Source organism: Diplotaxodon limnothrissa, linkage group LG16 (genome assembly GCF_057381915.1).
Source record: "Diplotaxodon limnothrissa isolate DT_005_m linkage group LG16, D_limnothrissa_male_GT1.1, whole genome shotgun sequence".
In the NCBI taxonomy this organism is placed as follows: domain Eukaryota; kingdom Metazoa; phylum Chordata; class Actinopteri; order Cichliformes; family Cichlidae; genus Diplotaxodon; species Diplotaxodon limnothrissa.
The window spans coordinates 37,817,394-37,934,530 of record NC_140611.1 but is presented as its reverse complement, the minus strand read 5'-3'; the positions used below and the strand labels follow the sequence as shown (position 1 = coordinate 37,934,530).

Sequence of the window (117,137 nt, the reverse complement as noted above, 5' to 3'; positions counted from 1 at the left end):
ATACAACATTGACAGTACTGATCGACATTTACTGATCAGGAGTTTCCAGAAAAGGACTCCAGCTATTACAGAAGCAACAGACTCCAGGAAAAAAGAAGAAAAACCGAATGTGTTGAAAATGTTGCATCATGTGTGTTTGATACCATTTTGTATTATTGATATGAATCTTGTGTGTTTTATAAGGAATTAAATAATTTATTACTGTCTGTTACCTCAGTGTGTCCCAGACCTGGACAAAGAAAAAAAGCTCCCCACTGTGTGTGTTTTTCAAATTTCCTGGTGAGGCTCGTGCTAAACTAAGCAAACTACCTGCTGGTATCTGTTTTTTGTCCAGAAACATTTGATTGCTGCCTTTCTCGGGTTGATCAAAATCCCTGAGGAATCCTAAAAGGGCGATTGTGAGTAAATGAAGAGCTTCTGTTTAAATTATGTAACAGATTTCAGTTTTATACATCCTGAAACTTTGTAAGTGAATGAAGGTGGAAACTTTTACATTTGGTTTGCAAAAAAGGAGTTTTCACAAGTTGTGTAACGTGTTTTTTGGCAGGTCTGTTGTGTTCTAACTGGCTGTGTCAGACTGAGGCGCTAGACGAGGCACAATCTGTGGCCGCCTTCTCTAGCCTCAGGGGTCGATTATATTTCAATAAAATAAATAACAGGACTGTGATTTATCTTTTTAGACACTTTTTGGGTGGGTGGTGTGGATCCGTAGAATATGCAGTACTCTCCTGATCATGTGATCAGAGTGGCGTTCAGCGGCTGCTCGTGTTTCCTGTCGCCTTGCTCGCTCAGCAGAAGCTCCCCTCATTAATCTTCAGAGACGTCACACTCCATCGACTTCAACTGTGAGAATGCTGAAAGCTTCACTTTTGCCTCGTTGGCAAAAAAAGCCTGTCCAAATTCCTCGGGGGGGATTTGGCCAGGTTGGCACACAGAACAAGTCCTGCATGTAAATCATTCATAGTCCTGTTCCTGCACAGGTGAACTGGGAAGAGGCTGCTCAGTGTGAGTCCAGGTGGACGAGCAGTGAGTCATGCCCCCAACATTAAATGATCAGGACATGAAGCAGAAAAGGTCATCTTTGCCGTAACTAGAAGATTGTTTCTGCTTTAATGACGCTCTAAACTCAGTGTTTTTGCACACTTACATGAATAAATGAGAGAAAAATGAACCACATTCTGCTTTGATTTAAAATGCATCACCACTGGGGGTCAGTACTTCACTGTCGCTACAGTGGTACCAAAAGCTTTGCCAAGCACACCTTTGCATTGTGAGCAAACCCACAGACTGCTTCAAGGACCCACCCCCCCAAAATGGACAAATTCAGAATTAAAATGGCAAAAATCTCAAGTTCTCCGAGTAGTTTGAAAACTCACAAATAAGTCATTTGTATGGAAATAGAAAAATACCAAAGTGAGGCACAGCAGCCTGAATACATTAACCAGGAGTGATGTTTTTTTTGAGGCAGGAGCAAACAGAGCCTCATGTTGCCGTAGCACTGTTCAGGGACTCTGGGGTCTTTACAGCATGTCCTACTTTTCATTAGAGCAATCTGTGCATTCAGATGCACACCAGACACTTTATTAGGTACAACCTGTGAATGCTGGGTTTTGCCTTCAGAATCAAAAAGCTGCTGGAAACATTCCTCAGATATTCGCTCCACGTTGACGTGACTGCGTCACACGGCTGCTGCAGATTTGCCAGCTGATGAGAATCTCCCGTTCCACCACATCCCAAAGGTCCTCTGCAGGGATCTGCTGACTGAAGGCCGTTTGAGTCAAGTCAGCTGTCTTGTTCAAGAAACCAGTCTAAGATGATTTGAGCTTGGTGCCATGTTATCCTGAATGAGCCATCAGATGATTGGTGCACTGTGGCCATAAAGGGATGGACATGGTCAGCAACAGCAGCTTGTTTGGTAACAAACAACCCACTGACACCTGCTCAGCCGGCTGGCTTAATTGCACTCTCCCATCATCCTCTGCAAGCTTTTTTCAGCTAGATTTACTTGAGCTGCATTTTCAAGAGCAGAACCTCATCACTAAGTGCAATGGTACGCTCACTGATTGTTACAATGAAGCGGGCCTTCCTTTCAGTAGCATTTCAAAGGATCTCCTTCTTGGTTTTGTACAATTTTAAGGACATGGAAGTAGGCTGTGCTAAAGTGCGCGCATTATTAAATGGATTGAGGGTAAGAGAGAAGCTCCAAGTGAAAACCGTGCATTTGAAATGTAAAAAAGAGGAAGATGTGCTGTAAAGAGCGGTCTGTGAGTAAGCATATGCAGCACGACTGAAGTGAAAGCCAGATTCAGCAGCTATGCACTCAAAGGTTTGTGTGCTAAAGCTCTGCTCCGTGTCAAAGGTGCAGAAAAGATTAACACAGCAGCTTTGACATCAAGAAAACTGGGACTTTTCACTTTGCTCCTTTATGTTTAACTCACCGTGTGGCATCCAATAACAGCTTGATTAGAATGATTGCACGGTGCCTCACAATTTCAAATGGCAGATGTAACGGGAAACTAAGCGACTGATTGCAGTCATTTTCGGTTGAGGTGGAGTTACAGAGGCAGAGAGGTGAGGAAGTCTCAGAGGGTGGCCTTGTCGAAGGTGCACCCAGACGCCCCGCTGTGGTGCAGCTGTATGGAGGGTGATATTCAGCACTTGGGTGAAGTATAAATGACTGGAAAAATCACTCCAGTAAAGCCTGAAGCATAGCAATTACAGACTGTAAGCGGCAGCATGGCGACTCGGAGATTTCAACCCCAGCAACTTCTGTGAGGAGCATATTTGCTCCAGCAGCACTAAGTTCTCCCACCAAGTTATTATGTAAGGCTCGATCACTAAAGCTCTAAACTAACTATTGGGCTCATTTTTGATTGAAGGATTTTAATATCTAGAATTTCAAGATTATTATTCAATAAAATGTTGTTATTGCATACGTCAAAATATATACATCCATTTTCTTCTATTACTCCAATTCAAGGTAACAAGGGAGCTGTAGTGTATGTTAGCATATAGGGCTAATATAGAGAGACAGACAGCCATTCATACGTTTAAGAAAAAGAAGTTCAGTTTCAACCTGTGAATAGTCAGACTCCAACGTCCAGGAAGGTGGTAGGAAAGCAGACTACGCAGACATTTCAGGTTCCCAGAGGTGAGCAATTTATTTACAGTGAACTTAATTTACGGTATAGGGTTTATTGGCGGGTGGTAGTGATGTGCGGATCGATCCTGAAATATCGATTCCTCCGACCGTCTCACACTTTGTTTAATTAGTTTTCTGTTTGATGTTTATTCAGCTGTGTAAAAACCCCGGAGGAACCCTCCCGAGGGATTAATAAAGTTAAATTTAATTTAATCTAATCTAATAACTTTAATCTCACGAACAAATAAAACACTGAAAAAGCCAAACAATAACATTTTTAAGTTATCAAAGTGACTTATATATCATGTTTAACCCGAGTAGTGAAAGACCGCAGGGGTTTGAAGACGATGTGTCGGTCGGCTCAGGTATTTGAACTTTACACAGCTACAGTCTCACCTGAAAATATGTTAAAAGTCTTTTTGCGACCCAGAAAGAGAAATAAGAGTAATATTAAAACTAAGTCGCTGCCGCCATTGTTGGAAACTGGAATTGGCTGGGCCGCGCTATGAATTCTGCGATATGGTTTTTCAATGTTGTTGTCCGGGTGGAAAATCGGGAGAATTTTGGCTCCGGGAGATTTTCTGGAGGGGCGCTGAAATTCGGTATTCTCCTGGAAAAATCGGGAGGGTTGGCATGTATGGTTGTGGCAACATCACTAACCTTGTCAAACGCCTCAGAGTAAATCATATCACAGGATATGACGAGCGTATGTTGAGACGAACTGAAGAGGAGGACAGGGACAGGTGCTGCTAGGGCGAGACAGATGTCTCTCACGGGGTCCTTTAGTGCTGCAGGCAGGCAAGGTGTTCAAATAGCACACAACTTCAGTTTTATATGATGAACTCTGCATTATTAAGTGATAAGAACAAGTGATCTGATGTCCTGTAATCATTATGACGCTATAATTTAAGATACAATAAATAAAATAAGGTTTTGCACAAAGTATCGTCGATACCACCCTGAATATTACTTGGGATCGGAAAGGAAATCAGTGGTATGCACATCACTAGCGGTTGGCAAACAGCAAAATGGAGCCTCACCGCCACTAACTGGTGTGGAGCGTCTCTCTCTTGAATCTAGTAGAGACTGGCTTTAAATAGGGCTAACAATTTCCCTCCAATTAGCCCAGCCAGTACCACTCACTCGAACTGAGGGATCTAAAACTCTACACAGATGATTAAAAAGACACAAAACCTCTTCACACTTCTAATATGCACATTTACACAGCTAAATGGTGGTATTAATGAAAAGAAAAACATTCAACAAATCCCTTTAAACCTTAACACAAAAAAAGGAAGCATTTCTATTGACAAAGAAACCCCTCCACTTGGTTTGACCTGCTGATGTCATGTGTGACATCAGCAGGACTTTAAAATGAGGAAATGCTAGGCAGGCATTTCCCCACACCTGATCTTCGTGAAGACTGAAAAGACAGAACAAAGTAAGTATGAACAAGTGACTTAATCTGTAACGTAATAAAATATAAAGAAACATGTGACTGAGTATTTGCCTTAATTTGCAGAATGTTTGATTTGCTGGCAACAGAACGCTTCCACAAACAAACCTGGGATAGTGAGTGCAGCAATGTTACTTGACAAATGGCAAATCATAGCAAAGAAATAGAAACAGAATAATGTGTATAATGTGCAAAAAAAAAAAAAAGGTAAACACATATGGGACAAATGGAGAGCATTGCAACTGCTCATCCACTTTGTCACACAACCATAGTCTCGGTTCTTCCACACGATAAAGAAACTGTGCTGCAGTGAATGACAGACATCTGTTGAGCTAAATTGTAAGAAATAAATGCATAAAATTGCAGAAAGGGTTCTAACTGAGAGCGAAAAATGGTAACTTCAGTTTTTCTATCTTTTAGTTTGAAAGAAGCACAACCTGAGAAACGTAAGAAAATAAATAAAAGTAAAAGTCCAAAATTTTTGCCCCCCTCGATATTTTCCAAAGCCATCCCGTGCGCCAGTAGGTTATATAAGGATGTGACTTTCAAAGCCATAATTCAATGACTTCAGTGTTCAGTTTGTCAGTGACAGATTCCCATTTTTACCCCCACAGCCAGCCCGGGGTTCACTGCTCTGCCTCAGCTGATCTCATTCTGTACCTAAAATCAAACCACAAATTCACCTGAATCTGTCAAGGCCTGTGATCTTTGTCCCGCCGCCTTCTCCACAAAATCAGATTATGAACTTATTGTGAATAAGAATGAGAGTTCAAGTTTTATTCGCCACATGCAGACCATACACACACAACACAGACATCACATGGGGATACAAGTCAGAGAACGTTGCATTATAGAAAAAAACACTGAAATGTACACTACAATGGGAAAGTACAAGAGGAAAAAAAGAGACCTCTGCTCATGCTGGGCTACAGGAGGATAGCATGAGAACAGGAAACAAAAAAACTCCTCTGCACAGAAAGCACATAAATGTCCACAGTACAACATTATAGAGCATGTGACCAGCAAGAGGGTTGGGTAGGGGATGAGGAGTAATCCCAGGCAACACAGCAGCCATCCTGCCACTGCGTCGAGACTCCAGCGCGGGCCCAGACCCGCCTCGTGTTCCCAGGAGGCAACAAGCATCGAAGGCAGTAAGAATATTAATAAGAATATTAGTAATCAAAATAACAAAATATTGTTTTTTTAGCAGGTCGGAGGAGAGAGAGAGGCTCGTAGTTATACACTAGTGTTCTACTTGCAAGTCATGTTTTCTGGGAAACTCATCTGTTAATATGATCAGCCAAAATCCTCCTGGCTCTCTGTCTGTCTAGCTATGTAACTCTTTCTTGATATTTTCTGCATCAATTAATTAGATTTTTTTAAAATTTAAAATAAGTGGGAATATCACTTTTTTCTTTTGCTTTAAAAATTCAGTTTACAGTTTGTGACTAGCTAATACTGGAAAAAAAGGAATAACTTTCTGTCGCCGTGGAAATGAGAGACCTCAAACTGTCACCAGATCCAATTCCATTTCATCTTATTGTTATGCATTAATGAATTAATAAATAAATGCATCAATAAGCGTTTGACAGATAATCCCGACAGGCAGCTGAGACACAGAGTCATGTAGAAAAGTATTCCTGCTGCTTTTTTATTGCAGCTGTTACATCATGATTTGCACTGGTGTGAAAAGTTGACAAATCAAGGAAGAAAAAAGGAGTTTGGAAAATGTTTTTTCCTCAGCCAGTGGGATTACTTCATATGTTTCATACTTTAGTTCCCGATTACTGAGCCTGTTGTTGGTAATACTGTGGAGCTTCAAGAAATAAAGGGTTTACATGATTGACATGTTTCTCTCTCTCAGCAAAACCTTCATTTTTTCATAAGAGGGAGATTCAGAAAAATGACTTTGAAAACTCTAATATTAGAAAAATATGAATGTGTTAAATAGATTCGGTGAGGACTCAACGTAACACAGCCACTACAGAAAAGCCAGCTGAGTGAATGAATGTGTGGGAGGAAAAGCACTGTACAGTAAATTTATATTAAATACATTGTATGAATGTATGAGGGCTTTAAAGTCAATAACACTGGAGAGGAGCTTCTATCTTAATAAAGTTGAACATATTTGAAAGCAGGAAGAGAGCAGATGGTGTAATTTAGCAGATTTATTAATGTCACAGCTCTATTATTAAGACACTTAGAATCTGAAGGATTATAATTTAGCTCTTTCGGCTGCAGACTTGGTGGTATTTAAGGATGTGAAAGTAAAGAATAAATATCAAAACAGGAAATAGGTACTCTGCTCTGGGATCAAATATTAACCTGCTCCATATCAGGCTATGTTATATCATCATGGTATATTACCATGGTGATATACCGAGGTAAGAAGTGAACCATCCTCATAGTACAGAAAATCCAGGGTTAATCTTGAAGTTACCTGGATAAGATTGAAACCTTTTCTGCTTATAATGTGATAATAAAAGCAAACAAACTGTAAACAAATACAAAAGACAAAAGGTGCAAACACAGGGAAGCACGGAGATTAAGAAACCTGGGAGACTAAAGAAAGAGGAAAATACTAGTAAAACAGACAATCAAACAAAGGCTACAAGGAAGAGAGGATTATTTATACCAGCAGAGAGATTCAGGGAGTGGAAAGAGCTGGAAGGAAGGAGACAGAGGTGCAGACAATCAAGAAAAGTAAAACAGGAAATACTAACTGAATACATGATGAACATGACAAGGAAACACTGAGGCACTCAAGTGTACACATAAAAGGAGGAGGAAGACATCCCAAAAATGAAAAGCACTCATCTCACACGTAACATGCGAGGAACACCGCGAGGCCTGAGTGATGAACACAAAGCCAAAGCTCTTTGCTAGAACACAGAGTCCAAGAATCGCTCTCAGTATAAAACGATGAAGAAGTCGGTATTGTCAAAACTTTCAGTGACATAATAACAGAAAAGTTAGGACCCAAACTTAAATAGATCACCAAGAATTCAGAGACTCCAAAAGGCCATGACACGCTGTCTTTTTAACAGGGTTTTAGGAGGTCTGGGAGCTGTTTCTGAAACCTCGAGTCTGAAGCCACAGGTCTTTTGATGGAAACACACCTTTTGTTTGATATCTTTGAAATGACACTGAGGTCTGTGGATGAATGAGACCGGATGGAGTGAAATGTCACACATGCAAATGCCAGCTGAGGTAACTGAAAGGTTTCTAAGAAAAACACCAAATTAACATCTGGTAAAATTCAGTGTATGTAAATCAAAAAAAGGAAAAAGATCTAAGGCTCAACAAATCCTTGCCCATTTTTCTTCTTCTAACAACTTTGAGAACAAAATGTTAAGTTGATCCCAAATCTATCCAGCTCACTCACAGGTGCGGCGATCAGAGATGGGCAGTAACGCGTTACTGTAATCCAATTACTTTTTTCAAGTAACGCGTAAAGTAAGGGATTACTATTCAAAAAAAGGTAATTAGATTACTGTTACTTTCCCGTAAGCATGCTGCGTTACTGTGTTATTAAAACCGTGTTTTTTTTTGCGAGTGTCTCATGACAGTGACGTAAGCGAGTGCGACGTTCGTGACAACAGCTGTGTGCAGATCAACAATGGATCATATATGGAGTGCAGAGAGAGTATGAGCGTGCAGCGTTTAAAGCGTGGAAGTACTGACCTTACTTCGAGTTTGAATTCATTAAAAAGTGACAAAAACATTAGTGTCCGCTGTGCGTGGGAAGAAAACTTCTTTTTACAGCGAAAAAAACCCCTAAACGTCCAAGCAAGCAACAAATACGCTGCCGCTGGAATGTGAAATTCACAGAGAAACTCGCAGATTCTTCCACTGACCGCGGCACACCTGCACCAGGGCAAACCTCCGGCTGCCCCACTCCTGCTATAAAGGTGAAAATAGAGCAACAGGACCGCTGAGTCTTTGACTTTATTTATTTTCTGCTGTGTTTTACTTGCATCTATTTGAAAGACTGAGTGTAAACACACAAAATATTTTATTTTATGTCCTGGAATGTGCAGAAAATAGGTTTAAATGTTAAACTAATTTCTTCCAGTCAGAGAATGTTGCAGATAATTTAATGTTTGCTTCATGTGTAAAGTTAAAAGATTAAAACTAATAAAACAAGTTTTAAAAAGAGACTTTTCCATTTGATTACATTTTGTATGATGATGATGCAGAAAAAGTAGAATTAGGCTGAAAGATCTATCGCTTTATCACCTACTCAGGGTGTAAATCATGTTTTAAAAAGTAACTAAGTAACTAATTGAATGTTGAATTCAGTTATCACATTACAGTTATAATTATGCTGTTACTCGTGTTACAAAGGTTGTTGTGCTGATTTCAGTTTGTTTCCAAAAGGGTGAGGTTAACAAGTCTACAAATTTTGACTGCAGATGTTTTATTGCACAAAAGCACAAGTGTGGGATGGATATGCCATAAAATGCAAACGGCATCCAGGACAGAAAAAAATGCAAAATGCAAAAGTTTTGCTTTCTGCAACCATCTGTGCAGATAGCATGCTAACGCAAAGCTAACAAAAAAACCCAGAATCGATGTCAAAGCTTTGTGCATGCAGACCCCAGTCCAGCATCCAGAGCCTGAACCTTAACAGACACAGAAGGCAGTGATAAGCCTCCATACAGGTTTATTAGGTATTAGGCCAAATGGGACAAACTACTTCCTTTTGGTCCAGGTCCTGTGCAAGCCCTGTGACCTGACAGCAGGAGAAAGCAATGCAATAGCATTTGATTAATATAGCCTTGTTTTATACAAAATGCCTCGTGGAGCGGCTGAAGATGAGCATCTCTGATGTCCATCTCATATGCACCGAGACATCTAAAACTCCTGCAACCAAAATGGATAAAGGGTTTAAACTATATGTGACTACAAAGTAATGTGTATGTATATGTACTTTAGCTTAGCTTAGTACATTTTAGTATTAGCTTTGTAATTTTGTTCTCCAAATCAGTATTCAATTACATCTATCATAGCTGACTGAAAATGTTGTCATTCTGGATCGATTGCTTTCTTACAATCACATATACATGATTGTTTGATACTGGTTAAAAAAAAGTGATAAGCAAAGACATGGTGACGAGTGCTGTCTATGTGTAAAGGTCAAATGCCACACAGGCTGAGAGAAGTGTGAAGGATGGGTTGAGGGTTCTGTCCAGTTCAATTTTTCACCTGTTCCAGCTCAGGGACAGTATTTATCAAGCCTCACAGGGTAAGTGATCATGACCAGTCCCCTTGATTATCTTAAACTCTTCATTAGTATAGTGTCGACTTTTGTTTCTCAAGCTTTAAGTTTGAGAAAAAGAAGATAAAAATACTGTTTTATTAACCTGGCAAAAATGTGCTTTCATAGGAATCATACACAAAAAATGGGACGTTAGAAAAATATTTTCTTGTAGTTTTGACAGTCTAAGTAAATGTACCTTTTGATACTTGTATTTAAGTAATATTTATTTAAATTAGTTCGACTTTTACTAAAGTAAAATCTTTATTCTCACCTGAGTATGCCTTTTGGGTACTCTGTGCTCAAGTGCGAAAGTTTTGGGTGCAGTGGTTTTTAAGTATATATATTCAGTGTTGGGAAGGTTACTTTTAAAATGTTTTCCACTACAGATGACAGAATACATGGTTTTCTTAAACCATTCAAAAATCACAAAACTGAAACAAACACTCAATATACCTACAATATTGATCAGTTTCCCTGCATGCAGTCGATCTAGAACTTGATCAATTCCTCCATTAAAACTCGTGGTCACACTAAAAAAAGTCCAGCAACACGCATTAAAAATGGGCACCTACAATAATAAATGATCCAAACAAAATGGCAAAAGCCTCTTACCAAACGATATACCCACTCGCACCAGAGTGAGTTAATCGCCTCTGGAATTTCCCACAGACGAGTGTTTCACAGATGACTTTCTCGCTGGCTACTTTTACCCTCTCACATTATTATTGTCTTTCCCAGAAGAACACTGTACAAGGGCTTGGTTGGTGACCCACTTGACATCTCCTTGCTAAAGATTGGAGAATCATACAAAGACTCTGATGTGACAGATTGACCTCTAGCAGCAACTATGTCCATCAGTGACGAGCAGTGTTGGTCAAGTTACTTGAAAAAAGTAATCAGTAACTAATTACTGATTACTTCCCCCAAAAAGTAATCCCGTTACTTTACTGATTACTTATTTTCAAAAGTAATTAATTACTTAGTTACTTAGTTACTTAGTTACTTTTTAAAAACACGATTTACAACCTGAAGAGGTGATAAAGCGATAGATCTTTCAGCCCAATTCTACTTTTTCTGCATAATCCATCATACAAAATGTAATCAAATGGAAAAGTCTCTTTTTTTAACTTGTTTTATCATTTTTAATCTTTTAACTTTATGCATCAAGCAAAAATTTAATTATATGCAACATTCTCTGACTTGAATAAATTAGTTTAACATTTAAACCTATTTTCTGCACATTCCAGCACATAAAATAAAATATTTTTTGTGTTTACACTCAGTCTTTCAAATAGATGCAAGTAAAACACAGCAGAACATAAATAAAGTCAAAGACTCAGCGGTCCTGTTGCTCTATTTTCACCTGTAAAGCAGGACTGCAGTAGGCGGAGGTTTACCCTGGTGCAGGTGTGCAGCGGTCAGTGGAAGGATACGGCAGTGTCTCTGTGAGTTTCCCATTACGTCGTTGCGCTCTTGGTGCTTCCTTGGAAGTTTAGGGGTTTTTTTCGCTGTAAAAAGAAGTTTTCTTCCCACGCACGATGGACGCTAATGTTTTTGTCACTTTTTATGGAATCAAACTCAAAGTAAGGTCAGTACTTCCACGCTTTAAACGCTGCATGCTCATACTCTCTCCCACAATCGATATGTGATCCATTGTTGATCTGCACACAGCTGTTGTCACTAACGGCGCACTCGCTTACGTCACTGTCGTGAGACATTCTCGCAAAAAATCACGGTTTTAGTAACGCAGTAACGCAGCGTTCCTACGGGAAAGTAACGGTAATCTAATTACCGATTTTGCAATAGTAATCCCTTACTTTACTCGTTACTCGAAAAAAGTAATCAGATTACAGTAACGCGTTACAAGTAACGCGTTACTGCCCATCTCTGGTGACGAGCACACTCTTGTTGAGACAGCTTTAGGCTTAGCACAAAAGGTCAGTGTGCTCTCTTACCAGCAGTCCTTACTACCCATAAAGTCTGTGAGGATTCACAAAGATCCTCCTTCTTACCCTTCATGGCCACTAAGTGAGTACAGCTTGGACCCCACAGAGTGTGTGCACGTGTGCACTGAGGAGGAACATGTCCACCTCAAAAGCTTAATTGTCACAGTGGACATGGCACATAAGATTGAGTCAGCAAGAAGAGAACAGACACCTGACCGGGAGTGGCATCAGCTCTGCAGGCCAAGGATCACATCTTCATGTTTTAGAGAGGTAAGTTTTGTGAGGGAAGAAACTCTCTAGTGTCTCTCAGAAAAAAATCCTCAAAGGAATCAGACAGACTGCAGACATGGACTTTGAGGCAGCTAGAGAATACTGCAAAATGAAAAATATCAACTACAGGCCCCGTGGGTTCGTCGTCCACCCTAACGGCCCCTGGCTCAGTGCAGCACCAGATTGGCTGATCTGTGATCCATCTGCACAGCCAACATTTCGACTGGTTGACATAAAGTGCCTTAATGTGAAGAACTGTGTTCACTGCAACAATCTTCAAATACAGCATGGCACTCTGCCTCTCCGTGAAAGTCACTCCTACTAAATCTATTTGCTATGACATCAGTGCAGTTACAAGCACCTCAAGAGCTATGAACTCTATGAACTATGTCACAGTATGAACTGTGCAACTTTTTAAAGTATTTGGTGTCTTTATTCTGTCGATTAAATTCAAGCCCACAGCTGCTGCAGAGGGCTGGTAGCCTCAGTATACAGGGTGCCCCCTCTACCAGATGAGCTATCCGATTCCCCTGTGAACTGAGCAGCTTAACTTACAGCGAGATTCTTAGCTCAGGGGTTTGTTTTGATAATACTTGGGAGGCAGGCTACTGCAAAAAGCTGGTCGACACTGACAGCAAAGGTCAGAGGAGGGATGGTGTAAATATTTTATTGTCCTTGATGCGTCTAATTGCTCTGTCCACATGTATCCTTAACCATGCAATGTCCTGAGAGAACAGCACATCGTCATGTGACATCTGTGAGTGTTTACTGAGAGTTTACTCTGAGTACACTTTCCAGTCTCAGTTATTTAAAAGATATGATAACAAGAGTTTGGATCAATTTAATCTTTAACCGTTTTACTCCGTAGTGGATTGGACTGTGTCAAAGACTCTGTTTTCTTTAACATTTAAAACCTTTTTTTTCTAAATGTTTTTCTCATATCACGCCAGATTTGAATGTTTAAGAGTTGGATTACCTGCTGCTACAACATTGGTCAGGATTTAATTAAACTCACACACAGTGATCAGTTAATGGGTTGAGCTCAAGGTCGTAGTCGCATTTGTCATTTTACGGGCAATAAACTGTAAATTGTGATGGATTGTGGCTGGATGAGCAGCTACATCAGAGACATTCTGATTTCACTTTCAGAGTTTGTGTGTCTGTGTGTGTTTGTGTAAGATAGCTAAAGTATATGTGATGAAATCAGGCAATATTTTTGTAGCACTTACGTGGAGTTATATACAGTACCGATGGATAATAACCAAGGTAATGAGTAATTTGGGCTAGTATCAGAAGCTCTGGTACATTAACGGCAGAGGAACCAGACAACCACAGTTGTGTGGCTTAAAAGTACTTTAGTGATGTTAAGCCTTTAAAATAATTTTGTAAACAACAGAGTTACAACATGTTTAACAGAACTTCAAGTATAAAGTTTTCCCCCAAAGTAGCAAAAAAAATATTGCTCGAACCGGCAACCTTCCGATCACAAGACAAACTGCCAACTCTTGAGCCACGATCGCCCAACTACTTTAGCATTAGAGGATTGTAGTCCATCAACGTGCAAATGAGTGTGCGTGTATATGTATATCGTCTCCTAGGATCTTGGGTTGGCTCGCCATCCAGCGAACACTGGAACACTCGGGGATCTGGAATCGCTGACCTGGTCTTTGGATTCGTCCCATATAAAAACCTGACCTATAAACAATGGTCAAATATATGTCACGAACAATTTAAGAAGAACTCTCACAAACTAAACTAGTGTCACACTGCAGTAACTACTATTCAGATCAGCTATCAACTCAGTCATCATCAGTTCGGTCATGTTGTACAACATTAAAATATCAAGGTTCAAAGTTCACAGTATCAATATTCAAAATTCAGTTGTAATCTGCAGTAAAGATTATCTACAAGGCTTCAAACATTCAGGAATTATAGTCACCATATAACTCACTTTCATGGTAAAAATTAATTACATCCAGCAGAAATAACTCACTACATATATATATCTATAAAATCACAAATAAATAAGTGAATTATTCCCTTTCCAATTTCAATAACACGTAAACACAAGGACTCAGTCCACGAATAGGAGTATTGAAAATAGATGTGCTTAATCCCGCTTGTACCAAAGGCCTACTAGTACAAGTGGAAATACACTAAAAGTTACCTCCAAGTGTTCAACACCGAGTATAGTAAAATAACCGATTGACATTAGAACAGTATCAGCATAAAGTCTGCTTACAATTATCTCTCATAAACTTATTTTCAGCTGCTTTAACCATTTACAGCTTTTCACATGTTAATGACTTGGTTAATGATATGACTACCATAACAACACACCCAACAACTGTAACCGCACTCGGTACATCACGTGTCTAATTGGCCACATTTAGCTTACCGCCGTCGAGTGGATGCTCAGCGTTTACGTGACGCCACAGCTCAGTAAACCCTCCGTCTTGCTCTGACCTCTATGACAACAAGTGCAAAACCATACTTTGTGAACAATATCATTTTAAGGGTTTTTTAAACTTGTTAAGAGATTAATTTCTCCAGCTTACAAATAACAAAGTTTTAGCCCGCCTGCTCTGTTTGGCTGTGGAAGCAAGAGACTGAAAACTTGGGAGCTGGTACTGAGGAGGGACAAGAGCTGCCTAGAGCCTCACCGATTGGCTGACATGCGAGGAGTGGAATTAAACAATAGGCTCTCATCAGAGCTCATCAACCCTGGAGAAACCTAACCCTTGTTCAACCAAAACAAATATATAAATCTGTGTCCCTTTTTTGTTTGAGATGATTTTAGGACCTGGGTTACATTTTACTTTTGTACTGGATTCAATTCAGAGTTATAGGCTCATTAGGTACATAAGCATGGGTGAGAAGCTGGTGTTTTTCATTCACTGTATTTTTCCAGGACTTTTGAGCCCTTATAGCAGGGGCAGGGAACTCCAGGCCTCGAGAGCCAGCGTCCTGCAGGTTTTAGATGTGTCTTTGATCTGACACAGCTGATTTAAATGGCTAAATTAGCTCCTCAATATGTCTTGAACTAATCATTTGATTCAGGTGTGGTGACCCAGGGTGAGCTCTAAAACCTGCAGGACACCGGCTCTCGAGGACTAACGTTCCCTACCCCTACCTTATAGGGTCTCAAGTGTCTGATATGAATTTTGGGGTTTTCTCTGTTTCCTCGTCGTAGGGACTTTACCTTACAATATAAAGGATCTCAAGGCAACTGTTGTTGGTGATTTGGTGCCATATAAATGAAACTCAGTTGAATTGATATATGGTAAACAGCAGATAGTAATGCAAAAACATCAAAGGTTACCTCATATATCTGTGTTTTCAGATTTGTCCCAGTATTGAACAGAGTATACTACACAATATAATTAAAGAATAATTTACAGAGGAAATGCAATCAACAAAATATATAGTCTATATATTTTAATATAAAGTATTTAACACAGCATTTTCAGTTATAGTTAAAAACAGCTGAATTAAACTGTTTTTTCCCTCAGCTCCATCAACTGAAATTTAAGCCATATATATAACATATAATACAGCACTAGGAGGACAGTTTCTTTGATTTCTTGTGACACGCAGTGGGAATGTTATCATCATCCCATCCAAATTATTGCAATTATGGAGAAATTACACTGTGCTAATTTTGGTGACCAGCCTGAGCCTTCAGTCTCCAGTAAATTTCATGTCAACGTGGCGCTGAAGGATGCCACAGTTTGATGAAATGAAATGCAAAGAAAATCTCCTGCCTGTCACTCACCAGTCTCTCGATGAGCAGCCCTGGGAGCACAGCCAGTGAGCCGTGACCACTCCCTCGTCGAGGATATCTGTCATGTAAATCTGCAAAGCCACTATTTTTGCACTCATGTATTCTAATATTAACCATGGCTCCTCTGTAGTGCAGTGTAGTAATATTCAGTATTTGACAGTATTTGGGCTCAAAAGCTAATTGCTCTTGCAATAATCAAAGCTTTTTTGGAACAACTTGTCACTTCTGCCCACAATGAAACAACTCTGAGATGCACATACTCACTTTTACTCCCACATAATAGTGCACTGATGCAACTTTCACTCCTGACACTGAAAGAAGCTCACCTTAAGTGTCACTGACAGACTACACTGTTCTAATGAGCAACCTAAGATTCTGCTGTTTCTTGTCCTCTTTATCATTTGTCACAACACAAGCAAGAAATAGTTTTATTTTATTTTTTTGTTAAAGTCATTTTTATGATAAAACTGTGTTTTATTGTCTTTGTTAAATAGACTCAACACGGTATCATGCTACCCAGAGCTCACATCAAATCACTGATGCAATGTTGGATCAACCTTCAGTCCAGTGATCTATGAAAGAGAGACGTGGCGTCCCATTCTGAATGTAAATGTAAATGCTGTATGATCCCCCTCAGCACGGTGTTGGTGGTTAATTATATAAAAGCCTATGGGAAAACAACAGCACTCCTCACTAGATTCATGACCTCAGTAAAAGACACGTCCGAGGTATTCTAACTCTTTTTAAATACTGCCTGATGTTAATTTGTAAATTATAGTGGCGTTTAAATGTAAAAGAGGCAATAAAACAAGATCTGTGCTTGTTTCAAAAACAAGATGGTCACGGAAAAAAAAATCAAGGGTGCAGAGTTGTAGTCCATAAACCAGTGGGTGACATCAAGTTGTTTTATACGGAGACTGTGCTCACGGTCTCAAACTCGCAGCCCAGGGGCCACTTGTGGCTCATATATTGACATGAAGAAATTTGTCTTTTGAAGTGACTTTTTTGTCACTTGTTTGTTGTTGAGTGCAATATTAAAATAAGTTCTTTAAAAAGCCCAAAATGATTTAATATGAAGACAACATGAGCAGAGAGCACAAACATGCTGAGGAATAAGCTGTTAGCTCAGTGAGAGAGTCACAAACTAATGTGTACTTATGTCTGCGCTTTTATTTTGTTAAATATGAACAAAATGATAGCAGAAGTGCTGCCACGTCTGTCCAGAAAGAGAGGACCAGCTTGTTTATTTGGTGGTTCAGTGAAAGGCTTCAGTTAGTTAAGAGTGAGAAAAAAAGTTTACGCTCACGTTTGCAGTTCTGTGTTGTTAAACAATATTTGAAATTAAAAAACAAACAAACAAAACTCTATTTGTGGGTGTTTTCTTGTTGTTTTTGTACTACTTGAACACTAAAGTGCCCCTCCAGTGAGATGACAGTGCCAGCAGTGGCCCACAGCTCATTTAGGTTTGAGACCTCTGACCTAAAAGGTAAGAGCTGGGTGCACAAACACATACACCCCCACTAATATCTGATTAAATGTCCATTAGCAAGTTGCAACTCGACCGGATGCTTTTGGCAGCCATCACCATCTTACTGCTAAATATCTGACCTCTCTGCTGTGTTTTTTCTTTAACACCCTCTCAGTTCATGGTGATGTAAAGCTGGCTTCACTGTGGACGGTGATGCTGGTGTTCCAGTGGTTTCCAGTTCATGGCTGACTTGAGCCTCGATGGTTCCTGTGTTCCTCCTAAACATCCTAAGTGGTTTCCTCTCATCCGAGGGTGACGGTTTGGGTGGATGAGTGGATGCAAACTTAGACTGAGGTTTGTATTCACTGACTTATAACACAAGCGTATCTTCTGCTGACATTTCAGTTTTCTAATGTTATTCTATGCAGTGAGAAAACAGATTGAGAAAGGCCATCATCCAAGAATGTTATAAACACTCTTTTGTTGCTAATATTTAATCAAGCTGCTTGTTTGGGGCCTTTAAAGTGAGAGACACTGATAATCTTTCAAGAATCTCTCAGCTGTCGATATTTAAAGAAATGTTTTCCTTTCATCATCAGCGTTTGGAGGATACACCATGTAAATCTTTCAAAGCTTTTGCAGGCTGTAGTATTATGTACTGTAGCATCTGCTCTTCCTTTTTGCTAATGTCTGGGGATTCCTACCGTGACAGACAAGTTTGGCTCTTTTAAATGTTTTCTCAAATCTCGGCGAACTTTAATGAGATGTCAGAAGCACGCTGACCTCCTGCTGCTCCCTCTGCAGGTCTTTGTGCTTCCACCTTCTTGCCTCCAGACACCTGTCAGGTATAATAAGCACAGGTGACACCTGAGGTAATGTAGCTAAATTATATATTCCCAAAGCTCCCGAGACTAGTTGGCTTGTGGTAACTGGATAAAGCACAACTGTCTTTGGAAGATGCAAAAGTATCAGCTAATAATGCAGCAGCCCTATAATTGCAGCAGTGTTGAGATTGGCATGCTGCCACCTGAATATTAACCTTAAAATAATGATTTAAAGAGTTGTTATGATTGTCCCAGGTGTTGCATAGTGTGGCACAATGATGACAAAATGTTCAGCTAATCTCCAGGTGGTTTGTTGTACCGACTGCAGATTTTTATATTTCATTGTGTGCAAGTTACAACCATGACTTTTTTTCACTGACAGTTACAAGTCAGAGATTTTATTTTGTCTTTTCTTTGTGCCCCATCGTTCTTCCACAGCACCCTGGAAATGTTACTGTGCTTGTCAACATTTTAAGCAGAGCTTTTTTTTTCTGCTTCAAATGCATTGTAAATATTTTAGAGCTACACGCTGTTGGCTTATCGCCGCGCTTTCAGTGTCTCTCCATAAATATGGCTTGTTTGCTATAGTTGCAGGGTGCATAAAGATCGATCTGCACTCACCTCTATGGGAAGATCCTCTATAGTGCTCAAAGAAAAGTGAATATCCTTGTCTTGCTTTTGTACAGCACTGATTAAATATTGATTCCCCCCCCCCCCCCAGAAGACAGTAAAGGACATATATCTCTGTATATCTCTAATCACAACTAAGTGTTCTTGTGAAGACGCTTAATCAGTGCAGTGGTGGAGACTTGCACTAATCCATGAACAGCACTCTGTCAGATTTGGTAGATACTACAGTCCTGATCAAAAGTTTAAGAGCAGTTGAAAATGGCCAAAAATCTTATTTGCATGGTTGGATCTTAACAAGGTGACGGACAGCCAACTGGCTCAGTGCTGGTTAGGGATGGGTACCGGTATCATGGCACCGGTTCTGACATAAACGGTAGTAACCAGACCGAAAAGCAGCGCACATTTCGGTGCTTTATTTCGGTGCTTTTTTTTCCTGAGCTGTGATACGCTTTCGATTCTAGCCAATCATTTTACGTTTCCGAGGACAGTGGGCGGGGCCAGGTAGGTACGTTCTGTTAGAGCAGAGCTACAGATTAAAAACGCCCAAGGCGAAGTGGTCATAAGTCTGGCTGTACTTCACAGCAAAAGATGCAAACTCAGCAGCAACAAGTGCTTTAAGCTGATACTGTGATACTGTCAAAGGAGGTAACACCTCAAATCTGATGAAACACCTGGCGACGCATAGCGTTTTTTTTAAAGCCGAGAAATGCGCCGTATTTGATAGCTTGCTGCGAGACCTCACACCGAGCACATCTACTGCGGGTGTGGTGCCTGTTATCGGACGCGGAGTTAGCAACATCCCCCAAAAACCCGAAGAGGAGAGTCCTGGCCCCTAGCCCTGTCAGTGTAGCAGAAATGATGATGATGATGATGCAGCAGCAGCCGTTCTTCTCTGCGTGAGGAGCTTAATGTTGTTCGTGTGTAATTTACGTTGAGTAGGCTAACCACGTTATTACATTAATGCATGTAAGGTGAACTAGCAAACATCATCATAGCTACATGCGGCTGTCTTCTTGTTTGATGGCAGATACTCCCTTCACCCTGGCCAAAAAGGCTAAAATGACCAAAGAAAAAGTGGAAAACAGTTTTGGACCAATTTTGTGTTCTCCATTCTTTAAGCACCGGTTCGAGCACCGTTTAAGCACCGGCACCGTTTCAAAAGTACCAGTTTGGCACCGGTATCGGACAAAACCTAAACGATACCCATCCCTAGTGCTGGTGACATTTTTTGGGGTCTTCCACTTTACTTTTCTGTTCCATAACCTTCAGGATCATTTACAAAAGTTTTCTGACTGCGTCCCACCTCAGCAGCGATGGCGTTCTGCGAGAGACCCTGCTCACACAGTTCAACAACCTGACCACGTTCAAAAAGGTAACGTTTTTTGCCATCCTGACAGTGTGACTACCTGATCTAAACTTTTGATCAGCTGTAAAACAGCCTGTTTCAATTTAAGTGTTGTTTTTAATAAATTCCATGTTAAAAAATGTTTTGTCTCACTAACATTTCTTCTTGTTGCATGTTGAAGTTTGGAACCTTGTTAAGATCCAACCATGCAAAATATGATTTTTGGCCATTTTCAGCTGGTCTTAAACTTTTGATCGGGACTGTATTAGCTATTCTTATAAATGCAAACTACACAGATGTTGTTGACTGACGTCTTCACCCTCGCCTCCTCTTTTTATTCACTTTATTTTTGATTAAAAGCATTAGAAACTTGCAATTAACACTTTCCAGATTTGGAAGCCATAACTTCCTAGTTGTGCCACTTTTTATCTCCTCATTGGAAAGTTGCCCCAGACACCATATTCATACATTCACGTAGTCCTGCTCTAATGTGTGCCATCAGTGCATTAAGACTGGGGAACCTCAGTGATGAAGTGGTGAAGAGTTTGTGGCATATATGGGACTGCACACTTTCTGTAGTCATGGAAACACTTTGGCACACAGGCCTGCATTGATTCCATTATTTTAGCAGCGTCATTGCATTTAGTTGTATGAAATGTTCAGCGAGCCATACATTCATTCGAACATGACTCTGTTAAAACCTGTTATTAAATCCCACAAAGAGACTCGACATCACATTTTCTTCATGATGACATGCTCGGCTAGAGATCAGTCACATGGCGGTGAGGGGAGCTAATTTTAGCCACTGTTGAGTGGTTTATTCAATGACAGTGGACATTTCATACAAACCCACTGAAACAGTTTGAGAACTGTATAGAATGCATTGATTTACATAAAGAAACACCCAGTGGAACATCCCACAGACTTTTAATTTAATTTAAGACTCGGTACGTCAAAGAGTCACCCACAGAGAGCGCGACTATGTTGTAGGAAATCACTGATTGGGATGCAGAATTCTTCCAAAAATCAAATTAAACTCTGCAGTGCAAAGATTAAACAGGATTCCACACAGCGACCGTGCTCTGTGGCCCAGCGATCGCTTAAGATGGGCCGCGGTGGAAAAGCTGTTCTGTGGTCTTATCAAAGTCTTTCTAGTTCAAGGTATAGTGCACCTGACTCTGCTGACTCAGTAACTGGAGACTTCTAAACCTCCTCTTACATCAACATCAGCACAAAAACGACACAAAAACCTGTATGTAACATGAGCCACAACTCCAACCACACCCAGGAAAAGGCCAACAACAACTGAAAATGTTACGTGGCAGTTTATTTGCTTCATCGCGATGCCCAATCAATAACCAAAGCCTTTAATGTTCCCCAGTGTTCTCAAACTGAAAATAAAAGCAAGCAAAACACAAATCTCTAGCCTGAAATCATAACCAAAGGAAAGAGGATTCAACAGAAACGACTTCTCACTCCTATATCTTAATATACACAGTAGATTTACAAAACCCCCAAAACAACCAAAAATTAACTAGAAAACAGGTGCAGTAATAAAAAGCACACTAGTGAACCACACTTTTCACAGACAGACTCTTAGATCAGTTCTTACACAAATACACAGAATTATTAAAGATCTGGCCGTTAGTTGGGAGGATACAGGGCAACAATCGAGATGCAGGAAGCCCACTGACAGCAGCCACTCAGCAGTCACCTGTTTCAGCCAATACACACCTTGGACAGAGCAGAGAGAAAAGCACACGTCCACATTCACTGTGCTGGGAGGAGCCAATCAAGAAACAGCAGACGTGATTCTGGAACTTAACCAGTGTTCGGGAGTAACGGAATACATGTACCGGCGTTACGTATTTAAAATACAAAATATGAGTAACTGTATTCCGTTACATTCCGTTTTAAAAGGTGGTATTCAGAATACAGTTACTTTGTTGAAATGAATGGATTACATGCGGTATTTCCTGTTTCATAAGGCTATGAACTCTGGGTTTCCACCGGCGTGGAAACCAAAAATATAAAACACGCATTAAGAGGCTCTCATGTCTGTGTGTCAATCTCGCGGCCCATGTCACCTCTACTTGCAGCCCGCATAATGACGTGAAGAAATAATAAAAAAAAAAGATTCACAAAAATGATTTAATATGAAGGCAACAGGCAGAGTGTTACAGGCGTCGCTCTAAAGAATGTAGCCTCATTCGGAATAGTTTTCTGTACGAGATCGCTGCAAAAAGTGCAGCCCTACCTAATGTCCACCTACTGTTACTCATTCATATTAAGATCTAAACATCTAGTTGGTGTTGGTATGGAGAGTAGCCTTCAGTTCATGTAGTTGCAAAAAGCATGATAATATATTAAGTAATCCAAAGTATTAGTACGTTACTCTCATTGAGTAACGTAACGGAATACATTACAAAATACATTTTGGGGCATGTAATCTGTAATCTGTAGTGGAATACATTATAAAAGTAACCTTCCCAACACTGATCTTAACAACCTTTATAATAAAGTCCTATTTCACCAAGAACAAATTCTGCATATAATACAACCAATGGTTAATGAAATATTACCTAATTGATTCATATTAGTGATTGATCAGGATCACCTGATCAATCATGACACCCTTGGCATAATTTTCTGAAGTAAAGTGATATCATTTTATCACCATTTTCCAACTAGGTGTAGTGAGGTTACCTGGCTGCATTTCCCAGTTAACATTATTAACGCCAAGCCCTGTCATAGGTCGCCAAGGTCCTGCCTCTCAGCCTATGGCAGCCAGGATAGGCTCCAGACCACCATGTGACCCTAAGCTGGACAAGAGGAAGAAACTACATGGATGCATTATTAATGCTAATGTGAAATGTTCCATGTATGACAGATGAAGGAGGGGTAGATTCAGAGATTATGGTAAGAATGGTTATGATTCTTTGAGCTACAATAAGAAGTTTCATTCATTCATGGATCCAAACTTGGTCACATTATGTCATTCCCTTTAGTTATGGAAGCTCTGTGATGTATTTTCAGGTTTTCTGGTTATGACTTGACTTTGACGACAAATAAATACGAGCTATTGTAGGTTGTCTATGCGTGTTTTTATACTAAGGCAAGGAGCGGAAAGCGTGACAGTCGTGAAACATCTGCAGATACACAGAGCAGTAAACTGCAGACCTCTTTGTGGACCAACAGAGAAAATGGCCCAGGAAGAAAACAAATTTAGTGGAGCTCTAAAGAGAAATCATTTTGGTTTTTGAAAGGTGAGTCATTTGTCCTCACAGCACAGCTTCACTGACTCTCAGGGTTTGCCCCACTGTTGCTTCTGATTACAACAGCACACTCTGTACTGACCCAAAACTTGCCTGGCTGGAATCCAGACCTGCCCCCTACTGAAACCTTTAGGAAGTCATGGAAGTGAAAAATACCACAAAGGAGGCCTCAAACTGCTCAGACGCTGATATTTACAAGCAAGACGTGAAAATCATTTTGAGTCCCTCAAACCCTTACAGAGAGCTGATAAAAGAAATACTAATACTGTGTGGAAAATTTCACAACATGCTAAAGACATCGAAGGCAAACAGAAAATGTATTTTTTTTTCATATCTTTGTTCTATTTTCAGTTAAATGTGGGTTAGAAAAGAACTACACATCATTACATTCAGGCTTCGTTTCCATTTCACACGTCGCTTTATAACTGTTATGTTTTGCATGTAAAATCAGATGTCACAGTTTAAAAATACAATACCAACAACAAATAAATAAATAAATAAATAAATAATTATGTTATGTGAGGGGAAAGTTAGCTCAGGGCATTGCTGTCTTGGGGAAAGTAAAACAATTTCTGGATAGGAAAACACTGTACATGTTATATTGTGCTTTACTATTACCATACATAATAGGAAATACATATATAAGTAATATTCAGACTATAATCATAATGCAGAAATGGGCTATTAGACTAATAAATCAGGAGGGGTATAGGGCTCACACAAACAGTATTAAGACGCAAGCTATAAAATTCCAGGATCTGGTGAAGTTTAAAACAGTGCAAATAATACTGTATATAAGGCAAGGAAAGGGATGCTCCCAATCGAAATCTTAGAAAGAGAAGGGAAGTACAATTTTAGAGGGAAGTGGAATTTAAAATTACAAAGAGTAAGAACAACATTGAAAAGGATGTCTATTTCAATGGCGGGAGTTAAATTCTGGAATGAGTTAAAAGAAGAAATAAAGGTCAGTAGTGATATTAACCAGTTTAAGTATAAGAATGAGAGAAGAAAATGCAATTAACCCAAGAAAGCAATCAAAGCGATGTTAATTTTCTTCTGTAAATTAGCAAATCTAAATATAGTTTTAGTTGAACATGAGAAAATATTTTTTGTGATGTTATGTTCTAAGTTGAAGGCATTGTATACGTTTTTGTTGTTCAAATTTAGATGATGAGGATGTAAACCTGAGGGGGTAGGGCTAAATAAGTATAGACTTCTGCCTACTCCTTTTTAAACAACTGCATGGAAAGATTTTATGAAATGTTGGTGAATGTATATGTTTGAAATAAAAATGAACTGAACAACAAAAAAACAACAACAACTATAATTTATTTTGAAATGAACTGAATAAAAAATACCGCCACCATTGGAATAAAAATGTTTCGGTTCAATTGAGAATGCCAGAGAAGAATAAATAAAAATACGTTCACTTCCCTGCAGTTTGCATTTTATCACACGTATGAAATATCCAGCAAAGCTTGGAAATCACAGCCAATTGAACCTTTTAATTCTCAGTACCTGCAAAACAACATTTCATTACTTCGCTCTCTCGTACAAACATTCCTCCTTTCTAACGATTAGTAAATGATTGCCTCCCTTCTCTCCACCTTCACTTGATTTGAATGATTTGATTATATACGGTGGGGTGAGTGGCAGATAAAATGTTTGTTCACAGTGTTTTCAGCCGCAGCTGGTTTCCGCACAGGTGCGACTCTCACAGACGCGTCGGCATCGGGAAATCATGCCTCAAATATTCCACACATTTTTGTAATTACCACTTGAGTGATTATACGGTATCTTTCAGTCTGACCTGATAATACTGCGCTTTCACTTCTGCACTCACACTGAGTGTTCAAATCAAATCAAATCAAATCACTTTTTATTGTCACATCACATGTGCAGGCACACTGGCACAGCACATGCGAGTGAAATTCTTGTGTGCGAGCCCCACAAGCAACAGAGATGTGCAAACACAACAACACAAACGAGCAAAATACAAGAATGGCCAACCTGAAACTAAGTGTATGCATTTCTGGATGTGTATACTAAATATTTTCCTACGTGTGTGTGTGTTGAGGAGTTTGGTAAGTGGAAAGCCAGAAAGAATCGCAGCAGGGTTTCATTCATTTTTCATTAAAGTAAACACATGAGATTACTTTTTCTAATAACTATTTATACAGCGGGCTTCAGTGTTTACTTTCCTTTGAGTTTATGGTAAGTTTATTTACTTTGAGTTTAGGACAATTGCTCACCCTAGCAGTCTTAAAAATGACAAATTGATTTTAATTTTTCAGAAACCAAGGCATTAGTTTACAATAATCTTGGTTAAAAACGTGGCTGCAGGCTGAAGTTGGCTTCTTGGACTTTTTCCTACATTGGCATTAAATAGTTGGCACTGAATGTGAATTTCTTATGCGTGCTTGTGCGTTACACTTATATCATTTGTAGGAGGATAAACTAGTCGAGCCAGACAGGCCGCATGGCTGGAGGCAAATCAGCATCTCAGTATGCATCGTCAGGAAGGAGGAGAGGATCCAAATACTGGACAAAGAGGCAGACAGTAAAACAAAAACTGGGCTTTTATTTTGGCTGATACAAAGTGTGAAAGTGAGCACAAAGCACAAGAGCAGAAAAAACTGGCATGAAGAGCATGAAACTGTCAAAGGCAAAGAGATGGGACTGTGGATACACACAGGGGTCACTGATAGTTGGACACAGGCGGGAACAAGACGCAGGTAAGTGCAGTCAAGCTTCCTAACCGAGGCCCTGTCCACCTGTACATTTTATTTTGGTAAACATGGCTTTTCCTGTGCATTTTGTCCTCTTGTTCACACCTTTAGGCTACTGAAAAATAAACTTTTTAAAAACTCCTTTCATGATATCAGAGTGCGCATCATCGTATCTTCAGGCTATGCTTCCGATTGGCCAACATTTAGAGATATTTGAGGTTAGGGTTTTATCTCCCCTGACTGCTTTAACATGGCATTTTATAGTGATGGATATTATTTATTTGATGTTTCCATGTGGACAGAAAAATACCCATGTGTGCGTGTGATGTAACCTGGAAGTATCTTCGGCCACATTCAGAGCCTGTCAAATGATCTGAAAACTAAGGAAAGGCTTTGAGGGCTTCCTTTATTAGCAGAGGATACACTGAGTCACCCTTTATGAAAGGAAAGGAGGCAGTGCCATCCCATGATTCACGGCGGCACGCCATCATTAAAACTGACAAAGTAAATGTTAATTAATAGTGTGTTTTCCACTTCATGCAGTAACTTGCTAAGTGATTTTAATTTGATGTGAAATGTGAAGACCAGGCTGCTCTAATAAAATCTTCTTAGAGAGGTGTTGCTTTGCAGTTTATGTCAAGACACCCTGAACTGGATGAGTGTTACCATGCTGGAGGAGTCCAGTGTGAGTCAAACGCTCCTTTTCTCTTAAGTCATATGAACTCGAATGTCTGTTCAAGAAAACCGGACTTACTATACACAAAGAAATGTATAACGATCATCTCTTGTTGTATAAGGACTGCATTGCCTCAGCCAAATCTGCATACTATTCAGGTTTAATCAGTTCTAGTGAAGGTAACTCCAGGTCTCTCTTTTCATTGTTTAGTAAAATTACAAAACCTCCCGACTCATTCCCCTCTCATATGGACTCTGCTGACTTTTGCAACTCTCTTATATCTTTTCTCGCTCATAAAATCTGTGAAGTAGACTTTCTGTTTTCCTCACCGTCTTCCTCCCAGTCATTTTCATGTTTTACTCTTCCCTCCATAGCTGATATATCAAATCTTATTCAAAAATCAAAATCATCCACTTGTCATCTTGACCCTCTTCCCACTGTATTAAAGTTGTTGCCTCCCAGCTTCACTCATACCTCAGTGACCATAATCTCTACGAACAATTTCAGTCTGGTTTCCGCACCAATCATAGTACAAAAACTGCTTTGTTAAGGATCACTAATGAGCTTCTGATGGCAGCTGATTCTGGTCTTTTAACCATTCTCATCCTTCTCGATCTTAGTGCGCATTTGATACAATTTCTCATAATATCCTCCTGAGCAGATTAGCATCCACTGGCATTAGTCACACCCCCCTTGCCTGGTTCACCTCATATCTCTCAGACCGCACTCAGTTTATCCAACTTAAATCACACTCTTCAAGTCTCTATTGTGTTTCCTGCTGGTGTGCCCCAGGGTTCAGTCTTAGGCCCTCTGTTATTCATTATCGACATGCTCCCTCTCGGCCAAATATTCTGAAAATATAATACAATTTTCATTGTTATGCTGATGACACCCAGCTCTACATCTCCTCCAAACCTAATTCATAGGAAATCCTATAGCATCGGCTTGTGCTTTGTGGAACTTCTTTTAATGAAGATGGGTTTTTTATTTTATTAGCAATCCTGACGGTTGTTTGGAGTCAGTGCTACTCTCAAACAATTACATACTCACGGGAGTTTCTTCTGGATCTTCGGTGGAAAGGCCCGTCTCTGGACTCTTTTCACCCTCCAGTGTTTTCCAGCTCTGGGTTATCCAGTAACCACAGGGGCACTTTTGTTTTTAACAGAGTCAAAGCAAGGAAGCGGGGTAAGAAGGGAGGCCTACGTCAGCGATTGCGGAAGCAAATACGATACAATCGTATTCCTTTACCATCAATAATCCTGGCTAATGTGCAGTCTCTGAGGAGTAAATTGGATGAACTGCATTTGAATGTCGCACATTTACGTGACTACAGGGATACATGTCTTATGGCATTCACAGAGACTTGGCTCAAGGATTCTGACCCTGATTGTTCTCTGGAACTAAATGGCTTCGGGTTTCCCATACGTTTGGATCGAGACCCCGGAGCTACCCAGAAATCTCAAGGAGGAGGGGTGTGTTTGTATATAAATCAGAAATGGTGTAAAAACGTGACCATTCGTAGACAAGTGTGTCTGCCTGACATTGAGCTCCTCTCTGTGTCTTTGAGGCCGTTTTATCTGCCGAGGGAATGCCCACAGATCAACGTCACCGTCGTTTACATCCACCCTAAAGCGAATCCTAAGAATGCGACTGTCACCATCTCCAACGTCATCCACTCACTACAATCTCTCTCTCCTGAAGCCCCTAATATTGTTCTTGGGGACTTTAATCGCTGCGACTTGAAGAAAACACTGAGCAGTTTTTATCAGTATGTGAACTGTCCCACACGCTTCAATAAGACTCTGGATCTATGTTACGGTTCCATAAAAGGCGCGTATACATCTGTGGCTGGCCCCGCCCTCGGATCCTCGGATCACAACACGGTGCATCTTCTGCCAGTTTACAAGACTGTACTGAGAAGAGAGAAAGTGAGGAAACACCGCATAAAGGTTTGGAGTGACGACGCCTCTTTAGCCCTGCAGGGCTGCTTTGACTGTACAGACTGGTCGGTGTTTATAGAATCATGTAGAGACATTAATGAACTCACTGACGTTGTCTGCAGCTATATATCCTTTTGCAGAGACATGATTATCCCCTCAAAGGTTGTGCATTTTTTCCCTAATTACAAACCATGGTCTTCAATAGCTCTTATGAGGCTGATTCATGAAAGGAAAAAAGCTTTTATTGAAGGGAATATCTTGAAAGTTAGAGAAATTAGGAAGGAGATTAGATCAGAAATTAAAAAAGCCTAAATAAAATACAAGGATAAGGTAGAGGCGGAGATGGGTAGCAATAACTTAAGGGTGGCCTGGGCAGGCATGAAACACATGACTGGTCACTGTTACAGTGACTGTAATAAGATAAGTCTCCCTGGTTTTAGTTCAGACTCTCAGCCAGTGAGCTGAATAGATTTTATTTGAGATTTAATGATAATTATAATCCAAGGAATACGCTTGATTTCTTAATAGAGAGCACCAGAGGCCCCCCAGCTTTGTTCTTTGATGAAAGAAGGGTGGGAAATCTTTTTAAAATGAGTAAGACTAATAAAAGTCCAGGTCCTGATAATATATGTGGCCAGGTGCTTAGAACATGCGCAGAGCAATTATGCAGTATTTTTTATTACATCTTTCTTTTATCTCTTCAGCAACAGAAGGTTCCAGAGGTATGGAAAAAATCAATTATTTCTCCGGTTGCTAAGACCACAAAACCTACATCATTAAATGATTTTAGGCCTGTTGCTCTTACATCTTTAGTGATGAAGTCCTTTGAAAAACTTGTCAGGAAGGAGATCCTGCAGCAAGTAGAGAAGCTGATAGATCCACTACAATTTGCATACAGGCCTCGCAGAGGTGTGGATGATGCAGTGGTCACTCTGTTGAACTTCCTTTATCGCCATCTTGATGGCGCCAAAGCTCATGCTCGGGTCTTATTTATTGATTTTTCTTCAGCTTTTAATTCTATCCAGCCACATCTTTTAGTTGATAAGCTTCTTAACCAGTTTAAACTTGATTTTAATCGTGTTGGTTGGAATTTAGACTTTTTAACTGACAGATCTCAGTGTGTGAGAGTAAACGGTTGTTTTTCCAAACAGCTGAATCTGTTTTAACTTTCTGTATCATTGCTTGGTACGGTAATATGTCCCTGAATAATAGGACCAGACTTAACAACCTGGTTAAAGTGGCTGGCAAGATTTCAGGGAGGTCTCAGGTCCAGCTTGTGGACTTTTATAACAGGCAGGTGCTGCGGAAGGCAACCTCTGTCCTGTTGTGTTCAGATCATCCACTCTTTAATGATTTTCAACTGCTTCCATCAGGTTGTCGTTATAAAGTGCCTGCAGTGAAGACAAAGAGACATAGATTGTCTTTTGTACCTAGTGCTATTATCATAGTTAATAACACTAAACCATGAGTGTTGTGGCCATTGCACACTGCACTTTTTTGATGAAAAATCTAGGTTGTTTTATATTTATATTATATTATTTTGGTGAGTGTATGTGATGTGTTGGTTGTCTGTTTGTTTGTACAGACATACTGCAAATCAATTTCCCGTTAGCGACAATAAAGTTACCATTGACCAAACCTAATTCATCCCTTCCACCTCCCTCCCTCTCGAACTGTCTTATGGAGATCAGATCTTGGTTCTCCTCCAATTTTGTCAAACTAAACAGTAATAAAACAGAAATTTTACTCATTGGCACGGCCTCTACCTTAACCAAATCTCACAGTTTCTCCATTAATATTGAAAATTCCCTGATCCTTCCTTTCCTGCAGGTAAAGAGTTTGGGTGTCATACTCAACACTACTCTCTCATTTCAATGTCACACATTTTTTACAAAGCCCGGTCTGCATACCTTCACTTGTGTAACATTAACCGACTTCGTCCCTCTCCATGCTGCTGACATCCTTGTCCATAGTGCAACTCCCTCCTATTTGGTCTCCCCAGTAAGTCCTTCCATAAACTTCAACTTCTTCAGAATTCTGGAGCTCGGGTCATAACTCGTACTCCCATTAGAGACCATGTCACCCCAATTCTTCAACAGCTTCACTGGTTGCCCCTAGAAGCCAGGATAAACTTTAAAATCAGTTCTCACGTTTAAGTGTATTCATAACCTTGCCCCTTCTTATCTCTGTGATCTGCCTCATATCACCGCAGTTTCCCGCTCTCTCAGATCTTCATCTTGTTGTTCCTTCTGCTCGTCTTACCACTATGGGGCACAGAGCTCTCAGTCGCTCTGCTCCTCGGCTCTGGAACTCACTTCCTTCATCTTAAGAAATATAGATTCCCTTATTTAAATCACAACTCAAAACCTACTTGTTTACTTGCTGTCAAGTCATGCTTTTTTTTGAAAAAGAAGCTCTTTCTCTGTTGCTTGCTCTACAGCATTTTGAAGTCTATGTCGGCTCTAGTTCATCACCTGTCATTGTTTACACTAGAGATGGACCGATCCGATATTACGTATCGGTATCGGTCCGATACTGACCTAAATTACTGGATCGGATATCGGAGAAAAATAAAAAATGTAATCCGATCCATTAAATATCACGAAAGCACCTCACAAAACTTGCAACACGCCGTAACTCACCTCAGAACGTTAGCACGTCGGAGCAGTATGCATCACGTGATAGAGCGGCTGTGGCATGCTTTGGAGCTTCGCTAGCAACCCGGCATTTCATCTCCGACAAAGTTATCCCCGAGAGAAGTAAAGCAAGTGTGTAAGTCCATCTCTGAATGTTTGTAAAGCATTCCTGCGTTAAGCTTAACAAGCGATATATGGAGCGACTGCCTCTTCTTGCTGCTACTTCAATCATGAAACTGCTTAATGATCAGCTGATCGGCTTTTCTGTTGCGAGTCCCTCTCTGTTGTTTGTTTTTGGCCCACTTTGCACCAGAAAGAGGAAACCAGCGGCTGAACAACAGCAGCACGTTTAAGCTTGATAAGCTGTTGTTAGAATGTATTTAATATTACTTTCTACTCGAGGATCTTTTTCTATGTAGCTGACGGCTGTAACTGTGCAGGGGCGGATCTAGCAAAGTTTAGCCAGGGGGGCCGATAGGGCATTAACAGGGAAAAGGGGGCACAAAGACATACTTTTCTTTCTTATTCTCATTTAAAATGTCTAGCGTTTAATAAATAATTATCTGACACCCAAAGTTTTAATTTGATGTAAAATGAATACAATTAAGATAAGATAAGATAAGATAAGATAGAACTTTATTAATCCCTCGGGTGGGTTCCTCTGGGAAATTCGATTTCCAAAAAAGCACAGCACCGACAGAAGTTACAGAGTTACAGAATATTATATATATATATATATATATATATATATATATATATATATATATATATATATATATATATATATATATATATATATATATATATATATATATATATATATATACACACACACACACACACACACACACACACACACACACACACACACACATATATATAAATACAGAGACAATATAAATAAAATATACGAAGGGGATAAATAGAATAAATAGGAATAAAAAATAAAAATACAAGTGAATTGCACATTTCAAGTATTGAGGTCTATTGCACTGTTGACTATTTACAAAAGTATTGCACAAAAGGTATTGCACAGTGAGGTGAAGAGGCACTACAGCTTAGTTGTTCCCCCCTCCTTTGTCCTCCTGTTTCCCCTCCCTCTCCCCTCCAGAGAGGAGTTAAACAGTCTGATGGCGTGTGGGACAAAGGAGTTTTTAAGTCTGTTAGTTCTTGTCTTTGGGAGAAGCAACCTGTCACTGAACAGACTCTTCTGGTTGTTAATGGCCGTGTGCAGAGGATGCCCAGCATCCTTTTACTGTATTACTGTATATAGTGACTATTAAGTCTAATATATATACCCTAGTAAGCTATAGTACTTTTTCCTTTGAGAAGGTACCATCTGTGCAGTCTGCAATTTTGTTGAAGAAAGATGTTGAATCTATTTAATATTTCTTGAAAAATAATTGATTTCTGTGCATTTTTTTTTCCACACTGTGTCAAATTAAGGTTGATTATGTTGATTAAGCATCATGAGGTGGAGCGTGAGGGGTGGTTCCCTATTTTTTATTTATTTATTTTTGTTGTTGCTGGGAGTTGGAACCCTATTAGTTAGGTTGCTTAATATTTACGCTAAGTACTCTTTAAAATACCAGAATAGGGAGGATGGTGCAGGTTTAAGTTTATTAGATTGATCAGTATTGCTGAACTATGAAATATTTTTTTTTGCATACAGGTATAACAGAATAGCTTTAGTGTAGTTGTTGTTTTAAACTTGAATATGAACTTATACAAAATGCAGCAAGATATTTAAAAAAACAGTTTTGTTGATTAAAAAACACTATATCGGATTCATATCGGTATCGGCAGATATCCAAATTTATGATATCGGTATCGGTATCGGACATAAAAAAGTGGTATCGTGCCATCTCTAGTTTACACCGATCACAACCCCCTCGTGTTTTTGACTAGGATGCAAAATTCTAACCAGAGGCTCATGAGATGGAAGGATTTCAATCTGGAGATCCATCACAAAAAAGGAACCGAGAATGTAATGGCAGATGCGCCGTCGCGTGGTTTTCTGAACTCCTAAGTGCCAAACACCTATAGGGGAGATGTTTGGTCTTGGGAAGGGCGAGGGGGGGCGGGGGTGTTACGGCCCTGGCCGTAATGTGTTTTGGTGGCTGTTTCTTTAAGTCTCTGCAGGTCCCTGATTGGATAAGCTGACGGCTGCTGATTGGTCCCCTGATCACGTGGTCGCTTTCAAAATCCCTCACCAGCAGTTGTCCTGGGGCAGCAACTGACAGCAGCAGCAGACCTGACCCTGGCCTCCAAACTCTGTAACCTAGTATATAGTGTGTAAATTAGCTTCCTCTTGTAAATAGCACCTTGTAAATAGTCACTGAAGCCGAAGGGGTGAGCTGCCTTGTTGTTTTCTGTATTGTTTCCTCCTGTTTATAGGTTTAGGGTAGGGTTTAGGTAGCACCTCCTTGACTGATTAAGCTGGTTTTGTTTGTTATTTTGGCCTTTGTTCACCCTGGAGTCACGCTTCAGTTAAAATAAACCAATAAACCACTGTTCACTAAGAAATGGGTTTTTCTGCATTTGAACTCTTATGTTGCGTACCGGTACCCCTAGGCTGGAGCGTAACAGTGCTGTAAACACTTCTCCATTACCAAAATTTTCACAGCCAAGGTTGTTTCAGCTATGATGAGCTCATGTGCCCCCACTCCCCCCATCCCATCATCTTTTTTTCCAGGTGAAAAAAAGCAGGTGAAATTCTAGAATACATTATTTTTTGGTTCAAAGTGGTTCATTCAATGGACAATTCACACGTGTCAGAATGAGGCAGACACTGTTCAAGAACCAGGCAGGCTGACAAGTGGCTAATTTATGCCATCATAACCTAAATTCGGTGCTTCTAGGACCTGTTGCACTTTTCCTCAATCAGCTCTTCGCTCCTCTCAGGCACTCAGCAGTGTAAAGAAAAGCCGACCAGCCTTGCTCTCCTGGTGCCTGTCAGGTTTGAGGGCTTATTCATGAGATGGAAAACGTGTTTGCTGGAGAACTTTTTAACGATACACCTCTTTTCATCTGCATACTTTGTTCGGCTTTGCTGTTTGACAGTTTTCTGTACAACAAACACGGCAGTAAGATTTTCATCTGTAGTGGTTTGTACTAGTGTGACATTAGCCAGTTTATATTAAGCAGGACCTGTACTTAATGTACTGGACTGTACTGGGAAGATAGTTCACAGCTTTAGTTTTTAACATGTCTTACCAAACGCAAGCATCCACAAATGGAAGTGGTAAGCTAGGCTAAAACAGTAACACAAATACAATGTTTCTCTATACTGTAAATCTATATTGCTTATTCAGTGAGTAACAAATACTCAACAGTGGCTGTTTATGTGTATAGCTGCCATTGGATTGTTCTGCTGGGGTTGGTCCAGGCTGCTCTGACTTGACAAGTTGGAAGTCTAACTTGAATGAGAGTTCCAGTTTAAAATTCCAACCTCGAATGGGACACACTGATATTTTTATTCAGAGACCTCGGTGCGAACTGTGAGGAGGCGCTATCTAACCTCTGAAGTGGCTGCAAATTTTACCAGGGTTTTAGACGAATGCCCCCCTGTGATTTTACCTGCACCCTGCGATTTGATTTTTAATCATTTCAACAGCAAACTGAAGAAAAGCCTTGACTCCGTTGCTCCACTCACCACCAAAAAGATTAACGTAAAACATGCATCACCCTGGAGAAACGAAGAAGTCAAAACACTCAAAAGAAATTGCAGGGCAGCAGAAAGGAGATGGAGGAAAAATAAAAATACTATCAACCATCAAATATTTTGCGAGCAACTTAAAATGTACAATAATACACTAAGGAACTCAAGAAATTCATACTTCGCCAAAATAATCAGTAATAACAAAAATAATCCCAAGGTCCTCTTTTCCACCATAGATCATTTATTTAACCCTGATTTTAACAGCTCCCAAAGAACCCCCACAGACTCGCTCTGTGAGCAGTTTGCAGACCACTTCAGGGGAAACGTCAGCGCCATCAGATCTGATGTTTTATCTAATCGCGATATGTTTGTAAACACATCTGAGGGCTCGATTGTACCTGAGGAGACACTGGACAGCTTTGTCCTGGTTAATGCTGAGAACCTTCAGAAAGTTTTCTCCACAGTGAGACCCACCACATGTCTTTTAGATCCAATCCCTTCTTTACTCTTTAAAACACTTTATGGATTCTTTGAAGCTGAGCTTTTATATATGATGAATTGCTCTCTTCAGTTGGGTGTCTTCCCTGCTGCCTGCGGCGGTGGTGAGGCCCCTTCTGAAGAAGAGCAGTTTGGATTGTAATGATTTTAATAACCACAGACCTGTATCCAACTCACCATTTTTAAGTAAAATCTTAGAAAAACTTGTTTTTACTCAGATTACTGATTTTCTGAATGATAGACAGATCCTGGAGATATTCCAGTCTGGATTTAGGGTGAACCACAGCACAGAGACGGCTCTCCTAAAGGTTCTAAATGATCTTAGATATAACTGGGACTCCCAAAAGCTCTGTCCTGGTGCTACTGGATCTAAGCGCAGCCTTTGATACAGTAGATACAGCCTTTTAAACAGACTGAAATACATGGTGGGCCTCTCTGGTGCTGTACACAACTGGTTCACTTCCTATCTCTCTGACAGAACTTTTATGGTGAGTATGGATACATGCTCCTCTAAGATCCATAGAATGACATGTGGTGTGCCTCAAGGGTCGGTTCTAGGCCCTGTACTTTTTAATTTGTATATGCTCCCTCTCGGCGGTGTCATCAGGAGGCATGGAGTGAACTTTCACAGTTAACGCGGATGACACTCAGCTGTACATCTCTGTGTCTCCTGATGACACCAGACCAATGGATGCCCTTTTTAACTGTATTCTAGATATAAAATCTTGGATGGCAGAAAACTTTTTACAGCTTAACCAGGACAAAACTGATGTTTTAATCGTCAGTCCTGAGGCTCAGAGAGAGAAACTCTTGTCTAAATTAGAGGCATTTTCACTATGTCCTTCGCTACAAGTGAAAAACCTGGGTGTTATTTTTGACTCTGAGCTTGGTTTTATCCCACATATTAAACATGTAACCAAAATTGGATTTTATCATCTAAAAAATATAGCCAGAGTCCGCCCTATTCTCTCTCGGGCCAACACGGAGATGCTGATGCATGCTTTTATTACCAGTCGCATTGATTACTGTAATGCCCTGCTCTCTGGTCTTCCTAAGAAGAATATTTCAACTTTACAACTTTTGCAAAACTCGGCAGCTCGTGTGCTGACGAAGACCAGAGGGCGGGCCCACATTACACCGGTTTTAGAATCGCTGCACTGGCTCCCCGTGTGTTTCAGGATCGATTTTAAAGTTCTTTTATTGGTTTTTAAATGTCTTAATGGTCCAGCGGACCCTGAGGTCCTCTGGTACTGGCCTTTTGATTGTCCCTAAAGTCAGGACACATACTCACGGAGAAGCAGCTTTTCAGTGGTATGGTCCTCGTCTGTGGAACAGCCTGCCGGAGGAGCTCAGGGCCGCAGAGAACGTACATGTTTTTAAGAACAGGCTCAAGACCCACCTTTTTAATTTAGCTTTTACTTAGCGTTTATTTATTTTATGCTTATTTATTCTATCCTGTTATTCTATTATTAATTTAGGTTTTACCTAATATTTTTTGATTTTATTCTTATTCATTTTTTAATCTTCTTACTCTATTTATATTTATATTTATACTTATATCTCCAGTGTTTCCTCGGAGGGGGCTCTCTGCACCGGGGTTGTGATCGACCGTGGCTGCTGGGTCTCTGGGGGTCCTCTCAGCCTGGCTGGGGGGCTCCTTTGCCTCCCTCCTGCTGTGTGCCCAGCCTGGAGGCTGCGGTCTGTGACCGGCTCCCGGTGCAGACGGCTCCCTGTTATAGTGTTTCCTCACTTGGCTCATGCGAACCCAGCCCAATTTTTACTCTTTAAGTGTGTGTGTGTGTGTGTGTGTGGGGGGTGGGGGGGGGGGGGGATATGTGTGTATTCACATCATTTATGTTAATGAGAGTGTGGGGAGTGAGTTGGAGGGTGGGGTGGGCTGCTTTTAACTATGTAAAGCACTTTGTGCTACATTTTTTGTATGAAAAGTGCTTTATAAATATTGATTGATTGATTTAGCTGATCCTTCGCTGCCACCAAATCCTCACACTTCCAAAATGGCACACGAGTTATAGCACAGTCAGCGGTCGTGTGTCTTTGAAGCCTCAGTATTTAAAAGGGTAATCATGAAATTGGACACAGCAGGGCAACAAGATGCAGCTGAAAATAATCAAAGACAATGAGGCAGGAGAGGGATGCAAAACTGAATGCTGCTAAAATTAAACAGGAAGTGAGAACTGTAACTAAAACGCATGAATGAATTTAACATACAGGAGCTGACGCAAGAAAATGAGACAGGAAACACAGAGTCAAAAGAAAAACTGGAACTTTGAAGTAACGACTAACAATATAGAAAAATCAAGGTTAATAATAAACTAAGGCCCAAAGAGAGAGCATCTTAAACTTAGTTTCCTCAGAATAAAACGATCTCTGCAAACAAACAAAGAGGAAAAAATCTTCACTGTGAGCAAGCTTTTACTTTAAAAATATAATTCATGTGAGTGTATGTTTTAAAATGCTTCTGTTGGTCTCAAATGTTCCATCGTTCCTCAGATCAGAAGCAGCAGCCTTAAATTGAAGGTGAGCTAAGAGCCTCAAATGTATTTCTCCCTTTCAGAGCAGCTCAGCGAGTCACTGTAAAATTACAATGTCCTCAACAGCAGTTAGAGCTGGAAATGGAAAAAGACAGAAAGAAAAAATACATATCAGTGAGAGTGCAAAACAAACCACACAAGTCAAGAATGTGTTCCTGTGTTGAACCAAATACCAGGAGAACTTTATGTTATTATTTTAGAAACAAAATACTCACATTAAAAGGCACCTTACACTTCCCCACATTTCAAAATGACTCACATCCTGAGTCATGTGTGTCCTTTTTTGGAGAGTCAATCAATCAGCGCTGTGCTCTCCAATATGAAAGCAAAGTCCAAAATTAGCATTAGAGAAGCAGCATCCTTTGAGCCAGACAGGCCTTTGAAACGAACAATAACGTAAATGCATTTGATTGAAGCTGGAGTGGGAGGTGACACGACTAAACCAGCAAGTGAAAAACAGTCTGCGCAAAGGTTATATATTAATTTATTAAAGCTCCAGCAACACAAAGGATCACTGCACAAGTCACCATTAGAAAAAACAATGCACGAGTATGGATGAAGGCTGCGATCCTCTTAGGGGAGGAGGGGAAGTCATCATTAAAGGAAGTCAAGTTGTCTCCTGAACCCTGACCCCTTGACATCAAAGCATCAGAGCTGTCAAGAGCTGCTGGTAGTCACGGATGTTTCATCCCATGTAGAGCAAAGTGCTGATCCATGGTTGGGTCCATCGGTTTCTGAACAAAGACGAGAAGTGCAGAGCTTCAAGACTTTAGCGTTACGTGTTCTCCCCTCTGTGTGAGTTCTCTCCAGCTTCTTTGGCTTCCTCCCAGAGTCCAAAGACGTGCAGTTAGTGGGGTTAGGGTGACTGGTGAGTCTGAATTGCCCATAGGTGTGAATGTGAGTGTGAATGGTTGTCTGTCTCTGCGTTAGACCTGCAACAGACTGCCGACCTGTCAGGGTGTACCCCGCCTCTCGCCCCATGACAGCTGGGATAGTTGACCCTGCTCACCAGATTCATGAATCAATTCTTGGATCTATCATATAGCTATATTATTAGCTAAACAAACTAGCATCATTTAAGGTGGAAACCCTGTTTTTAACACTTGAAGTGCACCATTTCCTCCCTTAAGATGCTCTGCCAGGCAGTGTTTGCAGTTTGCTTTGGGTCCTTGACATCTTGCACTGTGAAGCAGCATCTTCTCAGCATTTGTCTGAAATCTGAGCAGAGTACAGCCATGTGCACCTCAGAGTACATCCTGCTGCTTCCATCAGTCACATCATCAATAAACAACAGTGAAGCTGTTCCACTGGCAGTCATACGTGTATGCCACAGCACTCCCTCCACTACATAATGTTGCACATAATGTCGTATGCTGAGCTGTTCCTTTGCTTCTCAATTTTCTTTTTCTTCCCACCATCCTGGTACAAGTTAAGTTTGATTATTCATAAAAGGTCAGCACAGCAGGGAGCTCCACATGGTTGATTTGGCAGATTTTTACACCACATGCTCTTATTGACACCACCAACACCCCACAAAAGAATTTGAATCTATCCCAGGATCAAATCAGAGATTCTTCACTTGTTAGGAAAACTGAGAACGCCGTGAACAGCTACTGGAAAAAAGTTCAATGCTTATTTAACCAGCTTAATATGTCGTCTGCAACAGAAACAGGAAAACAAAGATACTGAAAACATAATTTTCCTCACAGCCTTCAAGTACTTTTATTTATCCTCCCGTGTAAAGTATCGTTTGGTTTACAGATCACTCTGTCAAGGATGTTGAAAGAGTAAAAGAGGTCATCAGTCTCTCCTGTGAACGACCTACTTAACAGATCTGCCACCTACGGTTCCCTTCACAGTAGGTCTGAGTGGTTTAATACCTGGGACTCTGCACAGCTTGGAGCCTCTCGGATGAAATGTCTCCACCAAACAGAAACAGAAGTGTTGCTGTACCTTTGAATACATAGTGAGTGATCTCAGACACAGCGACTGGCTTTGACTGTAAATTTAAAGTCATTTTTGACAGTTTTTTAAGGCACAAAAATCAATTCCAAATATTTTTTAAAAGTTGCAGCACTTCACTGAGCTTTGCCTGAAATGTCCAAATATAAGTTTTTACAGCTCGCTGTGTTTTAAAAATGAAAAAAGCATAGAGTGACTTTAGATCTTAGGTTTTCTAGGAGTTATTTAGACACTTTAGGTGTCAGCAAGGGTCGTGACAAGGATATGACACCAGCACCGTCAAAGCACCCCTTCAAGGATGGCTAAAGACGACCTTTTCCACTTATTGAGCAGAGAAAACAAAAAAAATCCCCAAACAATCAGTGCTTCAATGTAAAATCACCCTGTAATCACAGCCTATTATAACAGTTTATCAGAGAGGACACACTGAGTGCACACAGGATATTTCTATTTCTGTGAAAATACATTCAGAAAATGTTTGAATGACACACTAATTCCCTCTCTGCCTCTCCCCGTCCCTCCTCTCTGTGGTTACACTGCTAGCACAAGGTTGTAAAGTGGTTTATTTTACAGACATTTCAGTTTAGGTTAATGCTGGCCAACAAATGTCAATTTGACAGCTGCACGCCATCAGCAGTTACCATCTGAACAGGATGCCGTTCACAGTGTGATGTCCTGGAGTATGCGCTAAATGCATCAGCTCATTAATGAGTCACCAGGCAGGCTCTGCCCACGTGTGCATTGTTCCCTCACTTTTGATTTGAGAACGAAGTGCTTTATAAACAGTCGTAGACCTTTTAAAGAGCAGGTGAACAGGCTTGGGTTTTCACACAAAATTGCTTCTGGCAGAGCAAGACAATTTGTGCAGATAAAACAGGTGCCATCCACTCTCATCCCCTCTTAATTCACAATCTGATTAGAGTGCAGACGTAATGGCACAGAAATAGAAAAAGCTGTCAAGCTGTCTCTCAAATTCATGTTCCACGGTGTGAATGGGGACGCCGCCTTCCTGCGCTGTCAGCACAACGCTAAAATATGAGAGTGTGGCGAGTTTCTGTTGGTGGATTATTCCTTTTGGGTTTGGAGAAGTGATTTATGTTCATGTTTCATTATTTTGGCTTGTTCTTGGGTTGGGTTTCTGTATTTCATAGATACCCAGTGTTTAGTTTCCTTTTATCTGATATGTTCAGTCAAAAACTGTGGCAAAAAAAAGTTGGTGGGCTAACCACAATAGTTTTGGGCTGCGTTGAGTTAAAGTGTAGTTACATTTCCAGAGAGGTGCACGCCAGGTCCCGCCGTATGGTTTCAGAGAGGTTTATGGTCATGACTTAACTACGGTGTAAATTTCCCGGCGGAGGATAAATATCCAGTAAGTCTTCAATTGGATATTCCACCGTACTTCGAGTCCTCAGTTACTGTTAGTTTCAGTTCACGTTTAGATCTTTTTGTCTTGGTTTGGACGGGCAGGTGTGTTTGAAGTCGGACACGGGAGAAAAACAGAGTATAACAAAAAGCGAGCTGTTTATTTGGGCCGGAAAACATGAATACAAAATAAGGCAACATTGAACAATGGCAACGACTAAAACTAAAACCTAAACTGGGAAAAACTAGACTGATGACTATGTAAAAGACATGAACATTATTCAGAGCAGGAGCATGCGGGAAACTATGGGAAAACACATGAACAAGAACATGAAGTACCTGAACGTTAGACGTGACATGAAGGGAGGAAAACAGACGACCTGACTAAGACTGAAAACACAGAGACTACATACACACAGCAGGTGATCAGGGGAAACAGCTGACACAAATGGACATAACGGGGAAGAGTAAAACTAAACACACTGAACAAAGAAACACAAGACTTTCAAAATAAATAAAACAGGAAACATGGAGAGACGTAGAAATGACAACACAGAAGGCCTGGGCGAAACATAACCGAGACTAAAACTTGAGGCAAACTAATAATAATCCTAAAACTTGACGTCATCTTCAAAATATCACAAATAGATCAAAACAAACTGAAAATGCTGGGTCACAGACTCAGCCCCTGATACTCTTTTGCATTTCCTTCTCTTCTGTCCCATCTCTGCTCGTCCTTTGTCCTCCTCTGTGTCGAGTTGATTCTTAGTTTCCTGTTCGGTTGTGTCTTCCTGTTTTGAGTTTATTTCTCCCTGCCATTATGTCTGTTGTCTCCACTTGTGCAACCGCCTGGTATCTCACCCCTTGTTCTGCTGTGAGTGTATATGCCACGGGTGTCAAACTCCAGTCCTCGAGGGCCGGTGTCCTGAAACTTTTCCATGGGTGCTTTATATTCTAAGCCTTAGAATCTAAGGTAAAGACCCGGAGTAATACAGAGAAAACGGATAAAACCCAACAATCAGATGACCCTGTTTGAGCAAATGCTTTGGTGACAGTGGGAAGGAAAAACTCCCTTTTTACAGGAAGAACCCTTCAGCAGAACGAGGCTCAGCGAGGGGCGGGGCCATCTGCTACGACCGGCTGGGTGAGGGGAGGGAGACAGGACAAAGACGAGTAATAAAGACGGATGGGTGTGATGTGTTACTTTTCCTCACACTGTAAAACACAAAAGCTACTTTAGTTTGTGATGAAACTAAAACTGAGATGTGCCAGATTTTCAGACATTTCCAATTCAGACAGACGACTTTTGTTTAGATGTTTGGGTTTTTTTTGTTTGTTTGATGATGAAACATCTCTAATGTGACTCACAAAGGAAATTATGCGTTTGACATGGGTGGGTCTCCTGTTCTTCAGTTCTGTTTTTATCTCCCAAAATATGAATAAAAAGTGTGAGCGTGTGTGGTAATTGTGTGTGTGCGCGCACGCACGCACACACACACACGCACGCACGCACGCACGCACGCACACACACACACACACACACACACTCTAAAGGCATTTCTTTCCCCCTTTCAAATCCAAATAAGTTTCTTTAAAAGAAGTGTTGCTGCCAGTTAAATATAATATTTACTTACTCTTTGAACCTGATCTCAGCCCTGACTAGGGATGGGTATCGTTTAGGTTTTATCCAATACCAGTACCAAACTGGTACTTTTGAAACGGTGCCGGTGCTTAAGCAGAGCTCGAACTGGTGCTTAAAGAATGGAGAACACACACTTTGTCCAAAAACCTCTCATGTTTAGCTGTTTTTTTGTAAAAAGATAACAATGTTAGCCTTTTCTGCAGCTATGGGGCATATATGGTATCACTCTTGGCTGGAAGCAGTGCTTAAACAATGGAAAAAACACAAACTTTGTCCAAAAACCTCTCATGTTTAACTGTTTTCCACTTTTTCTTTGGTCATTTTAGCCTTTTTGGCCAGGGTGAAGGGAGTATCTGCCATCAAACAAGAAGACAGCCGCATGTAGCTATGATGATGTTTGCTAGTTCACCTTACATGCATTAATGTAATCACGTGGTTAGCCTACTCAACGTAAATTACACACGGACAACATTAAACTACTCACGCAGAGAAGAACGGCTGCTGCTGCATCATCATCCTCATCATTTCTGCTACACTGGCAGGGCTAGGGGCCAGGACTCTGCTCTTCAGATTCTTGGGGGATGTTGCTAACTCCGGTCCGATAACAGGCACCACACCCGCAGTAGATGTGCACGGTGTGAGGTCTCGCAGCAAGAAATCAAATACGGTGCATTTCTCGGCTTTTAAAAAGCGCTATGCGTCGCCAGGTGTTTAATCGGATTCTTGGTGTTACCTCCTTTGACAGCATCACAGTATCAGCTTAAAGCACTTGTTGCTGCTGAGTTTGCATCTTTTGCTGTGAAGTACAGCCAGACTTTGACCGCTTCGCCTTGGGCATTTTTAATCTGTAGCTCTGCTCTAAAATATGATGCAATCTAATTATAAATGCAAAACAATACAATTAAGTTTTTAGTTTGTTTCCTCCCCACAGTCATGATTTATGTTGAACACACAAGGCCTGTCACACCGAACCCCTGCAGTTATCATAGGGGGTCAGTCTAGTACTAATTCCAAAAAAGTTGGCATGATGTGTAAAATTTAAATAATTTAAAGAATGATTTTCACAGTGGAAAATGACAAACACATCAAATTTAAACTGAGAAAATGTGGTTTTTTAAGGTCAAGGTTCAGGCTGATGAAAGATTCATCAGTCGTGGCTTTGCACAGAGATTTCTCCAGATTTTCTGATATTACACACATTATTAACATTTTTACACCGTGAACATTATTTTGAAATTCTTTCATAATTTAGTAGCTGCCGATTAACCTAGCCGCTTCTTTCTAGCAACACTTTATTTTCCAGCCTTTCCTGGAGCCAGCATTACATTGCTTGAGATGTAATGCTGGCGTGAAACTGAAATTGAACTCATATTTTTCACGAAACAGTAAAATTTCTTCTTCCAATATTGGTATTGTTTTTTGTGTTCTAATGTGAATAAAATGTGGATATAATATTTGCAAATGTTTTATTTACATTTTACACATTTTTTGGATTTGGTGTGCGCGCGCATCTGTAATATAAATAACGAGCCAAAAACGCGTTACGATGATTTTGTATGATAGCAGTAAGTTATATTGAATTAGAACAGTTTTCCATATTTCTGCATTTTTACAGAATTTAAGCTTTTTCACCAAAATCTGGCACAAAGTGACGCAGAGCATTCCCTGTTTAATGCTCGGTGTTTCCTGGGGAAGGATCTGAAGTTTGCCCGCCTAATGAATGCCCTCCAGTGTTGACACCAAACCCACGCCCTTGTAAGCAATCAGCGGCACTGCTCCTACCCAGGGCACTGAATCAGTGCGCGAGGAGAAGGAAAACATCTCCTTGCTGTGCGTGTTTACGACAGAGGATGTTTCAGAATGACACCACTTGTACATGAACCCCACCTCTCCCCCCCCCGGCTCACACGTCGGGCGCTGCGTGCTGTGCTTGAGCGTCACATCACAGACTTAACGGGAATCTCGGGTGTCTGCACCGCTCCTCCAGGATTATGCCCGGGATGACTCCGTGGTGATTTCTGAGTCCTTTTTGGAAACATTCATGGGTGCACGACAGGATTTCCCGAGTGGGGAAACGTGGGATTTTGTCCACTACCGCTGTCGTTTCCACTGCGCGGACGGCTCAGGTTTTGACCACAACTTGGGTTAAACTTTCCCGAAATACTCCGGTGTGAAGAAAGAAAGCCGGATTTACAATTAACTATTTAACCTGGTGTTCTCTTCACACTGCCGGGGATGAAGGCAGATCGACGAACTATGAATTTTCTCTTATGGATATTAGTCCCAAACTTTTTCCTGTGTTGGCTTGTGGTTGACGCACAGGTAAGAAACGTTATGCTGGGCACGCGCCACAGCACGCGGCATGTTTGTGCTGCTAAAGTCATATTTTTGAGCAATTGTTTCCCCCATTGAGCCCAAAGAGGCTCGACAGAAACATGAGAATATAAACTGTCATTATATAATGTTAGACCAGCACCATGCATCATTTCCCCTGTGTGCAGACACAGCAGGCAATCTAAAGAACACCAGCCATGTATGCAAGTATAGTGCATGTGCGCATTTTTCTGTTATATATATAGGGGAGACCGGGGATAGTTGTAACATTTTTGACATTTCTGTCTGTAAATTGGAGCTCGTTTAAGGTAGTGGATTCAAAATGTAATGCAAAGTATTTACATGTCTCTGCTATTAAAAAATAGTGCAGCTATTTTCTCTGCAGCACAATTACCCATTGCATGGTATGGCCTCAAACACAAAGAGTGAAATGTTACAATTAACCCCATAGTCTGGGTTAGTTGTAACATATCCTGGGGTGAAATGTAACACAATGAAATAAGGGTACTAACAAAACATTAACATGTAATCTTTGTTTATTCAACACATGAATGCACTTAGAGCCATTTATGTAGCTGTGTGTGTGTGTGACAGAATGCAGAAATCTAGCTTTTGAACATATTCCAACCCCCCAAAAAAGACAAATTATGGAATTTTCTGTTTTCTGCAACTGAATATTTCATTAATTTTGGTTGGTCTTCCTTGAGTTTGGCCTCATTGGCTCAGTGGGCATTATAACCTACGACTCTTGCACCAATTTTGAACATAACAATGAAGCTGAAAAAATGTAGTTGTTCACCAGCATCGCAATTCCATTACTTTTTATCATGGCTTACCTTGGTGTGGTTTGCAAAGTGCTTCAGAAAGATGAGGAAATCTGTTTCTTGCACCCATCCTGATTTATTTCCACTACCAGTACTTCCTACTGGTCCATCTCTGACACAGAGGTCTGCATAATGTATGTGTTGGAACACAAACAGTGGAGGAATTGTGTTGCCAATGGCATTAACCGCATATACAAAAGTGACCAGTGAACACCTCTCTGCTGATGTCGTTCACAAACTTGTTTAATATAAGTTAAAGTAATAGTGTGGTAAGTTGTAACATCTGCATTATTGTTACAACTAACCCAGACTGTTGCTGTTACAACTGACCCAGACTCCTATAGCCATGAACTAGCTAACATTACAGCCAACGGCTAAAACATTAGCACTAAAGACCTACACAGAATATATCCCCATAGACATACAAATAACATAATTTAAGTTTGATGAGTTTAACTGCAAAGCAGATAATGCTATTAAACATTGAAATAAAGTAGAAAAACTTACTTTTTGGCATACAAATTACTTTTTTTTCATGTTAAATTGTCTGTGTTTGACAAAATGTGCTGATTTTTCACATGTGATAGCAGAACTGAATTGGGCATGCACAGGATGAGTCACATCATTTGAAACGTAGCCCTGATTGGAGAAATTGGAAGTGTTACAACTAACCCACGTTACAACTATCCCTGGTCTCCCCTATATATATATATATATATATATATATATATATATATATATGAATGTGTGTGTGTGTGTGTGTGTACGATAGGAGTCAACAACGAGCGATAGATAGATATAACAGTATAAGTGTATAAGTCATTTATTTTGTTATTTTGTGCTGTAGATTTTTGCGACCACACAGGCACGCACGCACGCACACTCCACATTTCATCATAAAATCAATATCAATATCAGCACAGCAGATGGAGGCGATGCATTTGTTATGAGCTTAACTTGCTAGGAGCAGTTTGTTCCACATCTGATAAGTTTTGTGTTCTAAAATAACCATCAGCTGCCTTTCAGATCACATTGTGATGGGTTTGTTAAGCCTCACTTTTTTAAGTAATGAAGCAAAACCAAACTGAATGCCTCCTAGGAACAAGACCAGTATGTTTGAGTTTAGATTATTTGTCTTAAATTGTTGTTGTTGTTTTTTTTAAATAAGATGATGCATGTGAATATAGTATTTTGCATGTAACCCGAAGCTGGGCTGACTAAAAAATTGACACATGAATCACCAGACTTGATGTACTATTAGTCACTGATGAGTCCCAGTTGTTTATAGTGAAGCATAAGCTTGTCGAGGGCAGGAGAGTGTTCCTGCATTAACAGCACCACGGACAGCGGCTTCAGCACTGGATCCTCTGTGATGATGAAGGATCTGAGTGTACATAAAAACTAGAAAATAACATTTCTGATGCCAAGGCATCATTTCATAATATGAATATCAAATAGCAATAATGGAATAATGAATAGTGCCGGCCATATAGATTCAAATGTTGAAATATGAGTCATTGAAAGTTGGGATTGTTTGGTTTTTGCTTCACTGACAGATGCTACTCCTCCTTTAATTTGTCAGTATTGTATTTAAAAAAAGGTGTTTTTTTAAATACATTTTCCAGGCTGTTGCCTGCTAATCAGACTCAAGTCTTTGCTTCAGTTTGCAAGTGAAGTGCAATCTTCTTCCTGTACAGCTGCTTTAATTTCATCCATGTCTGCCATCAGGTTTACATGCATTTTTTCCATGAAGAGAGATATTTAGCTGGCTAAGACAAAGATGTGTGACGATAACACCTTTCACTCTTAATCCCACAGATTAACCTTTACTTCAACTGTTTCATCAGTGGGTTCAACGTCAGATCTGTTTGTATTGTTGGACAAATTGTGGGGATTAATTCAGAGTCTGGAGTCAGATTAGGTAAAGCCTACCAAGGCTCACTGGCTGAACTCTGAGTCAGTGATGAACACGTCAGCCTGATTTGCAACATCAAATAAAGCGTGCACATATTAAACAGCAGCTTCAGTTTACCTTAGTTTTAAAAATAACACACTGACCCGCTGGGAAGTTTTAGGGTATGAAATAAAGAAGAGAGCTCCTTTCTGCATCTAACAAAGGATCCACGAAGGAAGTTTCAGGGGTTTAAATGTACTTAATGAACTGATTCTGATGCCTGGCACTATAATTATTTATCCCAAGACTGAAAGCCAAACATCTGCTGTGTACCAGCTAACCACCCTCAGTGAGATGGCTGGGCTTAGGCTGGGTTGTTTGGCTCAGGAAGGTGTAAATCTGGAGTCCAATTAATGGAACAAGCCTTCAGGTGTGGGACACAGACACCTTCTATTTAGAAAATCTGTCTATGAATGGGAGCTGATTTAGTACTGTGGCTACCTTTGACAAAGCTGGGGCCCAGTTATGATGATTCAACTGTAACACAGGACATATTATTCTCCAAGGTGAAAAAAGAAGGGTTGGGTAAGGGCTTTAAGTATCAGGAGAGCTGCTTGTACAAGAAATAGAATAGATGTAGAGATACTGTGAAATGACGTCAAAAATCCCCACCTGAGCTCTGTTGAAGCAATTATGGTCCAAAATGGCTCTAAAAGGTTTTGAAGGTATAAGCTGCTACAACAGGAAGTGCTTTTTTTGAGGTTATCGCTGCTAGAAGAGTTTCAACCAGTTATTCATTCATACTGGGATTATCTACACCTATGACTCAAGCTTTATTTGTAGCGCTGTTTATATCCGGCAGAGCAGACAATTAATTTTCCCCAAGGTGCTGCATTAGAAACTGCGACAGCCGTGGAGGGCCGCACCCAGAAGGGAAAGCTAAACACCCACCCTGACCGTAGAGTCTGATGACATAAAATACTGATATCTGCTGATGTTAAAAACAAATTTTCCCTTTCTAACAGATGTAACACACATGTCCTTATCATTTTGTGGTTCAAAATAGGTGTGCCCTCTGGTGGACAGCATGTGCAACAGCAAAACAGCTAACAGCTAATAATTTTACGATATGCCGAGTGTTGCAATAAAAAATAATATAAAAAACAAACACCCAGCACGCCCCTGCCTGCGGTTTATCCTTCAAGCTCGGGTCCTCTACCAGAGGCCTGGGAGCTTGAGGGTCCTGCAGTATCTTAGCTGTTCCCAGGACTGCGCTCTTCTGGACAGAGATCTCCGATGTTATTCCCGGGATCTGCTGGAGCCACTCGCCTAGCTTGGGAGTCACCGCACCTAGTGCTCTGATTACCACGGGGACCATATATATATATATATATATATACATATATATACATATACATATATATGTATATATATATATATATATATATATATATACATATATATATATATATATATATATATATATATATATATATATATATATATATATATATATATATATATATATATGTATATATATATATGTGTATATATATATATATATATATATATATATGTATATATATATATATATATATATATATGTGACTTATCACCAAATTATGAACTCAAAGTTAAACTTTTTCAGTATCTGTTTTATCCAGTAAAATCTGTAAGTTTTGTCTCTACAGTTATTTTTTTTGCTGCAAAATGAAAAAATGTGGTGAAAATGCCACAAATGCTGCTGTAAGTTGGAGTCTTTCTGCATCTGAATGGGATCAAGTTAGCAATTAAATGCAATATTTTTCTGAAAATACAGCAGTTAACTGAGATAAATCATTGTAAATCACATGTTTCTGTCTACAGCAACCTTCCTGTTTGACTGGCAGCCAGCTGTGTTGAATCCCCTCCAGTTGTGCTCATTGAGAAAGACTCAGACTGAATCTTTCTGGATTTATAAATTAGATAGCAATTATTTGCAAACCTTCACCAACCTCTCTTAGAGGGACTGCATTCAGTCCAAACCTGCAGAATGTTTTTTAATTCAACCTTTATTTATGTAAATTTACCTTGATAAAAGTAATCCCACTATGACTTAATGTGTTATTTATACGAGAGACCTGTTTCGGTTGCCTCCGATCAGGCTCTCTTGTTCATGGTATTCATGGTTCAAGTATTTCAGTTTTTTTAATTAAATTTGAATATTTCATGTTCCTGTATCAATACAATATTGGCGCACAAAATATTGCAATACTATGCTGTATTGACCTCCCCATGTAGCTGCTTGTAATTTCTTCCTTTTCCAGCCTTTAAGTAAAAGTAACTGTTGCTGGATATAGTTCAACATGATTGGCTCAGTTTTAGTTGCACCAGTAGACAAATATAAATGCAAATGATCAATTACGTGATCAATTATGTAGGCTCCAGATGCTCCAGATGCTTTAGATGACCAGTTACAGCAAAGAACTCCAGAGGTTTTTGATTTGATTTACAATAATGGTCTGGGAACAATGGCTGCAAAGTCAAGACTGTTGTTCAGGTTTTAAATATTCTAGGTAATAATTTTTAACCTGCCCCAATTTGTGCTTAATGTACAAGTTGTTAAAATTTAGTAAACAAACATGGTGGGAATCCTTCTTAAGCTTCTACCAAATGCTTTGTGTTAGCTCAACATTATAACGATTCTGAGAGTCGATCGGTTGGCTCCTCCAGTATCTTTAATTTATGCATGCATAAATTAAGAGTAAGTTCAAGTTTCCTACCACACTCCAGATGGAGCTTTAACATATTTCTGAAAGTATGTTAACTATAATTAACTCTACTGGGAAATGTTAAGGCTTCAAATCTGAAACACAGACATCTTAAACATGATCTGCAAAGAATATTAACCGTGTTTGATTCTTCTGCTTAATGGGCTGTTGGATATATGATCGTACATGGGTTTGTAAGCTTGACATGGTACAATAACCACACTGTTATTTTCCTGGAGAGGCTGTGAGATGGCTTAAAGCTGTAATGACGTCTTTTTTTTAGATTTTCAGTGAATGTCAGGCTTGGGTTTGGAAAACTGGAATAATCACATAAAAGGATGTTAAAAGTTTGAGGAGTACATCTGAGAGGTCTTAGATTTCTGTAAGAAGTGAAGCAAATTATGAGAGTGGAAATGTACGGAGCCTGCAGGGGACATGGGAGAAAAAAACTTAAGATGGACTTTTGCGAGATCTCGCAAAAGTTTTAGCCGCATTCTTCGGCCTTCGACCTCCCGTTAGCTTCGAGCTAACGGGAGGTCGAGACCTACTACAGCCGGGAGGAGCACCGCTTTCCCGGCACATCGTGCCTCGACCTCCCGGTTGGCTTCAAGCCGGCATCCGAAGATTGCGGCTAAAACTTTTGCGAGATCTCAAGTTAGTTTTGCGAGATCCCGAGTTTGTTTTGTGAGATCTCGCAAAAGTCCGTCTTAATTTTTTTTTCTCCCATGTCGCCTGCGGGGCTCCGTAGAAATGAGACATTAACTGGAAGTGAAGTATATGGAAATCAATGTGAAAAGAAGAAACAAACAAAAAAAGATTGAAAATCACTGAAAGAATGACTGGAATCCACTGATTCTGGACCTTTTCTTACGTTTTGAGGAATAAAGCAAGCATACTGTTAATATAAAAGTAAATAAAGGCAAAAATCGATTTTTCTTTTTGTTTAGACTCGTATAAGAAGTCAATCAAAACTGATGTCGGGGTTTTAAAAGAAGCTTTTAGGAAATATGTGTGAGTGATATGCCTGTTTTAGTCATGTCAGAAGCATCACTTCAGAGAGAGCTCTCTCTCTCTTTGGTCACTTCTTCACTTTGGTCCAAACTATAACAAAACAGTCTCGACTGGATCGACTTCCAGACATGCACCCTGTTATGCAAATCTGATAGCAGTTTGACATGTGAGTATGATGTCTGAATAACAATCCTGGTCACGTTTGGGGAAGAATCGTGACAGCAATCTTACCAGGTCACATGTATATTTTCTGTATCAGCCTCAAAATGGAAAGCATGTTGGACTTGCATAAAGAAAAAGGCTGTGGCAGAAAGAGAGAGCAAAAGAAAAAGGAATGCAAATGTTTTACATTAAAAAACTCTAATACATTTGTTATCTCAGTCATTTTCACTTCTACAGAAAGAAATCATTTAAATAAATTAGGAAAAGCAGTGTTAAGAAAGGGCGATTTAAGTTTTTGGGCGAATCATCTTTTCATAAGTCATAAGTGTAATAATCTAACCAGCACATTCTTTATATATTTTTCATTTTCATTCATGCCAAGTGTTAAATGTATAAATATGCAAGGCCTAAACTTTTGGCAACGTGTGAGTAGCTGAAGAGTGAATCTATATTATTGCTCGTCTCCAAGAATTTATGCACCACAAAAAATCTGCTTTAAATTCTGCATTGATTGATGAAAGTGAGGCAAAAATTGAATCGAGGACTCTCCATGAGAAGAGATGTCACCCAAAATTCTCCCCACACTAGCTTTGCAAGGTTGGATCTCATCTCATTGATCTTATTGCAGCTTTTGATACATTCTCCCACCACACCGTCCGCTATAGATTAGTCTCTAATGGCATAAACAGTCACTCGCATGGTTTTCTCGTACCTCTCCGGCTGTTCAGTTTGTGCAAATAAATATATATATATATATCAGTATAATTCAGATTATTGTGGTGTGCCTCGAGGCTCTGTCCCGGGGGCTTTGCTCTTCAATATTTATCTTCTACCTCTCTGCAATATTTTCAGGTGATATAGCACTCATTTCTGTTTATCTTCCAAACCCACTGCTATTCTCCCTCCACGTCTCTTTCTGATTGTTTAGTTAAAATTAAAGTTTGGTTTACTCATAATTTTCTTTAACTTAATAATAATGAAAATATAATTTATTTTTATTGCCATAAAATCGATGTGGTTTAAATCTATTAGTTATTCATTAACTATTAATTAAGAACATTAAGAGCTGGATGGCCTGAAAGCCATAATCTGAGATCCTTCCCAGATGCCTTAATGCCCACTCGCATCCTGGGCCATTTGACCTCAGCAAATCACATGATAGGCCAGCACAGGCATCCAGTATCCGTAGTTTCAGGTGCTGCACGTCTCATATCTTCACCCCATAGACAATTGCCTTCAGATGACCCCAAAGATAAAAGTCTAACGGGGTCAGATCGGGAGACCTTGGGGGCCATTCAACTGGCCCACGACGACCAATCCACTTTCCAGGAAACTGTTCATCTATGGCACCCATAATGTGGTGGTGCACCATCTTGCTGGAAAAACTCAGGGAACGTGCCAGCTTCAGTGCATAAAGAGGGAAACACATCATCATGTAGCAATTTCAAATATCCAGAGGCCTTGAGGTTTCCATTGATGAAGAATGGACCCACTATCGTTGTACCCCATATACCACACCAAACCATCACTTTTGTTGTTCCAACAGTCTTGGAGGATCCATCCAATGTGGGTTAGTGTCAGACCAATAGCAGTGGTTTTGTTTGTTAACTTCACCATTCACATAAAAGTTTGCCTCATCACTGAACAAAATCTTCTGCGTGAACTGAGGGCCCTGTTCCAGTTTTTGTTTTGCCCATTCTGCAAATTCTGTGCGCCGATCTGGGTCATCCTCGTTGAGATGCTGCAGTAGCTGGAGTTTGTAAGGGTGCCATCTGTGAGTAGCTAATATCTGCCGAAGGGATGTTCGACTAATGCCACTCTCCAGTGACATGCGGCGAGTGCTACGCTGTGGGCTCTTGCTGAATGAAGCTAGGACAGCCACTGATGTTTCTTCATTAGTGACAGTTTTCTTGCGTCCACATTTTGGCAAATCCAACACTGAACCAGTTTCACGAAACTTAGCAAGCAGTTTGCTGACTGTAGCATGGGAGATGGGTGGTCTCGTAGGGGGTCTTGCATTGAAATCTGCTGCAATGACCTGGTTACTGCGTTCACCAGATATCAACACAATTTCGCTCCTCACGTGTTAACCTCTTTGACATGTCAATGGCTGTGAACAAAGAGAAACTTGTAAATAACTCATGAAAGAATAAAGTTACGCTGAAACCAAGCACACCATTATTTTTCTTGTGACATTACCAATAAGTTTGATGTGTCACATGGCCCTCTTCCTATTGAAAAAACAAAAGTTGTATCCAAGATGGCCGACTTCTAAATGGCCACCATGGTCACCACCCATCTGGAGGAGTTTGCCCCCTCACATATACTAATGTGCCACAAACAGGACTTTAATATCACCAACCATTCCCATGTTATTACGGTGTATCCATATAAATGGCCCACCCTGTACAATACCTATAAAGAAGTCGCTTTACATGCATCAAAGAGTTTCTAATTTTAAAATTCACATAATTTTTTATATATGCTCAGTTCAAGATTAAAATCAAAGACCTGGGGCAGAGCAGGTCTGGCCCACAGCACGCAGGAAGATGTTCCCAGTGTTGTTGAAATTTCAGGAAATGGTGACTTACAGTCATGTATGCACAGGGTCAAAGATCTGATCGTGTTTGCTGTGCTCCACAGATGGGGTTTGATGGGCCGCTCTCTGCACAGGAGCAGATGTACATCCTGTATGAAATCAAAATGCAGTGCTACCAGAATCTCTCCAACACTGAACCAGGAACCACAGGTACAAACCATACACGCAGATACAGTCGCTGCAAAACAACACTCAACTCATTTGAGCTTAGCTGAAACATCAACACTTTAAATTGTATGATGGGGGAAAAATTAGGACGATTCCAAAAATAATGGAATCAATACTTTTGATTAAACATCTTTTCCCAACTGTCAGTAAACAGGGAAAATTAAAACAAAAGGAAATCAATATTTGATGTGACCACAAACTCTTCTGCACTCCTTATCTCAATTAAGGATGCTCAGTGCTCAGAGAGCAGAAAGGAGGGAGTCGTATTTGTATATGGAGCTTCCACTTTTGCAAGCAAAAAATTGACGAGTATCTAAAAGTGATTCTTACAACCTAAACCCAGGATTTAAAGCACACCCTCTGGCTTCTGTAACCCGGTTGGGTAACAGGGGAAGCAGTCAGTGGAAGCTGAAATCATCAACCCTTTGAGGTGTGGATTAAAATTCTGAATTCATAACAAAAAGCTTAGGGCAATGAGGAAACTCATTCTGGAGTGTCCAAGTCGTCACCACCGCAAAGGCCCGACACCACAAAGAGTCGGGCCTTTAAAACTGCTGTTTTAACCTCCTAGGACCTGGCATCCACATATGTGGACATCACATTTTAGGTTGTCTAGACCAAAATACTAAATTTTGCTCTACAATGGCCTGATATCCACTTATGAGGACATTATACTGCCACTGTTCTATTGAAATTTAAAACAAATGTCCTCATATGTGGATCTCATTTTTCTCAAACAAAAATCAGGTAAAAACATTCATCAGGTCCCAATCAGCCCAAATAACAAAGAGAAATTAAAAGTGCACACCATGAAAGAATTCGGGTTTTAGGAGATTAAAGGCACAGCAGTAATCTCTGCTCTGAAAACTAAAAAGGAGATCAATAATAAAAGCTCTGAGACCAACTGGGGAGAGCTAATTTTCATGTTTCATAAACCAGTTTGCGATGATTTCATCTTTGTGACACGGAGCGTTACCCAGCCATCAGGTGATGGAAACGCTGTGGATGTAAATGGACGGACCTGCTCAGCAACAACGCTCAGGTAGGCTGTGGGATTCAAACAGTGGGTCCAAATAAACATTCGCCACATCGTTTCACCACCAGCCTGAGCCGGTGACCTGGGATGGAGCCACACTTGTTTGTTTTTAAATTAAATTCTGAATCTGAATATCGCAGCAGAAATCGAGACAGTTTTCCAATCTTTTATTGTCTTGTTGTGGCGACACCAAATTATAACCCGTTTCCTGTTCTTAGCTGTCAGGAGCGGCCCCGGTGTGGTTTTCTGCTTCAAGGTTCGGTGTATTATATTCAGAGACGCTTTTCTGCATACCTCAGGTGTGAATAGGGGCTATTTGAGTTCCTGTTGCCTTCCTGTCAGCTTAAAGCAGTTTGGCCATTCTCCTGACATCTGCGAGACATTTGTGCAAAGGAACTGCCGCTCACTGGATGACAGACCTTTGTTGATCTGCTGGCATTTTCTGAGAAAAGCATCTCAAGGATTTACAGTTTCTGAAATACTCCAACCAGCCTCTCTTGAACCAACAATCATGCCACATTCAAAGTCACTTAAATCCCCTTTCTTTGCTACTTTCATGTTCACTTTGAACAGCAGGTTGTTGTGACCATGTCTACATGGCTAAATGATGTGCCGAGCTGACATTAATGAGCAGTTGAACAGGTGCACCTAACAAAGTGGCCTGTGAGCGTACAAGCCTATTCGCATCACAATGTGAATGGATATATATGATAGAAGTCCATATTCTTGGCATGTAAAACAAACTAGCACACGTAGGAAAAACAGAGGGTATCATATCGATGACGTGTTGACTTCTTCATCTTCTCACTGCAGATGAGGTGTGCCCTCCAGACTGGGACGGTCTGATTTGTTGGCCCCACGGCTCCCCCGGGCTCATCACCAAGGTCCCCTGCCCATCGTACATCTATGACTTCAATCACCAAGGTTAACACTTTTCTTTTCCAGCACCGAATTAGAGCTTAACATGCAAAGAAAAACTCAAACTGTTCAGCGAACATCTAATACAAGCATTTTCAGCATGACTCGTTATATTCTCAGGTAGCGCGTACAATCCGAAAAAGAGTTTTGAGGATTTTGAAGGTCTTGGACAAGATGAAAGTTTGCTTTTTGAGAAATTTTGCTCTGATGTGTTCTTCACAGAAAAGTGGAACATCATATTTGGTGGATAATTAGTGAAACTTTTTGGTCCTTACAGCAGGATTCTTGAATAATTTCAGCTTCATATTCAGGCCACAAAGAAAAAAAATTAAAGAATTAAAGTGGATCGAACTCTGTCCATCACATCGAGCGTCAACATTAATGTTTTAAATTCAGTCATTAATAGTTTGATTTACATCCGTTCTTTCCCTGATGTGAAAGTCACAATGAATTGAAGGTAAAAAGGTTTTTAAAGGCATTAAAAATGATTTTTTTCCCTTTTATACACGACACAGAACTAAGGTGTAGTTTTTATTATTCATTGTGATTAATAATTTCAGATCACCTGTGTAAGAATAGATGTGTTTGGGCCATTTATGCATTAGTTACTTAAACCTTTTTAAAGGTGTTTTTGTTTGAGTGAAATTATTTTTTATTTTTAAAATGGGCATTTTGTAGGACATGCTTACAGGAAGTGTGACATCAACGGTTCCTGGGTCTTTGTGGAGCAGTGGAACAAAACATGGACCAATTACTCAGAGTGTTTACGCTTTCTCCAGCCCTTCAGTGACGAAGATGGGAGAGTAAGTATCGCTATAAAATATTAAAGTTGCAGCTGTATGTGTGAAATGTTTTCCATTGTGAGTATACAGTAAAAGTCTCCAGCTACCCCTCATTCTGTACATTTTGCTTCCAAGCAGCCAGACTTTCCCTTAACTTAAGCCTGACGACCTTTCCCGGGTGCATACTGCACGATCACACCACTGCACCACCCTTTTCCCTATTATTAAGGAACTCAACACTGGCTTTGAATCATTCAAACAAAACAAAAAAGGTCCTAAATCAAGAGATGAAGCAACTAGATGTGTCTAAAACAGACAAGAGACAACAAAGAACCAAATTTAAATTGTATCTTTTGACACTTTATTACAAGCAGCCTGTTGCAAAGACACATTTCTTCCTGTTTCTTCAGCTGAAACCATGAAAAATGCCAAAGATAACACAGTTTGACAGGCATGAAATAGTATTTTTACACCAACACGCTGCTATAAGCTGAAAACTTGGCATTGTTGCCTCTTAAAAATTTTAAGGACACTAGACAAGTGGAGAACAAAAGAAGAAGTGACAGGCCTAAAAACGATCCACTGCAGATGAACAGTGTCTGAGAGCCACACAGACCCGACGCAGGAGCTGAGAGATGCACCTGAACCTTCAGCTGATCCACCCGCTGTTCACCGAAGCCTCATCAGAAATGGAAGGGTGGCTGTCAAGAAGTCATTTTTAGAGAAGGGAAGCGGGAGGAACGCCTGATGTGTGCTTTAGACAAGAGACAACTGGGCTGGAAGTCAGTGGCAGGGTGGAGTGATGAATCTAAATTTGAAAATATTTGGTTCAGATCTTCATCGGTTTGTCTGTAGGAGGTCTGGGGAGGTACACTGAGTATCTACACTTGCCTGTAAAACACTCTGTGATGGGTTGGAGCTGGATTTCAGCCAGTGTTGCTGGAGAGCTTGTTAAAACGACTGAAAATATGAACGCAGAAAAGTACCATTAGATTTAGATCTACAGTGTAATCCTATCTGGAAAGCATCTGATTTCAGCATTCAGGCTGTGCTGAAGAAAAAAGCAGCCATACAATTTCTTTGACTTTTAAGCTCTTTCAAAATGTACAAACTGTGCTTTCACCTCACATACTGTTTCCATGTTTCGATAAATTGCTGCCATATCTTCCATTTTCCCATCTGAATGTAAATAAACGAGGGGTGAATCAAGCCTCGCGCAGTGTTGCACACAGGTCAATAAACATACATAGAGCAGACCTCTGTGAATAAGCCTGGATGTTCTCTGAAACATCTGCTGCCCCGTCTGCTCCATCTTACACAAACATCTGTTTTGTGGTGCAGAGCTTCATATTCTTACCTCGAGTGTCTAACAACCAAACAGCTCCTCATCCTCCGAAGCTCACGTTCTCACCCTTTTTACTTGTTATCCTTTAACACAGCTTTCAGGCTCTCATCAAAGGCTGCATATTTATGAGTTGTTAGCTGTTCATTATGTGTTCCTTCTCAGGTTGTAGAAGAAAAATGATTAAAGGAAATCTGAAATACTGCTAACTTTTGTACAGCAGGATTATGACAGTCTTATTTTCTACTCAGTAATCAGCTCCAAAAAGCATTTCTTACATCCTCTACGGTACCGTCCGCCCAGATATGCCCCCCCAATAAAATACAAAGCAGACATTTGATAAGGAAACCAAACAAAGTGTTCTCAGAAGCTGGTGACTAATCATATAGCAGAATTATTTCAGGACAAATGAGGACACTGTGCTCCAAGCAACCAAAAAATAAATAAAATTTAAAAACATGTAATCATTCAGACAGTCTGCATCTCTTGAAGCTCAAACATATTAATCAATAAAGCCTAGCATCCGCCATAGTGATTAGTGTGCTGTTTGGTATGATTCATTATGAAAATATCAATTTTAACTGCAGATTTTGATATTTTAGCCATTTGAAGGCAGAAAAGGATACAAAATCTCAATAATTGGAGAAATTTTCATCTCGCCATCCGTCTGTTTACAGCCATTTAAATTCTCATATTTCATCTAAGAGTTACTTTCAGTTACTTTTCCCCTTTTCTTGTTTTGCCTGCTACACATATAAGATGTTAATCAATTCAATTTTATTTATACAGCGCGAAATCACAGCAACAGTCGCCTCAAGGCACTTTATATTGTAAGGCAGACCCTACAATAATACATACAGAGACAAACCCAACAATCATATGACCCCCTATGAATAAGCACTTTGGCGACAGTGGGAAGGAAAAACTCCCTTTTAACAGGAAGAAACCTCCAACAGAACCAGGCTCAGGGAGGGGCGGGGCCATCTGCTGCGACTGGGTGGGGTGAGAGAAGGAAGACTGGATAAAAACATGCTGTGGAAGAGAGACAGAGATGAATAATAAATGGATTATCCAACCTGACACTACATTAGTGACATTAATATGCCTTCACGTCACCTTTTAAAGCAGCATTTGTAAGTGTATTCACACACATATTCACACAGCAGACAGATAAATGGAGAATCATTAGTATTTGGACTCGTTACCATGTGTTTTCTTAGGTCTTTTGTGTGCGTCTCTAACAGCTCCAGGGGGAAATATTTGACTTTTTAGCTGCTAACTGCTGCTGTGTTCACCGGCTAATTGCCAGCTTTGGATGCCTCATGTCAGGAGTGGGTGTACTGTAGTAGGAAACAAAAAGTAGTCGACGTGCTGCTGCAGAGACTTTGCTTTACTGAGACACTTGAGTTTGGAGGAGTGACAAATTGCAGCCGAGTGATAACAGATAACAAGCTTCCATTCAGTGTTGAATTATAGAAAGTTGGGCTGTTTCCATGAAAACAATAAAAAAATAGTAACTTTATAAATAAAAAAGTTTGCCTCTCCAACCTGCTAAAAGCTCTCCACAAACTTGCTTTAGATAGAAGAATCAAATCTACAAGCCTCCGAGTCCTTCATCCAACTTGGCTCGATTGCAGCTTTTGTGAAATCACAACTGACTTTGAGCGACTGGTACAGCTTTTTAACGATAAGCCTAACATGTGCTTAATATCTCAAATTTAGTTTGAGGCGTGTTTAACAAAAAGACTTCCAGGTCTGTCGCTTTAAAAATGATGGATCAGCTCAGCCTTAATTTCCCTCCATCATCATTTTTCTTTACAAAGAATTAAAATCTTGTCAAGAAAATTAATAATTCTCTTATAAAATTAGCCTTTTAATTTCACTCCACACAGCTTTTCATATTCAAGCAACCACACTACCCTGGGGATGTCATCTGCTCTGAAAATAAAACATTACCAGGAAGAGAGACTTATAGCCATCTTTTGTTTTTGGTATCAGCTGGATCTTCTGGCTGCTTTGAGCCTAACCACTCCTCGTAGAGATTACATTATCTTAGATTTCCAGGGAATGGATTTGCTGCTAAAACTCCTGAAGTAATTTCTACTCTATCAAAGATTAGGGATGTAATGCTGACTCATTTTTCTGTTTTAATTAAACTCCATTCGTGCTGGGCTTCCATGTTCTCATTGAAGCCCCATTTTTTCCACCATACCATTGTGAGTCATGATTGTGTAAATTGTACCAGTCTTGTTCAGAAGTTGACTAAATAGGAAATGTCTCTCTTTCTTGTCACAGCAAGACTTCTTTGAGCGGCTGTACGTCATGTATACCATTGGCTATGCCGTGTCCTTCAGCTCTCTGCTAGTGGCCATCATGATCATTGGATACTTCCGGTAAGAGAGCAGTTTTTGTTTTTGCTTAAATCATAAACTGCAGTTTGTCAAATCTGAGCTTCTGCAGATAGAAAACACATCAGTGGGAGCCGGACTCCTGCTGCACATCCTGCTTTGGATTCTGAAAATCAGCAGTGGCAGGAACTTAAAAATAACAGCAACATTTAATGCCTTACTGACTTGAACTTTACAGGTTATGAAAATTCCCCAGCAGCCGGGATATTTATATTCTTGTGATGCCTCTGTCAGCTCCCTCGTCAGCTGGAATATTTGTCTCCTGTTGCCTCATGTACCGTTTCGAACCACATCTAGAGGATGCAGAGTTGAGTATACTTCAAATGGCAGAATGCTAATTAGTCTAATTTAGAGTGTGGTGATGGGGACGCTGCCGTCTCACACATCTGCATATGGAAATGTAAGATGTGCTCATTACAGATCTAAACTAAAACACATCCACTCTACTGGACATGTTAGAGATTAGCAGAATAAATAATGACTCATCTGTATGTCCACATGAGACAAGTAGAGATCATTTTATGTCCAGTGTTGACGTTCAGCGGCAGTGCAGCAGTAGATGTAGCAAAACTGACCTTCAGGAGCCAAGATTTTCCCTTAGCAATTATTTTAGAACCACAGCCACATTTTTGAAAGTTTCGACAGTTGATGTAAATTTTTTACTTTGTCCTGTCGTATTGGAGCGTAGATATGAGTACCCAGAACGCAGCTTTCAGAGGCAGAATGGACAGAACAAAAATGTGAGCCGTGTCTCATCAAAGCCCAAAAATAACAAATCCAAAAGAGAACAGAGTCCAAAATGCAAAGTAACTAAAGCCAAGAAGAGCAGAGAGGGAAACATGCAGGGAGGCTGCAAGAAGACAAATACTATAAATACACACAAGGAACAGGTGAGGGGGATTACACAGGCGAGCTCAATCATGATAAACACAAAGTGGAAGTAAAACTAATCAATGCCATGAAGGGAAATCAGGCTGGAAAATAAAAGAGGAAATAGAAAACTACTAGACACAGATACTGAAACATTAAGAGGCACGGGTGAACAGAGAGGGCAAATGTATAAGCATTGGGAAATGAGAGGGACAAACGACAAAGAACGAAAGATTGAAGGAACATAATGGAAAATTTAAGACCCCTGCTTCTCCGGGTCAAGCTGACCATGCCGAATGAAAGGCTCTGACATGCTGTCATATTCTGTCTCCATGTAATCTTTCAGAAATACCACGTGTTGATGTACGAGTTATCTTTTATTAGACAGCGCTCGGACCATGGCAGAAAGATAGCTTGTCTGTATAAATATTCTAGGCTTGCAGTCCCTCTTGGTCAAAATGCAGGCTACTGGCATGTTGTTTGACCCCTTTGCAAAGGTAAATGAAACTCACAAAGGCATCCTGTGTTCCTCAACAGGAACGGTGCAAGAAAAACTCAAAATAGGAACTGACACTTATTATAAACCAGGAATAAAAAACTGGACAATCATAAACAAACTAAGAACATTAAGAAATCAATCAGAAAATACCAGAAATATGAGAACATACTAAACAATATACACAAGGACACAGGGAGCCATTCTTATCTGGCTATAAGGTTAGCATACAAGTCACATCCTGTGTAGTGTCATGCAAACACATCCCTAATTACCAGATCCAAGAATTCAAAACAAAGTCGTGCACACTTCCCCTCCAGTTCGTCATTCCCTGCATCGCCATCTGCACAGAGCTTGGATCCTGGTAAGCAGTCAATACCATGCCAACTGTTGCAAACAGCCTGGCTGGAAAGACTGAGAATTAGATTTTGGTGGGACTGAGTGTGAAAGGGGCAATCTCTCTGTTGATACGGTGTACTGTTGAAGTTGTAAATACACTGTAAACATCAACTTGTGCCTTCTTCTTGAAAAAGGGATCGGACCGATGGCTAGCTTTAACAAAATATGTGTCAGACTGACTCTGACCAGAACCCCGGCATTTATCCATGACTGCTACAGGTTTTTACATTTGTGATCCAAATAAAGAAAAATAAACGGCCTTGTAGATAAAACACAAATACATAAGAAAGATGTCATCCAAAAGAAATTGTAAATAGTGGTTTTGTAGTAGTTTTTATTTGGATATGTTTCCAAGCTTCTTCTTTTTTTAAATTAAGAAATTAATCTAGAAAAAGTTGCATTTCCTGCGAAAATGCAGTGTGAATGCCGTGTAGTGGAATCTGAAAACAGCAGAAGGAGAACTATCTGCTGAAAATACTTTGTAGAAACTGAAGTCTTTGCTGAAAACCGTTGTATTTGAAAGGGTACACTGAACAATATCAATAAAGCACACTGAGTGCAAGCAGAGAAGACGTGTGACAACAGCCACAGGTAGGATTTGAACCTGCACCACCAGGTCTCACGGCAGCTGCTCATCTCACTGAGCCAAACTAGTTCTTGTCCCAAAGACAGATATGGTGAGAGAAAAAATGTGCAGGGTCCCGAAGAAGCTGAATCGTGCTGAAAAGAGGTGAAGAAGCAGAACTGTATACTCAAAACAGGCAAAAAGGCTGAAATTCTGCTGAAAGAGCAGAAGAGGCTGAAATTGAATTGAAATTGAAAAGAGCGGAACTTGAAGTTTCTGCTGAAAATAGGTGAAGAAAACCACTGAACAACCTGGAATTTGTGCTGAAAAGAGGTGAAAAAGCTAAAATTTCTGCTGAAAAGGGTGTAGAAGCTGAAATTTGTTCTGAAAAGTGTTAAAAAAGTTAAAGTGTTTACTGAAAAAAATGTTGCGGGATTCGAACCCTCCTGCTCTGAAAACGGCTGCTCATCTCACTGAGCTAAAACACAGCTCAGCCCGGCAAGCTAACCTGGTGATCACACTGCTAATGTGGTCCCATTCATTCAAATGAGTCAAAAATGACATAGAAAGCTTAATATTTCAAAAAGTATAAAAGTTATCAGCACCAAAAGATATAGCTGGCATTAGCAGAATGAGCAGAAGAGCTTAAAATTTGAATGGTGAAAATCGAATGAAAACTGAGGGAGTAGTTAAGCGGCAAAGAAACGGAGCAACTAGAATAAAGTAGAAGACTAGAAAAAATTGCATTTCCTGCGAAAATGCTGTGTGGATGCCTTACGCTGAAGATTTCTGCTGAAAAAAGCAGAAAAAGTTGAAAAAACAAAAAACATTGCCCTGAGCGAGATTCGAACCTGGCCTTTCTGATCTATAGGCGGCGTCTCACCTTACTGGACCAAACTGATTCTTACAAAGAAGAGGTGGAGAGACTGACAATTCTGGTGAAATTAGCAGAAGCTGCTTAGTATTGTGCTAATAAGAGGTGAAAAGGCTAAACATTTAGCAGAAAAGAGGTGAATCAGAAGAAGTTCTGCTGAAAAGAGGTAAAGAAGCAAAAAGATGAGTTGAAAAGAGGTGTAGAAGTGCTTGCTGAAGATGGCTGTATGTGTAATGACACACTGGAGAGTGTCAAGAAAGCAGAGCGCATGCAAGCAGGGAACATGTGTAGCAACTGTCACAGGTAGGATTCGAAACTCTGCCCCCGGGTCTCACGGCAGCTGCCCTACCCTCTGAGCCAAATGAGTTCTGGTCTCAAGCAAATATATGATGAGAGAGAAAATGTGCACTGTGGAGCAGAAGCTCAAATTAGCAGAAAAGAGGTGAAGAGGAAGAACTTTGTTGTGAAATGAGGTAAAGAAACTGAAATTTGTGCTTAAAACAAGTGAAAAAGCTGAACTCTGAAATCCTGCTAAAACAGTAGTAGAGGCTGATATTTTTCAGCTACTCACTGAGCCAAACTGGTTCTCACGTAACTGAAAAAAGGTGGAAAAGCTTAAAATTCTAATGAAAACAGCAGAAGAGGCTAAGTGCACTGTGGAGCAGGAGCTCTAATTAGCAGAAAAGAGGTGAAGAGGAATAATTTCTGCTGAAAAGAGGTAAAGAAGCAAAAAGCCGAGTTGAAAAGAAGTGTAGAAGCAGAAGTGCTTGCTGAAGATGGCTGTATGTGTAATGACACACTGGAGAGTGTCAAGAAAGCAGAGCGCATGCAAGCAGTGAACATGTGTAGCAGCTGTCACAGGTAGGATTCGAACCTCTGCCACCGGGTCTCACGACAGATGCCCTACCCTCTGAGCCAAATGAGTTCTGGTCACAAGCAAAGATATGATGAGAGGGAAAATGTGCACTGTGGAGCAGCAGCTCAAATTAGCAGAAAAGAGGTGAAGAGGAAGAACTTTGTTGTGAAATGAGGTAAAGAAACTGAAATTTGTGCTTAAAACAAGTGAAAAAGCTGAACTCTGAAATCCTGCTAAAACAGCAGAAGAGGCTGATATTTTTCAGCTACTCATTGAGCCAAACTGGTTCTCACGTAACTGAAAAAAGGTGGAAAAGCTTAAAATTCTAATGAAAACAGCAGAAGAGGCTGAGTGCACTGTGGAACAGAAGCTCAAATTAGCAGAAAAGAGGTGAAAACAGCAGAAGAGGGTGAGATTTGTGCTGATAAGAGGTGAAACTGCAGAACCAATCAGAGGTACTGCTTCTGTCTGCTTCATCAGGCTGTGTACTTGTATGTATTTCTGCCATAGACTGTTAACCAGAATCTGAGGTCCATATTAGAAAAGCTGCTAAAATCATTAAACTTTGCAGAATTGTAATAAATTATCAATATGAATTACCGGTCTGTGATAGTGTATAAATTTGTAGTTAAAAAAAAAACATGTGGGCCAAGGTGGAATCGAACCCACGACCTCTGGTCTGAAGAGCGGTGTCATTACCAATCGCGCCACCTCTAAGGGGGCGGGCGCTTTGAAAAAAAGGGTGATGAGGAGTCAGAATTAGATCGCGGTGAGACGCGAAAAACGCCGTTTTTTGGAGTTACAAAACGTCGTGTAACTCAAAAACTAGGTGGGATAGAAGCATAATTCTTGCACTGGGTGAATCAGCGGACTTTGGTGTACTTTGACTGCGATTTACATAGCTCTTTGTATCTCCGTCGCGGAGATATGACGAGAGAAGAAACGGCTTCATTTTCGGAATTTGAAAAATGAGAGGAGGACAGATTTCCACCCCTCAAACAAGTCTAACTCATCTCAGAACGGTAATAGGTGAGAAAATAATTCTTGAATTGTGAGTGTCAGGAGTGTCTGAAGATATACAGGGACAAGCCTCATGTCTTAACTTTGCTTCGTTAAGGAGATATGACGATTTGAAAATGCCTTCAGTTTCAGTATTTCAGCTCTGAGTTTCACAACCTCCCCATAGACTTTGAATGGGGAGTTTTTAGACCATGTGTCACTTCGAGGCAAATTGTGAAAAAAACGTAACTCTCACAATAATTATAGTGACACTGTCTTAAAGCCAGCAAAAATACCTACGTTTTGATGTATAATTTGTGGAAGTTGAGTGGAAATTGAGCGAGTAGCAAGGAGTTGTTCAGACATGAAGAGAAAATTCAGAACGGACGAGTGTGCAGTGGGAGTTAATTGCATAGCAACCATAGCAACACATGTATTTTCTGAAAAATCACAAAGTTGTAACTGAAAACTTAAAGAGTCATTACATGAAAACGGTAACAGATATGAAAAAGCTGAATCACACAGGAATAGCCCAATCATCTGAGAACGTTTTAAAGTTTGAATGGAGTTTCTAGGTGAAAGTATGAGGAAGTAGTTAAGTTTCAAAGACAAGCAAGTTTTAGCAGAATTGTAGAAGTTTCCCATTCATTTCAATGGGACAAATTAAAGGAAAAAAGTGTAATATTTTAAAAAGTATAATAGTAATAAGTACCAAAAGATATAGCAGTCGAAAGCAGAAATAGCAGAACAGTTTAGAGTTTGAATGGTAAAAATCGGCTGAAAACTGAGGGAGTAGTTAAGCGGCAAAGAAACGGAGCAACTAGAATAATAAAGGATAAAGAATAAAGAGAAACAGGATCTCAATAGTGTGGATGCCTACGGCATCCACCCAATTAAAGTTTACAGAGAAACAGGATCTCAGTCACGGTATTCACACTATTAATGTTGAAAGTGGTGCCAGTGGAGCTTTTCACCTGGACCACATGAAGGACTTTTTCCTGCTGTGCTTCTGCACACACTGAATAAAAGTGGTTTGCTGAACATCTGTGGAAACCAGTAAAGGAATGGATACAGAATCTGATCTTCAAAATCACAATAGCCATCAAAGTTATCAATGTCCATCACTGATTAGGGTAAATTAATTTCTTAACTGGTTCGATTTAAATTGATTAGTTCTAACGAATAACAGCTTCTGAATGATGTTATTTTAAGTAACCTTGAAAAGGAAACTGCAGAATCATGGGCTCAGTTATTTTTAGTATTTTTGAAGGCAGGTTATATCCAAGCAACAGGAAGATACCTCTAATGATCCGGTAACTGGAGACGGAGCAGCCAACCACATTCATCTGAAAAAGACTCTGCAAATTATGTGACTTACTGTAACCGCTTGCTTCCTTACATAAGAGGATTCAAACAAGTGTAAAGAAATATTTTAAATTATGAAAATAAAAGCTTTGATGTAGATGAAAACCTCGTTTCACATGGACCTGAGAGAGATGCAAGTAAACAGGAGGCGATCATTTCAAACTGCCTTTGATTTTGCAGTTCCACTGGCAGGGCTCTCCAGATTTATTATGGCGTGTTACGGTAGGTGTAATAATCCCATCAACACTTCAAAAACCTTTTCGAAATCCCTGCCCACCTGAAATTGTATATCACACAAAAACCCACTTACTGAAGACGACATTTCTTAAGATTTAAAACCTGAGTGTAAGAACTGGTCATTTATGCAACACCAGTGTTACACGTTCCCATTTAGAAGCACCTCTCCTGCCTTCTGCATAAAAATAATCCAGAACAATGAGCTCTGTGCCACCACTGATGGGTATTCTGTGTGTAGGTAAACTTCCTCCTGATTTTAACACCAAGTTTTGACTGGGTTGCTGGATTTGATTGCGAGAGATGGAAGCTGAAAGTTGAGTAAACATCCTCTTACTCTTCAGATGCTAAAGTGCCCGAGGTGATCAGAGATGCATGTTTAAAAAGGGAAACTTCAAACAGAGCACATTTTCTTGATCATTTGCAGCTGAAATTTCAAAGAGCCATCAAGGCTCCGTTTGAAAAATACAGGCCTTAAATCCAGTGTTTCTGACTTCTTAAAGTGCCGACAAATCTCTGATTCTGATTCTTTATCAGCCCTCAAAGCTCCCGCTGCTGTCTGCCTCAGTTTTTGTCTCTAGTGATAATGTACACAATGTGTGTTAGAAAATGTAAAGCGCCCTTTAAAGAGCTGCAGTACATTAACCCTATGCAAGCCACAGTCAGCTGTGCTGAGCAGTGCAGTGTTTTCCAGAGTAGGAAAAAACAAAAACACACAGGGATTAATTGTTTTGAAGTATCAGAAACTTCAAGTCAGTTTTGATGTTTGACAGCAGTTTGAATGCAGAGACGAGTCTGCAGTCATTATTTTTAACGTTTTGTGGTCTGAGTGATGATGATGAAATAATACTGCCAATTATAGATGGCAGTATATAGGAGTGAGGACAGTGTTTAACTGATGTAAGGGTTAAACATGGTTATATAAATTGTCATTTACACTTTCATTAAAATAAATAATAAATAATGTTTGTATGGCTGTTGTGTTGTCATATTTGGGTAAAACAGGACAAGATAATGGTCATCAAAAAGTGTCTTAATCCCCCCCCCCCAAAACAAACAAACAAACAAACAAACAACAAAACAAAACACAAACACAAACACAACAACAACAACAACAACCTCCTCCCTGCTGTCTTGAAAATAAATTATGGAAAAAACATCTGGTTATTTAAACTTACTTTATACATTTGCAGTTGAAAATTAGGTGGAGACATTATGAATTCATCATACTGTGAAGGCATGAAATATAAACACTACACATGTTTGAAAGGTCCGTCGGAGCGCAGCTGCCTCGGTGTTCTCTACCACAGTTCACCACTTCTTAAAATCCAATTAAGGAAGAATAAAACACATAAGCTGAGCTTCAGTCACACGTTTGAACAAACCCCAACTGTTGAGTAAAATACACCAAACAGTTGCATCATCTTCAACCCTGAAGACAATGACTTGGCCACTCGTTTAACAGGAGTTTGCAAGGATTTGTTCCCCCCCCCCCCTCTCTCTGCCTCATGTTCCTGTACTGCTCATGGTAATTATATGCAGGAACAACAGGAGCAGTGACAGCAACACTAATACTTAAATAGTGAATATTTGTTTGCAAGGTTTTACAGTTTTTAATGCTCTCTGTGTTTACTGCAGCAAAACAGAACAGAGATATAGAAGTGCTGCGCTGGCTTTAACAGAGGCGTACTCTTATCCTTGCACAGTTATATAGCCAGAGACCCGTGCTTACAATGAGACAGTTTGAAAATCCTTGACAGTTTCTTTACCGGCCATACGGTGGAAAAACTCAGTACACCTGTGTGTCACGGTGCTCTGTACGTCGATGATTTACAGGGCAGGCATGTGCTGCATCGACAGTTTCACTCCTCTGACAGAAATAGACAGGATCGCTGAGGATTCGTCCCCTCTGTCAGCTCTGTTTATCTACTATTCACCAGCTCCTCTTCCTGTTGAGGCTGAATGTTGCATAAAACTGGTGGATTATTTTCTGTTAAATGGAACACACATATACACATTCAACTCCTATAGCTGACATTACAGAGATGACACAGGAGGGAAGAAGATCGTTTAAACTCTCCGGCTTTACTGGTGTTTGTGGTCATGAGATCATGTTTTTATACTTTTTTGCATTTCTGCTCAACAGTGCCACAAGGGTAGCCTTGGACTCATTTCATCATTTATGAGAAATGCTTTGCAGTTTTTATAACTTTGTCTTTGCTTGTGTGGCAGGCGTCTTCACTGCACCAGAAACTACATCCACATGCACCTCTTTGTTTCCTTCATGCTACGAGCAGTCAGCATCTTCGTGAAGGACAAAGTTGTGTATTCCAGGGCGGGATTGCAGGACTTGGACTCTGCTCTGCTCGACAGCTTAAAAACTGTTAGCATAGCATCACTGGACAAGTCGCAGTATGTAAGTACCATGCACATTAAATAAGATCCAAATTAGAGATGTGGTACAGTGTTTGTTGGAATGAGTGACTTTAATCAGGATCATCAGGTGTCATTACACAACAAAGCCAGATTTTGTTTCTGTGTATTTCTAAGAATAATAGATTTTACTCACTGGACATATAAAATTCATGCAAATATTTTGCACATTAATATACTTCAGATCTTAATGCAGCCGTTCACACCAACCATATAATTTCACAGGATGAATTTGCAGCATTTATTTTTTGAATTGAACCTGATTTTTCAGATGCAAATAAAAAAACAGTATTGATTGAATTATAAAAATCCTCAAAAAAAGCACAGTAGGGTAAAATGAATCCAAGAGAAATGACAAACTCAAACATCAGAAAGCGTGCCAAAGGAAGGAAAGCAGTGAGAACTGCTGAAGCGCTCGTAAACAAACAAGCTAACAAAAACAGACGGCAACACATGAATAAATATGCACACAGGGCTGATTGGCTGATGAGGATCAGACCTAATCTCAGTGTCCACCCTCACACACTTGAAGCATCATCCAGCTAAGTCTGTGAGGGCTTAGGGGTGTCCCACGGTCAATTTGTCAAGTGCGCGAGGACCCTTTGGTGGATATTTTGAGCCTTCGTACAAACTTTCTCCAAGTCCAAACGTCTGCAGAGTGGCCTGAGGGAATTACTCACACAATACAGTGCTGGGACATTAAACATGGGTTGCCTCAGAAGAAATCCAGTACAGAAAAAAAAGTTAAGAACAGAAAATCTTTGGGCAAAGCAACCACCCCAAACTTTAAATAAAATCAGAAGAATTAAAAAAATGAGTAACAGGTTATTTGACAATGTCAATGTCACGGCTGTGCAGCAGCCAGGATTTAGACCCAAGACAAGATTAAGCTAACCCCCCCCCCCCCCCCGAATCACAACTGAGAATAAAATAAGAACAAACTAAGAAGAAAAACACAAAGATGAAACAAAGAAACAAACAGAACTCGAGACCAAAAAACCCAAAACATTGAGCAAAAGTCCCACGATTCAAAGTGAGGTCCTTAACATCAGACAGGAAGTCTTTAAACATGTTGACGTCAAAGCTCTGCTGCTGACCAATCAGGTGATGTCACTGAAGTCAGCAAGGGTTTTGTGTTTTTTTTGATCACTGGGTTGATGTTTGAGACTGAACCAACCAGACAAAGGAAGCAGAACAAGACACTTTCAAAATAAAACACGACAGAGAGCACCACAGAGCACAGGTGGACACCATAACAACAAAAACGTTAATGAAAAATCCCCACAAAATAATCATGAACTGAATGTCGCAGGAGATGTGGATCTGAATATGAAGAAGCGGAACAGTACACAGTGAACACAACGATGGGATGTTTTTAGAGAATTTTCTATGAAACAAAAACAGAGAGAAATGTCTAATAAAATGGAGTCTGATTCAGTTATAACCCCGAGCAGCTTGACGTAGACAGTGACGCCAAAACTTCTAATGGTTTGACGGTACTGCAGATGCATTCAACCTGTGTGACGTTCAGAGGATGGGTTAACAATTCTATTTATTTATCCATTTTTTTTTTTTGCTTGATCCCTCGTAGGTTAATTTGAATGTTGTAAACAGCTCTATTAGTCCTAATTATGATATTAATAACAGGTGACTTGGGTGTTTATGTGTACCGATAACATGATGACATGAAACAGAACTGCTGGCTGTGTTACAGGTTTTTCTGTCCTTGAAAAGAAGGATGAGACATTGTTAAAGTGAGCAGATGAAAGGTTTTTGTCCCGATTTTTTTTCTTCCTTTCTTTGAAGCCACATGAACACGTAAGCAACGAGAAATGGCATTCACTTTAGATTTGTTTGTTTATTCTGGGTTTTCTTCCATTTGTGTGTATTTAATTAGTGTAAGTCACCAGTTTTAGACTACATTATTATCCCAGCTACAGACCCCTTGTATTTGGTATTTAAATTTCATTTGTCTTGCTGTAGCAAACAAGAGCAGAGCTTGTTTTTCCTGTTTAAAGCTTAGAGTCTTGTAAGCAGCATTGTTAGTATTAATTATTTGGTTTGCACTTACTGTACCAGCTGATTTAGTTATTTAAATGTATTCATATTATTCAGAGGAGCAATTCCACCCTCATAAGCTTGTTTTGTTTTTTTTTTGATTGATTGGTAATTTATTTCAACATGTGAACAATATACAAGTACATTTAGAAAAGAAATGAGAGAAAAAAAATATACTATACAAATTACATACAAAAAAACATTCTGATTAATTTACATGTTGAAAGGGAGTGGGAAGAAGTATACACTTATTTAATCCCACCCCTGTCCCATAAATTATCAGTTATTGTTAATTTAAATGATTAAATAAGGTGATCTGGTAAGAAAACGTAAAGTTCCAGAAGGAAATACAATGAATATTCATTGATGAGCAACATGTTTGAAGGTGAAACCTTTCGTTTAGAGTCCACTTACCTGTAGCTGGAGCATATTTGCTCCAGGAAACTGAGATAATCACTTGAATACTTGAATGACTCAGCCTTTGAGTCTGAGACAGTCGGAGCCACAACCTATACCATCACATACTGCCTGTGATGTATAATAAAGCATCTACTTGCATGAGTTCTGCAAGATTGTGTATATATATGGAAATGGGTGGAAACACATTCTCACCTTTGGCAGGACACTTCCACAGAAAATGTCCTATTTTCACATCCCAGACTGAAAATAAGAGGCAGTAACGTTTTAAGTGAGACTTCTCCTGCAATGCAGTCATTGCAGGAGAAGTCTCACTGCTTTTTCCTTTAAACATTAATTCAGTGTGTGACTCTTCCCTGTGAGAAGGTTTCCCCACTGAATGTGAGAGCAGACTTCTAGTGTCAAACTATTCTCCACACAGTGGAGGTAAACAAATCATATATGTGGCACACTTAGGAGTTGTTTGGTCCCCGAGTGAATGCACAGGCTGGACTGTAGCAGGACTGAGTATGAAAGTCTAATGTGATTGGTACTCATGGCCATTGATCAGTGGGCTTTGATCAATGGCCAGGAGAATTTGCATATTAATGATGAAAGAACTGACCTCCCAGCCCATTGTTCATTCAGTGGTGCTGGTTTCAGTCATTATGCAAATGTCCTGTTTATAAGATTGAAACCTGCAGTCAGCTGAGACTGAGGAAGTCACCTGGATGAGTGACGAAACGTTTCTCCCACTGAAAACATCCAGATGAACAGAATCAACTTTTGGAGATTTAATTTGCACAAATTACCAGGGTTATTATATGTGTTGTATTAATTTTAAAGATTTGTTTTTAAGGAAACTATTTTTTACAGTTTTAGGACTGGGTTTGCACACTTTGATATCGATTTTCCACAGTTTAAAAATGTTTTAATACTTAGAGTTAAACTGGGTGTCTAGAATACAATAATACGAGTTATTTTGTTTGTTTTTTTGTGTCTTTTTTTGAGATGTGGTTAATCTATTTCCCCCCACACTTTCGTTAACTTGAAAAACCTTGTAAGTTAAACTTTTTGCATTTAAATAGCCCTGTAATAAAAAGTTTGTGGCCACATTTCTTAATCTTTAAATCCCGGTGCTTTCAGTCCCACTACTTTAATCTACAGTGGGGCAAAAACGTTTTTAGTCAGCCACCGATTGTGCAAGTTCCCCCACCTAAAATGATGACAGAGGTCAGTAATTTGCACCAGAGGTACACTTCAACTGTGAGAGACAGAATGTAAAAAAAAATCCATGAATTCACATGGTAGGATTTGTAAAGAATTTATTCGTAAATCAGGGTGGAAAATAAGTATTTGGTCACCTCAAACAAGGAAAATCTCTGGCTCTCACAGACCTGTAACGTCTTCTGTAAGAAGCTTTTCTGTCCCCCACTCGTTACCTGTATGAATGGTGATAGGTTTGTAGCTTGAACCTATCCGCTGGAACGTTGAGGACAATATAATTACACTGCAAAGCAAGACACAAGTAGGCAAAGTTCTTCATGGTACTCGTGCACGGGAGAGACCGGACAAACGCCGTTCCTTCGCTTGACCCCAGTTGCTCTCGCCCGCTCTCCCGTACCACTGTTCTTTTATTGAGGTTACATGAATATGCATCGGTTCATTAACATATGACGTCTACATACACACAAAGAGTACTGTGTGTGTGTGTGTGTGTGTGTGTGTGTGTGTGTGTGTGTGTGTGTGTGTGTGTGTGTGTGAGTGTGTGTGTGTGTGTGTGAGTGTGTGTGTGTGTGAGTGAGAGATCCAGATGTGACCCTGTGAAGACTCCCCACAGCTGGTGCCAGGAGTCTAGCGGTCCATCTGAACAAAAGGCTCTTATACTTAAACAGATATACGTGTGCTTGCTATACCATAAATCAATAAGAAAAGATACGACCTCTCCTAGGAGGTGTGATCTACGCCGGAACACTCTGTAGAGGGAGTGAACGCACTCCCCCTTCATGCTACACAGAGCTGTTACAGACCTCCTAGGATGAGACATTCTTTCAATCTACAAATGATTCAGGTTCAGAGCATGCGCAGTCGACATCAACGAGTTTACGGAAGTAGCAGTATGCTTCGTCAATATGCTAGCGGAGGAGATTATCCCCACTGCGAGAGTCACCACATTCCCAAACCAGAAACCGTGGATGGACAGATCGATCCGCACTGCAGTAAACGCCAGGACCGCCTCCTACAACGCGGGTCTCGCCACTGGCGATATGAGCGCCTACAAAGCGGCCTCATACGGCGTGCGGCGCGCGGTGAGAGATGCCAAACGCCGGTACCGGGAACGTGTGGAGTCCCGCTTCCACCAGGGCGACACACGGAGTATGTGGCACGGACTACGCACCATTACGGACTACAAAGCCAGGGACACTGCGCCGATCAACGCCGACTCTGCATTCACCAACGAGCTGAATCGGTTCTACGCCCGTTTCGAGGTTAGCCAGGCGGCTAATGCTATCTACCGCCTGACTACCGAGGACAGTGACATCATCAGCGAGAGACCGGTGACCAGCATCGCGGAGCATGACGTCCGAGCGGCACTGAGGAGAGTGAACACAAGGAAAGCGGCGGGGCCAGACGGCATCACCGGCCGTCTGCTGCGCTGCTGTGCTGACCAGCTAGCAGGTGTGTTCACTTACATCTTCAACGAGTCCCTGGCGAAGTCTGTGGTCCCCACATGCTTCAAAAGATCCACCATCATCCCTGTGCCCAAGAACAGCAAACCCTCATCCCTGAACGATTACCGGCCAGTTGCACTGACCTCGGTAGTAATGAAGGTGTTTGAGAGGCTGCTGAAGAACATCATCTCCTCCTCCATCCCAGACACCACAGATCCGCTGCAGTTCGCCTACAGATCCAACAGATCCACAGAGGATGCCATCGCCCACGTCCTACACACCACTCTCAGCCACGTGGACAAGAAACAGGGTAACTATGTGCGAATGCTGTTTGTTGATTACAGTTCAGCGTTTAACACAATAGTGCCCTGCAGACTGTTCACAAAGCTGAGGGATCTGGGACTTAACAGCCGTCTGTGTGCATGGGTGTTGGACTTCCTCACTGGCAGAACTCAGGTGGTGAGGGTGGGCAGGTGCTTCTCCAACAGCATCACCATCAACACAGGAGCACCTCAGGGATGTGTCCTCTCGCCACTGCTCTACTCCCTCTACACTTCAGACTGTGTGGCCACCCATGGCTCCAACACCATTGTGAAGTTTGCTGACGACACAGTGGTGTTGGGTGCCATCTCCAACAACGATGAGGCGGCCTACATGGATGAAGTGAAGAATCTGGCATCGTGGTGCCAGGACAACCACCTCCAGCTGAACGTCAGCAAGACCAAGGAGCTGGTGGTGGACTTCAGAAGGGGTCAGCACAGAGACTACAAGCCCATTATCATCAATGGAGCTCCAGTGGAGAGGGTGCAGTCCTTCAAGTATCTTGGTGTTCACATCTCCTCAGACCTGACATGGGCTGCCCACATTCAGGTCCAGACCAAAAGGCTAGGCAGCGCCTGTACCACCTACGACAACTGAGGAAGTTCAGGGTCTCTCCAAAGATCCTCAGGATTTTCTATACAGGCGCTGTGGAGAGCATCCTCACACAGAACATGACATCGTGGTTTGGGAACAGCTGTGTGAAGGACCAAAAAGCTCTCCAGAGAGTGATCCGTACAGCAGAACGCTGCTGCAGGATTGCTCTCCCCCCGCTTCAGGACACCTACACCAGGAGATGCCGGACTAGAGCAGCGCAGATACTGAAGGACCCGTCCCATCCTGGCAACAAACTGTTCCAACTTCTGCAATCTGGTAGAAGGTTCCGCATCTTCCGGGCAAGGACAGAGAGACTCAAGAGGAGCTTCTATCCCCAAGCCATCCGTGCCCTAAACACACACACCCGCCCTCTCACATCATCTATAATTGACTGAGACAGGACTCTTCCAGACACTAAACCAAGGCACAATGTACATTTCAATTCCTTTAACTTTAAATATGTTTATATTGTCTATCCTGTAAAATAGTCAGATGTCTATTCATATTAATGTACAGAATTCACCTGCTAGCTGCTACTACTGCACATTCACCCAGTGTATGTATGTATGTATGTATGTATGTATGTATGTATGTATGTATGTATGTATGTATATATATATATATATATATATATATATATATATATATATAATGTTCTTCCTCTACACCCCCCCCCCCCCAATTTTTGCACATGTGTGTTATACTTGTATAACTATGCATGTGACAAATAAAGAACCTTGAACCTTGAATGATTATACACCTCTAAGCATATATGGTTAAATATTTCTAAGCATAAATGACAATCAACAATACAAATCTAACAAATGGCACCTGTTTGAACTCATCATCTGTATAAAAGACACCTGTCCACAGCCTCAAACAGTCAGACTCCAAACTCCGAAAGCTCTTTGGTCTTGGCCATGGCGAAGGACACCAGGAAAAGTATTGTAGACCTGCACCAGACTGGGAAGAGTGAATCTACAATAGGCAAGCAGCTTGGTGTGAAAAAATCAACTGTGGGAGCAATCATCAGAAAATGGAAGACATACAAGACCACTGATAATCTCCCTCGATCTGGGGCTCCACGCAAGATCTCATCCCGTGGGGTCAAAATGATCATGAGAACGGTGAGCAAAGATCCCAGAACCACACGGGGGGACCTGGTGAATGACCTGCAGAGAGCTGAGACCAAAGTAACAAAAGTCACCATCAGTAACACACTACAACGGCAGGGAATCAAATCCCGCAGTGCCAGACGTGTTCCGCTGCTGAAGCCAGTGCATGTCCAGGCCCGTCTGAAGTTTGCCAGAGAGCACATGGATGATACAGCAGAGGATTGGGAGAATGTCATGTGGTCAGATGAAACCAAAGTAGAACTTTTTGGTGTAAACTCAACTCGTCGTGTTTGGAGGAAGAAGAATACTGAGTTGCATCCCAAGAACACCATACCTACTGTGAAGCATGGGGGTGGAAACATCATGCTATGGGGCTGTTTTTCTGCCAAGGGGACAGGACGACTGATCCGTGTTAAGGACAGAATGAATGGGGCCATGTATCGTGAGATTTTGAGCCAAAACCTCCTTCCATCAGTGAGAACTTTGAAGATGAAACGAGGCTGGGTCTTCCAACATGACAATGATCCAAAACACACCGCCCGGGCAACAAAGGAGTGGCTCCGTAAGAAGCATTTGAAAGTCCTGGAGTGGCCTAGCCAGTCTCCAGACCTCAACCCCATAGAAAATCTGTGGCGGGAGTTGAAAGTCCGTGTTGCTCGGCGACAGCCCCAAAACATCACTGCTCTCGAGAAGATCTGCATGGAGGAATGGGCCAAAATACCAGCTACTGTGTGTGCAAACCTGGTAAAGACCTATAGTAAACGTTTGACCTCTGTTATTGCCAACAAAGGTTATGTTACAAAGTATTGAGTTGTATTTTTGTTATTGACCAAATACTTATTTTCCACCCTGATTTACCAATAAATTCTTTACAAATCCTACCATGTGGATTCATGGATTTTTTTTCACATTCTGTCTCTCACAGTTGAAGTGTACCTCTGGTGCAAATTACTGACCTCTGTCATCATTTTAGGTGGGGGAACTTGCACAATCGGTGGCTGACTAAATACTTTTTTGCCCCACTGTATATAGTGTCAGTTCTATTGTAACAACTGAGTAGTGAGTTTAGCAGACTTCTATCATACGATTTTGATTTTCAGAGATGAAAAATGACAAAGAAAACAATCCCGGTTACGTCTGAAACCTTTACAGTATAAAATTTAGTGGGCATAGCCTGTACATGTCACTAATCTTGGAATCATACACAAACAATGACATAGTTAGCAGAAGCTGCTTTACTCTGTGTTTATGTTCTAGTTAATAACATCTTTGTGCAAATTTATACAGCAAGCTGCTTCTGATTGTAATGAGATCATTTCCTCTCTTATCATCACCTGTGGTGTTTGAATACTTTGAAGTACTGTGATCATCGCGTGTGTCAACACACAGACATGCAAAATAACAGCATAATAAGCTGCATAATACTAGTTTCAAATAGGATCTGATAAAACTGTTAATGCTTTCAGATTGGCTGCAAGGTGACTGTGTTGCTCTTCATCTACTTTCTGGCTACCAATTACTACTGGATTCTGGTAGAAGGCCTTTACCTCCACAGTCTCATCTTCATGGCCTTCCGATCAGATTCCAAATACCTCTGGGGTTTGATACTCATCGGATGGGGTAAGCACTAAAAGATTACATTACACATAACGCAGTTATGAAGGAGGACAAAACGTGACGAAAGCATCAGTTCTGAAGTTTATGGCTTCATTGCAACTACAATATGACACCATATGTAAAACAGCGCTTAATGTTTTCCAACATGCTTCAGAGAAGAGACTCATTAATATAGTTTATGTCTGCTGTGTAGGGGAATTTCCAAACCTTTCGAGCAGAGTTAAGTGAGTGATTAACAGAAGTCAGTTTTATATCTGCAGTTTATTGTTGTTTTGATGGCAGTTGTGTAATTCATCACATCAAAAGCAGCAAAAAAGACTTTTGGAATAAAATTATGTTGTTTCTTCTGAAACGGAACAGATTTGTCTTGTGTTTTTGTTCAAGTTTTTGTTCTGTCCTTGCAAAGGAGTGTGTCACATTGTTAAGAAAAGTAGATGAAAGGGTTTTTTCCCCACAACGTATTTTTCGTTTGTTTCTTTGAAGCCGCATGAACAAGCAAAGAGCAAAGAGCATTCACATTACTTTTCCGTCTCCTCTGGTTTTCTTTACTTGTAGTTACTTTAAGTCACTAACGTTGGATTACATCAGCTGTAATAAAATACTAAAATATAAAATAATAATAGACCTTTTATTGACTCCTCCATCAAACTGCGTTGAAAGTTCAAATGTGATCAAATGCAGTCCTGTGAAAACTATGTGCACCATTACTGGTTCTATAGGAATTAAGAGGTTGTGCAGCAGCCAGGTGCTGCTAATCAGATGCACTTAATTGATTACTTGCAAGTGTGTGAAACTGTTGGGAAGACAACGTGAACATTTTCTTTGTACTGTATAATTTGCAGATTCTGACAGAAATCTGCAGCTATCCTTTGAAGCACCGCTGCTCTAAAACAGCAATAATTTCATTTACTTTTTAAATCATTAAAGCACTATTTCTGTAAAATAAATAGCCTTTCTGCTCAAGTCTTTGGGGTCGCCTGATTCATTAACTGAAATTTGCTTTACAGACATGTTAAAACATTCTCAAAAAGTTACTGTAAAATTCCTCCATATACCAAATAATACTATTAAAATTTATGACTGAGGAATATAAAGGGCATGCGATGCATTTTCTTAAGCTGATTTGTATATTTGCATAATTTACAGCCATTCTTTGGCTTGTGGTTTGTCTTTTATGAATCCATGTGTTCATTCACAGGAGGGGATGAATCCACATAATGATGCTGCCACTCCCTGCCTTCTTTTGAACTAATTATTTTTTCAGCACACATTTTTGAGCTGCTTTGGCTCGACAGCATGACACCAGCAAGAGATAAGAGGGGGAAGCATTCCCCAGCAGGGTAAAACACTTTGCAGATATATCTGTTAGAGTTCACTATCAACCATTTTTAAGTCGTCTTATTGGTAAAGTTGCCCTAAACACACACTTTTAGCACATTTTTAATTTGTCATGTTTTAGATGAAAGCCCAACGGTTCCTTTAACAACACGTGTTTTGTTTCCATCTGCAGTTATCGTCAAGCACTCGCTGCAAAATATCTATAAGCCATTAGCTTTCCCAGTGAAGAAACTCGGTGACTAACACAAGATCATGATTACATCCCTGCTCTTTTCTCTGCTCCCACACTCCCTTTAAGCTCTGCCAACCTCTCTCTCTCTTTCTTCATTTTGTCTTTGGAGCTGCAGATAAGATACAGAATTCATTTCAAATGTCTGGTCTGCAGAATATACATACTGAAGGACGGGGACCACTTATCACCCGATTAAAGTTCCAGTGATTAATTATGCTAACAATATTGAAGCTGTTGCATTTAGAGAAGGGGTTTATAGTGATGATAGAGGGAAGAGGTATGAGGAGCTGATCTCGGCCAACGACAGTCACAATCTTATCACGTCTGTTTGTGAAGCCGCATGAACAGGAGACACCATCAGTAATTCCACATGCATCCAAATACAATTTAGAGCGTGTGACAGATTTGAGGAGTTGCTTAATGAGTTAAGTGGCAGTGGCAATAGAATACGTGCATTATAAATGCTGCTGTTAATGATGTCAGAGGAAGAAAAAATGGTTCTGTCACATTTAATTTCTCTTTTTGCAAAAGTGGATCTCACATCGTCGTCTTAGCTTCTCACACAGTGACAGTGTGGGTTGTTTCCTTTCCTGCCTCAGAGTAATATTTGCTAGTATCTGTGCTTCTCAGATAGTTATGGTCTCTGGTGGAGCAATTTAAAATATTATCATCGCCACAGCATCAAAAAGTGCAATTCTGTCACACATTTGACGTTGGCGCCTTGATGCAGTGGCTCAAGGTTTTGAGAAGAAAAGCAACATTGGCTTTTTACATCAGCATTCACTCTGGTTAGCTTAGGCACCAGAATTATGGGTAGGGTTGGGAACCCTGATGCTTATTCTAATGAATCAGAGGGGTCCTTTAAGGTCATGTTCAAATGGCTTCCAGTCTGGGTGTTTTTAGTGGCTCACTGGAAGTCCCATTTTGTCAAATTGCACAGGTGCCCCTGCGATGTTCACTGGATCTCTGCTAGTGTGTCAGCACAGCAATCATTCAACACCTTTTTCACTGTGTGAAAGTGCAAAAAGTTGCAAACCATCAGAAAAAATGAAATCCCCGTTTTGTGCGTGCAGAATGACAGCACTGTGGGTTGATGGCAGAAACCAGAGTTGAAATCTTTTACCCCACATGTGCTTTCTCAGGCATCGGGGATAGCGTTTGGATTAATTCGCAGTGGAAAACTCTGAATGTGGGAATAAACAGGACACGTATGCTGCTGATTGCATTTCTGACCCAGTTCATTGCTTTCTGGGTTGGAAACTGGACTCTTTAATTGAAACTTGCTAAAAATTCAGAATCAGACATACATGGAGACTCAGATTTAATGACCAATTAAAGCTGCAAAAAGCGACGAGAGGGCCCTCGCACCCTGCCACACGTCCAGGCCAGCTTCAGCCGACCCGTGCTGAGGTCGAGCTGAGCTACATCTCGGGCATGCTGCGGTTGACTAGACTCACACGGACATGTGGCTGTTTTCAGTTTAGGAAGCTAATTGGGTGCTGCGTCACTTACTTACTGAACACCTTCTGTGCCCACTGTTTGTCAGTTGTCTAACCGTATATCACACTAATGTAGATCAGGTGTGGAACAAACAATTTAAATTTCACGTAATAATAATAATGGATTGGATTTATATAGCGCTTTTCAAGGCACCCAAAGCGCTTTACAATGCCACTATTCATTCACTCTCACATTCACACACTGGTGGAGGCAAGCTACGGTTGTAGCCACAGCTGCCCTGGGGCCGACTGACAGAAGCGAGGCTGCCATATCGCGCCATTGGGCCCTCTGGCCAACACCAGTAGGCAAGTAGGGTAAAGTGTCTTGCTCAAGGACACAACGACCAGGACAGAGAGCCCGGGGATTGAACCGGCGACCTTCCGGTGACAGATGCGATTCCCAACTCCCTGAGCCACGGTAGATTAAATGATGATTATTACCTACTGTGTGACCTAATATTAGCACGTAGGCGTGTCCTATCCAGCACGTGAAGTTAGGGACAGACTGGACAAGGTGCGTCCTGTGATGAATAATTGAACTTTGTCATGCCACCATGACCTTTCATGAAAACTCAAAATCTTCGCAGTTTAATATCACCAAGGAATTCAGTTTGCACTTTGTCAGATCACCATTGTTCATGTTGATCTGACGAAATGTTTTGGTGGGGTTTGTTAAAGTACACATCAATAAATTCTTAAATTCAGTATGGCTGACTTCCTGCTGGCTTTGGGACATGGCTCCAAGAGATTTTTCTCTACATCTTGAGGTATTACGTAAGGCTGCCAAATTTGAGACTCTTATATCAAGCGCACTATTTTTTTGCTTACAGTTTCACACTGAAGCATCATCACTATCTGATGTTGATTCTGACCACTTTTGAGATGGATTTGGTCAACCTGGGAGCAGAAATCATTGCATGTCCTGTTCCTGGCACTATGACAGCTATTAAGTATTACAATTAAAATATGTTCAGGGGTAAATCCTTATCATACCTGAAAAGTTGGGTCGAGATTAGACAATGTGCGTGTAATGCAAGTTCAGCAGTTTAATATTGCCCAAGTCTGTAGTTTAAACTGACTGAATATGAGTTTTATTCGATAAAATCTCTACGTGGAGTTTGAAAAAGCCATTTTCAGTTCAATATGGCAGACTTCCTGTTGGGTCAGGGAGGCCATAGACTTTGTTGTCCGTCTTTGCATGTTACACATATGTACCAAATTTCATTCATGTACCTCAAACTGTGTGTCCATAATACTTATTTATAACCTGCAAAGGTGGCATTTTGAAAACCCCAAACCAATAAACATGTAATTTTTTTTCTTCCAGAATTGGAATCAGAATACTTTATTAATCTCTAAGGAAATTATGTTTACCAGACCTGATGTGTGTGCTAAATTCTGTGATTTAGCTGTTGCATGTTAAGGCCTCCAAAAAGCTAATTCATTTGACGAATTAGTAAACAGAGCAGATACAATAGAGCAGGGGTGTCGAACTCCAGGCCTCGAGGGCCGGTGTCCTGCAGGTTTTAGATCTCACCCTGGGTCAACACACCTGAATCAAGTGATCAGTTCATTACCAGGCCTCTGGAGAACTTCAAGACATGTTGAGGAGGTAATTTAGCCATTTAAATCAGCTGTGTTAGATCAAGGACACATCTAAAACCTGCAGGACACTGGCCCTCGAGGCCTGGACTTCGACACCTGTGCAATAGAGCATTTGGACTTTTAGTGCTCAGGCTCCAACTATGACAGTCAACATACAAGACTGAAACAAGTTTGAGGACAGTAGTGAAACTGCAGACTTGCAAACATGCTTAAAGGGAGTGATTTTGAAGTAGCACCCATTCAGATGCACAAGAACACTACTGTGAAGTTTGGCCATGGTTCCGGTTATGTTACTGAATATTCCCTCTCAGCCACCTCGCCATGGTACGGTTTGACTCCAGTTGACATAAATGGTGCACTGCCCTGGGAATGTTGAAATGAACAACAAGCATACTTCTAGTTTAAAACTACTAAGCCATAGATGGAGACCCAGTTCTCAGCACCAGCTGCACAATAACCACCACGATACTTCATCTGAAGGTTTGAAAGAAGCTGATGTTTACTCTGTCCAAGTCGAAGGCCGTGGTAAAATTGCCCTCTGCAAGCATTTTAAGGAGCGATCTTGAAGTAACAGCTGAGCTTAAAGTGCTCCAGAGATTCACGGGAGGATGAAACTTTAAACCTTGTAGTCACTGAAGTCAAAAGGAGTCCTTGTGGATTTATGACTAAACAACTGACTTTAACACTCTGGGAATGAGAATGTGGTGTAACTTAATCTACAAAACCACTCTTTAGGTTTAAACATATTACTCCCCAAAGGTACCAAATCTTAGTCGAATAGTTAATGCATTTACTCTTGTTTTTACACTGGTACATTTAAGTGTTTTTAAATGGTTTAGAAACTGTGGAGTGGAAGGGAAATCAATAACAACCCACACAGTTTGAACAAAGTAACAGTGCAGTTGGAAGTTTCTTTAGGAAGTCCCTGTATGTGTGTTTGTGTACACATAAGAAAACACACAAAAGCTCTTTAGAGACAGAAGAATTACGCCTGACAGGAGAGGCTGAATGTGCTGCTCTGAGACTCGCCATGAATCAAAGCTGCTGGGTCGGAGGGCGTTATATCATGAAGTATGTGTGTCTGTATGTCACCAGCATGTGGGATTACTCTGATGTTTACATTCACGTCATGTTCTGTGTGTGATGCCTGCATTAGCTAACATGCCCGTGTCGGGTTTTATTTCTCCTACTTTGTGACCTTTGAGTAATGTGACCTTTTACAACACCAATACAACACCTTTCACCAGGATCCACTCTGTCGTGACTGAATATTATTTTAAAATAACAGTTTTACACTTTTGTCAATAAAGCAAACAGGCTGCTTTTAAATTGTAACGATCACCTCAGCTTGGTTCTCCTTCTGTATTGTGATGTGTCAGAGATACAGCACATATGACATCACCTGCAAAACATCTCATTTTGCATTATGTCTAATTTCAGGTGTTCCAGCTGTTTTTGTGGCAGTGTGGGCGATCGTCAGGGCAACAGTGGCAGATGCAAGGTAAGAGAGAGAGGACTCAGACTCTAACGAGATTATCCCTGCGAGGTGTAAGACGTCCTCCAGCCCTCCCTCCAAAACCTAACCCTAACCCTGTGTTTTGTAAAAACTGTGTAAAAACTGTCTTCTGTGTTCAAAATGTAGATAATAGCCAGTCAGAAGGATAACCATCTTTAAGAAAATGATATAAAAACTATAATGACATATTGTGATACCACAGAGACTGTGTAAGCATTGGGCCCATCTCCACTGATAACTAAGACCTCACAGGGTTATAAAAACATCTGCCAAAAAAGTTTGGAAAAAATAAACTTCAAAATGAATAAGAAGAGAGGCGGGACGTTGTAATCACTGCTTAATTGTGGTGACATTTGAATCAGTGAAATACAGGATTTGATATGCAAAGAATGCTTGATTTGGAGTGCTTGATACCAAATCAAGCACCTTCAGACGTTGCCAATGTTTGAAGTACACAAGGCAAAATCTGGATAATGAAAAGAGTTGTTAGAGAGTTAAACATGAGAGACCACAGGAATTATAAGTCAAAACGGGAACAACAAATGCAGGCAGTCGGTCAATATCCTGGTTTGTGCAACATGACAATATTCACCACAAACTACTGCAAGAAATACAAGCTGACGTTTTGGCATTTTAAAATCCTTAATCAAAATATTTAGATAATGTGATATGACCTAAACTAGAATTGGGAAATTTAATTAAACCCAAAATAATAAAAACAACCCCAGATTAAAAAACAAACAAACAGTAAATTAAAAAAATTATAATCAAAAATGAAAAAACTAACATTCTCCTTTGAATTTAAAATGTATTAACAAGTTAAATGGAAAATATCTAATTTTCCTTTGCTGTTCTTCTTTAGCAGTATCTAAAGTAGGTCACACCTCTGCCTGTTTCTGACTTTATTCATACACCTTTTTATTTGCTCTGTGTGTCTAAAAGCATTGAGCGTAGAGCTTTGGACCCAAATGTAGGAAACCAGAGGCAGAGTTAAATAACAGAAACCTGCACTTAGGCCATAAATAAAGTCTAGAAACCAAGAGAAGTCACAGGAGACCACTGAGAGCACCACACAGGGAAACAGATGCTTCGACAAAGCACAAAAGGGAGACAGGACTATTTATACACAAAGGGCTGATTAGACAACAAGAGACAGGTCGGAACAGGTTAGAACAGCCAGGGGAAGACGGAGACAGGAAGTAAAACCAAAACTAACCTGAAGGACGCACGAAACAAGAAAACAGGGAACAATAGAGGATGCGAATACTTAAAGAGAGGAACAGATGCAATAGCACTGAGGGACCTCAGGCTACTGTTATATGAAACAAAGACAAACAATAATTGAAATTCATTCCTACATTAACTCAAAGATGGCACAGAAAATAAATCAGTGCCATCTTAAATCCAGAAAATATAACTTAAAGATGTGAAAACCTCCAAAAGAAGCTCATATTCAGTTATTGTCACAGGAAAAAATAATAGAAACACTAGGATCATCACACCATCACTGCAGTCTCGAGCATTTCAGAGTTTCTCTACACAGTTCCACTTCTCTACTCAGTCTGCTTTTCTGAATGACACCATCACCTTTTGCTTCTGCCTCTCTCACTGAGAATCTTCTTCCTTCCTCTGCATCTGTGTCACCTGCAGGTGCTGGGAGTTGAGCGCTGGGAACATCAAATGGATCTACCAGGTTCCCATCTTGACAGCGATTGGGGTAAGAGTGCTACATTTGTTGCTGCCTATAAATGCAGCTTGAAAATTCACAAGGATACACTTTTGTAAAAAGGGGCAGTCCTCTATAATTTCACTTCAGGCTTTTGAATTTCTTGCTTGTAACCTGAAAGGTTTGAAGTTTCCTTCCATGAACACAAACAACTTGTTGCTGAGCACGATGAAGCATCGGTGGCTCATTCTATATGACTGTCTTCTGAAATGCAGAGTTTTCTCTCATAACCTCTGAATTTCTAATATTTGGTTATTTAAAGTTATTAAACGCGAGTTATGATTTTATGCTTTGGATGCTGTTACTACAAGATGAAATTCTCCAATTAAAGCCAATAAAATTAGCAGTTTTGTAACATAAGAGAAATAATATTATAAATATTAACTAAATCTTTCAAAATCTCTGTTCCCTATTCACGTTAAGATCTTGCTGGTAACCAGTTCAGCAGCAGTGTGCACTCAGTATCCTTTACAGATCAGAAATAAATAAAGATTGATTGAAAGTTTGGCAGGGAGCAATCTAAAAATACAAACTGCAAGCAGCGTTTTATTCTCTCTCGAGGCTTCAGTGTGCCGGAGTATGAAAAACAGTAAATAGAGTGATATTGCAATACTTTAAGTTGAGTTTTATCGACCACTGAAGTGCTTTCATGAGCCAGTTTCACCCATTCACACATGAATAATATCAAACACACCGTTCTGGCACATGAAGAACTCAACCTGTGACCTTCTGATTGGTGGATCCACCGCGTGTCCTTCACTCTAACACCTTCTCTGTGCTTCATATTTAACAATCATGCAGCTCTGACTTGTGACTCTGACTGTTTATGTTGTGGTTTCGCACTTGCACTTAACTTTTAGTGGTGCGTGTTTGTTATTGGACAGACGGAGCGGTGGTGGCTGATGGGAGATATGTTGGATCTGAAACATGTTGAATCTAAGGAATAAATCTGAAGGAGCACACAGGCACGCTCACCAACCACAGCTGGAAAACAGGCTGAAGGTGTACAGCAATCCTCTTTCATTTGGACAATGCTAACTTGTTTTTGCTTACAATTTCCACACTTATTCCCCTCATGTGTCGGGAAGCCAAACACCACCTATGGAATTTAAATAGAGTTCACTCAGAAGGATTTGTTCTTTTACCAGTTGTTCACAGAAAATTGGTCTCAGGCTGGAAAAGCCATTTACTACCTTTATACCATATGAATGCGATGTAGTAAAGTGCATGCAATGTTGTGTGCTGTTTGTGTGGTAGGCAGAGAGAGGGCTTGTCAGACGGGCTAAACAGAACTTAAACAGCTTTATTGTTGCAGCCCGGGAAACAAAATAGAAAACAACAAGAAACGCGACCGAAACAAAAAACTAGAACTTATTTCATAACAGAACAAACTGGGCACAATTGAGGAGGGAGGGGCAACGACATGATAAAGAACAGAGAGAAACTGAGGACTTAAATAGACATGAGATAATCAGGGAAAGCGACACAGCTGAGGACAACAAGGCTCAGGTGAACCGAATCAGTTAACGAGCACGAGGGAAGCAAACTGAACTGAAGAGACTATCACAAAAATAACCCGACTGAGACTAAAACACATGAAATTGACAGAACGATGTAAACAAAGACAAAACTGCCTAACAACAGAAAATATGATGGAAACAGATACTAGACGTGGGGAACATAGAAGAGCCGGAAAAACCTGAGAATAACAGAGAAAATGATGAACACAAAATCAGAATACAAACTTAACCAAAGCAAAGGTTATAACTAAACTGAAAAGTGCAACAAAGTTAAGCGGAAACTATCAAACAGAAAACAGAGTCCCAGAAAACGCTGGAGCCCAGGATCATGACACGTCCTGCTTTTAACCTTTTAATGCCTGAACCATGAAAAAATTACCAAAATATTCACATTTTTGAAAATGTTTACTGAACCTTCTGATCATGAATTAAATATTAAATATTTTTTATGAACTTTAATTTTTATTATATCACTTAAAATGTTTGGTGATCTATTTAGGTTTATTCAGGGGTAAAAAAATATGCACAAGCCTGAAAAACTTACATATCAATTATGATGCAGGAATGAAAGAGTTAAAGGAAGAATTAGGAAAAGATACCAAAGCCTCCTGGGAATTGTACACCAAACAAACAAACAAACAAACAACTCGGTTGACTTAACGATGCAGGCACAAAGACGACAAGTCAAGCAGCTAAACCACAAGGCTAACCAAAACAATGGGGAGCACGAAGAGGCAAAATAACACAAAGGAAGAGCAGCAATTATCCAGATCACGCTGCACACTGAGTTGTTGCAATCCTGTCGTTCTCCTTTGATTAAAGTTGTCACACAATAAGCTCATCGGCACATCGAAACTGGAACAGAAAGCAAATAACTAGGTGTAAAAATGAGCAAAGGGTGACTTGTGCATTTTAAATAATTACTTTAGGCGATGCACCTGTAACAGCGGGTACTACCGATCAAAAAAATGTGACGCATAGTGAGGGTGGCTTCTTTAGTTTTCGTCTGATCAGAGCATTATTCAAACTAAACTGTCTGCTAATATCCAAAACCAACACTCATTTTCAGTCCCTGACTGGTCCACTCTGCATGTCAAAGACCCTGAATCCCAAATTGCCCCCATCACAAATACAGGATTGTTTGTGATAGGTCAGAAACTTTTAAAAATAATCGAGTGAAATTTGTATAAATGAGTGTGTGAATGTGGCCTGCAGTGCAAAAAGCTTTGAGTCCTCAGACTACAAAAAACACCATATCAGGCAGTCTGTTTATCATTTTAGTTACATGCAGAGCTAGTGAGTTTCAGTGAGGCACAGAGAAGAATGAGTCACTGTGTGGGATAAGGTTGAGGACCTTTGTCCACAGACAGTGTGGCTCCGTGATGCAGTGGTTTGCACAATCGCTGAACACTTGAAGGTTTGAGACCAGGAGGAGACATAAATTCCTCTGGGATTGCAACAGGAAGGTCATCCGGCGCAAGAATCTGCTGAATCGAGTATGCAGAACCACGAGCGAAGCTAACCTCTGATGAATGAGGGAGCACCTGGAAGAAGCTTCTTCTTATCTGTGTCCACAGACAGCTCTTTTTTTTGCCCGGTCGGCACCTGTGACCTCACTCTGTGTGTGCTCGGGGCGTTTTTGTGCTCAGCGACTTGTCAGGCTGTCAGTGGTGATTGCCATAGGATCTGTATAGAAAGCAGACTCTGCCAGCACAAAGTTAAAACACTGCCAGTGAGATCAGATGCTTAGTCTACATTTTTCTCACAAATACGTGCCAGGTTACACTTAATGGGCTGCAGCCAGGAGAGACATCCAAGCACCGATGCCTGGCTCGTGTGTGCCATATTTCCTTAAATTGCTGCCAGGTATTTATTAACCTCAACTAGAAGAAAAACAAGGGTTTACTGTAATTAAAGCAGGCGGAATCTGCTCATACAATCAGATTGAGTTAGAAATCCATCATGAAGCGCTGACAGCACTCCATTGTGGTCTGAATCTGTCGGGGTATCCTCACAGCGGGGGCTCGCTGGTGACAAATCTTTCACTTGCTTTTAAAATAGCTCAGCATTAGTTGTACAGCAGCTGAGTATCGATTCATTATACTTACAAGTGGTGGTCCTGAGGGCTGGTGTAAGTCGATGGGTTGGAGGTGGTGAAGTATCCGTGGGCTGGTGGGCTGCTCTCTGTGAAACAAAGAAGAATAGAGTATGTGGGCTGTTTTTGTAATTCCAATATTTATTTATTTATTTATTTATTTTAAATAGAATAATAAATAAAATATCTTCCATCTAATTCTAATTATTAAGCAATTGTTATTGTTATTATCCCAGCAGAGACACATTATATAATTTGGAGTCATTATGATTTATCAGCATGGCAAATTGTTACAGCAGGTAAAAGCCTGGTTAGGCGTAATGAGCCAGTTAAGATAATAATGGTCAGAATGTTAAATTAAATTAGCAACGTGTAAATAGAATATTTTCAGTTTTTGTTGAACATGTAAAAGAAAACGTGTGCTGGGGGGAAAATAAGTAAATCCTTGGATTTAGTAAGTGGTGCCTGGCAGCAATAACCTCAAACAGGTGCACCTGGTAGCTGCAACGCAGCGCAGCGCTCAGCAGGAAGTTTGATTTACTTATTTATTTTCCTCTGAACTGCTTCAGCTCAGCCGTACCCACGAGAGGAAGCAAAACAAACAAACAAAACAACTGGTCTTATTTATAAAATATAAAAAATGCACTACTGAAGGAAATAGGAAAGGATTTTCCGTTCTCTTCCGTGCGGCCATGAAGCATTTCTTCATGGACAGGTCTCCAGAGGTCATACACAAACCTTTCTGACTCTGTGGGTGATCTTAAATCTTTGCTCCTATGCCTCCTACCTGGTGTTTCCTCAGGGCCTCAAGGCCATCCTGGAAGCTTATTATCTAATTAGGGAGGCAGTACAAGACCTCGGTGTATTCCCGTTATCTCAAAGGAAAAGTCAAGGGTGCTAAAAAAAGACTTGAGAGCTGGCTCACTGTGCTTCTGGTCAATAGGTTTAGTCGTCTTTGTCCTCCTTGGTAAGAAATAGCAATTATTCTTCTCTCTCTCCCAAAAGAATTATCTGTAAGAGGAATAGCGTGTCTCATGTGATTACCCTAACAGTGGGTACTGTTTGGATGTAATGGATAGAGGTGAAGGAGTTTAAACTTGTTATTCCACACTGTCTCTATGCTGTAGGTCATTCCAAAAGCAGATTCCTTTGTTTTCTAGTGGATTACAGTGAGCTGGCTCTTGTGAACAAATGTGAAAGTTGTTCCGTCTGACTGAGCGCATCTGTGCCAGCACCCCATAACCAGCCTGTGTAAATGTGCATCTACTGAGCAATTTTAAAAGAAGTCAAAACAAATGGACAGCTACATCTGTTTCCTGAGAGGTTAAATACAAAGCTTAACTAAGGTTTTAGGTGTTCCTTGCATCAATCCCCTTTTGTGTAATTCTGAACTTCTGTAATAGTATCACGGCTAACAAGACAAGCCGTGTGGAGTAAGAGAAGGACCCAAAGATGCAGGCAATGACTTAGATGAGAAGAGTGATCTTTATTGACATGGGGTGAAAATAGGCAAGGCAAGTTTATTTGTATAGCACAATTCAACAACAAGGTGATTCAAAGTGCTTTACAGAGACATTAGAAACAAAAACAAGATTTAAAATAGATTAAAACAAGCAAACAAACAAACAAATTAACAAACAAACAAAACAGTATATAAAATCAAAACAGATAAAATCAGTAGTTAAAATGTTAGTTTTGAAATTTAAGCTTAAAAGTGTGGATTTGGTGCTTTATTCAAATGCAGCTGAGAACAGGTGAGTCTTCAACCTGGATTTAAATAAACTGAGTGTTTCAGCTGATCTGAGGCTTTCTGGGAGTTTGTTCCAGATATAAGGAGCATAAAAGCTGAATGCAGCTTCTCCGTGTCTGGTTCTGACTCTGGGAACTGATAAAAGACCGGATCCAGATGACCTGAGGGATCTGGAAGGTTCATACTGGGTCAGGAGGTCACTGATGTATTTTGGTCCTAAACCATTCAGAGCTTTATAGACCAGCATCAGAACTTTAAAGTCTATCCTCTGACGGACAGGCAGCCAGTGTAAAGACCTCAGAGCTGGACTGATGTGGTCCACTTTTTTGGTCTTAGTGAGGACTCGAGCAGCAGAGTTCTGAATATAAGTTCTGAAATACAGAGTGACACAGAGGTGGTGAGGACAGGAACTGAGAAATAACCAAACTGGGAGGAACTAACTAAAGAAACCTGAAAGCATGACTCGCGGGATGATGTTCAGGATAATGCTAGGGTGAGCCAGAATAACACAGGGAGGTAACACAGACGGACCAGTGACGAGTACAAGAGAACAAACACTATAAATACACATAGGGAAATGAGGAAACTGCACACAGGAGGGAGACGTGGCTGAAGCTAATCGACATGACGAGACAGGGAGGATGCAAACTGAATACACTGACATAAGACACGGACCTTCACAATAAGACAGGAAACTCAACACACATGCAAAGGCACAGATGCAGAGACCTGACTAACCTAGAACAGAGGGAACACACAGGCAGGGATGACACAGAAACAGAGGGAGCACAGAGTAACACGAGGGGCAAGGGGACCAAAACACAGACAGCAATAATGCAACAAATAAATAATAAACTACTCAACACACTGGGCCACAGACCCACGACTGTGACAAATAGTTTCTATATTTGGACATCAAAGTAACACAATCCCCTTTTCATTATTTTAACATGTGGTGGGTTATGATTGTGATGTAAGGCTATGAAAAGCTCAAAACACTGCAGTGAGAAAGTTTTCTGGGGTTACATGTAAGGCCAGCGTGCAGCGAGCTAGTTTACACTGTACACTAAAGACCTTACCAGGGGCTAAAATGCTAAATTAAAATAAAGGGGGGAAATATTTTGGTCACTGATAAATGAATAAATCACTGGATGAGAACAGCCCCACATTTGTTACATGCTCATCCTACAATCCAGTGAAATCAGGTTGTGTTTGTTCCTTTAAATACTCGTGCGTGAAACTGACTGCTGTACAGACTGTTTGTTCGGATGAAGAACAGGTGTTCTTGGTATCCTCTGGTTCCTCGTGTCCTTTAAAATGCTGTAGAGAGAAAAAGCAACGTTGGGTCGTTTTTCTAACCGATGCACTGATGAGAACGGGCTGACCATCCCTCAAATTTAGATCACCGAATAGGAAACTTCTTACAACGATGATACCGCTGATGTACAAATAATAGATTCCACAGGAGATAAAACTATGCGGCACATGCGCACGTAGGTGTGTGTGTGCATGAATTTCTCAGGGCATAAGAATCTCAGGCAGATACATCTGAGCACAATTAACCCCAAGAGAAAATGACCTCAGGACGGTTTTAATGAACTCTCCGTGTTTCTAAAAAGAAAAACCTGCATAGATAATCAGAGCTGTGATATTTTTATAAAGGCACTGAGAAGGCCAAGGTCTACAAATCATTAAAAAGGCTCCAACTTTCCCCGTCTCACACTGGTAATGATGTAGTGCTCCATGTTTCACATAAACTACATGTGCAGGTAATACACGCACCCTGTATTCAATATTTAGTAGTAAATACTTGGAATTACTTTTGGATTTGTCACGGTCCTGGGTCTCCTGACCCAGCGTTTTTAGTTCTTTGTGATTTTTGTATTATTGTACTTGTGTGTGATTTATTCTATGGCTTCTAGTTTTGATCCCTTGCCCTTCATGTCTCTCTGTGTCCCCTCTGTTCTGTGTAATTGTGTGTCTTTGCATGTTTGAGTTTCTTGTTTTCGGTCACTCTGCATTGTGCATTATGTTCTCATGGTTGGTCTTTTGTTACTCTCTCTAGTCTAGTCTCTTGTGTTCCCAGCTGAGTATTTCCCTGTGTATTTTGGTTCTTAGACCTCTGCCTTATGGTTTATGTCTCTGTATTTCTTAGTTGCTGTCTCCACTGTGTCAAGTTCGTGTCTCTGTGTGATACTTCCTGTTTTACTTTGATGGTCCGTGTCTCATGTGAATGCGTCCTGCTTTGCTTGTCTCGTCAGTCCTGATTTCTCCCAGCTGTGCTCTCCTTCTCTGTCTCATTCCCCTCGTTACTTCCCAGTGTATTTAAACCCTGTGTTTCTCTGAGTCAGTGTCGCGTCGTCCCTCATGCTGTGTGGATCTACCTGTGTCTCTCTGTGAGTTTTCTAAGTTCCCAGTTTAGATTAGTTTGTATGTTTTTTCCCTGCCAGCAAATAAAGCTGAGTTTTGAGTTCACCTCCCTGAGTCTGTGAGTCCTGCATTTTGGGTCCAACTCCTGCCTGCCGCACAGCGATTCATGACAGGATTATAGTTCTCCAATAGAAAACTGAATATCAATTTCGTGGAATATCACTCCTCTGGACTGAGGGCTTTTTAATATCAAACTTGCTTTACCATCACAATTTATGCAGTGTTTTTCTGTGAGTGGCACTTATGCAAAACCTCTGAATTAATGAACAAGCTACTTAAAACTGCACGTTTGTTCAAAGACATCTTCCGAGTTGTGTCTGTCTGTGCGTGCTGTGAGTTTACTCCAGGCTCCCACTGGTAAAATCACCTACAGACTCTAATCAGAGGCAGCGTTGTTTCATCAGGACAAATTCACTGCTGGTTATAGAAAATTACTGAATGAAGACTTAATGTGTGTACATTTGTTGGACCAACTTTTCTTTCCCTAATTCTTTGTGGCACAGATTCAGCAAAGTGCTGGAAACATTCCTCAGAATATTCAGGTCCATCTTGACACGACAGGCCACCTGCAGCCTGAATGGCTGATACAGAGCAGGATAAATCTACGCTTTCACGTTCTGACACTGCCTTCTGAATGACACAGCAGGAACAGAAACTCATCAGACCTGGAAGTGTTTGTTCAATCTTCTGTTGTCCACTTAGGGTGATCCACATGAACATGCAGTTTCCTGTTCTCAGCTGACACCTGGTGTGGTCTGCTGCTGCAGACCATCTGCTTCAAGGTTCAGAGATGCTCTTCTGCAAACTGGTTGTAATGATTGTTTTTTTTTTTTTTTTTTTTGAATCACTGTTGCCAGCTTCCATGTGATTGGATGTTTGTGTTAGCAGTTGGCTGCACAGGTGTACCTAATGAAATGTCCATTGTGTGTTTACAGAGTTGAGGCCATGTTGTTATATTAAGTGATTAATGGTAAAAGTCTGATTTTTACTAACAGCTCAGCCAACAATGTTTGGTACTTTGGGGATTTTGAGTATTGTCTGTCTGTCTGCACACAGATTTGATTATTATAGTACCTGCTGGTTATGTCAGTGGAAACTATAGTTACAAAATTTTACAGATCTGTGCTTGTTCGACACTGGGTTACTTTTGAACACTACGACTGCATAACAAAATGGTCTCTAATTTCAACTATGCTTTTTCTCTGGTTACAACAAAAACGTTTAATTTCTTAATTCCTCTGTTTAATGAGCTGCTAAACACAAACGTTCATATCTGAACTGGCAGAACAGAAAATGAGTCTAGTGTCTGCAGGACTACTGTGCTGTTAAAATGCAGCCTCATATTTACACAGCTTGCAATGATACAGTCAGCTAATTATTTACTGAAAATGTTGGACACATAATTGATATACAACATCATTTTTTATGTTTTTTGGTAAGTTTATAAGTAAACGAGTATGCTTACAGACACACACAGGCAGTTATAGTAGATTGCATACAGTTGGTGTAAAAAGGACACCCAGCACAAAGAGAAGAGACATCTCATCTCAGTGTTTTTCATTGCTTATAGTGCACAGATGATAGCATTCATAGTTAGCACAGTCAATAATCAGTATTTCTGGAAATGTCTGTGAAGGTTCTCAGTCATCCAGCTCATCGTAGTCAAAGGAGCTTGCAAAGAAAAGCGTCTGGACTTCTTTAAGTTGCTTGAAGACGTTTCACCTCTCATCCGAGAAGCTTCTTCAGTTCTAAGGTCAAATGGGGGGGAGTCCCAGATTTAAACCTAGTGGGAGTTTCCCCCCACAGAGGGACAAAAGGACCCCCTGATGATCCTCTAATCGCCTGAGCCAAGGTGTGAAACTGGGTGTGGGTCCCAGTCAGCCAGAGTTTCGGGTGTGTTCATTGTGAAACCTGGCCCCACCTTATCATGTGAATTCCTGAGGTCAGATGGCCCAGGATGTGAGTGGGCGTTAAGGCGTCTGGGAAGGGATCTCAAAACTGATTATAGATGGCAGAGAGTTGGTGTCGTAAACCCCCGCCTCTGTTCAAAGATGGTCGCTCACAGTGGACATAGATGGCTTCTTTCACTCCTCTTTACAACCATCTGTCCTCTCTGTCCAAAATGTGAACATTGGCATCCTCGAAAGAGTGACCTTTGACCTTAAGATGCAGATGGACTGCTGAGTCTTGTCCTGTGGAGGTGGCTCTTCTAATCCAGTTTTGAGTTCCCTCCACCTTCTCGGATGAGAGGTGAAACGTCTTCAAGTAACTTAAAGAAGTCCAGACGCTTTTCTTTGCAAGCTCCTTTGACTGTTTCTGGAAATGTGATAATATGGCTGTTTGTTGTTTTAGAGCTGAAATTCATCACATGGTCTCATTTTCTGGGTTAAACCTTGGCACATGTTCAACAATTACAATTAGCACAGTCACATTTGTATCAGTTTGTCTGTGTAATGTGTTTATGATACTAAAAAGGAAATATGCAGAAGATAAAGAGTGAACACAAACACTGTAAAATGTATGAACTCACAGGAGGTGTGGGTTTAAGTAAAGTGCTTTGGCTCACTGTTTAATGTCTGGATTATGTCTACGTGTGCAGCGATGCTGGTCTCAAAGTGTTTTATATGGATTCTGAAGCTTATTCAGGCTCATTCAGGTGGTGCATAGTGTCAGACTGAAAGTATTACTAAGTCATTGGTGGCATAAAACATAAGCCTCAATTTGCATGTTTTAAATTACTTTGCTCAAGTCTCATTAAAGTCTCGTAGAGGAAATGACAAAAGTTCCAAAGGAGAAGTTAGTAAGCCTCTAAAGGTATTTTGCTATGATTAATAGACCTGCTTCCACACCGTACCTTATGATATACAAAATCAAGTTCTGTAACAAGTGTACAGGTGAACAAGGATTATTAGAAACACACTCGTGCAGTGTACCGAAAGACAGCGAATCAAATCGTGATTCTGGCTGATGTTCTGCACGTCCAGCCCACACGGCCGTCAAGTCTTTGTGTCCTGATCAGAATTAATCACCACTGTAAAAGGTTTCATTTATTTTATGTATATGATACAGTTTCAGCATGTCAAAATATGAAGAGTCTTTGCTTTTCTTCTGTTCCAGCTCAACTTTATTTTGTTTGTGAACATCGTGCGAGTTCTGGCCACTAAAATACGAGAGACGAACGCAGGGCGATACGACACCAGGAAACAGTACAGGTTTGAAATGACTTTTTCTGTAACGCCACTCATTCATCCTGTGCTCAGGGTTGCAGTTTGCTCTAAATGCCTCTGTATGTCACTACTCGTGAATGCTGATGTGCTGATAACTCACCGTTTCACTCCCCAGATGCATCAGTCAGGTGCTGTGTCAGGCTTCTGTCTTGTTTCTTAAGGACATAAGGTTCAGATACTGTCAGTTTGCTTTAGATTGTTATTACTTTAGGCCTGCCACTTTTTCATTTGTCCTCCATTTGTCCAGTTTTCTCATTTCTTTTAAGGAAACTGCACACCATGGTGAGATATGAATATAACGGAGTTCTCAGTTACTAGCTCTTTGGAAATCACTTAATTGGTCAAAGATATAATTTTACGGCTGTCAAACTGTGTTATCTTTTGTATTTCTCATGGAATCAGCTAAAGAAATGCAAACAATTTATGCATCTTTGCAACAGGCTGCTAGTGACAAAGAGCCTAAATGTACAATTTACAAGTGGCTCCAAGTTGCCTGCTGTGTGTCGACACAACACTGGTCCACTGGTTCATCCCCAGAGTTAGAAATATATTAGAAAATGGTCAGATACAAGGGCTGGACTACTCTAGTGTAAGACTACAGTGTGTATGACATGAAATTAAATGGGAAAAAAATGCCTTTTTTCTTTTTTGATAGCCTTCTGATTGCAGCTCTTAGGACGTGAGGATGAAAGCTTTGAAAATTTTGCAGACAGACAATATTTACTGATTTGCAGTGTTAGGTCTCTACGGAACTAGATTCTCTTATAATGATGTGAATCTGAGCACAACTCTTAACCCCAGCTCAACAGAGCAACAAGTGAAGGATCCACTGATGCAGCATCAAATATTTACTGAGTTTAATTCTCAGTGTGCCAAAATATTACAGACTCCCACAGACCAAAGATGAGCACATTAGTTTATGATGATTGGCCACAGGTATGAGACAGATGGGTTGTATAGAGCGCTCTGTGAATGAATGAATATGATGCTTTATCTACATTAGGGGAAATGCATTGTTCAGTAGCTTTCTAACAGACTCGAGGCTGAAGTAAGGGTGGTTCAGACCACAAACCTTCTATTTAGAAGAAGTTCTAGTCTATGCTTTGACCCACAGCTGATCAACTTATAGAATCTTTTCTACTGACGGCTGTAAAAAAAGTTCTAAATATCTTTGCTGGCAAGCTCAATTCTTTCAGATCAAAATTCAAGTCTTTATCATCTGAGTTTTCTCTGATCTCCTGGACATAGAGAAGAGACAGATGAGAAACTAACTAAAATGAATCCTGACAAATTTCATATAAAAGTTCTGCCTGTCACTTTCCCCCCCCATGCTGCTCTCAGTTAGCGATCTGTCTCTTTTATCCAGGTGCATTAAATGATTGCTTCAAGACAGCTAGTGTCCTCCCTCTCACAGATACGGCTGTTTTACATAATTACAGTGCATGTTCAAACTTCCCTTCATTTCTGAAATTCTTGAGGAAACCATTTCTCATCAGGCTCGCCAGCCAGTTGACAAGAATATCTGACAAGTTCCAGTTTGGTTTCCATCAAGACCAGAGCAGTAGTGAAAATGAATAATGACATTTTTATACGGTTATACATGCAGCTGTGCTTTTCTGTTTAGACCTAATAACTTCAAAAATCTCCCTTACCTCAGTGAATATTTCATTAGTATTACCCTGAATTTCCTGCCTCTCAGTCCCGTAAAAAGTTTGACTAAAGACGTCAAACTGGTCTCTCCTTGACAATATCAAGTCATCTGCTAAAATCTTTGAATTTTGAACCTCACATCCTTAAGCTCATCTGGTTTTATTTCTTTCATCTAAAAAAACTGCAAAAAAAACCCCAAAAAAACTTCTGTTAACCAAAAACATTTAGATTTAGTTCTCACTTTAATGCGCTATCATCTCGATTATTTTAATAGTGGGTTCGCAGAATTATGTACAAAGTCTATGAAATGAGGTGAACTCACAGAAATTCACACCATGTGATGTAAATAAAGACAAAAATCAACAAGCTTATTGATGCTGTTACGTCCCCACATGAAAGCTAGGCGAAGAGGGTGGGGGACAGTAACAGTTGGATCCGGGTTGAAATGAAAAGAACACCAGGCAGAGGTAGTTAACACAAAATCTTTATTATAATCAATTAACTCAATCACATAAATAGTAACAACAGAAGGACACAGCACCGCTGCTTTAATGGTAGATCAGACAGGTCAACCCAAAGAGATGGCGACCACTTAAACAAAGAAAACAACTATAAGGCTCCAACAGAAAAAGACAGCAACGCTGCTATTAACAATAACCAGGCAGGCCACACAAAATAATGGAGGCCACCGTCCCTTAAGGAAAACCACTGCTCAGTTAAGAACTACTCAAAGAGCCACACACGGTGGGGCTGGTCACACACAGCAGGCCTTTTCCACACCTCGACCAGCCTCACACACTGGCCAGCACAGAGGAACTCCACCAAAAGCCTCTCCCACAGCCACACTGCTCTTCTCCAGCTTATATCACCTCTGAGGGTAATTGGTGGTAAACGAGGGCAGATGAGCAGCAGGTGTGTCCTAAAAGGAGAAGGCAGGGGCAGAGAGAGACAGGGGAGGGGCAATAAAGAAGGAGGAGGAGAGGACAACACCACGCCCACACACTCCCACAGCCTCACAGGAAGTAACAGATGCTGTTGTGAAGACAGCTGGAGCTGTTTGGTTCAAATTAATTTTTTATAAAGCGACGAGGAAATGTGGAGAAAAGTGACAGAAATTGTAAGATTTCTGTGCAAAATATGTAACAGTAACTTGATTCTAGCCATCAGCTGTACTCCTCATCCTGGTGGCTGTCAGGGGGATTCCAACACTCGTGTTTAACAAAGTTTGACCACTTTTCTCCAACACGGTCAATCCATTAGCAGCTGGGTAAGGGCTAGACTTGGTGTTCCTAACCTTACTGTTCCTCTGATAACCACCAATGCTCAGCTTCAACCACTAGCAAACAGCTAAACAAACACAAGCTCACTTAGCTTGATAAGCGTGGGTCTGCAATAACGCGGCAACCGCTTACCAGAAAAAACTATTCTTGCAATGAAGATATAATTACAGTGCAATAAAAATTGATCCCGAAACCATAAAAACGTGGGGACTGCCTTGGCTGCTGATCTTCATGGAAAAGAAGGCGATAGTGCTTAATGTGGGGCCAGGGGCTGTTATAGATGGGGTTGGGGTACTCCCGTGTCCACAAAGGGATTGGTCTGTCTCAGGCTCAGATGAGTAAACACACTAACATAAGCACTATATGCCCAACGCAAGCCCCCACCTTAACCTTTAGCAAAGATGTGATACTGGAATATAATTATTCGGGTTGTGAGAACTGAAGTGTCTCCACAAAATTATACACACACACACACACACACACACACACACACACACTCTTCCACATTTGCAATTATCACCATTTCCCCCCCTGCTGGTGCTGGCGTCAATGTGTCAGATAAAAACCGTATAATTACAGTGTATTATCTGACAGGAGCGTAGCTCTGAATGCCGCTGGCGAGGTAGTTCTGTGTAGATGAACAGACGATTTGTCAGAAAAGATGATCATGATCCAGTAAACTGGAAGCTGAATACACGTCATACACATTTGTTTTATTTGAGTTTTTAAAACTTTTAAACTGAACAATGCAAACATGAGAACACAAATCAACATTAAAACAACTCACTTACATCCTGTGGTCAAGTGTTTTTCCTCCATTCAGAGTTTCTTATCTAGTTTATCTAGATCTGAGTCATTATTATAGTTATAGTCTACTTTTTAATGTTTAGTCTCCTAGTTTAGTATTTCCGCTGTTTGCTAGTTTATTCATATTTCTCAGTAATTTGATTCCCTTTCATGTCCACTCTGTCTCTGTGTAGCGTCCCACCTTTTTGAAGTCAGTTTTGTCTTTGTGTTGTTGTTTCCCTTTCTGTGTGTTGAGTTTAAAATTTCACCGTGTCTCCTTCCTCCTCTGTCAGATCCTTATTTAGTCTATTCATGTGTTTGTTTGTTATCTTTCCATTTAGTTATTGCCTATCCTGTTCCCTTTGTCTCTTCCACGGGTTTTGTCTTGTCTTGTGAAGTCAGCCATGTCTCTGTTTGTTTACCTTTTTGTCTTAGTGAAGTTTGTGTGTTTTTGTCTCAGTGTTTATTTTGATTTTGTTTTGCTTCCCCTGTCTCGTTACTCCTGATTTGTCTCTGCTGTGTCTCCAGCTGTCTCCACTTGTCCTAATCACCTTCCCATATTGTCTCATTCTCCCTTTGTCCCTTGTTGGAACCTGAAGTTATTGAAGTTCCCTTCGTGTTTCTCAGTGTTTTCCGGCCTCAGTATTTTTGCCACTTTAGGCTCCAGTCAGTTTATGTTTGTAGTTTTCCTTTTGTATTTTATGTTTTCCTTATCATTGTATCCCAGTCACCAAAAAGGTAAAAAAACAAAACAAAAAAACCTGCAGAAAAAAATTAAAATCACTTCTAATGTTGTGAAAGAAAACACAAGCAAAACACAATCTAAAATGTACCACTTCTTGAGTTTTGACAAAAAACAAACTAATCAAAAAGTCAATTACTCTCAACTGAAGAAATGTTTTCCTTACTTTCTGTGCTATAAAGCAATCAAATTACCCTTCCATCTTCCGGTTTCCATTTTCTCTCGTCCTCCTCACCTTTATCTTTGTTTCATTCTCGCTATTTTCTCTAAGTTTCCCCGTTTCTTCCCTTTTCCCATTAATTTTCCCTTTTTAATCCTTTTGGTAGATTTCTTTCAATTAGCTTATTTCTCGGAATCAGACCATTTACACACTCAGACAAAATCACTGAGATAAAAAAAAAAAAAGCTAATGGACCACAAGGAGTTCATCTTTCAGCAGGAAAAATTGTTTACACCTTATTTTTCCAGCTCCAAAAAAAGAGGAGATGAGAACCCACACGGCCAAAATCGAAGAATCAAGTAAAAAACTGATTTGATTCTTAGATTTTGACACAAACACGTCCATTAAACTTTGTCTTAGTCATCTTTCTGCTAATCTGTTCCAGCAGTTACGAAAATGGAAATGCAAAAGGGATCTGATGAGAGATTCACATACTGAGATCAACAGTAACATTATAACTAATTAGAACCAAGCTGTGCACTGGTTTCCTCTGCTTTAAATTAAGTGAGCTAATTTTTCCATGCCTCCCTCTGCTTGTCCAGGACAGCGAGGTATTCCCAATCCAACTGAGAGATATAATCTCTCCAGCAGGTCCTGGATCCATCACGACGCCTCCTCTCAGTAGAAAGTGCCTGGAACACGTCATGTAGGAGGGGTCCAGGAGGAATTCAAGTCAGATGCCCAGACCGCCTCAAATGGCTCATTTCAGTGTGGAGGAGCAGCAACGCTCACTCCAAAGTTTAGTCGAGGCACCCTTCAGAGGAAGCCCTTTTCCAGTGCTTGTATCCGCGATGTGATTCTCATGACCGCAGTTGAGAACAGGAACAGAGTCTATATCGACCAGTAAATTAACACCTTTGCGTTCAGGCTCAGCGCTCTCGTCACAGCAACATAATCTGTGGAAAATCAAGGTTTTTTTTTCTTTATTTCCACATTCTGCTGTGGCAGTATCACTAAAGACTGGCTCAGCAGACCAGAAACATGATCTGATCATCAGTTGTTTAGGTTGGTACAACTCTGATGTAACTGATGGCTCTGAAAGGCACTTTACATCAGTCAGTGAACACATACCACAGCCAGGGTCGTATGTGCCCCCATGGTAATGCACAGTCCCTTCAGTTATTCATACAGACGAGATCTGAGGAACTGACAAGGCGAGTGAAACAGTTCCATCTGTCTGTATCTGTGTTAGTGCAGTCTAACTGTAGATTATAAGGTTGAATAAATACGTTTGGTGACCATAATTGCAGAACTTCAAAGGATGGCTATGAGGCTGCACGTGGAATTAATCAGTTTATTTGACTGGAACAAACCATGCCAAATATGTGCTGATGAATTTTGAGCAAAAGCCTGCAGTGTCTTCCTGTGAATGCTGTGGGTGGACTAATGAGATGAAACATGGAAAAAAAAATCTGTTTCATTTTTTTTCTCTAAGGTCACAAAGTTGTTGCTAAAAAGACATTAAACTGGCTGCAGATGATGTCTTTGATCACGCCAAATCTGCCTTTTTACCTCCATGAATGAAGGTTCATTCTTTGTTTTCACATGTCCGGTGCATCGATGTTTTCATGCAGAATATTGTGAGATTTGTTTTTCATTTGATTTAAATGCATACGCATGTTTAGCCTTGTGCCTTAGTCAAATTAAAGTTTTGATTTCAATTTATGCAGCGAAATTGGAAATTTAAGAAACACTGACAAGTTGATTTTTAAAGGGTAATTTTAAAACATTCACAGTAAAACGTTCTTCAGAGACGGAGCATCAGTATTCATTCAGCTCTTTAGTAATTACATTTGGTCCAACCATTTCTATTCTTTGGTCACATTAAAGGAAACGACTGTCTGCTGTTATGATGCATGCACACGAAGTGCAAAGCAAACGTTCACCGTGTAAGTCATGTGAAAACAGTCGTTGGAGTGCTTTTGAACTCTGGCTTTTAACAGCCAATGTTATCCTGAAAACACAACCTTATGCTTGGAATTAAGAAACAGGAACATATTTTAAAAACCACCTCTAAGCCCCATTAATTACAGGATAATATGGGAACACCCACTTTCGTTCTGCAGGGATGTTAGCTGCTCTTAGCTTGCTAGCTTTTGCTTTTTGTTTTGTTGTTGTTTTTTCGTACAGGAAATTCAAAATGATGTGCATGTGACAACTTCGACTACTGCATAATATTTCTGTCACAGATGAAAAGCGAAGTTATAACTGCGATCCTGGCATGAGCCACACCAACACACTACAGCACATTAGGAGAAATCCTCAAAGCTCAAGGATTTCTCCTGTATTTCCAGCCTTTTATGCATCTTGTCAGAAAGTTTTAAATTCATCGCATGATCTAATTTACTGTGACGTTCAAACTGCTCCTCTGTTGCAGACTGTAGCAATCTTTTGCTGGAGTTGTTGTGCCCATTTCCCCCCGGGGGTGTACAAGGGACAACAGAAATTTAATAGGCTGCAAACTTGCTCCTCACTTTCCAGGATGAGTCATTACATGAAGTTCTCATCTGAGCTTAAAGGCAGTTTAGACATTTCAGTGTGTTTTTCAGGCCAAAGGCAGTACAATCCAAAACAAGTCAGATGGTCTCATAAATTAAAAGCATGGAACTGATCCCTGAGCAGTATATTCCTTGGAGGTCTGTACTGTTTAATGAGCGTGTGCACTGGCACTACATTTGTGTGTGCACATGTGTTTCAGCTTGCTGGCATAAGTCAACTTTAACACAGTATTTGTTTTGATGTTCATTTACTTTATTAAATGCTTGAGAGTGAAACTGTGCACACTTCAGTGCCGTTGTTGATGAGCTGATGATGGACTGCAGTTAGCCGTCTGCAGTGACTGGAACGTGTATTTGTTCATATTGCTAAGACTATGAGGTACTTCCCGCTTTTATAAAGCATTCATAAAGCTGTCAGTTTGATTTCTAGTCAGTGAGCTCAAAAACAACAGGTCAAATACATGCCCACCAGGAAATAGTCCCAACAGAACAGAAGTAATTTTATCTGATGCATTCAAACATCTGTCACTTTTTGATTTAGACGAACGGTAACTAACGGGATTCTCACTGAAGCCAGAAGTGGAGACTGAAGCTTGTTATATGCTCTGGGAAACGGAGTCCCAGAGTTTGCTTAAAATCATTTATTTTGCACGTTCTCCCAAGACTGAGCCTAAATGATAAACTGAAAAAGTATACTTTAGTTCTGCAGTCTAGTTACCTTGCTTAATTAACATTCCCCGAGCAACAAGTTTGAAAACCTGTCCTGTACTTTTGTATTCGAGCCAGGAGAATTAGCTTGGCAATTAAAAAAAAATCACTGCCAATTCTGCATCCAGAGAAAGTATTAACCTGGCAAACATCAAACTAATTTGCCGCTAGTTAAGCCGTACACTGTAACGATGGCTGCTTTCAGTCACTTCGATATGAAAACTAGAACCTCTGTCTTGTGTGTGTCCTCGCAGGAAACTGGCAAAGTCCACTCTTGTGCTCGTGCTGGTGTTCGGCATCCACTACATCATCTTCGTTGGGATGCCTCATACATATCAGGGACCAAGCTGGGAAATCCGAATGTACTGTGAGCTGTTTTTCAACTCATTTCAGGTACTTTCTGTGTTACACAACATGTTATGAGCGCTTCGCATCCGCTTCTTCCTGTGAAAAATGCACCGAGCAGCAAACACACCTGCACCAGGTCATTTTGCTCAGACTTTTGGCGATCCATGAAGGGAATGCAATTTTGGTGCACAGAGCAAATGCATTTTTCCTGGTCGCTTGGACTTGCTTAGCATTGGACCTGCTCCATAATATTTTGGCCACTTTAACTAAAAAACAAAAACATTTTGTTTTCCTAACTTTTGCACTTTTCTTTTGTTTGTGGAAACTTTCAGCCGGTCAGTCCAAGCATTATTTGGCAAGTTAATGAGAGACTATTTAAAACTGTGCAGTTGCCGACAGCTAGAGGGGGCCTACAATGAACATCGTTTATTTACACTGGTACACACAAGCTCTTTATATCTATTCCAAGGTCACAGGCATCTGTTCCATCTGCTGCCTAAATAAACACGTGTAAAACCACAATTGCACAGCGAGTAGTGAAAGCATCAAGCAAGCGACTTTACTCATGAGCTTATCCAGTTTGGCAGCTTTTAATAATGATTCCACTCTTTCCAAGCCAAATCAGCAGGTGTCTTGGGTACTGACACATTTCAAACGACTCGCCACAAATCCATAGAAACCAATCAATTAACAGTAACACCAGTGCTCCTGCATTTTTAATTACAGTACTGTTAGACGTGTCTCGGCAGTAACGATGTGAGTGACAGGGATTGTAGAGATTTTACAGTGCTCCCTGAACCAAGAGGCTTGTACGGCCACAGCGGCTCTAAAGATTTAGCATTTAGAAAAGCCTTTAATTACTGCTGTCGCACTGTAGTAGCATTTAAAAGCAGATCATTATAGATTTTTCTCCGGCCAAATAAAAATAAGCACTGTTACACACACAGAAGAGTAGATTTCTTTAAGCTTGCTGACACGCCAAAGAATATTCAAAAGGGAATTCATCTTATTTGCCTCTGCTAGTGTAAATAAAGTGTAATCGAACTGCCGTGTTCATGTCTTGGATGTAATCTGAGTAACAATAACTTACTGAGCATCTTCTAGATCAGGGGTGCCCGATCCCAGTCCTTGAGAGCTTCCGTCCTGCAGCTTTTAGATGCATTCTTGCATCCTTCAGTTACTTTTCTGAAAGTGACTGAGTCGTGGATATTTTATCACTTACACGTCAACTAGTCAGCTCAATTATTACATTTTTCATGTCATGGATTGGGATGGCCCACAATTATCTTCTCTAAATGCCTCTGGGTGACTGTCAGTGAAGCGCCTTCATAATGACTCTGAGTGCTGCCTAAATTTAAATGAGCAGTTATATGGGGCGATCGTGGCTCAAGAGTTGGGAGTTCGCCTTGTAATCGGAAGGTTGCCGGTTCGAGCCCCGGCTTGGACAGTCTTGGTCGTTGTGTCCTTGGGCAAGACACTTCACCCGTTGCCTACTGGTGGTGGTCAGAGTGTCAGTGTCCGGCAGCCTCGCCTCTGTCAGTGCGCCCCAGGGTGGCTGTGGCTACATTGTAGCTTGCCATCACCAGTGTGTGAATGTGTGTGTGAATGGGTGGATGACAGGTTGTGTAAAGCGCTTTGGGGTCCTTAGGGACTAGAAAAGCGCTATACAAATACAGGCCATTTACCATTTACCATAATTATATGTAAGTGGGGTTGAGCCCTGTACTGGGTGTGAACTAGATTAACTAACATACATGAACAGAGTTTATTTTCAGCTTGGCATGAATAATCAGCGAACATGTTACCAAAATGTTTATGCCATACATGCGTAAGCTACTGTTTGAAAAAGCTGAAACGTTATGGTTCAGCATAATAAATAAATAAATAAATAAATAAATAAATAATAATGAATAAATGAGGCCTTTCATTGAAAAAAATAAAAATGCACGAAACCTTGTGTAATTTTTACTGCCTGAGTTCATTTTAGTCATATGTACTCTAAAAGTAAGTACAGAAAGGAAAACATGGTTTTAAAGGTCACTATACAAAATTTACGGTATTTTCCTACATTTGGTTTTCGCTGGTCGCCTGCGCTGAGATGATGTCGTTTTCATAATTCGTAGTTTCTTTGAACCAGTTTCAATTAAGTTTACACTTAAGTGTTCTGCAAATTATCCACTGTCTTTTAAGTATTTTATAATAACTGACCTTCAGGCACATTTACTTAAGTTTTTTATTAACCAGTCAAGCATTTAATACGATGAACATTCAACACTCGAGAACTTCTGAAAGTCGTGTAATAAAAGGTCTTTGTGGTAAAGGTGCTCGGTCTTCTCTCTGAGGCCACTGATTGCTGAGCAGTGTCACAGGAAGTTATATAGCAGACACAATGTGCAATTAACAAGAACGAAAGAAAATAACAGCTGACAGAGTGAACATGATGCCGTCTTAATGTGAAATGTTGCTGTCATCAGATTAAAAATGATCCTGTAGTTTAAAAAAAACCTGACAGTTAAATATCGAGGTTAAAGATACGTAAATCATTTTGTTTTTATTAACATTTTACACAACTTGAAAGGAAAAATTAAATAAATTTGTAAGCAAAAAACCTAAATAGATGATGTAAATGTCAGCTTTAATGTTACTCTGATTTACCAGCAGAACAAAATAGACTGTCATTCCTATAATAAGTACTTTCCTTCACGTAACACCACATTGTTTTATATTTATTAAAAAAATAAACCCAGAAGACACTCATGAATAATTCTGTGTCTTTTAAAGGTGCATAGTCAGCGTAGGTGCAGGGTAAGCAAAAGGGAGCCAGTCTCAGTGCCAAAGTCAAGCTTAGGTAGACGTGACTGTGCAAGGAGTAAGTTTAACAATCGTGGTTTCAGAGTCATTATTCAAAAATAGGAATATATATAGCAAGTTCACAAAACTGTGACAGTAACTTCAGAGCACAGAGGCTTCACAAACAGGAAGCATGACTCTTTAACTTTGTTTACTTTGTAGTTTCGTAACCTTTTCATGGCTGGCGGTGGCTGCGATTAGACGCAATAGGCTTTCAGGTCGTCTGTTTGCCCATCCCAGGCTTGTGGATACAATATCTCAGGAATGCCTTTGGGGAATTTCTTAGCATTTGGCACAAACTTTGACTTGGCCTCCAGGATGACATGGTTAAAATTGAATTTGACTGCAACTTCAGTGGTTGGCAGAGTCATTCAAACGCAATGCGGCATTTCAAATTTACAGAATAAAGGATATGTGTGTAGAGCAGGTTTTAAAGGGTAAAGAGAAAGGAAGCGTGTGGAACATTGTATCAGCTGCCTGTGGGAACATTGTTCTACCTTACTAATAAATGGACCCCAAAAGCTCTGATCCATGTTTGATAATGTGCAGCTACATCCTTAAATAGTAGGGGGCCATATTCAACCAACCAGTATAACCAAGACATTTTAATAATTTCTTTTTTTTAATTAGGCTGATGTGTGCACCTATGCCAGCTGAAGCCAAAAACAAACAAACACCATGCTTGAATTTGTGATGGGATCCAGAGATGCAACAAAAACAAAATTTTCTGCCAAAATGAGCACAAAAATTACGCACTGCCCCCCGATGAGCCAAATAACCCTCAGCTGCATCACTCCATCCACCTCAGCATCCACCGCAGCACGAGCGCATTTATTTGAAGCCACAATATTCTTCTTCAGTTACTGTCATGATGAAATGTTTAGTAAAATCAGAAACTAAAAATCTCTCCAGAGAACTTTGGTTTGTTTTGGCTTTTCAGAGATTTACTACCAAGATGTCTCTCACTAGTTGTGCATCGCAACGTGCACACAAACACACACATGAGCATGCAAACACAGATGGTCTGTAGACACCTTCATAATTCATAACTGCGTTAAGAACTTTCTGGTTCAGTGAACACAAGAACAGAAGGAGCCAGAGACACACTTTCTTTATTTTAATTAGACACTACAATAAGAAAAATCTTCTACATCCTCGATAAAATTGAAGCCATAATTTTGAGCTGAAATATATAAAATCAAATGTCTGTTTATTCAAGTGCTTGGTGTGGTGTGCTTGGTGTAAACTGGATCTATCCCAATTACTCAAGTACATTTAATGTGACCAGATTCCTGTCATGGCGGAGTATGCCAGGGACGTTTATTAATGCACCCAAAAGCAGACGCTGGAGCGAGGGACTGCATTTTTAAACCAAAAGCGAGCCTTTATTAAGGCTGGTAAACATGTAGGAGCGACAACTAAACAGAAACCTAAACTGGGAAAAACTAAAAAACTGTGACAAGACTGTAGAATGAAACGACTACGATGCGACGTAGAAGGAAAACAGACGACCTGACAATGAACAACGGAAGACAGGGGACTTAAATAATCTCCCCCAGGGATCAATAAAGTATTCTGATTCTGATTCTGATAAATACACACAGGAGGTGATCAGGAAACAGCTGACTAGAATTAGCACAATGACGTCACAGGGGAAGTCAAACTAAACACAGTGACACACAACACTCTTTCAAAATAAACCAGGAAACACTGAGAAAATAACAATAATCAAAGAATAAAACTAAAACATGCAAAACACTGGGTCGCAGTCACTATCGTGACAATTTCATTAAATTAAACAATTTACACTTTAGGTATCCCATAAAATTACGTGGAAAACTTTAATTTTTTAAATGTATTTAAAGCAAAGTGATATTAACTGGTTACCTGCAGCATCACTATCATCTTAATAGCCATTCTTTGTATTGCATGTAGATCAAAGTGGTAAAGAATGTGATGATCGCACTAAATGTCTGAAACGGTTCATAATTTGTATTTCAATTTTTCTTTTCAGGGCTTCTTTGTGTCAATTATCTATTGCTACTGCAATGGAGAGGTGAGTAGGCAGTGATTTATTCACACTTGATAGAAGTGCTTTGACAGTATAACTAGAGAGCATGGCTGCTGTGCCTGTCAACATGTTGTTGATGCTTCAGATATACTCAGTTTTTACTACGTCATTGTATAATTACATGGGAACTCAGTACTAATGGGTCTGACTTGAAGTTTTTATTTCGATCACAACAACACAGCTGCAGAGTTGTGTGTCTGCGTCTTTCACAACACACTGTTGTGTCCACACACAGAGTGTCAGGTTTTTGTACGCCTGTCTAAGTCCTCAAAGCTGCCTTTGTTGTAGTTCCTCCCACAGCTGGTGTTGGGATCACTTTTTGCCGTGATGACACACTAAGAGACACGCAAACAGACTGACAACATGAAAACAATTCCAGCCGCGCTGATGCAGCTGCTGATATCTCCTACAAAGGGTTTAATTACTCCGGTGGTACATGTAATCTGTGGTCAGGCTGATGAAGCGTGTTTTTCTCCCTTCATCTGTGCTGCCATATTATCTGACTCTTTATTATCTCATTCTGCACGGAGAGTGCTGAGCGCTGAATTAAAGTTTCCATTTCTGACACTCTGATCTTTACACAAAACTTCTCTCTTTTTTTATGCTGTCGTTCACTTTCCCTTCGTGATCCTCATTATCCTGCGGAGCTCTCCTTTTTATTCTCCGGAGCCTTTCAGAGTCACCGAAAACCAAACAACGCCAAATTAAACTGAAGGTTTTTGTATTCTGTTGAATAAAAGCGCCATAAAGCAATTTGTTATTTTGTTATTAACACTGAGCCAAATGACTCATGTAAGGTAAAAGGGTCTCAGCCAACACTTGGAATTAACACCCTACTCTGCTGCTCCGTGGAGCTTTAAGCTGCTCCTAATGCTCTGTTTTAGTCATTCAGCCCACGCGCTGCGTGCACAGTTGAATCTTTTTCATCCACTTGCATATAGGAAAGTGTAGGCTGCCGTGTCCAGCAAGCAATCTCAAATGTTTGATACCATAAAACAGTAAATTCACATGTAGGAAGGCAGAGATCTGCATACACGCTCTGGTCATCAGATTTATAAACTCACGTGTACGCCGGGTCCTCTTTTTGAAGTTTTAAGTCATCATGAAATTTTATACATGTGCTCGGGCTTCATTTCCACTACGATTCTCAGCCATGCCCGGGTGCAGACACTCGCCTGTTTCATCACTTCTGTATTTGGTGCATAGCATTCGTACTACAACTTATTAGACATGGCGATTAGGAATGCATCAAGGAAGAAGTTTATTTTCCTCGTAATTAGGATTGGAGAATTTGTTTTGTTTGTTATAGGGCAACCCCCCCCCAAAAACAAAGCGAGTCAGTTTTGTTTTGTATGTAATTGATGCACAATTATTATTATTTTCATTGACATGGCTAAAGTGCGTGTGTAGCATTCATTAAACCTTATTCAGGAGCATTGTTCATGTATTCAAAGGCTTAAAGCTCATTACTGCATGCACATAAATGTCATGATGAAATATTGTCATATTTAGAATCAACATATATCATTCCCTGTATACTGATATCACTTTGATCTTTAGATGGTCTATTGGCCTTGAAGGAAAGGTTAAGGGTCAAATATGACACGACATTTTAAAACTTCTTACAGTGCTTTTTATATGTTGACAATACACACCACACGTGTCTACACCCTCACAAAGTTTTATCAGAATTTGTTCAAATGTTATCATTACAGACAGAAAACATGTCTGCCAGTGCTCGCAAAAACATAACTTCCTTATCAGAGATAAAAATAATGTTGTCTTTTCAGGCTTTGCTTTCTTTACAAAGTGTGTCCCTGTGCCAACTGTGCGAGGGTCACACAGTTTTACTGGACATCAATCCTTTCAAAATACCTTCATGAGTGGGAAAAGTCGGTTTCTGTGTTTGCAAATGGTGTATATAGGAGGAAGTGACACAATTAAATGATTAAATTAGCTGCTTGTTCAGGTTAGGGTTGCACAGATTATCCCAGCTGGCGCTGAGCGAGATGCCTCTTGCCTCCTCAACAGTTTGCTTGACGGTCACAGAGAGGCAGCTTGCCACATTGACACTCACACCTGCACCTTATTTGCAATCACCAGTTAAACTAAAGAGCATGTCTTTGCAGGACTACCTGCAGAAAACTGTGGTAAAATATGTAATTTCCACACAGGGATGTAAGCAACAATAAGATCTGAAGTGGGGATGTGCATGCAGTCTGGCTGCTCTGATATTTTAAACAAAATGAAACAGGAACAAGGAACCACTGGTTAGAAAAGTATTCTGCACCTCAAAATATTTCTTCTGCACTCTGATCTTTGCAAAAAACAACTCAGCTTTGTGTATTTACTGGCTTTTTTCCCCACACCCCCACAGGTTCAGACAGAGATAAAGAAAACATGGACACGGTGGAATCTTTCCTTTGAGTGGGAGGGTCCAGTTGTGTGCGGCCGCTACCGTTATGGATCTGTGGTCGTAGGTCTGAACAACAACAGCACCAGCAGCCAGTCCCACCTGGCTGGTGCTGGGCCGTCCACACGCTCCACCACGCTCGTTTCCAGCCGCGTTTACCGGAGCACAGGTCCAACCGCGATCAGCATGCGTGCCACCCTGCCAGGATACGTAATCAGTAACTCGGATCCATCCATACCCGAGGAGCCTGAGGACAGTGGTCCCAAGCGGGTGGATGATATCTCACTGAGGGAAAATCTGCCTGTTCTAAATATGAGCGGAACGGCTGATGATGAGGAGGAAACGCTGTAGCAGACATCAGACCGTTTACTCCTGTGTTATTCAAACTCTGAAGAGGGATGCAAAGACAAACCAAAAGTGTCACTCTGCAGACAAGAAGAGGAAAAAATGTCCCGGACATTCATAAGAAGAAGAACTAACGTGAACTTTTTATACAGTACTGTAAATTGTGAAGAAATGTTAACTGTTGTCATTGCTATACTGTTTTTGCTGCCAACGATCACCAAAATGCTGACTTTTAAACTTCTACACACAGAGCCTTTAACAGCGCACACAGGTCACGGTGAAAAATGAACACTGAGCCAGAGTCACAGCCCCACACATCACAGTACAGCCGGCACTTTCAGCAAAAGCTGTTGATGGCAGACTGTTTACTTACGAACATCATTTGTTGGAGCGTAAGCAGGCTGGCTGATAAGTGCTACAAGTTGGCAACACTGCTGCTACTCCAGACCCTTTATCTGATAGTGGCTTATTACCTTCAGACATTTCCAAATGACAGGAGGTGAAAAGCTTTTGAGCACCTAGTTTAAAAAAGGACTAAAATAATTAAGTAAAAAATAAAACAAGTTTTTTCCTCAGGGAGGGCAACACCACAGTGCCCTCTATTGCATCACAGCCACTGGAGGTTAGCTTGGAAACACGCTGTAGCATGTTTAACAGCGGTCGTCTGACGTTATGGAAATTTCAGCATCTTTTCCAGCCATCACCTTGATTGTACAGTATATCACATGAGTGCCACATCCAAGCTAGACTCGCACAGCAACGCAAAAATAGACGTTACGGATTGGATGGTGAGGTGAAAACACAGCATGAGCAGCATGATAGCTAACGAGGGATAAAAAACCCATAATCTCAAAGCAAACTGAGCACTGGTGAATCTTGGTTCTAGCAGACATGTTCTCTCAATTTGATCATACAGTAGATGTTTTCTTTAAATAGCTACAAGCTTCATCGAACAGACAATGGGCTCTATTTTCCTGCAAGTGTAAAAACAGCAGCTGCAGAAATGCGTGACGTCACAGACATGCACACCTGCCAGCTAAAGCTATAACTATGCTTGGAATCACTTGTCTGAGTTCAGCATTAGTCTTTTCTCTACCTCAAACTGACGCATGTTTAAAAAGAATGTATATAACTAAATACAGCGTTTTTGTCATCTCTGGCATAATTTCATTTTTGTTTGTTTTTTTGAGAAAACAAATATTTTACCCTACTTGGGTTTAGAGCTTGGGTTTGTTGCTATATCAACACATTTTTAAAAGCTTGAATACTAATTTGCATATGAGTTTTTTGGGGGCAACAACACACTGATGATGTAGAAGTCTCAAAAACTGTATGTTTCAAGTATCATACACGTCAGCTTGTATGCATCTTATACATGACCTTGAATCGTTTTTTCTTTCATCTACCTCATGCTGATGTGTCAAAATACAGTAAGTTTGACTGAGCTTTTTACCAACTCACATCTCCGCCACAGTTTTAGCTGTGAGGTGTCCATGGACAGTGTAACAGGTGGAAGGACAAAGCTGCTATGGCATCGCTCACTGGTTTGTGAAGTCTTGTTATCCGGTGTTTTCACCATCTTGTTGTTTTGAAACACGATGTGATGTGATGAAGGAGTTGATCTGCCTGGCTGCACGCTCATCGGCTCGTTCTTAGCCAATCCCTGGCTAATCCTTAAACCACCAAAATTTACAAAATCAGCGTCACTTTTTACCCACTGTGAATGTGAGTGACAGAGTCGATTAGCTCATGAGGAAACATTAACAGAACTCAGGGCCTACTTCCATTTTTCTTACATTTATGTAGATAAGATTAATCTTTATTGTCATTGTACAGATAGTAAACAATGAAATTTCAGAGCACTACATTTGAAGGTGCATAAAGACAAGATGAAAACAGACATCATGAAAAGAGGAAGGAGGAAACATGTTACTACAATCACTCACAAACCAGCTTTTACACCTGAGATGTAAGCTCAGTGTTGGCAGCGTTAAGTTTAAGTGTATTTAAAGTCTTTACCGCCCATGGAAAGAAGCTCTTTCCTAATGTTGTTCTGCTTTTAATGTTCCTCCTTCCAGAGGGCAGTTGGCTGAACAAGTGGTGCCCAGGATGATTCTCTTTGCTCTGGAGGGACATCAAGAGCTTTGAGTCTCATCCAAAGAGGTTAAAGGACATCCTATGGTCTTTTCAGCTGACCTCATCACCTCTGCAGTTTTCCCTGTCAGCTACTGTACAGCCAGCGTGCCGCACAGTAACAGCAGTGTCAGAGCGCTCCCAGCTGTAGAGCAGTGGTCACCAGCAGTCTGTCCTGCAGACGGTACAGAAATCTGCTTGCAGCCAAATGTAGTTGGTCTTGAAAGGACTGGACAGACTGATCATGTGAGTGCAAAGTTGTATAAAAGCATAAATAGTGAAAAAAAAGTCTTGCTGACTTTGGCCAAAGTAAGATTCAAATCGGGATTGGGAAGTGATCCGGGTTTTGTCCCGGTGGCCAGGAAAAGAAGAATGTGAAGTTATGGCTCTGTCCATATTCATTTAGATAGGGGATTAAAAATAACTGCCCACACGTGTGTTGGCCCTGTGGCTGCTGAGTGGAAAGACTTGGACAGTCTGTGAAATGCAGTATACTTTCTGTGTAATTTCTTACATACCTGTAGCCATCAAATTCAGCAGGAATGATGAATGAGTCCAAATCTGAGCAGACAAACTCTGAATTATGTCAGGATGATTATTACAGCTATTTTTCATTTTGCCACTTCCAATTATCTTTATAAATACTTGCAGTTGTAGCTCATGTGCATTCAAGTAGAGGCGTATAATGAGCAGCGACACAACGATCTATCCAGTGTTCCCTGAACAAATGATACGTGCTGTTAAAACATATTTTTTAAACAATTTCACACATGAGAAGGCAGCACACGATAAAAAGTACACTCTATTGGTGAATTATGGACATGTGCTTTTCACTCAGAAGCCTCTTAGAGGATGGAAGATGACTCGTAACTTAAATCCTGCTTACTTTACTTACAGCTGACAGAAAAGGATCCTGGGACTCGGCGACACCTGGAAAATGAGAGGCTGAATGCCTCATGCTAATAATATACTCAGCCTTTTCTCCTCATTGCATTAGACCAG

At 40.5% G+C, this 117,137-nt stretch overlaps 1 protein-coding gene across 1 annotated transcript; it reads left to right on the top strand.

Annotated features, from left to right (window-relative positions):
* The first annotated feature begins 45,296 nt into the window (after positions 1–45,296).
* On the top strand, positions 45,297–114,008 carry pth2ra (parathyroid hormone 2 receptor a). The gene is made up of 13 exons (XM_085374059.1): positions 45,297–45,383; positions 54,680–54,785; positions 56,653–56,763; positions 57,436–57,560; positions 61,177–61,274; positions 70,180–70,363; positions 79,003–79,156; positions 85,268–85,328; positions 86,994–87,060; positions 97,982–98,076; positions 106,230–106,368; positions 111,188–111,229; positions 113,622–114,008. The coding sequence occupies exons 1-13, from the start codon at positions 45,297–45,299 to the stop codon at positions 114,006–114,008; spliced, it is 1,656 nt and encodes a 551-aa protein (XP_085230185.1).
* Positions 114,009–117,137: the final 3,129 nt, after the last annotated feature.

Excerpts from the sequence above, each read along its gene's own strand:
- pth2ra (XM_085374059.1), top strand. The coding sequence starts at position 45,297 with ATGAAGGCAGATCGACGAACTATGAATTTTCTCTTATGGATATTAGTC. Across the intron at positions 57,561-61,176 it reads TCAGTGACGAAGATGGGAGA|CAAGACTTCTTTGAGCGGCT; the intron begins GTAAGTATCGCT and ends TTCTTGTCACAG. Across the intron at positions 111,230-113,621 it reads ATTGCTACTGCAATGGAGAG|GTTCAGACAGAGATAAAGAA; the intron begins GTGAGTAGGCAG and ends ACACCCCCACAG.